The sequence below is a fragment of the Ranitomeya variabilis genome, chromosome 5 (assembly GCF_051348905.1).
Source record: "Ranitomeya variabilis isolate aRanVar5 chromosome 5, aRanVar5.hap1, whole genome shotgun sequence".
Lineage (NCBI taxonomy): Eukaryota > Metazoa > Chordata > Amphibia > Anura > Dendrobatidae > Ranitomeya > Ranitomeya variabilis.
This window is the reverse complement of record NC_135236.1, coordinates 610,702,030-610,846,208: the sequence shown is the minus strand read 5'-3', so window position 1 is coordinate 610,846,208 and position 144,179 is coordinate 610,702,030.

Here is a 144,179-nt window from a genome sequence, read left to right as displayed (position 1 = left end):
AAGCAGCCTGTATATTATCAAAGTTGTTTTACACTATGATCTTTGTAAAAAATCTGCAGTCCTTGATTTGAAATGGGTAAAAGCAAACCAAACTAAAGCATTTACTTTAATCATTGAATGTCTGTAAGTGCATTATTTTGGTTTATCTGAGCCGCATACATCAGCATTATATTCATGCTTATCTTCTTTTAAATCCAGTGTAATTTTTTAAGTCTACAAATATACTTAGGTATTGCAAACATTTACATGTCTGTATTTATTACGTGTGCTCTTTCCATTGTACTATGTGTAACATGAATGCAGGTAGGCAAAACAAAGGCACTAACTTTTATTTCAATTTGGGTAAGTGCTTTCTGGTTTGTCAATCTGCTCACCATGAATTTTCTTCAATGCAGACATTATTCAGTTAGGTAACATATATTTATTTTAAAGGTAAAAATTACTACAGCTTTAAGAGTTTTGCAGATCAAGTCAAGTGTAGTTCACTAGGAATGTTAAATAAAAAGACATGAAAAAATTATAGTTCTTATAGCATAGTTAACCCTTCAGTTGATACCTGATTTCCTCTTTATAAAGGACAGTGAAATTGGCTCAATATACTATTTTTAGTCAAATTAAGGGAAGGGGACATAACATTCATTGGTTTCAGGGTGAATTGTCCAGATTATAAAAATCATTTGCAAGAACTAAAAATCTGTCACTTGCTGAAAGGAAACTTAAAGAAACATGTCATTTTAACTGATTTGGGTAATGATTTGATTTAATTTAGTAACCTATTTTCTGTTCATGCATGTGAACCTGTATTACTTTGGCTTTCTGTTAAGATATTCTAATAGAATGCTCAAAAAGCACGTTGTAATCATTAACAAAATTGTTGCAAGAAAATGTTTAAAAGCAACAGGAGTTATTTCTAATACAATTTTGTTAGGTAGCATTAACAGGACAGTTGAAGCTTCAAAGTTTTAAATACTCATACACTTTAAAAATATTAGATGTTTTACCATTTTAAAAAGGCTACAAGTTACAATGTTAAAAAGCTCATACATTTCTTTTCCGTTTCCATTACCTGAAAGATAATGTATGCGTATTCTAATCTTAGCTATATTCAATAAGCTAAAACTTGAGTTAATGTTATTTTTTTACTTTTAAATAGCTGGTACAATATCAAAACTTGCTTAGATGCAGACTGTTACCAAAAAGCTGCAGTCCTCGATTTCAAATGGGTACAAACAAACCAAACTAAAGCATTTACTTTAATTATGCATAATCTGTAAGTGCGTTATTTTGGTTTATTTGTGCTGCATAAATCAGCATTATAATCATGCTTATACTCATATTTTAAATTAAATGTAAATTTTTAAGTCAACACATATTCTTAGTCATTGCAAAAATCTATGTCTGTATATATTAGGTGTGTCCTTTACATTCTTCTGTGTGTAACATGAATGCAGGGAAGCAAAACAAAGGCGCTAACTTTTATTTGATTTTGGGTAAGTGCCTTCTGTTTTGTTAATCTGCTCAACTTGAATTTTCTTGAGGGCAGACATTACTCCATTATGTAACATATATTTATTTTAAAGGCAAAAATGATTAAAGGTTTTGAATTTTTTCAAAATAGGTCAAGTGTAGTGTACTGTTGAAATAAAGGCGTGAACAAAACATGTTTCTTATTGCATAGTCACTAGTGTTGAGCGATACCGTCCGATACTTGAAAGTATCGGTATCGTAAGGTATCGGCCGATACCGGCAAAGTATCAGATCTCGCCGATACCGATACCCGATACCAATACAAGTCAATGGGACTCAAGTATTGTAAGGTATCCCTGATGGTTCCCAGGGTCTGAAGGAGAGGAAACTCTTCTTCAGGCCCTTGGATCCATATGAATGTGTAAAATAAAGAATTAAAATAAAAAATATTGATATACTCACCTTTCCGACGCAGCCTGGACCTTACCGCTGTGAACCGGCAGCCTTCTTTGCTTAAAATGAGCGCGTTCAGTACCTTCCATGACGTCACGGCTTCTGATTGGTCGCGTGCCGCTCATGTGACCGCCACGCGACCAATCAGAAGCCGTGACGTCATCCCTCAGGTCCTAAATTCCTAGAAGGGAACCCTGCCGGTTACTACCAGGGCGCGTCAGAGGGTAAGTATATCCCTATTTTATATTTTAATTCTTTATTTTCTAAATGGATATGGATCCCAGGGCCTGAAGGAGAGTTTCCTCAGCTTCAGACCCTGGGAACCATACACTGGGAACTTTCGATTCCCGATACCACAAAAGTATCGGATCTTGGTATCGGAATTCCGATACCGCAAGTATCGGCCGATACCCGATACTTGCGGTATCGGAATGCTCAACACTAATAGTCACCCATTCAGTTGATAATTGATTTTATCTCCTAAAGGTAATTAAAATGGTCTCAGTAAACTGCTTTGATAGGCAAATTAAGGGAAGGGCAGATAACATTTCATTGGTTTCTGAGTGTATTGTTCTAGCTTATAAAAAGATGTGCAAGAACTAGAAATCTGCCACTTCATGAAGAGAAACTTGAAGAAATGTCTTGTTTGCTCACTAAGGTAATCATTTGATTAAATTTAGTTACCTGTTATCTGTTAATTCATTTGGATGTTTATGAAATTGTATTACTGTGGATTTTTTGTTCAAATATTCTAGTACAATGCACAAAACACATGTTTTAATAATTGAATTGTTGTAAGAAAATGTTTAAAAGCAACACACACTATTTATAACACAGTTTTGTTAGGTAGAATAGGATAGTTCATGTTTCAAATCTTTAAATCTTTATACAATTTAACAAAAAATAGAAGTTTTGCCATTTTAAAGGGTACAAGTTACAATGTCAAAAAGTTCGCACATTTATTTTAGGTTGCCTTTAGTTGACAGATAGGGTATGTTCTTATCTTAGTTATATTTATAAAAGTAAAACTTTAGTTACTGTTAGCTTTGTAATGTTAAGCAGCCTGTATATTATCAAAGTTGTTTTACACTATGATCTTTGTAAAAAATCTGCAGTCCTTGATTTGAAATGGGTAAAAGCAAACCAAACTAAAGCATGTACTTTAATCATTGAATGTCTGTAAGTGCATTATTTTGGTTTATCTGAGCCGCATACATCAGCATTATATTCATGCTTATCTTCTTTTAAATCCAGTGTAATTTTTTAAGTCTACAAATATTCTTAGGTATTGCAAACATTTACATGTCTGTATTTATTATGTGTGTTCTTTCCATTGTACTATGTGTAACATGAATGCAGGTAGGCAAAACAAAGGCACTAAATTTTAATTCAATTTGGGTAAGTGCTTTCTGGTTTGTCAATCTGCTCACCATGAATTTTCTTCAATGCAGACATTATTCAGTTAGGTAACATATATTTATTTTCAAGGCAAAAATTACTACAGCTTTAAGAGTTTTGCAGACCAAGTCAAGTGTAGTTCACTAGGAATGTTAAATAAAAAGACATGAAAAAATTATAGTTCTGATAGCATAGTTAACCCTTCAGTTGATACCTGATTTCCTCTTTATAAAGGACAGTGAAATTGGCTCAATATACTATTTTTAGTCATATTAAGGGAAGGGGACATAACATTCATTGGTTTCAGGGTGTATTGTCCAGATTATAAAAAAACATTTGCAAGAACTAAAAATCTGTCACTTGCTGAAAGGAAACTTAAAGAAACATGTCATTTTTACTGATTTGGGTAATGATTTGATTTAATTTAGTAACCTATTTTCTGTTCATGCATGTGAACCTGTATTAATCTGGCTTTCTGTTAAGATATTCTAATAGAATGCTCAAAAAGCACATTTTAATCATTAACACAATTGTTGCAAGAAAATGTTTAAAAGCAACAGGAGTAATTTCTAATACAATTTTGTTAGGTAGCATTAACAGGACAGTTCAAGCTTCAAAGTTTTAAATACTCATACACTTTAAAAATATTACATGTTTTACCATTTTAAAAAGGCTACAAGTTACAATGATAAAAAGCTCACACATTTCTTTTCCGTTTCCATTACCTGAAAGATAATGTATGCGTATTCTAATCTTAGCTATATTCAATAAGCTAAAACTTGAGTTAATGTTATTTTTTTACTTTTAAATAGCTGGTACTATATGAAAACTTGCTTAGATGCAGACTGTTGCCAAAAAGCTGCAGTCCTCGATTTTAAATGGGTACAAACAAACCAAACTAAAGCATTTACTTTAATTATGCATAATCTGTAAGTGCGTTATTTTGGTTTATTTGTGCTGCATAAATCAGCACTATAATCATGCTTATACTCATATTTTAAATTAAATGTAAATTTTTAAGTCAACACATATTCTTAGTCATTGCAAAAATCTATATGTCTGTATTTATTAGGTGTGTCCTTTACATTCTTCTGTGTGTAACATGAATGCAGGGAAGCAAAACAAAGGCGCTAACTTTTTTTTGATGTTGGGTAAGTGCCTTCTGTTTTGTTAATTTGCTCAACTTGAATTTTCTTGAGTGCAGACATTATTCCATAATGTAACATATATTTATTTTAAAGGCAAAAATGATTAAAGGTTTTGAATTTTTTCAAAATAGGTCAAGTGTAGTGTACTGTTGAAATAAATAAAGGCGTGAACAAAACATGTTCTTATTGCATAGTCACCCATTCAGTTGATAATTGATTTTATCTCCTAAAGGTAATTAAAATGGTCTCAGTAAACTGCTTTTGATAGGCAAATTAAGGGAAGGGCACATAACATTTCATTGGTTTCTGAGTGTATTGTGTATTGTATCTCGCGACAGGGAAGGCCACCAGAAGGACCTAGCCACCAAATCCCTGGTACCAAAGATTCCAGGATGACCTGCTAACGCAGAAGAATGGACCTCCGAGATGACTCTACTGGTCCAATCATCAGGAACAAACAATCTACCAGGCGGGCAACGATCAGGTCTATCCGCCTGAAACTCCTGCAAGACCCGTCGCAAATCTGGGGAAACAGCAGATAATATCACTCCATCCTTAAGGATACCTGTAGGTTCAGAATTACCAGGGGAATCAGGCTCAAAACTCCTAGAAAGGGCATCCGCCTTCACATTTTTAGAACCCGGTAGGTAAGAAACCACAAAATTAAACCGAGAGAAAAATAACGACCAGCGCGCCTGTCTAGGATTCAGGCGCCTGGCGGACTCAAGATAAATCAAATTCTTGTGGTCGGTCAATACCACCACCTGATGTCTAGCCCCCTCAAGCCAATGACGCCACTCCTCAAAAGCCCACTTCATAGCCAAGAGCTCCCGATTACCAATATCATAATTTCGCTCAGCGGGCGAAAACTTACGAGAAAAAAACGCACAAGGTCTCATCACGGAGCAGTCGGAACTTTTCTGCGACAAAACCGCCCCAGCTCCGATTTCTGAAGCGTCGACCTCAACCTGAAAAGGAAGAGTAACAGGCTGACGCAATACAGGGGCGGAAGAAAAGCGGCGCTTAAGCTCCCGAAAGGCCTCCACAGCAGCAGGGGACCACTCAGCAACATCAGCACCCTTCTTAGTCAAATCAGTCAACGGTTTAGCGACATCAGAAAAACCAGTTATAAATCGACGATAAAAATTAGCAAAGCCCAAAAACTTCTGAAGGCTCTTAAGAGAAGAGGGTTGCGTCCAATCACAAATAGCCTGAACCTTGACAGGGTCCATCTCAATGGAAGAGGGGGAAAAAATGTACCCCAAAAACGAAATCTTTTGAACCCCAAAAACGCACTTAGAACCCTTTACACACAAGGAATTAGAGCGCAAAACCTGAAAAACCCTCCTGACCTGTTGGACATGAGAGTCCCAGTCCTCCGAAAAAATCAAAATATCATCCAGATACACAATTAAAAATTTATCCAAATATTCACGGAAAATGTCATGCATAAAGGACTGAAAGACTGAAGGGGCATTTGAAAGACCAAAAGGCATTACTAAATACTCAAAATGGCCCTCAGGCGTATTAAATGCGGTTTTCCACTCATCCCCCTGCTTAATTCGCACTAAATTATACGCCCCACGAAGATCAATCTTAGAGAATTACTTGGCCCCCTTTATTCGAGCAAACAAATCAGTAAGCAGTGGCAAAGGATACTGATATTTAACCGTGATTTTATTCAAAAGCCGATAATCAATACACGGCCTCAAAGAGCCATCTTTTTTAGATACAAAGAAAAAACCGGCTCCTAAGGGAGATGACGAAGGACGAATATGTCCCTTTTCCAAGGACTCCTTAATATATTCCCGCATAGCAGCATGTTCAGGCACAGATAGATTAAATAAACGACCCTTTGGAAACTTACTGCCCAGAATCAGATCTATAGTACAATCGCACTCTCTGTGCGGAGGTAGTGAACCAATTTTAGGCTCCTCAAAAACGTCACGATAATCAGATAAAAATTCCGGAATCTCAGAGGGAATAGATGACGAAATGGAAACCAAAGGTACGTCCCCATGAGTCCCCTGACATCCCCAGCTTAACACAGACATTGCTTTCCAGTCGAGGACTGGGTTATGAGATTGCAGCCATGGCAATCCAAGCACCAACACATCATGTAGATTATACAACACAAGGAAGCGAATAATCTCCTGGTGATCCGGATTAATATGCATATTTACTTGTGTCCAGTATTGTGGTTTATTACTAGCCAATGGCGTGGAGTCAATACCCTTCAGAGGTATAGGAACTTCCAGAGGCTCTAAATCAAACCCACAGCGTTTGGCAAAGGACCAATCCATAAGACTCAAAGCGGCGCCAGAGTCGACATAGGCGTCCGCGGTAATAGACGATAAAGAGCAAATCAGGGTCACAGAAAGAATAAACTTAGACTGTAAAGTGCCAATTGAAACAGACTTATCAACCTTCTTAGTACGTTTAGAGCATGCTGATATAACATGAGTTGAATCACCACAATAGAAGCATAACCCATTTTTTCGCCTAAAATTCTGTCGTTCGCTTCTGGACAGAATTCTATCACATTGCATAATCTCTGGCGCCTTCTCAGTAGACACCGCCAAATGGTGCACAGGTTTGCGCTCCCGCAAACGCCGATCAATCTGAATAGCCATTGTCATGGACTCATTCAGACCTGTAGGCACAGGGAACCCCACCATAACATCCTTAATGGCATCAGAGAGACCCTCTCTGAAATTCGCCGCCAGGGCGCACTCATTCCACTGAGTAAGCACAGACCACTTACGAAATTTTTGGCAGTATATTTCAGCCTCATCTTGCCCTTGAGACAGGGCCATTAAGGCTTTTTCAGCCTGAATCTCTAAATGAGGTTCCTCATAAAGCAACCCCAAAGCCAGGAAAAACGCATCCACATTGAGCAACGCAGGATCCCCTGGTGCCAAAGCAAATGCCCAGTCCTGAGGGTCGCCCCGGAGCAAGGAAATTACAATCCTGACCTGCTGTGCAGGATCTCCAGCGGAGCGAGATCTCAGAGACAAAAATAATTTACAATTATGTTTGAAATTCTGGAAGCGAGATCTATCCCCGGAGAAAAATTCAGGTAAAGGAATTCTAGGTTCAGATATAGGAGCATGAATAATAAAATCCTGTAAACTTTGAACCTTCACAGCGAGATTATCCAAACCTGTAGCTAAACTCTGAGGATCCATATTAATCAGGTGAAATCAGAACCATTCAAGGATTAGAAGGAGAGAGAGACGAAGGCTGCAGTAAGCAGAGATGCAAGTGAATCAACTAATGAGCAAACTCAGGAAAAAAAAAAAAATTCTCTGCAGAGTTCTTTTCTCTCCTTTCTTCTGCCAATTATTTTAACCCTTGGCCGGCCAAACTGTCATGGTTCTCAATGGCAAGAGAACATAGTAAAGCATACAAAAAGGACTAGCTCTTGGAAGATGGGAACTCAAGCTGACTGTGAGCTAAACCTACCGCACAACTAACAGTGGCCGGGTAGCGTGTCTACGTTTTATCCCTAGACGCCCAGCGCCAGCCGGAGAACTGACTGACCCTAGCAGAGGAAAATACAGACCTGGCTTACCTCTAGAGAAATTTTCCCCAAAAGGCAGACAGTAGCCCCCACATATATTGTCGGTGATTTCAGAGGAAATTGACATACGAATTATGAAGATAGGTTTAGCAAATTGAGGTCCGCTTACTAGATAGTAGGAAGACAGAAAAGGGAACTTCACAGTCAGCTGAAAACCCTTTCAAAACACCATCCTGAAATTACTTTAAGACTCTAATATCAACTCATGACACCAGAGTGGCAATTTCAGCTCACAAGAGCTTCCAGCCTCAGAAATAATCAATCGCAGAGAACTGGAACAAAAATGCAAAACAAACTTAGGACTACAAGTCCAACTTAGCTGATAGTAGTCTAGGAGCAGGAACATGCAACAGAAAGGCTTCTGGTAACATTGTTGGCCGGCATAGAAATGACTGAGGAGCAAGGTTAAATAGAAAACTCCCACATCCTGATGGAAACAGGTGAACAGAGGAGATGAAGCACACAAGTGCAGTACCACCAGAAACCACCGGGGGAGCCCAGAAACCAAATTCACAACAAGGAAGGCAGCTTAGGCAAAGGTACCAAATGGACCATCTTAGAAAAGCGATCACAAACCACCCAGATGACAGACATGCCCTGAGACACCGGGAGATGTGAAATGAAATCCATGGAAATGTGTGTCCAAGGCCTCTTCGGGACAGGCAAGGGCAAGAGCAACCCGCTGGCACGCGAACAGCAATTCCCGATTGCCAACATCATAATTCCGCTCAGCAGGCGAAAACTTCCTCGAGAAAAAGGCACAAGGTCTCATCACAGAGCAACCAGGGCCTCTCTGCGACAAAACGGCCCCTGCCCCAATCTCAGAAGCATCCACTTCAACCTGAAAGGGAAGTGAGACATCAGGCTGGCACAAAACAGGCGCCGAAGTAAACCGGCGCTTCAACTCCTGGAAAGCCTCCACGGCTGCAGGAGCCCAGTTAGCAACATCAGAACCTTTCTTGGTCATATCCGTCAAAGGTTTAACAATGCTAGAAAAATTAGCAATAAAACGACGGTAGAAGTTAGCAAAACCCAAGAACTTCTGAAGACTCTTAACTGACGTGGGTTGAGTCCCATCATGAATAGCACGGACCTTGACTGGGTCCATCTCCACCGCAGAAGGGGAAAAAATAAACCCCAAAAAGGGAACCTTCTGTACTCCAAAGAGACACTTTGAGCCCTTTAACAAATAAAGCATTCTCACGCAAAACCTGAAACACCATCCTGACCTGCTCTACATGCGAGTCCCAATCTTCAGAGAAAACCAGAATATCATCCAGATAAACAATCATAAATTTATCCAGATACTTCCGGAAAATATCATGCATAAAGGACTGAAACACTGAGGGAGCATTAGAGAGCCCAAAAGGCATCACCAAGTACTCAAAATTACCTTCGGGCGTATTAAACGCGGTTTTCCATTCATCTCCTTGCTTAATGCGCACAAGGTTGTACGCACCACGAAGATCTATCTTGGTGAACCACTTGGCACCTTTAATTCGGGCAAACAAGTCTGACAACAGAGGCAAAGGATACTGAAATTTAACAGTGATTTTATTCAAAAGCCGATAGTCAATACAAGGTCTCAAAGATCCGTCCTTCTTGGCCACAAAAAAGAATCCCGCACCAAGAGGGGAAGAGGAAGGACGGATATGCCCCTTCTCCAGAGATTCCTTGATATACGAACGCATTGCGGTATGCTCAGGTACAGACAGATTAAATAGTCTTCCCTTAGGAAATTTGCTACCTGGAATCAAATCTATGGCACAGTCACAGTCCCTATGAGGAGGCAGAGCACTGGACCTGGACTCGCTGAATACATCCTGAAAATCAGACAAATACTCAGGAACTTCCGAAGGAGTAGAGGAAGCAATAGACACCGGCGGGGAATCACCATGAATACCCTGACAGCCCCAACTTGACACAGACATTGCCTTCCAATCCAAGACTGGATTATGAGTCTGTAACCATGGCAACCCCAAAACGACCAAATCATGCATTTTATGCAGAAAAAGAAAACGAATCACCTCCCGATGTTCAGGAGTCATGCACATGATTACCTGTGTCCAAAACTGCGGTTTATTTTCCGCCAATGGCGTAGCATTAATACCCCTCAGAGGGATAGGATTAACCAACGGCTCAAGAACAAAACCACAGCACTTGGCAAATGACAGATCCATAAGACTCAGGGCAGCACCTGAATCCACAAACGCCATAACAGGGTAAGAGGACAATGAGCAAATTAAAGTCACAGACAAAATAAATTTAGGTTGCAAATTACCAATGGCGACAGGACTAACAACCCTTGTTAGGCGTTTAGAGCATGCTGATATAACATGTGTAGAATCACCACAGTAAAAACACAACCCATTCTGACGTCTATGATTTTTCTGCTCATTTCTGGTCTGAATTCTATCACATTGCATCAAATCAGGTGTTTGTTTAGACAACACCACCAGAGGATTAGTGGTTTTGCGCTCCCGCAAACGCCGGTCAATTTGAATAGCCAGCGCCATGGAATCATTCAGACTTGTAGGAATGGAGAAACCCACCATCACATTCTTAATGGCTTCAGAAAGGTCATTTCTGAAGTTTGCGGCCAGAGCACACTCATTCCACTGAGTAAGCACGGACCATTTCCGAAATTTTTGGCAATACACTTCAGCTTCATCCTGGCCCTGAGAAATAGCCAGCAAGGCTTTTTCTGCCTGAACCTCAAGATTGGGTTCCTCGTAAAGCAATCCGAGCGCCAGAAAAAACGCATCAATATTTGCCAATGCCGGATCTCCTGGCGCTAGCGAGAAGGCCCAATCCTGAGGGTCGCCCCGTAAAAAAGAGATAACAATTTTAACTTGCTGAACTGAGTCTCCAGATGAACGGGGTCTCAGAGATAGAAACAATTTACAATTATCCCTGAAATTCCTAAACTTAAATCGGTCTCCAGAAAACAGTTCAGGAATAGGTATTTTAGGTTCAGACATAGGACTACTGGTAACAAAATCTTGTATGCTTTGCACACGAGCAGCAAGCTGGTCCACACTTGTAATCAAGGTCTGGACATTCATGTCTGCAGCAAGCTCAAGCCACTCAGACGTAAAGGGGAGGAAGAGAGGAAAAAAAAAAAATTCAGAATGTCCTTTCTTATATCCCACTTCTGCAATGCATTAAACATTCAATGTTAGCCTGGCATACTGTTATGACCCCATGGGCAGAGGGTCTCAGGAATCAATACCAAGTCTGCAAACACAAAAAAACAGCTCATAGGGCAGTGGTAACTGGGCTGACCATATATCTAATCCTAGCACCACAAATAGAAGTAGCCAGGGAACGTGCCTACGTTGGTTCAAGACGTCTCGCGCCAGCCGGAGAACTAACTATCCCTAGAAGGGAAAAGATAGACCTTTCTTGCCTCCAGAGAAAAGACCCCAAAAGTTGGATACAAGCCCCCAACAAATAATAACGGTGAGGCAAGAGGAAAAGACAAACATAAGAATGAGCTAGGTATTTACCAAAGAGAGGCCCACTAGCTAATAGCAGAATATAGTAAGATGACTGATATGGTCAGCAAAAACCCTATTAAAATATCCACGCTGGATATTCAAGAACCCCCGAACCGTCTAACGGCCGGGGGGAGAACACCAGCCCCCTAGAGCTTCCAGCAAGGTCAGAAATCACATTTAGTACAAGCTGGACAAAAATAGTAGCAAAGCAAGTAACTCAAAAAACAAAGAAGCAAGACTTAGCTTAATTTTGCAAGAGCCAGGACCAGCAGACAGGAGCAACAGAAGGATCTGATTACAACGATGCCAGGCACTGGACTAAGGATCCAGGAAGTTAATATAGCGACACCCCTGGACTAATGACCCAGGTGAGTGCCAAACAGAAAAAAGACAATCCCAGAGTCATACCACTAGTGACCACAAGAGGGAGCCAAAAAGTCTAATTCACAACAGAGTTATTTCTAATACAATTGAGTTAGGTAGCATTAACAAGATAGTTCAAGTTTCAAAGTTTTAAATACTCATACACTTTAAAAATATTAGATGTTCTACCATTTTAAAAAGGCTACAAGTTACAATATTAAAAAGCACACACACTTATATTCAATAAGCTAAAACTTGAGTTAATGTTATTTTTTACTTTTAAATAGCTGGTACTATATGAAAACTTGCTTAGATGCAGACTGTTACCAAAAAGCTGCAGTCCTCGATTTTAAATGGGTACAAACAAACCAAACTAAAGCATTTACTTTAATTATGCATAATCTGTAAGTGCGTTATTTTGGTTTATTTGTGCTGCATAAATCAGCATTATAATCATGCTTATACTCATATTTTAAATTAAATGTAAATTTTTAAGTCAACACATATTCTTAGTCATTGCAAAAATCTATATGTCTGTATTTATTAGGTGTGTCCTTTACATTCTTCTGTGTGTAACATGAATGCAGGGAAGCAAAACAAAGGCGCTAACTTTTATTTGATTTTGGGTAAGTGCCTTCTGTTTTGTTAATCTGCTCAACTTGAATTTTCTTGAGTGCAGACATTATTCCATTATGTAACATATATTTATTTTAAAGGCAAAAATGATTAAAGGTTTTGAATTTTTTCAAAATAGGTCAAGTGTAGTGTACTGTTGAAATAAATAAAGGCATGAACAAAACATGTTTCTTATTGCATAGTCACCCATTCAGTTGATAATTGATTTTATCTCCTAAAGGTAATTAAAATGGTCTCAGTAAACTGCTTTTGATAGGCAAATTAAGGGAAGGGCACATAACATTTCATTGGTTTCTGAGTGTATTGTTCCAGCTTATAAAAAGATGTGCAAGAACTAGAAATCTGCCACTTCATGAAGAGAAACTTGAAGAAATGTCTTGTTTGCTCACTAAGGTAATCATTTGATTTAATTTAGTTACCTGTTATCTGTTAATTCATTTGGATGTTTATGAAATTGTATTACTGTGGATTTTTGGTTCAAATATTCTAGTACAATGCACAAAACACATGTTTTAATAATTGAATTGTTGTAAGAAAATGTTTAAAAGCAACACACACTATTTCTAACACAGTTTTGTTAGGTAGAATAGGATAGTTCATGTTTCAAATCTTTAAATCTTTATACAATTTAACAAAAAATAGAAGTTTTGCCATTTTAAAGGGTACAAGTTACAATGTCAAAAAGTTTGCACATTTATTTTAGGTTGCCTTTAGTTGACAGATAGGGTATGTTCTTATCTTAGTTATATTTATAAAAGTAAAACTTTAGTTACTGTTAGCTTTGTAATGTTAAGCAGCTTGTATATTATCAAAGTTGTTTTACACTATCATCTTTATAAAAAATCTGCAGTCCTTGATTTGAAATGGGTAAAAGCAAACCAAACTAAAGCATTTACTTTAATCATTGGATGTCTGTAAGTGCATTATTTTGGTTTATCTGAGCCGCATACATCAGCATTATATTCATGCTTATCTTCTTTTAAATCCAGTGTAATTTTTTAAGTCTACAAATATTCTTAGGTATTGCAAACATTTACATGTCTGTATTTATTACGTGTGTTCTTTCCATTGTACTATGTGTAACATGAATGCAGGTAGGCAAAACAAAGGCACTAACTTTTATTTCAATTTGGGTAAGTGCTTTCTGGTTTGTCAATCTGCTCACCATGAATTTTCTTCAATGCAGACATTATTCAGTTAGGTAACATATTTATTTTAAAGGCAAAAATTACTACAGCTTTAAGAGTTTTGCAGACCAAGTCAAGTGTAGTTCACTAGGAATGTTAAATAAAAAGACATGAAAAAATTATAGTTCTTATAGCATAGTTAACCCTTCAGTTGATACCTGATTTCCTCTTTATAAAGGGCAGTGAAATTGGCTCAATATACTATTTTTAGTCAAATTAAGGGAAGGGGATATAACATTCATTGGTTTCAGGGTGTATTGTCCAGATTATAAAAAACTTTTGCAAGAACTAAAAATCTGTCACTTGCTGAAAGGAAACTTAAAGAAACATGTCATTTTTACTGATTTGGGTAATAATTTGATTTAATTTAGTAACCTATTTTCTGTTCATGCATGTGAACCTGTATTACTTTGGCTTTCTGTTAAGATATTCTAATAGAATGCTCAAAAAGCACGTTTTAATCATTAACAGAATTGTTGCAAGAAAATGTTTAAAAGCAACAGGAGTTTTTTCTAATACAATTTTGTTAGGTAGCATTAACAGGACAGTTCAAGCTTCAAAGTTTTAAATACTCATACACTTTAAAAATATTAGATGTTCTACCATTTTAAAAAGGCTACAAGTTACAATGTTAAAAAGCACACACATTTATTTTCTGTTTCCATTACCTGAAAGACAATGTATGCGTATTCTAATCTTAGCTATATTCAATAAGCTAAAACTTGAGTTAATGTTATTTTTTTACTTTTAAATAGCTGGTACTATATGAAAACTTGCTTAGATGCAGACTGTTACCAAAAAGCTGCAGTCCTCGATTTTAAATGGGTACAAACAAACCAAACTAAAGCATTTACTTTCATTATGCATAATCTGTAAGTGCGTTATTTTGGTTTATTTGTGCTGCATAAATCAGCATTATAATCATGCTTATACTCATATTTTAAACTAAATGTAAATTTTTAAGTCAACACATATTCTTAGTCATTGCAAAAATCTATATGTCTGTTTTTATTAGGTGTGTCCTTTACATTCTTCTGTGTGTAACATGAATGCAGGGAAGCAAAACAAAGGCGCTAACTTTTATTTGATTTTGGGTAAGTGCCTTCTGTTTTGTTAATCTGCTCAACTTGAATTTTCTTGAGTGGAGACATTATTCCATTATGTAACATATATTTATTTTAAAGGCAAAAATGATTAAAGGTTTTGAATTTTTTCAAAATAGGTCAAGTGTAGTGTACTGTTGAAATAAATAAAGGCATGAACAAAACATGTTTCTTATTGCATAGTCACCCATTCAGTTGATAATTGATTTTATCTCCTAAAGGTAATTAAAATGGTCTCAGTAAACTGCTTTTGATAGGCAAATTAAGGGAAGGGCACATAACATTTCATTGGTTTCTGAGTGTATTGTTCCAGCTTATAAAAAGATGTGCAAGAACTAGAAATCTGCCACTTCATGAAGAGAAACTTGAAGAAATGTCTTGTTTGCTCACTAAGGTAATCATTTGATTTAATTTAGTTTCCTGTTATCTGTTAATTCATTTGGATGTTTATGAAATTGTATTTCTGTGGATTTTTGGTTCAAATATTCTAGTACAATGCACAAAACACATGTTTTAATAATTGAATTGTTGCAAGAAAATGTTTAAAAGCAACACACACTATTTCTAACACAGTTTTGTTAGGTAGAATAGGATAGTTCATGTTTCAAATCTTTAAATCTTTATACAATTTAACAAAAAATAGAAGTTTTGCCATTTTAAAGGGTACAAGTTACAATGTCAAAAAGTTTGCACATTTATTTTAGGTTGCCTTTAGTTGACAGATAGGGTATGTTCTTATCTTAGTTATATTTATAAAAGTAAAACTTTAGTTACTGTTAGCTTTGTAATGTTAAGCAGCTTGTATATTATCAAAGTTGTTTTACACTATCATCTTTATAAAAAATCTGCAGTCCTTGATTTGAAATGGGTAAAAGCAAACCAAACTAAAGCATTTACTTTAATCATTGAATGTCTGTAAGTGCATTATTTTGGTTTATCTGAGCCGCATACATCAGCATTATATTCATGCATATCTTCTTTTAAATCCAGTGTAATTTTTTAAGTCTACAAATATTCTTAGGTATTGCAAACATTTACATGTCTGTATTTATTACGTGTGTTCTTTCCATTGTACTATGTGTAACATGAATGCAGGTAGGCAAAACAAAGGCACTAACTTTTATTTCAATTTGGGTAAGTGCTTTCTGGTTTGTCAATCTGCTCACCATGAATTTTCTTCAATGCAGACATTATTCAGTTAGGTAACATATATTTATTTTAAAGGCAAAAATTACTACAGCTTTAAGAGTTTTGCAGACCAAGTCAAGTGTAGTTCACTAGGAATGTTAAATAAAAAGACATGAAAAAATTATAGTTCTTATAGCATAGTTAACCCTTCAGTTGATACCTGATTTCCTCTTTATAAAGGGCAGTGAAATTGGCTCAATATACTATTTTTAGTCAAATTAAGGGAAGGGGATATAACATTCATTGGTTTCAGGGTGTATTGTCCAGATTATAAAAAACTTTTGCAAGAACTAAAAATCTGTCACTTGCTGAAAGGAAACTTAAAGAAACATGTCATTTTTACTGATTTGGGTAATAATTTGATTTAATTTAGTAACCTATTTTCTGTTCATGCATGTGAACCTGTATTACTTTGGCTTTCTGTTAAGATATTCTAATAGAATGCTCAAAAAGCACGTTTTAATCATTAACAGAATTGTTGCAAGAAAATGTTTAAAAGCAACAGGAGTTTTTTCTAATACAATTTTGTTAGGTAGCATTAACAGGACAGTTCAAGCTTCAAAGTTTTAAATACTCATACACTTTAAAAATATTAGATGTTCTACCATTTTAAAAAGGCTACAAGTTACAATGTTAAAAAGCACACACATTTATTTTCTGTTTCCATTACCTGAAAGACAATGTATGCGTATTCTAATCTTAGCTATATTCAATAAGCTAAAACTTGAGTTAATGTTATTTTTTTACTTTTAAATAGCTGGTACTATATGAAAACTTGCTTAGATGCAGACTGTTACCAAAAAGCTGCAGTCCTCGATTTTAAATGGGTACAAACAAACCAAACTAAAGCATTTACTTTCATTATGCATAATCTGTAAGTGCGTTATTTTGTTTTATTTGTGCTGCATAAATCAGCATTATAATCATGCTTATACTCATATTTTAAACTAAATGTAAATTTTTAAGTCAACACATATTCTTAGTCATTGCAAAAATCTATATGTCTGTATTTATTAGGTGTGTCCTTTACATTCTTCTGTGTGTAACATGAATGCAGGGAAGCAAAACAAAGGCGCTAACTTTTATTTGATTTTGGGTAAGTGCCTTCTGTTTTGTTAATCTGCTCAACTTGAATTTTCTTGAGTGGAGACATTATTCCATTATGTAACATATATTTATTTTAAAGGCAAAAATGATTAAAGGTTTTGAATTTTTTCAAAATAGGTCAAGTGTAGTGTACTGTTGAAATAAATAAAGGCATGAACAAAACATGTTTCTTATTGCATAGTCACCCATTCAGTTGATAATTGATTTTATCTCCTAAAGGTAATTAAAATGGTCTCAGTAAACTGCTTTTGATAGGCAAATTAAGGGAAGGGCACATAACATTTCATTGGTTTCTGAGTGTATTGTTCCAGCTTATAAAAAGATGTGCAAGAACTAGAAATCTGCCACTTCATGAAGAGAAACTTGAAGAAATGTCTTGTTTGCTCACTAAGGTAATCATTTGATTTAATTTAGTTACCTGTTATCTGTTAATTCATTTGGATGTTTATGAAATTGTATTACTGTGGATTTTTGGTTCAAATATTCTAGTACAATGCACAAAACACATGTTTTAATAATTGAATTGTAAGAAAATGTTTAAAAGCAACACACACTATTTCTAACACAGTTTTGTTAGGTAGAATAGGATAGTTCATGTTTCAAATCTTTAAATCTTTATACAATTTAACAAAAAATAGAAGTTTTGCCATTTTAAAGGGTACAAGTTACAATGTCAAAAAGTTCGCACATTTATTTTAGGTTGCCTTTAGTTGACAGATAGGGTATGTTCTTATCTTAGTTATATTTATAAAAGTAAAACTTTAGTTACTGTTAGCTTTGTAATGTTAAGCAGCTTGTATATTATCAAAGTTGTTTTACACTATCATCTTTATAAAAAATCTGCAGTCCTTGATTTGAAATGGGTAAAAGCAAACCAAACTAAAGCATTTACTTTAATCATTGGATGTCTGTAAGTGCATTATTTTGGTTTATCTGAGCCGCATACATCAGCATTATATTCATGCTTATCTTCTTTTAAATCCAGTGTAATTTTTTAAGTCTACAAATATTCTTAGGTATTGCAAACATTTACATGTCTGTATTTATTACGTGTGTTCTTTCCATTGTACTATGTGTAACATGAATGCAGGTAGGCAAAACAAAGGCACTAACTTTTATTTCAATTTGGGTAAGTGCTTTCTGGTTTGTCAATCTGCTCACCATGAATTTTCTTCAATGCAGACATTATTCAGTTAGGTAACATATATTTATTTTAAAGGCAAAAATTACTACAGCTTTAAGAGTTTTGCAGACCAAGTCAAGTGTAGTTCACTAGGAATGTTAAATAAAAAGACATGAAAAAATTATAGTTCTTATAGCGTAGTTAACCCTTCAGTTGATGCCTGATTTCCTCTTTATAAAGGGCAGTGAAATTGGCTCAATATACTATTTTTAGTCAAATTAAGGGAAGGGGATATAACATTCATTGGTTTCAGGGTGTATTGTCCAGATTATAAAAAACTTTTGCAAGAACTAAAAATCTGTCACTTGCTGAAAGGAAACTTAAAGAAACATGTCATTTTTACTGATTTGGGTAATAATTTGATTTAATTTAGTAACCTATTTTCTGTTCATGCATGTGAACCTGTATTACTTTGGCTTTCTGTTAAGATATTCTAATAGAATGCTCAAAAAGCACGTTTTAATCATTAACAGAATTGTTGCAAGAAAATGTTTAAAAGCAACAGGAGTTTTTTCTAATACAATTTTGTTAGGTAGCATTAACAGGACTGTTCAAGCTTCAAAGTTTTAAATACTCATACACTTTAAAAATATTAGATGTTCTACCATTTTAAAAAGGCTACAAGTTACAATGTTAAAAAGCACACACATTTATTTTCTGTTTCCATTACCTGAAAGACAATGTATGCGTATTCTAATCTTAGCTATATTCAATAAGCTAAAACTTGAGTTAATGTTATTTTTTTACTTTTAAATAGCTGGTACTATATGAAAACTTGCTTAGATGCAGACTGTTACCAAAAAGCTGCAGTCCTCGATTTTAAATGGGTACAAACAAACCAAACTAAAGCATTTACTTTAATTATGCATAATCTGTAAGTGCGTTATTTTGGTTTATTTGTGCTGCATAAATCAGCATTATAATCATGCTTATACTCATATTTTAAATTAAATGTAAATTTTTAAGTCAACACATATTCTTAGTCATTGCAAAAATCTATATGTCTGTATTTATTAGGTGTGTCCTTTACATTCTTCTGTGTGTAACATGAATGCAGGGAAGCAAAACAAAGGCGCTAACTTTTATTTGATTTTGGGTAAGTGCCTTCTGTTTTGTTAATCTGCTCAACTTGAATTTTCTTGAGTGCAGACATTATTCCATTATGTAACATATATTTATTTTAAAGGCAAAAATGATTAAAGGTTTTGAATTTTTTCAAAATAGGTCAAGTGTAGTGTACTGTTGAAATAAATAAAGGCATGAACAAAACATGTTTCTTATTGCATAGTCACCCATTCAGTTGATAATTGATTTTATCTCCTAAAGGTAATTAAAATGGTCTCAGTAAACTGCTTTTGATAGGCAAATTAAGGGAAGGGCACATAACATTTCATTGGTTTCTGAGTGTATTGTTCCAGCTTATAAAAAGATGTGCAAGAACTAGAAATCTGCCACTTCATGAAGAGAAACTTGAAGAAATGTCTTGTTTGCTCACTAAGGTAATCATTTGATTTAATTTAGTTACCTGTTATCTGTTAATTCATTTGGATGTTTATGAAATTGTATTACTGTGGATTTTTGGTTCAAATATTCTAGTACAATGCACAAAACACATGTTTTAATAATTGAATTGTTGTAAGAAAATGTTTAAAAGCAACACACACTATTTCTAACACAGTTTTGTTAGGTAGAATAGGATAGTTCATGTTTCAAATCTTTAAATCTTTATACAATTTAACAAAAAATAGAAGTTTTGCCATTTTAAAGGGTACAAGTTACAATGTCAAAAAGTTTGCACATTTATTTTAGGTTGCCTTTAGTTGACAGATAGGGTATGTTCTTATCTTAGTTATATTTATAAAAGTAAAACTTTAGTTACTGTTAGCTTTGTAATGTTAAGCAGCTTGTATATTATCAAAGTTGTTTTACACTATCATCTTTATAAAAAATCTGCAGTCCTTGATTTGAAATGGGTAAAAGCAAACCAAACTAAAGCATTTACTTTAATCATTGAATGTCTGTAAGTGCATTATTTTGGTTTATCTGAGCCGCATACATCAGCATTATATTCATGCATATCTTCTTTTAAATCCAGTGTAATTTTTTAAGTCTACAAATATTCTTAGGTATTGCAAACATTTACATGTCTGTATTTATTACGTGTGTTCTTTCCATTGTACTATGTGTAACATGAATGCAGGTAGGCAAAACAAAGGCACTAACTTTTATTTCAATTTGGGTAAGTGCTTTCTGGTTTGTCAATCTGCTCACCATGAATTTTCTTCAATGCAGACATTATTCAGTTAGGTAACATATATTTATTTTAAAGGCAAAAATTACTACAGCTTTAAGAGTTTTGCAGACCAAGTCAAGTGTAGTTCACTAGGAATGTTAAATAAAAAGACATGAAAAAATTATAGTTCTTATAGCATAGTTAACCCTTCAGTTGATACCTGATTTCCTCTTTATAAAGGGCAGTGAAATTGGCTCAATATACTATTTTTAGTCAAATTAAGGGAAGGGGATATAACATTCATTGGTTTCAGGGTGTATTGTCCAGATTATAAAAAACTTTTGCAAGAACTAAAAATCTGTCACTTGCTGAAAGGAAACTTAAAGAAACATGTCATTTTTACTGATTTGGGTAATAATTTGATTTAATTTAGTAACCTATTTTCTGTTCATGCATGTGAACCTGTATTACTTTGGCTTTCTGTTAAGATATTCTAATAGAATGCTCAAAAAGCACGTTTTAATCATTAACAGAATTGTTGCAAGAAAATGTTTAAAAGCAACAGGAGTTTTTTCTAATACAATTTTGTTAGGTAGCATTAACAGGACAGTTCAAGCTTCAAAGTTTTAAATACTCATACACTTTAAAAATATTAGATGTTCTACCATTTTAAAAAGGCTACAAGTTACAATGTTAAAAAGCACACACATTTATTTTCTGTTTCCATTACCTGAAAGACAATGTATGCGTATTCTAATCTTAGCTATATTCAATAAGCTAAAACTTGAGTTAATGTTATTTTTTTACTTTTAAATAGCTGGTACTATATGAAAACTTGCTTAGATGCAGACTGTTACCAAAAAGCTGCAGTCCTCGATTTTAAATGGGTACAAACAAACCAAACTAAAGCATTTACTTTCATTATGCATAATCTGTAAGTGCGTTATTTTGGTTTATTTGTGCTGCATAAATCAGCATTATAATCATGCTTATACTCATATTTTAAACTAAATGTAAATTTTTAAGTCAACACATATTCTTAGTCATTGCAAAAATCTATATGTCTGTTTTTATTAGGTGTGTCCTTTACATTCTTCTGTGTGTAACATGAATGCAGGGAAGCAAAACAAAGGCGCTAACTTTTATTTGATTTTGGGTAAGTGCCTTCTGTTTTGTTAATCTGCTCAACTTGAATTTTCTTGAGTGGAGACATTATTCCATTATGTAACATATATTTATTTTAAAGGCAAAAATGATTAAAGGTTTTGAATTTTTTCAAAATAGGTCAAGTGTAGTGTACTGTTGAAATAAATAAAGGCATGAACAAAACATGTTTCTTATTGCATAGTCACCCATTCAGTTGATAATTGATTTTATCTCCTAAAGGTAATTAAAATGGTCTCAGTAAACTGCTTTTGATAGGCAAATTAAGGGAAGGGCACATAACATTTCATTGGTTTCTGAGTGTATTGTTCCAGCTTATAAAAAGATGTGCAAGAACTAGAAATCTGCCACTTCATGAAGAGAAACTTGAAGAAATGTCTTGTTTGCTCACTAAGGTAATCATTTGATTTAATTTAGTTTCCTGTTATCTGTTAATTCATTTGGATGTTTATGAAATTGTATTTCTGTGGATTTTTGGTTCAAATATTCTAGTACAATGTACAAAACACATGTTTTAATAATTGAATTGTTGCAAGAAAATGTTTAAAAGCAACACACACTATTTCTAACACAGTTTTGTTAGGTAGAATAGGATAGTTCATGTTTCAAATCTTTAAATCTTTATACAATTTAACAAAAAATAGAAGTTTTGCCATTTTAAAGGGTACAAGTTACAATGTCAAAAAGTTTGCACATTTATTTTAGGTTGCCTTTAGTTGACAGATAGGGTATGTTCTTATCTTAGTTATATTTATAAAAGTAAAACTTTAGTTACTGTTAGCTTTGTAATGTTAAGCAGCTTGTATATTATCAAAGTTGTTTTACACTATCATCTTTATAAAAAATCTGCAGTCCTTGATTTGAAATGGGTAAAAGCAAACCAAACTAAAGCATTTACTTTAATCATTGAATGTCTGTAAGTGCATTATTTTGGTTTATCTGAGCCGCATACATCAGCATTATATTCATGCATATCTTCTTTTAAATCCAGTGTAATTTTTTAAGTCTACAAATATTCTTAGGTATTGCAAACATTTACATGTCTGTATTTATTACGTGTGTTCTTTCCATTGTACTATGTGTAACATGAATGCAGGTAGGCAAAACAAAGGCACTAACTTTTATTTCAATTTGGGTAAGTGCTTTCTGGTTTGTCAATCTGCTCACCATGAATTTTCTTCAATGCAGACATTATTCAGTTAGGTAACATATATTTATTTTAAAGGCAAAAATTACTACAGCTTTAAGAGTTTTGCAGACCAAGTCAAGTGTAGTTCACTAGGAATGTTAAATAAAAAGACATGAAAAAATTATAGTTCTTATAGCATAGTTAACCCTTCAGTTGATACCTGATTTCCTCTTTATAAAGGGCAGTGAAATTGGCTCAATATACTATTTTTAGTCAAATTAAGGGAAGGGGATATAACATTCATTGGTTTCAGGGTGTATTGTCCAGATTATAAAAAACTTTTGCAAGAACTAAAAATCTGTCACTTGCTGAAAGGAAACTTAAAGAAACATGTCATTTTTACTGATTTGGGTAATAATTTGATTTAATTTAGTAACCTATTTTCTGTTCATGCATGTGAACCTGTATTACTTTGGCTTTCTGTTAAGATATTCTAATAGAATGCTCAAAAAGCACGTTTTAATCATTAACAGAATTGTTGCAAGAAAATGTTTAAAAGCAACAGGAGTTTTTTCTAATACAATTTTGTTAGGTAGCATTAACAGGACAGTTCAAGCTTCAAAGTTTTAAATACTCATACACTTTAAAAATATTAGATGTTCTACCATTTTAAAAAGGCTACAAGTTACAATGTTAAAAAGCACACACATTTATTTTCTGTTTCCATTACCTGAAAGACAATGTATGCGTATTCTAATCTTAGCTATATTCAATAAGCTAAAACTTGAGTTAATGTTATTTTTTTACTTTTAAATAGCTGGTACTATATGAAAACTTGCTTAGATGCAGACTGTTACCAAAAAGCTGCAGTCCTCGATTTTAAATGGGTACAAACAAACCAAACTAAAGCATTTACTTTCATTATGCATAATCTGTAAGTGCGTTATTTTGTTTTATTTGTGCTGCATAAATCAGCATTATAATCATGCTTATACTCATATTTTAAACTAAATGTAAATTTTTAAGTCAACACATATTCTTAGTCATTGCAAAAATCTATATGTCTGTATTTATTAGGTGTGTCCTTTACATTCTTCTGTGTGTAACATGAATGCAGGGAAGCAAAACAAAGGCGCTAACTTTTATTTGATTTTGGGTAAGTGCCTTCTGTTTTGTTAATCTGCTCAACTTGAATTTTCTTGAGTGGAGACATTATTCCATTATGTAACATATATTTATTTTAAAGGCAAAAATGATTAAAGGTTTTGAATTTTTTCAAAATAGGTCAAGTGTAGTGTACTGTTGAAATAAATAAAGGCATGAACAAAACATGTTTCTTATTGCATAGTCACCCATTCAGTTGATAATTGATTTTATCTCCTAAAGGTAATTAAAATGGTCTCAGTAAACTGCTTTTGATAGGCAAATTAAGGGAAGGGCACATAACATTTCATTGGTTTCTGAGTGTATTGTTCCAGCTTATAAAAAGATGTGCAAGAACTAGAAATCTGCCACTTCATGAAGAGAAACTTGAAGAAATGTCTTGTTTGCTCACTAAGGTAATCATTTGATTTAATTTAGTTACCTGTTATCTGTTAATTCATTTGGATGTTTATGAAATTGTATTACTGTGGATTTTTGGTTCAAATATTCTAGTACAATGCACAAAACACATGTTTTAATAATTGAATTGTTGTAAGAAAATGTTTAAAAGCAACACACACTATTTCTAACACAGTTTTGTTAGGTAGAATAGGATAGTTCATGTTTCAAATCTTTAAATCTTTATACAATTTAACAAAAAATAGAAGTTTTGCCATTTTAAAGGGTACAAGTTACAATGTCAAAAAGTTCGCACATTTATTTTAGGTTGCCTTTAGTTGACAGATAGGGTATGTTCTTATCTTAGTTATATTTATAAAAGTAAAACTTTAGTTACTGTTAGCTTTGTAATGTTAAGCAGCTTGTATATTATCAAAGTTGTTTTACACTATCATCTTTATAAAAAATCTGCAGTCCTTGATTTGAAATGGGTAAAAGCAAACCAAACTAAAGCATTTACTTTAATCATTGAATGTCTGTAAGTGCATTATTTTGGTTTATCTGAGCCGCATACATCAGCATTATATTCATGCATATCTTCTTTTAAATCCAGTGTAATTTTTTAAGTCTACAAATATTCTTAGGTATTGCAAACATTTACATGTCTGTATTTATTACGTGTGTTCTTTCCATTGTACTATGTGTAACATGAATGCAGGTAGGCAAAACAAAGGCACTAACTTTTATTTCAATTTGGGTAAGTGCTTTCTGGTTTGTCAATCTGCTCACCATGAATTTTCTTCAATGCAGACATTATTCAGTTAGGTAACATATATTTATTTTAAAGGCAAAAATTACTACAGCTTTAAGAGTTTTGCAGACCAAGTCAAGTGTAGTTCACTAGGAATGTTAAATAAAAAGACATGAAAAAATTATAGTTCTTATAGCATAGTTAACCCTTCAGTTGATACCTGATTTCCTCTTTATAAAGGGCAGTGAAATTGGCTCAATATACTATTTTTAGTCAAATTAAGGGAAGGGGATATAACATTCATTGGTTTCAGGGTGTATTGTCCAGATTATAAAAAACTTTTGCAAGAACTAAAAATCTGTCACTTGCTGAAAGGAAACTTAAAGAAACATGTCATTTTTACTGATTTGGGTAATAATTTGATTTAATTTAGTAACCTATTTTCTGTTCATGCATGTGAACCTGTATTACTTTGGCTTTCTGTTAAGATATTCTAATAGAATGCTCAAAAAGCACGTTTTAATCATTAACAGAATTGTTGCAAGAAAATGTTTAAAAGCAACAGGAGTTTTTTCTAATACAATTTTGTTAGGTAGCATTAACAGGACAGTTCAAGCTTCAAAGTTTTAAATACTCATACACTTTAAAAATATTAGATGTTCTACCATTTTAAAAAGGCTACAAGTTACAATGTTAAAAAGCACACACATTTATTTTCTGTTTCCATTACCTGAAAGACAATGTATGCGTATTCTAATCTTAGCTATATTCAATAAGCTAAAACTTGAGTTAATGTTATTTTTTTACTTTTAAATAGCTGGTACTATATGAAAACTTGCTTAGATGCAGACTGTTACCAAAAAGCTGCAGTCCTCGATTTTAAATGGGTACAAACAAACCAAACTAAAGCATTTACTTTAATTATGCATAATCTGTAAGTGCGTTATTTTGGTTTATTTGTGCTGCATAAATCAGCATTATAATCATGCTTATACTCATATTTTAAATTAAATGTAAATTTTTAAGTCAACACATATTCTTAGTCATTGCAAAAATCTATATGTCTGTATTTATTAGGTGTGTCCTTTACATTCTTCTGTGTGTAACATGAATGCAGGGAAGCAAAACAAAGGCGCTAACTTTTATTTGATTTTGGGTAAGTGCCTTCTGTTTTGTTAATCTGCTCAACTTGAATTTTCTTGAGTGCAGACATTATTCCATTATGTAACATATATTTATTTTAAAGGCAAAAATGATTAAAGGTTTTGAATTTTTTCAAAATAGGTCAAGTGTAGTGTACTGTTGAAATAAATAAAGGCATGAACAAAACATGTTTCTTATTGCATAGTCACCCATTCAGTTGATAATTGATTTTATCTCCTAAAGGTAATTAAAATGGTCTCAGTAAACTGCTTTTGATAGGCAAATTAAGGGAAGGGCACATAACATTTCATTGGTTTCTGAGTGTATTGTTCCAGCTTATAAAAAGATGTGCAAGAACTAGAAATCTGCCACTTCATGAAGAGAAACTTGAAGAAATGTCTTGTTTGCTCACTAAGGTAATCATTTGATTTAATTTAGTTACCTGTTATCTGTTAATTCATTTGGATGTTTATGAAATTGTATTACTGTGGATTTTTGGTTCAAATATTCTAGTACAATGCACAAAACACATGTTTTAATAATTGAATTGTTGTAAGAAAATGTTTAAAAGCAACACACACTATTTCTAACACAGTTTTGTTAGGTAGAATAGGATAGTTCATGTTTCAAATCTTTAAATCTTTATACAATTTAACAAAAAATAGAAGTTTTGCCATTTTAAAGGGTACAAGTTACAATGTCAAAAAGTTTGCACATTTATTTTAGGTTGCCTTTAGTTGACAGATAGGGTATGTTCTTATCTTAGTTATATTTATAAAAGTAAAACTTTAGTTACTGTTAGCTTTGTAATGTTAAGCAGCTTGTATATTATCAAAGTTGTTTTACACTATCATCTTTATAAAAAATCTGCAGTCCTTGATTTGAAATGGGTAAAAGCAAACCAAACTAAAGCATTTACTTTAATCATTGAATGTCTGTAAGTGCATTATTTTGGTTTATCTGAGCCGCATACATCAGCATTATATTCATGCATATCTTCTTTTAAATCCAGTGTAATTTTTTAAGTCTACAAATATTCTTAGGTATTGCAAACATTTACATGTCTGTATTTATTACGTGTGTTCTTTCCATTGTACTATGTGTAACATGAATGCAGGTAGGCAAAACAAAGGCACTAACTTTTATTTCAATTTGGGTAAGTGCTTTCTGGTTTGTCAATCTGCTCACCATGAATTTTCTTCAATGCAGACATTATTCAGTTAGGTAACATATATTTATTTTAAAGGCAAAAATTACTACAGCTTTAAGAGTTTTGCAGACCAAGTCAAGTGTAGTTCACTAGGAATGTTAAATAAAAAGACATGAAAAAATTATAGTTCTTATAGCATAGTTAACCCTTCAGTTGATACCTGATTTCCTCTTTATAAAGGGCAGTGAAATTGGCTCAATATACTATTTTTAGTCAAATTAAGGGAAGGGGATATAACATTCATTGGTTTCAGGGTGTATTGTCCAGATTATAAAAAACTTTTGCAAGAACTAAAAATCTGTCACTTGCTGAAAGGAAACTTAAAGAAACATGTCATTTTTACTGATTTGGGTAATAATTTGATTTAATTTAGTAACCTATTTTCTGTTCATGCATGTGAACCTGTATTACTTTGGCTTTCTGTTAAGATATTCTAATAGAATGCTCAAAAAGCACGTTTTAATCATTAACAGAATTGTTGCAAGAAAATGTTTAAAAGCAACAGGAGTTTTTTCTAATACAATTTTGTTAGGTAGCATTAACAGGACAGTTCAAGCTTCAAAGTTTTAAATACTCATACACTTTAAAAATATTAGATGTTCTACCATTTTAAAAAGGCTACAAGTTACAATGTTAAAAAGCACACACATTTATTTTCTGTTTCCATTACCTGAAAGACAATGTATGCGTATTCTAATCTTAGCTATATTCAATAAGCTAAAACTTGAGTTAATGTTATTTTTTTACTTTTAAATAGCTGGTACTATATGAAAACTTGCTTAGATGCAGACTGTTACCAAAAAGCTGCAGTCCTCGATTTTAAATGGGTACAAACAAACCAAACTAAAGCATTTACTTTCATTATGCATAATCTGTAAGTGCGTTATTTTGGTTTATTTGTGCTGCATAAATCAGCATTATAATCATGCTTATACTCATATTTTAAACTAAATGTAAATTTTTAAGTCAACACATATTCTTAGTCATTGCAAAAATCTATATGTCTGTATTTATTAGGTGTGTCCTTTACATTCTTCTGTGTGTAACATGAATGCAGGGAAGCAAAACAAAGGCGCTAACTTTTATTTGATTTTGGGTAAGTGCCTTCTGTTTTGTTAATCTGCTCAACTTGAATTTTCTTGAGTGGAGACATTATTCCATTATGTAACATATATTTATTTTAAAGGCAAAAATGATTAAAGGTTTTGAATTTTTTCAAAATAGGTCAAGTGTAGTGTACTGTTGAAATAAATAAAGGCATGAACAAAACATGTTTCTTATTGCATAGTCACCCATTCAGTTGATAATTGATTTTATCTCCTAAAGGTAATTAAAATGGTCTCAGTAAACTGCTTTTGATAGGCAAATTAAGGGAAGGGCACATAACATTTCATTGGTTTCTGAGTGTATTGTTCCAGCTTATAAAAAGATGTGCAAGAACTAGAAATCTGCCACTTCATGAAGAGAAACTTGAAGAAATGTCTTGTTTGCTCACTAAGGTAATCATTTGATTTAATTTAGTTTCCTGTTATCTGTTAATTCATTTGGATGTTTATGAAATTGTATTTCTGTGGATTTTTGGTTCAAATATTCTAGTACAATGCACAAAACACATGTTTTAATAATTGAATTGTTGCAAGAAAATGTTTAAAAGCAACACACACTATTTCTAACACAGTTTTGTTAGGTAGAATAGGATAGTTCATGTTTCAAATCTTTAAATCTTTATACAATTTAACAAAAAATAGAAGTTTTGCCATTTTAAAGGGTACAAGTTACAATGTCAAAAAGTTTGCACATTTATTTTAGGTTGCCTTTAGTTGACAGATAGGGTATGTTCTTATCTTAGTTATATTTATAAAAGTAAAACTTTAGTTACTGTTAGCTTTGTAATGTTAAGCAGCTTGTATATTATCAAAGTTGTTTTACACTATCATCTTTATAAAAAATCTGCAGTCCTTGATTTGAAATGGGTAAAAGCAAACCAAACTAAAGCATTTACTTTAATCATTGAATGTCTGTAAGTGCATTATTTTGGTTTATCTGAGCCGCATACATCAGCATTATATTCATGCATATCTTCTTTTAAATCCAGTGTAATTTTTTAAGTCTACAAATATTCTTAGGTATTGCAAACATTTACATGTCTGTATTTATTACGTGTGTTCTTTCCATTGTACTATGTGTAACATGAATGCAGGTAGGCAAAACAAAGGCACTAACTTTTATTTCAATTTGGGTAAGTGCTTTCTGGTTTGTCAATCTGCTCACCATGAATTTTCTTCAATGCAGACATTATTCAGTTAGGTAACATATATTTATTTTAAAGGCAAAAATTACTACAGCTTTAAGAGTTTTGCAGACCAAGTCAAGTGTAGTTCACTAGGAATGTTAAATAAAAAGACATGAAAAAATTATAGTTCTTATAGCATAGTTAACCCTTCAGTTGATACCTGATTTCCTCTTTATAAAGGGCAGTGAAATTGGCTCAATATACTATTTTTAGTCAAATTAAGGGAAGGGGATATAACATTCATTGGTTTCAGGGTGTATTGTCCAGATTATAAAAAACTTTTGCAAGAACTAAAAATCTGTCACTTGCTGAAAGGAAACTTAAAGAAACATGTCATTTTTACTGATTTGGGTAATAATTTGATTTAATTTAGTAACCTATTTTCTGTTCATGCATGTGAACCTGTATTACTTTGGCTTTCTGTTAAGATATTCTAATAGAATGCTCAAAAAGCACGTTTTAATCATTAACAGAATTGTTGCAAGAAAATGTTTAAAAGCAACAGGAGTTTTTTCTAATACAATTTTGTTAGGTAGCATTAACAGGACAGTTCAAGCTTCAAAGTTTTAAATACTCATACACTTTAAAAATATTAGATGTTCTACCATTTTAAAAAGGCTACAAGTTACAATGTTAAAAAGCACACACATTTATTTTCTGTTTCCATTACCTGAAAGACAATGTATGCGTATTCTAATCTTAGCTATATTCAATAAGCTAAAACTTGAGTTAATGTTATTTTTTTACTTTTAAATAGCTGGTACTATATGAAAACTTGCTTAGATGCAGACTGTTACCAAAAAGCTGCAGTCCTCGATTTTAAATGGGTACAAACAAACCAAACTAAAGCATTTACTTTCATTATGCATAATCTGTAAGTGCGTTATTTTGGTTTATTTGTGCTGCATAAATCAGCATTATAATCATGCTTATACTCATATTTTAAACTAAATGTAAATTTTTAAGTCAACACATATTCTTAGTCATTGCAAAAATCTATATGTCTGTATTTATTAGGTGTGTCCTTTACATTCTTCTGTGTGTAACATGAATGCAGGGAAGCAAAACAAAGGCGCTAACTTTTATTTGATTTTGGGTAAGTGCCTTCTGTTTTGTTAATCTGCTCAACTTGAATTTTCTTGAGTGGAGACATTATTCCATTATGTAACATATATTTATTTTAAAGGCAAAAATGATTAAAGGTTTTGAATTTTTTCAAAATAGGTCAAGTGTAGTGTACTGTTGAAATAAATAAAGGCATGAACAAAACATGTTTCTTATTGCATAGTCACCCATTCAGTTGATAATTGATTTTATCTCCTAAAGGTAATTAAAATGGTCTCAGTAAACTGCTTTTGATAGGCAAATTAAGGGAAGGGCACATAACATTTCATTGGTTTCTGAGTGTATTGTTCCAGCTTATAAAAAGATGTGCAAGAACTAGAAATCTGCCACTTCATGAAGAGAAACTTGAAGAAATGTCTTGTTTGCTCACTAAGGTAATCATTTGATTTAATTTAGTTACCTGTTATCTGTTAATTCATTTGGATGTTTATGAAATTGTATTACTGTGGATTTTTGGTTCAAATATTCTAGTACAATGCACAAAACACATGTTTTAATAATTGAATTGTTGTAAGAAAATGTTTAAAAGCAACACACACTATTTCTAACACAGTTTTGTTAGGTAGAATAGGATAGTTCATGTTTCAAATCTTTAAATCTTTATACAATTTAACAAAAAATAGAAGTTTTGCCATTTTAAAGGGTACAAGTTACAATGTCAAAAAGTTTGCACATTTATTTTAGGTTGCCTTTAGTTGACAGATAGGGTATGTTCTTATCTTAGTTATATTTATAAAAGTAAAACTTTAGTTACTGTTAGCTTTGTAATGTTAAGCAGCTTGTATATTATCAAAGTTGTTTTACACTATCATCTTTATAAAAAATCTGCAGTCCTTGATTTGAAATGGGTAAAAGCAAACCAAACTAAAGCATTTACTTTAATCATTGAATGTCTGTAAGTGCATTATTTTGGTTTATCTGAGCCGCATACATCAGCATTATATTCATGCATATCTTCTTTTAAATCCAGTGTAATTTTTTAAGTCTACAAATATTCTTAGGTATTGCAAACATTTACATGTCTGTATTTATTACGTGTGTTCTTTCCATTGTACTATGTGTAACATGAATGCAGGTAGGCAAAACAAAGGCACTAACTTTTATTTCAATTTGGGTAAGTGCTTTCTGGTTTGTCAATCTGCTCACCATGAATTTTCTTCAATGCAGACATTATTCAGTTAGGTAACATATATTTATTTTAAAGGCAAAAATTACTACAGCTTTAAGAGTTTTGCAGACCAAGTCAAGTGTAGTTCACTAGGAATGTTAAATAAAAAGACATGAAAAAATTATAGTTCTTATAGCATAGTTAACCCTTCAGTTGATACCTGATTTCCTCTTTATAAAGGGCAGTGAAATTGGCTCAATATACTATTTTTAGTCAAATTAAGGGAAGGGGATATAACATTCATTGGTTTCAGGGTGTATTGTCCAGATTATAAAAAACTTTTGCAAGAACTAAAAATCTGTCACTTGCTGAAAGGAAACTTAAAGAAACATGTCATTTTTACTGATTTGGGTAATAATTTGATTTAATTTAGTAACCTATTTTCTGTTCATGCATGTGAACCTGTATTACTTTGGCTTTCTGTTAAGATATTCTAATAGAATGCTCAAAAAGCACGTTTTAATCATTAACAGAATTGTTGCAAGAAAATGTTTAAAAGCAACAGGAGTTTTTTCTAATACAATTTTGTTAGGTAGCATTAACAGGACAGTTCAAGCTTCAAAGTTTTAAATACTCATACACTTTAAAAATATTAGATGTTCTACCATTTTAAAAAGGCTACAAGTTACAATGTTAAAAAGCACACACATTTATTTTCTGTTTCCATTACCTGAAAGACAATGTATGCGTATTCTAATCTTAGCTATATTCAATAAGCTAAAACTTGAGTTAATGTTATTTTTTTACTTTTAAATAGCTGGTACTATATGAAAACTTGCTTAGATGCAGACTGTTACCAAAAAGCTGCAGTCCTCGATTTTAAATGGGTACAAACAAACCAAACTAAAGCATTTACTTTCATTATGCATAATCTGTAAGTGCGTTATTTTGGTTTATTTGTGCTGCATAAATCAGCATTATAATCATGCTTATACTCATATTTTAAATTAAATGTAAATTTTTAAGTCAACACATATTCTTAGTCATTGCAAAAATCTATATGTCTGTATTTATTAGGTGTGTCCTTTACATTCTTCTGTGTGTAACATGAATGCAGGGAAGCAAAACAAAGGCGCTAACTTTTATTTGATTTTGGGTAAGTGCCTTCTGTTTTGTTAATCTGCTCAACTTGAATTTTCTTGAGTGCAGACATTATTCCATTATGTAACATATATTTATTTTAAAGGCAAAAATGATTAAAGGTTTTGAATTTTTTCAAAATAGGTCAAGTGTAGTGTACTGTTGAAATAAATAAAGGCATGAACAAAACATGTTTCTTATTGCATAGTCACCCATTCAGTTGATAATTGATTTTATCTCCTAAAGGTAATTAAAATGGTCTCAGTAAACTGCTTTTGATAGGCAAATTAAGGGAAGGGCACATAACATTTCATTGGTTTCTGAGTGTATTGTTCCAGCTTATAAAAAGATGTGCAAGAACTAGAAATCTGCCACTTCATGAAGAGAAACTTGAAGAAATGTCTTGTTTGCTCACTAAGGTAATCATTTGATTTAATTTAGTTACCTGTTATCTGTTAATTCATTTGGATGTTTATGAAATTGTATTACTGTGGATTTTTGGTTCAAATATTCTAGTACAATGCACAAAACACATGTTTTAATAATTGAATTGTTGTAAGAAAATGTTTAAAAGCAACACACACTATTTCTAACACAGTTTTGTTAGGTAGAATAGGATAGTTCATGTTTCAAATCTTTAAATCTTTATACAATTTAACAAAAAATAGAAGTTTTGCCATTTTAAAGGGTACAAGTTACAATGTCAAAAAGTTTGCACATTTATTTTAGGTTGCCTTTAGTTGACAGATAGGGTATGTTCTTATCTTAGTTATATTTATAAAAGTAAAACTTTAGTTACTGTTAGCTTTGTAATGTTAAGCAGCTTGTATATTATCAAAGTTGTTTTACACTATCATCTTTATAAAAAATCTGCAGTCCTTGATTTGAAATGGGTAAAAGCAAACCAAACTAAAGCATTTACTTTAATCATTGAATGTCTGTAAGTGCATTATTTTGGTTTATCTGAGCCGCATACATCAGCATTATATTCATGCATATCTTCTTTTAAATCCAGTGTAATTTTTTAAGTCTACAAATATTCTTAGGTATTGCAAACATTTACATGTCTGTATTTATTACGTGTGTTCTTTCCATTGTACTATGTGTAACATGAATGCAGGTAGGCAAAACAAAGGCACTAACTTTTATTTCAATTTGGGTAAGTGCTTTCTGGTTTGTCAATCTGCTCACCATGAATTTTCTTCAATGCAGACATTATTCAGTTAGGTAACATATATTTATTTTAAAGGCAAAAATTACTACAGCTTTAAGAGTTTTGCAGACCAAGTCAAGTGTAGTTCACTAGGAATGTTAAATAAAAAGACATGAAAAAATTATAGTTCTTATAGCATAGTTAACCCTTCAGTTGATACCTGATTTCCTCTTTATAAAGGGCAGTGAAATTGGCTCAATATACTATTTTTAGTCAAATTAAGGGAAGGGGATATAACATTCATTGGTTTCAGGGTGTATTGTCCAGATTATAAAAAACTTTTGCAAGAACTAAAAATCTGTCACTTGCTGAAAGGAAACTTAAAGAAACATGTCATTTTTACTGATTTGGGTAATAATTTGATTTAATTTAGTAACCTATTTTCTGTTCATGCATGTGAACCTGTATTACTTTGGCTTTCTGTTAAGATATTCTAATAGAATGCTCAAAAAGCACGTTTTAATCATTAACAGAATTGTTGCAAGAAAATGTTTAAAAGCAACAGGAGTTTTTTCTAATACAATTTTGTTAGGTAGCATTAACAGGACAGTTCAAGCTTCAAAGTTTTAAATACTCATACACTTTAAAAATATTAGATGTTCTACCATTTTAAAAAGGCTACAAGTTACAATGTTAAAAAGCACACACATTTATTTTCTGTTTCCATTACCTGAAAGACAATGTATGCGTATTCTAATCTTAGCTATATTCAATAAGCTAAAACTTGAGTTAATGTTATTTTTTTACTTTTAAATAGCTGGTACTATATGAAAACTTGCTTAGATGCAGACTGTTACCAAAAAGCTGCAGTCCTCGATTTTAAATGGGTACAAACAAACCAAACTAAAGCATTTACTTTCATTATGCATAATCTGTAAGTGCGTTATTTTGGTTTATTTGTGCTGCATAAATCAGCATTATAATCATGCTTATACTCATATTTTAAACTAAATGTAAATTTTTAAGTCAACACATATTCTTAGTCATTGCAAAAATCTATATGTCTGTATTTATTAGGTGTGTCCTTTACATTCTTCTGTGTGTAACATGAATGCAGGGAAGCAAAACAAAGGCGCTAACTTTTATTTGATTTTGGGTAAGTGCCTTCTGTTTTGTTAATCTGCTCAACTTGAATTTTCTTGAGTGGAGACATTATTCCATTATGTAACATATATTTATTTTAAAGGCAAAAATGATTAAAGGTTTTGAATTTTTTCAAAATAGGTCAAGTGTAGTGTACTGTTGAAATAAATAAAGGCATGAACAAAACATGTTTCTTATTGCATAGTCACCCATTCAGTTGATAATTGATTTTATCTCCTAAAGGTAATTAAAATGGTCTCAGTAAACTGCTTTTGATAGGCAAATTAAGGGAAGGGCACATAACATTTCATTGGTTTCTGAGTGTATTGTTCCAGCTTATAAAAAGATGTGCAAGAACTAGAAATCTGCCACTTCATGAAGAGAAACTTGAAGAAATGTCTTGTTTGCTCACTAAGGTAATCATTTGATTTAATTTAGTTACCTGTTATCTGTTAATTCATTTGGATGTTTATGAAATTGTATTACTGTGGATTTTTGGTTCAAATATTCTAGTACAATGCACAAAACACATGTTTTAATAATTGAATTGTTGTAAGAAAATGTTTAAAAGCAACACACACTATTTCTAACACAGTTTTGTTAGGTAGAATAGGATAGTTCATGTTTCAAATCTTTAAATCTTTATACAATTTAACAAAAAATAGAAGTTTTGCCATTTTAAAGGGTACAAGTTACAATGTCAAAAAGTTTGCACATTTATTTTAGGTTGCCTTTAGTTGACAGATAGGGTATGTTCTTATCTTAGTTATATTTATAAAAGTAAAACTTTAGTTACTGTTAGCTTTGTAATGTTAAGCAGCTTGTATATTATCAAAGTTGTTTTACACTATCATCTTTATAAAAAATCTGCAGTCCTTGATTTGAAATGGGTAAAAGCAAACCAAACTAAAGCATTTACTTTAATCATTGAATGTCTGTAAGTGCATTATTTTGGTTTATCTGAGCCGCATACATCAGCATTATATTCATGCATATCTTCTTTTAAATCCAGTGTAATTTTTTAAGTCTACAAATATTCTTAGGTATTGCAAACATTTACATGTCTGTATTTATTACGTGTGTTCTTTCCATTGTACTATGTGTAACATGAATGCAGGTAGGCAAAACAAAGGCACTAACTTTTATTTCAATTTGGGTAAGTGCTTTCTGGTTTGTCAATCTGCTCACCATGAATTTTCTTCAATGCAGACATTATTCAGTTAGGTAACATATATTTATTTTAAAGGCAAAAATTACTACAGCTTTAAGAGTTTTGCAGACCAAGTCAAGTGTAGTTCACTAGGAATGTTAAATAAAAAGACATGAAAAAATTATAGTTCTTATAGCATAGTTAACCCTTCAGTTGATACCTGATTTCCTCTTTATAAAGGGCAGTGAAATTGGCTCAATATACTATTTTTAGTCAAATTAAGGGAAGGGGATATAACATTCATTGGTTTCAGGGTGTATTGTCCAGATTATAAAAAACTTTTGCAAGAACTAAAAATCTGTCACTTGCTGAAAGGAAACTTAAAGAAACATGTCATTTTTACTGATTTGGGTAATAATTTGATTTAATTTAGTAACCTATTTTCTGTTCATGCATGTGAACCTGTATTACTTTGGCTTTCTGTTAAGATATTCTAATAGAATGCTCAAAAAGCACGTTTTAATCATTAACAGAATTGTTGCAAGAAAATGTTTAAAAGCAACAGGAGTTTTTTCTAATACAATTTTGTTAGGTAGCATTAACAGGACAGTTCAAGCTTCAAAGTTTTAAATACTCATACACTTTAAAAATATTAGATGTTCTACCATTTTAAAAAGGCTACAAGTTACAATGTTAAAAAGCACACACATTTATTTTCTGTTTCCATTACCTGAAAGACAATGTATGCGTATTCTAATCTTAGCTATATTCAATAAGCTAAAACTTGAGTTAATGTTATTTTTTTACTTTTAAATAGCTGGTACTATATGAAAACTTGCTTAGATGCAGACTGTTACCAAAAAGCTGCAGTCCTCGATTTTAAATGGGTACAAACAAACCAAACTAAAGCATTTACTTTCATTATGCATAATCTGTAAGTGCGTTATTTTGGTTTATTTGTGCTGCATAAATCAGCATTATAATCATGCTTATACTCATATTTTAAATTAAATGTAAATTTTTAAGTCAACACATATTCTTAGTCATTGCAAAAATCTATATGTCTGTATTTATTAGGTGTGTCCTTTACATTCTTCTGTGTGTAACATGAATGCAGGGAAGCAAAACAAAGGCGCTAACTTTTATTTGATTTTGGGTAAGTGCCTTCTGTTTTGTTAATCTGCTCAACTTGAATTTTCTTGAGTGCAGACATTATTCCATTATGTAACATATATTTATTTTAAAGGCAAAAATGATTAAAGGTTTTGAATTTTTTCAAAATAGGTCAAGTGTAGTGTACTGTTGAAATAAATAAAGGCATGAACAAAACATGTTTCTTATTGCATAGTCACCCATTCAGTTGATAATTGATTTTATCTCCTAAAGGTAATTAAAATGGTCTCAGTAAACTGCTTTTGATAGGCAAATTAAGGGAAGGGCACATAACATTTCATTGGTTTCTGAGTGTATTGTTCCAGCTTATAAAAAGATGTGCAAGAACTAGAAATCTGCCACTTCATGAAGAGAAACTTGAAGAAATGTCTTGTTTGCTCACTAAGGTAATCATTTGATTTAATTTAGTTACCTGTTATCTGTTAATTCATTTGGATGTTTATGAAATTGTATTACTGTGGATTTTTGGTTCAAATATTCTAGTACAATGCACAAAACACATGTTTTAATAATTGAATTGTTGTAAGAAAATGTTTAAAAGCAACACACACTATTTCTAACACAGTTTTGTTAGGTAGAATAGGATAGTTCATGTTTCAAATCTTTAAATCTTTATACAATTTAACAAAAAATAGAAGTTTTGCCATTTTAAAGGGTACAAGTTACAATGTCAAAAAGTTTGCACATTTATTTTAGGTTGCCTTTAGTTGACAGATAGGGTATGTTCTTATCTTAGTTATATTTATAAAAGTAAAACTTTAGTTACTGTTAGCTTTGTAATGTTAAGCAGCTTGTATATTATCAAAGTTGTTTTACACTATCATCTTTATAAAAAATCTGCAGTCCTTGATTTGAAATGGGTAAAAGCAAACCAAACTAAAGCATTTACTTTAATCATTGAATGTCTGTAAGTGCATTATTTTGGTTTATCTGAGCCGCATACATCAGCATTATATTCATGCATATCTTCTTTTAAATCCAGTGTAATTTTTTAAGTCTACAAATATTCTTAGGTATTGCAAACATTTACATGTCTGTATTTATTACGTGTGTTCTTTCCATTGTACTATGTGTAACATGAATGCAGGTAGGCAAAACAAAGGCACTAACTTTTATTTCAATTTGGGTAAGTGCTTTCTGGTTTGTCAATCTGCTCACCATGAATTTTCTTCAATGCAGACATTATTCAGTTAGGTAACATATATTTATTTTAAAGGCAAAAATTACTACAGCTTTAAGAGTTTTGCAGACCAAGTCAAGTGTAGTTCACTAGGAATGTTAAATAAAAAGACATGAAAAAATTATAGTTCTTATAGCATAGTTAACCCTTCAGTTGATACCTGATTTCCTCTTTATAAAGGGCAGTGAAATTGGCTCAATATACTATTTTTAGTCAAATTAAGGGAAGGGGATATAACATTCATTGGTTTCAGGGTGTATTGTCCAGATTATAAAAAACTTTTGCAAGAACTAAAAATCTGTCACTTGCTGAAAGGAAACTTAAAGAAACATGTCATTTTTACTGATTTGGGTAATAATTTGATTTAATTTAGTAACCTATTTTCTGTTCATGCATGTGAACCTGTATTACTTTGGCTTTCTGTTAAGATATTCTAATAGAATGCTCAAAAAGCACGTTTTAATCATTAACAGAATTGTTGCAAGAAAATGTTTAAAAGCAACAGGAGTTTTTTCTAATACAATTTTGTTAGGTAGCATTAACAGGACAGTTCAAGCTTCAAAGTTTTAAATACTCATACACTTTAAAAATATTAGATGTTCTACCATTTTAAAAAGGCTACAAGTTACAATGTTAAAAAGCACACACATTTATTTTCTGTTTCCATTACCTGAAAGACAATGTATGCGTATTCTAATCTTAGCTATATTCAATAAGCTAAAACTTGAGTTAATGTTATTTTTTTACTTTTAAATAGCTGGTACTATATGAAAACTTGCTTAGATGCAGACTGTTACCAAAAAGCTGCAGTCCTCGATTTTAAATGGGTACAAACAAACCAAACTAAAGCATTTACTTTCATTATGCATAATCTGTAAGTGCGTTATTTTGGTTTATTTGTGCTGCATAAATCAGCATTATAATCATGCTTATACTCATATTTTAAACTAAATGTAAATTTTTAAGTCAACACATATTCTTAGTCATTGCAAAAATCTATATGTCTGTATTTATTAGGTGTGTCCTTTACATTCTTCTGTGTGTAACATGAATGCAGGGAAGCAAAACAAAGGCGCTAACTTTTATTTGATTTTGGGTAAGTGCCTTCTGTTTTGTTAATCTGCTCAACTTGAATTTTCTTGAGTGGAGACATTATTCCATTATGTAACATATATTTATTTTAAAGGCAAAAATGATTAAAGGTTTTGAATTTTTTCAAAATAGGTCAAGTGTAGTGTACTGTTGAAATAAATAAAGGCATGAACAAAACATGTTTCTTATTGCATAGTCACCCATTCAGTTGATAATTGATTTTATCTCCTAAAGGTAATTAAAATGGTCTCAGTAAACTGCTTTTGATAGGCAAATTAAGGGAAGGGCACATAACATTTCATTGGTTTCTGAGTGTATTGTTCCAGCTTATAAAAAGATGTGCAAGAACTAGAAATCTGCCACTTCATGAAGAGAAACTTGAAGAAATGTCTTGTTTGCTCACTAAGGTAATCATTTGATTTAATTTAGTTACCTGTTATCTGTTAATTCATTTGGATGTTTATGAAATTGTATTACTGTGGATTTTTGGTTCAAATATTCTAGTACAATGCACAAAACACATGTTTTAATAATTGAATTGTTGTAAGAAAATGTTTAAAAGCAACACACACTATTTCTAACACAGTTTTGTTAGGTAGAATAGGATAGTTCATGTTTCAAATCTTTAAATCTTTATACAATTTAACAAAAAATAGAAGTTTTGCCATTTTAAAGGGTACAAGTTACAATGTCAAAAAGTTTGCACATTTATTTTAGGTTGCCTTTAGTTGACAGATAGGGTATGTTCTTATCTTAGTTATATTTATAAAAGTAAAACTTTAGTTACTGTTAGCTTTGTAATGTTAAGCAGCTTGTATATTATCAAAGTTGTTTTACACTATCATCTTTATAAAAAATCTGCAGTCCTTGATTTGAAATGGGTAAAAGCAAACCAAACTAAAGCATTTACTTTAATCATTGAATGTCTGTAAGTGCATTATTTTGGTTTATCTGAGCCGCATACATCAGCATTATATTCATGCATATCTTCTTTTAAATCCAGTGTAATTTTTTAAGTCTACAAATATTCTTAGGTATTGCAAACATTTACATGTCTGTATTTATTACGTGTGTTCTTTCCATTGTACTATGTGTAACATGAATGCAGGTAGGCAAAACAAAGGCACTAACTTTTATTTCAATTTGGGTAAGTGCTTTCTGGTTTGTCAATCTGCTCACCATGAATTTTCTTCAATGCAGACATTATTCAGTTAGGTAACATATATTTATTTTAAAGGCAAAAATTACTACAGCTTTAAGAGTTTTGCAGACCAAGTCAAGTGTAGTTCACTAGGAATGTTAAATAAAAAGACATGAAAAAATTATAGTTCTTATAGCATAGTTAACCCTTCAGTTGATACCTGATTTCCTCTTTATAAAGGGCAGTGAAATTGGCTCAATATACTATTTTTAGTCAAATTAAGGGAAGGGGATATAACATTCATTGGTTTCAGGGTGTATTGTCCAGATTATAAAAAACTTTTGCAAGAACTAAAAATCTGTCACTTGCTGAAAGGAAACTTAAAGAAACATGTCATTTTTACTGATTTGGGTAATAATTTGATTTAATTTAGTAACCTATTTTCTGTTCATGCATGTGAACCTGTATTACTTTGGCTTTCTGTTAAGATATTCTAATAGAATGCTCAAAAAGCACGTTTTAATCATTAACAGAATTGTTGCAAGAAAATGTTTAAAAGCAACAGGAGTTTTTTCTAATACAATTTTGTTAGGTAGCATTAACAGGACAGTTCAAGCTTCAAAGTTTTAAATACTCATACACTTTAAAAATATTAGATGTTCTACCATTTTAAAAAGGCTACAAGTTACAATGTTAAAAAGCACACACATTTATTTTCTGTTTCCATTACCTGAAAGACAATGTATGCGTATTCTAATCTTAGCTATATTCAATAAGCTAAAACTTGAGTTAATGTTATTTTTTTACTTTTAAATAGCTGGTACTATATGAAAACTTGCTTAGATGCAGACTGTTACCAAAAAGCTGCAGTCCTCGATTTTAAATGGGTACAAACAAACCAAACTAAAGCATTTACTTTCATTATGCATAATCTGTAAGTGCGTTATTTTGGTTTATTTGTGCTGCATAAATCAGCATTATAATCATGCTTATACTCATATTTTAAATTAAATGTAAATTTTTAAGTCAACACATATTCTTAGTCATTGCAAAAATCTATATGTCTGTATTTATTAGGTGTGTCCTTTACATTCTTCTGTGTGTAACATGAATGCAGGGAAGCAAAACAAAGGCGCTAACTTTTATTTGATTTTGGGTAAGTGCCTTCTGTTTTGTTAATCTGCTCAACTTGAATTTTCTTGAGTGCAGACATTATTCCATTATGTAACATATATTTATTTTAAAGGCAAAAATGATTAAAGGTTTTGAATTTTTTCAAAATAGGTCAAGTGTAGTGTACTGTTGAAATAAATAAAGGCATGAACAAAACATGTTTCTTATTGCATAGTCACCCATTCAGTTGATAATTGATTTTATCTCCTAAAGGTAATTAAAATGGTCTCAGTAAACTGCTTTTGATAGGCAAATTAAGGGAAGGGCACATAACATTTCATTGGTTTCTGAGTGTATTGTTCCAGCTTATAAAAAGATGTGCAAGAACTAGAAATCTGCCACTTCATGAAGAGAAACTTGAAGAAATGTCTTGTTTGCTCACTAAGGTAATCATTTGATTTAATTTAGTTACCTGTTATCTGTTAATTCATTTGGATGTTTATGAAATTGTATTACTGTGGATTTTTGGTTCAAATATTCTAGTACAATGCACAAAACACATGTTTTAATAATTGAATTGTTGTAAGAAAATGTTTAAAAGCAACACACACTATTTCTAACACAGTTTTGTTAGGTAGAATAGGATAGTTCATGTTTCAAATCTTTAAATCTTTATACAATTTAACAAAAAATAGAAGTTTTGCCATTTTAAAGGGTACAAGTTACAATGTCAAAAAGTTTGCACATTTATTTTAGGTTGCCTTTAGTTGACAGATAGGGTATGTTCTTATCTTAGTTATATTTATAAAAGTAAAACTTTAGTTACTGTTAGCTTTGTAATGTTAAGCAGCTTGTATATTATCAAAGTTGTTTTACACTATCATCTTTATAAAAAATCTGCAGTCCTTGATTTGAAATGGGTAAAAGCAAACCAAACTAAAGCATTTACTTTAATCATTGAATGTCTGTAAGTGCATTATTTTGGTTTATCTGAGCCGCATACATCAGCATTATATTCATGCATATCTTCTTTTAAATCCAGTGTAATTTTTTAAGTCTACAAATATTCTTAGGTATTGCAAACATTTACATGTCTGTATTTATTACGTGTGTTCTTTCCATTGTACTATGTGTAACATGAATGCAGGTAGGCAAAACAAAGGCACTAACTTTTATTTCAATTTGGGTAAGTGCTTTCTGGTTTGTCAATCTGCTCACCATGAATTTTCTTCAATGCAGACATTATTCAGTTAGGTAACATATATTTATTTTAAAGGCAAAAATTACTACAGCTTTAAGAGTTTTGCAGACCAAGTCAAGTGTAGTTCACTAGGAATGTTAAATAAAAAGACATGAAAAAATTATAGTTCTTATAGCATAGTTAACCCTTCAGTTGATACCTGATTTCCTCTTTATAAAGGGCAGTGAAATTGGCTCAATATACTATTTTTAGTCAAATTAAGGGAAGGGGATATAACATTCATTGGTTTCAGGGTGTATTGTCCAGATTATAAAAAACTTTTGCAAGAACTAAAAATCTGTCACTTGCTGAAAGGAAACTTAAAGAAACATGTCATTTTTACTGATTTGGGTAATAATTTGATTTAATTTAGTAACCTATTTTCTGTTCATGCATGTGAACCTGTATTACTTTGGCTTTCTGTTAAGATATTCTAATAGAATGCTCAAAAAGCACGTTTTAATCATTAACAGAATTGTTGCAAGAAAATGTTTAAAAGCAACAGGAGTTTTTTCTAATACAATTTTGTTAGGTAGCATTAACAGGACAGTTCAAGCTTCAAAGTTTTAAATACTCATACACTTTAAAAATATTAGATGTTCTACCATTTTAAAAAGGCTACAAGTTACAATGTTAAAAAGCACACACATTTATTTTCTGTTTCCATTACCTGAAAGACAATGTATGCGTATTCTAATCTTAGCTATATTCAATAAGCTAAAACTTGAGTTAATGTTATTTTTTTACTTTTAAATAGCTGGTACTATATGAAAACTTGCTTAGATGCAGACTGTTACCAAAAAGCTGCAGTCCTCGATTTTAAATGGGTACAAACAAACCAAACTAAAGCATTTACTTTCATTATGCATAATCTGTAAGTGCGTTATTTTGGTTTATTTGTGCTGCATAAATCAGCATTATAATCATGCTTATACTCATATTTTAAATTAAATGTAAATTTTTAAGTCAACACATATTCTTAGTCATTGCAAAAATCTATATGTCTGTATTTATTAGGTGTGTCCTTTACATTCTTCTGTGTGTAACATGAATGCAGGGAAGCAAAACAAAGGCGCTAACTTTTATTTGATTTTGGGTAAGTGCCTTCTGTTTTGTTAATCTGCTCAACTTGAATTTTCTTGAGTGCAGACATTATTCCATTATGTAACATATATTTATTTTAAAGGCAAAAATGATTAAAGGTTTTGAATTTTTTCAAAATAGGTCAAGTGTAGTGTACTGTTGAAATAAATAAAGGCATGAACAAAACATGTTTCTTATTGCATAGTCACCCATTCAGTTGATAATTGATTTTATCTCCTAAAGGTAATTAAAATGGTCTCAGTAAACTGCTTTTGATAGGCAAATTAAGGGAAGGGCACATAACATTTCATTGGTTTCTGAGTGTATTGTTCCAGCTTATAAAAAGATGTGCAAGAACTAGAAATCTGCCACTTCATGAAGAGAAACTTGAAGAAATGTCTTGTTTGCTCACTAAGGTAATCATTTGATTTAATTTAGTTACCTGTTATCTGTTAATTCATTTGGATGTTTATGAAATTGTATTACTGTGGATTTTTGGTTCAAATATTCTAGTACAATGCACAAAACACATGTTTTAATAATTGAATTGTTGTAAGAAAATGTTTAAAAGCAACACACACTATTTCTAACACAGTTTTGTTAGGTAGAATAGGATAGTTCATGTTTCAAATCTTTAAATCTTTATACAATTTAACAAAAAATAGAAGTTTTGCCATTTTAAAGGGTACAAGTTACAATGTCAAAAAGTTTGCACATTTATTTTAGGTTGCCTTTAGTTGACAGATAGGGTATGTTCTTATCTTAGTTATATTTATAAAAGTAAAACTTTAGTTACTGTTAGCTTTGTAATGTTAAGCAGCTTGTATATTATCAAAGTTGTTTTACACTATCATCCTTATAAAAAATCTGCAGTCCTTGATTTGAAATGGGTAAAAGCAAACCAAACTAAAGCATTTACTTTAATCATTGAATGTCTGTAAGTGCATTATTTTGGTTTATCTGAGCCGCATACATCAGCATTATATTCATGCATATCTTCTTTTAAATCCAGTGTAATTTTTTAAGTCTACAAATATTCTTAGGTATTGCAAACATTTACATGTCTGTATTTATTACGTGTGTTCTTTCCATTGTACTATGTGTAACATGAATGCAGGTAGGCAAAACAAAGGCACTAACTTTTATTTCAATTTGGGTAAGTGCTTTCTGGTTTGTCAATCTGCTCACCATGAATTTTCTTCAATGCAGACATTATTCAGTTAGGTAACATATATTTATTTTAAAGGCAAAAATTACTACAGCTTTAAGAGTTTTGCAGACCAAGTCAAGTGTAGTTCACTAGGAATGTTAAATAAAAAGACATGAAAAAATTATAGTTCTTATAGCATAGTTAACCCTTCAGTTGATACCTGATTTCCTCTTTATAAAGGGCAGTGAAATTGGCTCAATATACTATTTTTAGTCAAATTAAGGGAAGGGGATATAACATTCATTGGTTTCAGGGTGTATTGTCCAGATTATAAAAAACTTTTGCAAGAACTAAAAATCTGTCACTTGCTGAAAGGAAACTTAAAGAAACATGTCATTTTTACTGATTTGGGTAATAATTTGATTTAATTTAGTAACCTATTTTCTGTTCATGCATGTGAACCTGTATTACTTTGGCTTTCTGTTAAGATATTCTAATAGAATGCTCAAAAAGCACGTTTTAATCATTAACAGAATTGTTGCAAGAAAATGTTTAAAAGCAACAGGAGTTTTTTCTAATACAATTTTGTTAGGTAGCATTAACAGGACAGTTCAAGCTTCAAAGTTTTAAATACTCATACACTTTAAAAATATTAGATGTTCTACCATTTTAAAAAGGCTACAAGTTACAATGTTAAAAAGCACACACATTTATTTTCTGTTTCCATTACCTGAAAGACAATGTATGCGTATTCTAATCTTAGCTATATTCAATAAGCTAAAACTTGAGTTAATGTTATTTTTTTACTTTTAAATAGCTGGTACTATATGAAAACTTGCTTAGATGCAGACTGTTACCAAAAAGCTGCAGTCCTCGATTTTAAATGGGTACAAACAAACCAAACTAAAGCATTTACTTTCATTATGCATAATCTGTAAGTGCGTTATTTTGGTTTATTTGTGCTGCATAAATCAGCATTATAATCATGCTTATACTCATATTTTAAACTAAATGTAAATTTTTAAGTCAACACATATTCTTAGTCATTGCAAAAATCTATATGTCTGTATTTATTAGGTGTGTCCTTTACATTCTTCTGTGTGTAACATGAATGCAGGGAAGCAAAACAAAGGCGCTAACTTTTATTTGATTTTGGGTAAGTGCCTTCTGTTTTGTTAATCTGCTCAACTTGAATTTTCTTGAGTGGAGTGGAATGGAGACATTATTCCATTATGTAACATATATTTATTTTAAAGGCAAAAATGATTAAAGGTTTTGAATTTTTTCAAAATAGGTCAAGTGTAGTGTACTGTTGAAATAAATAAAGGCATGAACAAAACATGTTTCTTATTGCATAGTCACCCATTCAGTTGATAATTGATTTTATCTCCTAAAGGTAATTAAAATGGTCTCAGTAAACTGCTTTTGATAGGCAAATTAAGGGAAGGGCACATAACATTTCATTGGTTTCTGAGTGTATTGTTCCAGCTTATAAAAAGATGTGCAAGAACTAGAAATCTGCCACTTCATGAAGAGAAACTTGAAGAAATGTCTTGTTTGCTCACTAAGGTAATCATTTGATTTAATTTAGTTACCTGTTATCTGTTAATTCATTTGGATGTTTATGAAATTGTATTACTGTGGATTTTTGGTTCAAATATTCTAGTACAATGCACAAAACACATGTTTTAATAATTGAATTGTTGTAAGAAAATGTTTAAAAGCAACACACACTATTTCTAACACAGTTTTGTTAGGTAGAATAGGATAGTTCATGTTTCAAATCTTTAAATCTTTATACAATTTAACAAAAAATAGAAGTTTTGCCATTTTAAAGGGTACAAGTTACAATGTCAAAAAGTTTGCACATTTATTTTAGGTTGCCTTTAGTTGACAGATAGGGTATGTTCTTATCTTAGTTATATTTATAAAAGTAAAACTTTAGTTACTGTTAGCTTTGTAATGTTAAGCAGCTTGTATATTATCAAAGTTGTTTTACACTATCATCTTTATAAAAAATCTGCAGTCCTTGATTTGAAATGGGTAAAAGCAAACCAAACTAAAGCATTTACTTTAATCATTGAATGTCTGTAAGTGCATTATTTTGGTTTATCTGAGCCGCATACATCAGCATTATATTCATGCATATCTTCTTTTAAATCCAGTGTAATTTTTTAAGTCTACAAATATTCTTAGGTATTGCAAACATTTACATGTCTGTATTTATTACGTGTGTTCTTTCCATTGTACTATGTGTAACATGAATGCAGGTAGGCAAAACAAAGGCACTAACTTTTATTTCAATTTGGGTAAGTGCTTTCTGGTTTGTCAATCTGCTCACCATGAATTTTCTTCAATGCAGACATTATTCAGTTAGGTAACATATATTTATTTTAAAGGCAAAAATTACTACAGCTTTAAGAGTTTTGCAGACCAAGTCAAGTGTAGTTCACTAGGAATGTTAAATAAAAAGACATGAAAAAATTATAGTTCTTATAGCATAGTTAACCCTTCAGTTGATACCTGATTTCCTCTTTATAAAGGGCAGTGAAATTGGCTCAATATACTATTTTTAGTCAAATTAAGGGAAGGGGATATAACATTCATTGGTTTCAGGGTGTATTGTCCAGATTATAAAAAACTTTTGCAAGAACTAAAAATCTGTCACTTGCTGAAAGGAAACTTAAAGAAACATGTCATTTTTACTGATTTGGGTAATAATTTGATTTAATTTAGTAACCTATTTTCTGTTCATGCATGTGAACCTGTATTACTTTGGCTTTCTGTTAAGATATTCTAATAGAATGCTCAAAAAGCACGTTTTAATCATTAACAGAATTGTTGCAAGAAAATGTTTAAAAGCAACAGGAGTTTTTTCTAATACAATTTTGTTAGGTAGCATTAACAGGACAGTTCAAGCTTCAAAGTTTTAAATACTCATACACTTTAAAAATATTAGATGTTCTACCATTTTAAAAAGGCTACAAGTTACAATGTTAAAAAGCACACACATTTATTTTCTGTTTCCATTACCTGAAAGACAATGTATGCGTATTCTAATCTTAGCTATATTCAATAAGCTAAAACTTGAGTTAATGTTATTTTTTTACTTTTAAATAGCTGGTACTATATGAAAACTTGCTTAGATGCAGACTGTTACCAAAAAGCTGCAGTCCTCGATTTTAAATGGGTACAAACAAACCAAACTAAAGCATTTACTTTCATTATGCATAATCTGTAAGTGCGTTATTTTGGTTTATTTGTGCTGCATAAATCAGCATTATAATCATGCTTATACTCATATTTTAAACTAAATGTAAATTTTTAAGTCAACACATATTCTTAGTCATTGCAAAAATCTATATGTCTGTATTTATTAGGTGTGTCCTTTACATTCTTCTGTGTGTAACATGAATGCAGGGAAGCAAAACAAAGGCGCTAACTTTTATTTGATTTTGGGTAAGTGCCTTCTGTTTTGTTAATCTGCTCAACTTGAATTTTCTTGAGTGGAGTGGAATGGAGACATTATTCCATTATGTAACATATATTTATTTTAAAGGCAAAAATGATTAAAGGTTTTGAATTTTTTCAAAATAGGTCAAGTGTAGTGTACTGTTGAAATAAATAAAGGCATGAACAAAACATGTTTCTTATTGCATAGTCACCCATTCAGTTGATAATTGATTTTATCTCCTAAAGGTAATTAAAATGGTCTCAGTAAACTGCTTTTGATAGGCAAATTAAGGGAAGGGCACATAACATTTCATTGGTTTCTGAGTGTATTGTTCCAGCTTATAAAAAGATGTGCAAGAACTAGAAATCTGCCACTTCATGAAGAGAAACTTGAAGAAATGTCTTGTTTGCTCACTAAGGTAATCATTTGATTTAATTTAGTTACCTGTTATCTGTTAATTCATTTGGATGTTTATGAAATTGTATTACTGTGGATTTTTGGTTCAAATATTCTAGTACAATGCACAAAACACATGTTTTAATAATTGAATTGTTGTAAGAAAATGTTTAAAAGCAACACACACTATTTCTAACACAGTTTTGTTAGGTAGAATAGGATAGTTCATGTTTCAAATCTTTAAATCTTTATACAATTTAACAAAAAATAGAAGTTTTGCCATTTTAAAGGGTACAAGTTACAATGTCAAAAAGTTTGCACATTTATTTTAGGTTGCCTTTAGTTGACAGATAGGGTATGTTCTTATCTTAGTTATATTTATAAAAGTAAAACTTTAGTTACTGTTAGCTTTGTAATGTTAAGCAGCTTGTATATTATCAAAGTTGTTTTACACTATCATCTTTATAAAAAATCTGCAGTCCTTGATTTGAAATGGGTAAAAGCAAACCAAACTAAAGCATTTACTTTAATCATTGAATGTCTGTAAGTGCATTATTTTGGTTTATCTGAGCCGCATACATCAGCATTATATTCATGCATATCTTCTTTTAAATCCAGTGTAATTTTTTAAGTCTACAAATATTCTTAGGTATTGCAAACATTTACATGTCTGTATTTATTACGTGTGTTCTTTCCATTGTACTATGTGTAACATGAATGCAGGTAGGCAAAACAAAGGCACTAACTTTTATTTCAATTTGGGTAAGTGCTTTCTGGTTTGTCAATCTGCTCACCATGAATTTTCTTCAATGCAGACATTATTCAGTTAGGTAACATATATTTATTTTAAAGGCAAAAATTACTACAGCTTTAAGAGTTTTGCAGACCAAGTCAAGTGTAGTTCACTAGGAATGTTAAATAAAAAGACATGAAAAAATTATAGTTCTTATAGCATAGTTAACCCTTCAGTTGATACCTGATTTCCTCTTTATAAAGGGCAGTGAAATTGGCTCAATATACTATTTTTAGTCAAATTAAGGGAAGGGGATATAACATTCATTGGTTTCAGGGTGTATTGTCCAGATTATAAAAAACTTTTGCAAGAACTAAAAATCTGTCACTTGCTGAAAGGAAACTTAAAGAAACATGTCATTTTTACTGATTTGGGTAATAATTTGATTTAATTTAGTAACCTATTTTCTGTTCATGCATGTGAACCTGTATTACTTTGGCTTTCTGTTAAGATATTCTAATAGAATGCTCAAAAAGCACGTTTTAATCATTAACAGAATTGTTGCAAGAAAATGTTTAAAAGCAACAGGAGTTTTTTCTAATACAATTTTGTTAGGTAGCATTAACAGGACAGTTCAAGCTTCAAAGTTTTAAATACTCATACACTTTAAAAATATTAGATGTTCTACCATTTTAAAAAGGCTACAAGTTACAATGTTAAAAAGCACACACATTTATTTTCTGTTTCCATTACCTGAAAGACAATGTATGCGTATTCTAATCTTAGCTATATTCAATAAGCTAAAACTTGAGTTAATGTTATTTTTTTACTTTTAAATAGCTGGTACTATATGAAAACTTGCTTAGATGCAGACTGTTACCAAAAAGCTGCAGTCCTCGATTTTAAATGGGTACAAACAAACCAAACTAAAGCATTTACTTTCATTATGCATAATCTGTAAGTGCGTTATTTTGGTTTATTTGTGCTGCATAAATCAGCATTATAATCATGCTTATACTCATATTTTAAACTAAATGTAAATTTTTAAGTCAACACATATTCTTAGTCATTGCAAAAATCTATATGTCTGTATTTATTAGGTGTGTCCTTTACATTCTTCTGTGTGTAACATGAATGCAGGGAAGCAAAACAAAGGCGCTAACTTTTATTTGATTTTGGGTAAGTGCCTTCTGTTTTGTTAATCTGCTCAACTTGAATTTTCTTGAGTGGAGACATTATTCCATTATGTAACATATATTTATTTTAAAGGCAAAAATGATTAAAGGTTTTGAATTTTTTCAAAATAGGTCAAGTGTAGTGTACTGTTGAAATAAATAAAGGCATGAACAAAACATGTTTCTTATTGCATAGTCACCCATTCAGTTGATAATTGATTTTATCTCCTAAAGGTAATTAAAATGGTCTCAGTAAACTGCTTTTGATAGGCAAATTAAGGGAAGGGCACATAACATTTCATTGGTTTCTGAGTGTATTGTTCCAGCTTATAAAAAGATGTGCAAGAACTAGAAATCTGCCACTTCATGAAGAGAAACTTGAAGAAATGTCTTGTTTGCTCACTAAGGTAATCATTTGATTTAATTTAGTTACCTGTTATCTGTTAATTCATTTGGATGTTTATGAAATTGTATTACTGTGGATTTTTGGTTCAAATATTCTAGTACAATGCACAAAACACATGTTTTAATAATTGAATTGTTGTAAGAAAATGTTTAAAAGCAACACACACTATTTCTAACACAGTTTTGTTAGGTAGAATAGGATAGTTCATGTTTCAAATCTTTAAATCTTTATACAATTTAACAAAAAATAGAAGTTTTGCCATTTTAAAGGGTACAAGTTACAATGTCAAAAAGTTTGCACATTTATTTTAGGTTGCCTTTAGTTGACAGATAGGGTATGTTCTTATCTTAGTTATATTTATAAAAGTAAAACTTTAGTTACTGTTAGCTTTGTAATGTTAAGCAGCTTGTATATTATCAAAGTTGTTTTACACTATCATCTTTATAAAAAATCTGCAGTCCTTGATTTGAAATGGGTAAAAGCAAACCAAACTAAAGCATTTACTTTAATCATTGAATGTCTGTAAGTGCATTATTTTGGTTTATCTGAGCCGCATACATCAGCATTATATTCATGCATATCTTCTTTTAAATCCAGTGTAATTTTTTAAGTCTACAAATATTCTTAGGTATTGCAAACATTTACATGTCTGTATTTATTACGTGTGTTCTTTCCATTGTACTATGTGTAACATGAATGCAGGTAGGCAAAACAAAGGCACTAACTTTTATTTCAATTTGGGTAAGTGCTTTCTGGTTTGTCAATCTGCTCACCATGAATTTTCTTCAATGCAGACATTATTCAGTTAGGTAACATATATTTATTTTAAAGGCAAAAATTACTACAGCTTTAAGAGTTTTGCAGACCAAGTCAAGTGTAGTTCACTAGGAATGTTAAATAAAAAGACATGAAAAAATTATAGTTCTTATAGCATAGTTAACCCTTCAGTTGATACCTGATTTCCTCTTTATAAAGGGCAGTGAAATTGGCTCAATATACTATTTTTAGTCAAATTAAGGGAAGGGGATATAACATTCATTGGTTTCAGGGTGTATTGTCCAGATTATAAAAAACTTTTGCAAGAACTAAAAATCTGTCACTTGCTGAAAGGAAACTTAAAGAAACATGTCATTTTTACTGATTTGGGTAATAATTTGATTTAATTTAGTAACCTATTTTCTGTTCATGCATGTGAACCTGTATTACTTTGGCTTTCTGTTAAGATATTCTAATAGAATGCTCAAAAAGCACGTTTTAATCATTAACAGAATTGTTGCAAGAAAATGTTTAAAAGCAACAGGAGTTTTTTCTAATACAATTTTGTTAGGTAGCATTAACAGGACAGTTCAAGCTTCAAAGTTTTAAATACTCATACACTTTAAAAATATTAGATGTTCTACCATTTTAAAAAGGCTACAAGTTACAATGTTAAAAAGCACACACATTTATTTTCTGTTTCCATTACCTGAAAGACAATGTATGCGTATTCTAATCTTAGCTATATTCAATAAGCTAAAACTTGAGTTAATGTTATTTTTTTACTTTTAAATAGCTGGTACTATATGAAAACTTGCTTAGATGCAGACTGTTACCAAAAAGCTGCAGTCCTCGATTTTAAATGGGTACAAACAAACCAAACTAAAGCATTTACTTTCATTATGCATAATCTGTAAGTGCGTTATTTTGGTTTATTTGTGCTGCATAAATCAGCATTATAATCATGCTTATACTCATATTTTAAATTAAATGTAAATTTTTAAGTCAACACATATTCTTAGTCATTGCAAAAATCTATATGTCTGTATTTATTAGGTGTGTCCTTTACATTCTTCTGTGTGTAACATGAATGCAGGGAAGCAAAACAAAGGCGCTAACTTTTATTTGATTTTGGGTAAGTGCCTTCTGTTTTGTTAATCTGCTCAACTTGAATTTTCTTGAGTGCAGACATTATTCCATTATGTAACATATATTTATTTTAAAGGCAAAAATGATTAAAGGTTTTGAATTTTTTCAAAATAGGTCAAGTGTAGTGTACTGTTGAAATAAATAAAGGCATGAACAAAACATGTTTCTTATTGCATAGTCACCCATTCAGTTGATAATTGATTTTATCTCCTAAAGGTAATTAAAATGGTCTCAGTAAACTGCTTTTGATAGGCAAATTAAGGGAAGGGCACATAACATTTCATTGGTTTCTGAGTGTATTGTTCCAGCTTATAAAAAGATGTGCAAGAACTAGAAATCTGCCACTTCATGAAGAGAAACTTGAAGAAATGTCTTGTTTGCTCACTAAGGTAATCATTTGATTTAATTTAGTTACCTGTTATCTGTTAATTCATTTGGATGTTTATGAAATTGTATTACTGTGGATTTTTGGTTCAAATATTCTAGTACAATGCACAAAACACATGTTTTAATAATTGAATTGTTGTAAGAAAATGTTTAAAAGCAACACACACTATTTCTAACACAGTTTTGTTAGGTAGAATAGGATAGTTCATGTTTCAAATCTTTAAATCTTTATACAATTTAACAAAAAATAGAAGTTTTGCCATTTTAAAGGGTACAAGTTACAATGTCAAAAAGTTTGCACATTTATTTTAGGTTGCCTTTAGTTGACAGATAGGGTATGTTCTTATCTTAGTTATATTTATAAAAGTAAAACTTTAGTTACTGTTAGCTTTGTAATGTTAAGCAGCTTGTATATTATCAAAGTTGTTTTACACTATCATCTTTATAAAAAATCTGCAGTCCTTGATTTGAAATGGGTAAAAGCAAACCAAACTAAAGCATTTACTTTAATCATTGAATGTCTGTAAGTGCATTATTTTGGTTTATCTGAGCCGCATACATCAGCATTATATTCATGCATATCTTCTTTTAAATCCAGTGTAATTTTTTAAGTCTACAAATATTCTTAGGTATTGCAAACATTTACATGTCTGTATTTATTACGTGTGTTCTTTCCATTGTACTATGTGTAACATGAATGCAGGTAGGCAAAACAAAGGCACTAACTTTTATTTCAATTTGGGTAAGTGCTTTCTGGTTTGTCAATCTGCTCACCATGAATTTTCTTCAATGCAGACATTATTCAGTTAGGTAACATATATTTATTTTAAAGGCAAAAATTACTACAGCTTTAAGAGTTTTGCAGACCAAGTCAAGTGTAGTTCACTAGGAATGTTAAATAAAAAGACATGAAAAAATTATAGTTCTTATAGCATAGTTAACCCTTCAGTTGATACCTGATTTCCTCTTTATAAAGGGCAGTGAAATTGGCTCAATATACTATTTTTAGTCAAATTAAGGGAAGGGGATATAACATTCATTGGTTTCAGGGTGTATTGTCCAGATTATAAAAAACTTTTGCAAGAACTAAAAATCTGTCACTTGCTGAAAGGAAACTTAAAGAAACATGTCATTTTTACTGATTTGGGTAATAATTTGATTTAATTTAGTAACCTATTTTCTGTTCATGCATGTGAACCTGTATTACTTTGGCTTTCTGTTAAGATATTCTAATAGAATGCTCAAAAAGCACGTTTTAATCATTAACAGAATTGTTGCAAGAAAATGTTTAAAAGCAACAGGAGTTTTTTCTAATACAATTTTGTTAGGTAGCATTAACAGGACAGTTCAAGCTTCAAAGTTTTAAATACTCATACACTTTAAAAATATTAGATGTTCTACCATTTTAAAAAGGCTACAAGTTACAATGTTAAAAAGCACACACATTTATTTTCTGTTTCCATTACCTGAAAGACAATGTATGCGTATTCTAATCTTAGCTATATTCAATAAGCTAAAACTTGAGTTAATGTTATTTTTTTACTTTTAAATAGCTGGTACTATATGAAAACTTGCTTAGATGCAGACTGTTACCAAAAAGCTGCAGTCCTCGATTTTAAATGGGTACAAACAAACCAAACTAAAGCATTTACTTTCATTATGCATAATCTGTAAGTGCGTTATTTTGGTTTATTTGTGCTGCATAAATCAGCATTATAATCATGCTTATACTCATATTTTAAACTAAATGTAAATTTTTAAGTCAACACATATTCTTAGTCATTGCAAAAATCTATATGTCTGTATTTATTAGGTGTGTCCTTTACATTCTTCTGTGTGTAACATGAATGCAGGGAAGCAAAACAAAGGCGCTAACTTTTATTTGATTTTGGGTAAGTGCCTTCTGTTTTGTTAATCTGCTCAACTTGAATTTTCTTGAGTGGAGACATTATTCCATTATGTAACATATATTTATTTTAAAGGCAAAAATGATTAAAGGTTTTGAATTTTTTCAAAATAGGTCAAGTGTAGTGTACTGTTGAAATAAATAAAGGCATGAACAAAACATGTTTCTTATTGCATAGTCACCCATTCAGTTGATAATTGATTTTATCTCCTAAAGGTAATTAAAATGGTCTCAGTAAACTGCTTTTGATAGGCAAATTAAGGGAAGGGCACATAACATTTCATTGGTTTCTGAGTGTATTGTTCCAGCTTATAAAAAGATGTGCAAGAACTAGAAATCTGCCACTTCATGAAGAGAAACTTGAAGAAATGTCTTGTTTGCTCACTAAGGTAATCATTTGATTTAATTTAGTTACCTGTTATCTGTTAATTCATTTGGATGTTTATGAAATTGTATTACTGTGGATTTTTGGTTCAAATATTCTAGTACAATGCACAAAACACATGTTTTAATAATTGAATTGTTGTAAGAAAATGTTTAAAAGCAACACACACTATTTCTAACACAGTTTTGTTAGGTAGAATAGGATAGTTCATGTTTCAAATCTTTAAATCTTTATACAATTTAACAAAAAATAGAAGTTTTGCCATTTTAAAGGGTACAAGTTACAATGTCAAAAAGTTTGCACATTTATTTTAGGTTGCCTTTAGTTGACAGATAGGGTATGTTCTTATCTTAGTTATATTTATAAAAGTAAAACTTTAGTTACTGTTAGCTTTGTAATGTTAAGCAGCTTGTATATTATCAAAGTTGTTTTACACTATCATCTTTATAAAAAATCTGCAGTCCTTGATTTGAAATGGGTAAAAGCAAACCAAACTAAAGCATTTACTTTAATCATTGAATGTCTGTAAGTGCATTATTTTGGTTTATCTGAGCCGCATACATCAGCATTATATTCATGCATATCTTCTTTTAAATCCAGTGTAATTTTTTAAGTCTACAAATATTCTTAGGTATTGCAAACATTTACATGTCTGTATTTATTACGTGTGTTCTTTCCATTGTACTATGTGTAACATGAATGCAGGTAGGCAAAACAAAGGCACTAACTTTTATTTCAATTTGGGTAAGTGCTTTCTGGTTTGTCAATCTGCTCACCATGAATTTTCTTCAATGCAGACATTATTCAGTTAGGTAACATATATTTATTTTAAAGGCAAAAATTACTACAGCTTTAAGAGTTTTGCAGACCAAGTCAAGTGTAGTTCACTAGGAATGTTAAATAAAAAGACATGAAAAAATTATAGTTCTTATAGCATAGTTAACCCTTCAGTTGATACCTGATTTCCTCTTTATAAAGGGCAGTGAAATTGGCTCAATATACTATTTTTAGTCAAATTAAGGGAAGGGGATATAACATTCATTGGTTTCAGGGTGTATTGTCCAGATTATAAAAAACTTTTGCAAGAACTAAAAATCTGTCACTTGCTGAAAGGAAACTTAAAGAAACATGTCATTTTTACTGATTTGGGTAATAATTTGATTTAATTTAGTAACCTATTTTCTGTTCATGCATGTGAACCTGTATTACTTTGGCTTTCTGTTAAGATATTCTAATAGAATGCTCAAAAAGCACGTTTTAATCATTAACAGAATTGTTGCAAGAAAATGTTTAAAAGCAACAGGAGTTTTTTCTAATACAATTTTGTTAGGTAGCATTAACAGGACAGTTCAAGCTTCAAAGTTTTAAATACTCATACACTTTAAAAATATTAGATGTTCTACCATTTTAAAAAGGCTACAAGTTACAATGTTAAAAAGCACACACATTTATTTTCTGTTTCCATTACCTGAAAGACAATGTATGCGTATTCTAATCTTAGCTATATTCAATAAGCTAAAACTTGAGTTAATGTTATTTTTTTACTTTTAAATAGCTGGTACTATATGAAAACTTGCTTAGATGCAGACTGTTACCAAAAAGCTGCAGTCCTCGATTTTAAATGGGTACAAACAAACCAAACTAAAGCATTTACTTTCATTATGCATAATCTGTAAGTGCGTTATTTTGGTTTATTTGTGCTGCATAAATCAGCATTATAATCATGCTTATACTCATATTTTAAATTAAATGTAAATTTTTAAGTCAACACATATTCTTAGTCATTGCAAAAATCTATATGTCTGTATTTATTAGGTGTGTCCTTTACATTCTTCTGTGTGTAACATGAATGCAGGGAAGCAAAACAAAGGCGCTAACTTTTATTTGATTTTGGGTAAGTGCCTTCTGTTTTGTTAATCTGCTCAACTTGAATTTTCTTGAGTGCAGACATTATTCCATTATGTAACATATATTTATTTTAAAGGCAAAAATGATTAAAGGTTTTGAATTTTTTCAAAATAGGTCAAGTGTAGTGTACTGTTGAAATAAATAAAGGCATGAACAAAACATGTTTCTTATTGCATAGTCACCCATTCAGTTGATAATTGATTTTATCTCCTAAAGGTAATTAAAATGGTCTCAGTAAACTGCTTTTGATAGGCAAATTAAGGGAAGGGCACATAACATTTCATTGGTTTCTGAGTGTATTGTTCCAGCTTATAAAAAGATGTGCAAGAACTAGAAATCTGCCACTTCATGAAGAGAAACTTGAAGAAATGTCTTGTTTGCTCACTAAGGTAATCATTTGATTTAATTTAGTTACCTGTTATCTGTTAATTCATTTGGATGTTTATGAAATTGTATTACTGTGGATTTTTGGTTCAAATATTCTAGTACAATGCACAAAACACATGTTTTAATAATTGAATTGTTGTAAGAAAATGTTTAAAAGCAACACACACTATTTCTAACACAGTTTTGTTAGGTAGAATAGGATAGTTCATGTTTCAAATCTTTAAATCTTTATACAATTTAACAAAAAATAGAAGTTTTGCCATTTTAAAGGGTACAAGTTACAATGTCAAAAAGTTTGCACATTTATTTTAGGTTGCCTTTAGTTGACAGATAGGGTATGTTCTTATCTTAGTTATATTTATAAAAGTAAAACTTTAGTTACTGTTAGCTTTGTAATGTTAAGCAGCTTGTATATTATCAAAGTTGTTTTACACTATCATCTTTATAAAAAATCTGCAGTCCTTGATTTGAAATGGGTAAAAGCAAACCAAACTAAAGCATTTACTTTAATCATTGAATGTCTGTAAGTGCATTATTTTGGTTTATCTGAGCCGCATACATCAGCATTATATTCATGCATATCTTCTTTTAAATCCAGTGTAATTTTTTAAGTCTACAAATATTCTTAGGTATTGCAAACATTTACATGTCTGTATTTATTACGTGTGTTCTTTCCATTGTACTATGTGTAACATGAATGCAGGTAGGCAAAACAAAGGCACTAACTTTTATTTCAATTTGGGTAAGTGCTTTCTGGTTTGTCAATCTGCTCACCATGAATTTTCTTCAATGCAGACATTATTCAGTTAGGTAACATATATTTATTTTAAAGGCAAAAATTACTACAGCTTTAAGAGTTTTGCAGACCAAGTCAAGTGTAGTTCACTAGGAATGTTAAATAAAAAGACATGAAAAAATTATAGTTCTTATAGCATAGTTAACCCTTCAGTTGATACCTGATTTCCTCTTTATAAAGGGCAGTGAAATTGGCTCAATATACTATTTTTAGTCAAATTAAGGGAAGGGGATATAACATTCATTGGTTTCAGGGTGTATTGTCCAGATTATAAAAAACTTTTGCAAGAACTAAAAATCTGTCACTTGCTGAAAGGAAACTTAAAGAAACATGTCATTTTTACTGATTTGGGTAATAATTTGATTTAATTTAGTAACCTATTTTCTGTTCATGCATGTGAACCTGTATTACTTTGGCTTTCTGTTAAGATATTCTAATAGAATGCTCAAAAAGCACGTTTTAATCATTAACAGAATTGTTGCAAGAAAATGTTTAAAAGCAACAGGAGTTTTTTCTAATACAATTTTGTTAGGTAGCATTAACAGGACAGTTCAAGCTTCAAAGTTTTAAATACTCATACACTTTAAAAATATTAGATGTTCTACCATTTTAAAAAGGCTACAAGTTACAATGTTAAAAAGCACACACATTTATTTTCTGTTTCCATTACCTGAAAGACAATGTATGCGTATTCTAATCTTAGCTATATTCAATAAGCTAAAACTTGAGTTAATGTTATTTTTTTACTTTTAAATAGCTGGTACTATATGAAAACTTGCTTAGATGCAGACTGTTACCAAAAAGCTGCAGTCCTCGATTTTAAATGGGTACAAACAAACCAAACTAAAGCATTTACTTTCATTATGCATAATCTGTAAGTGCGTTATTTTGGTTTATTTGTGCTGCATAAATCAGCATTATAATCATGCTTATACTCATATTTTAAATTAAATGTAAATTTTTAAGTCAACACATATTCTTAGTCATTGCAAAAATCTATATGTCTGTATTTATTAGGTGTGTCCTTTACATTCTTCTGTGTGTAACATGAATGCAGGGAAGCAAAACAAAGGCGCTAACTTTTATTTGATTTTGGGTAAGTGCCTTCTGTTTTGTTAATCTGCTCAACTTGAATTTTCTTGAGTGCAGACATTATTCCATTATGTAACATATATTTATTTTAAAGGCAAAAATGATTAAAGGTTTTGAATTTTTTCAAAATAGGTCAAGTGTAGTGTACTGTTGAAATAAATAAAGGCATGAACAAAACATGTTTCTTATTGCATAGTCACCCATTCAGTTGATAATTGATTTTATCTCCTAAAGGTAATTAAAATGGTCTCAGTAAACTGCTTTTGATAGGCAAATTAAGGGAAGGGCACATAACATTTCATTGGTTTCTGAGTGTATTGTTCCAGCTTATAAAAAGATGTGCAAGAACTAGAAATCTGCCACTTCATGAAGAGAAACTTGAAGAAATGTCTTGTTTGCTCACTAAGGTAATCATTTGATTTAATTTAGTTACCTGTTATCTGTTAATTCATTTGGATGTTTATGAAATTGTATTACTGTGGATTTTTGGTTCAAATATTCTAGTACAATGCACAAAACACATGTTTTAATAATTGAATTGTTGTAAGAAAATGTTTAAAAGCAACACACACTATTTCTAACACAGTTTTGTTAGGTAGAATAGGATAGTTCATGTTTCAAATCTTTAAATCTTTATACAATTTAACAAAAAATAGAAGTTTTGCCATTTTAAAGGGTACAAGTTACAATGTCAAAAAGTTTGCACATTTATTTTAGGTTGCCTTTAGTTGACAGATAGGGTATGTTCTTATCTTAGTTATATTTATAAAAGTAAAACTTTAGTTACTGTTAGCTTTGTAATGTTAAGCAGCTTGTATATTATCAAAGTTGTTTTACACTATCATCCTTATAAAAAATCTGCAGTCCTTGATTTGAAATGGGTAAAAGCAAACCAAACTAAAGCATTTACTTTAATCATTGAATGTCTGTAAGTGCATTATTTTGGTTTATCTGAGCCGCATACATCAGCATTATATTCATGCATATCTTCTTTTAAATCCAGTGTAATTTTTTAAGTCTACAAATATTCTTAGGTATTGCAAACATTTACATGTCTGTATTTATTACGTGTGTTCTTTCCATTGTACTATGTGTAACATGAATGCAGGTAGGCAAAACAAAGGCACTAACTTTTATTTCAATTTGGGTAAGTGCTTTCTGGTTTGTCAATCTGCTCACCATGAATTTTCTTCAATGCAGACATTATTCAGTTAGGTAACATATATTTATTTTAAAGGCAAAAATTACTACAGCTTTAAGAGTTTTGCAGACCAAGTCAAGTGTAGTTCACTAGGAATGTTAAATAAAAAGACATGAAAAAATTATAGTTCTTATAGCATAGTTAACCCTTCAGTTGATACCTGATTTCCTCTTTATAAAGGGCAGTGAAATTGGCTCAATATACTATTTTTAGTCAAATTAAGGGAAGGGGATATAACATTCATTGGTTTCAGGGTGTATTGTCCAGATTATAAAAAACTTTTGCAAGAACTAAAAATCTGTCACTTGCTGAAAGGAAACTTAAAGAAACATGTCATTTTTACTGATTTGGGTAATAATTTGATTTAATTTAGTAACCTATTTTCTGTTCATGCATGTGAACCTGTATTACTTTGGCTTTCTGTTAAGATATTCTAATAGAATGCTCAAAAAGCACGTTTTAATCATTAACAGAATTGTTGCAAGAAAATGTTTAAAAGCAACAGGAGTTTTTTCTAATACAATTTTGTTAGGTAGCATTAACAGGACAGTTCAAGCTTCAAAGTTTTAAATACTCATACACTTTAAAAATATTAGATGTTCTACCATTTTAAAAAGGCTACAAGTTACAATGTTAAAAAGCACACACATTTATTTTCTGTTTCCATTACCTGAAAGACAATGTATGCGTATTCTAATCTTAGCTATATTCAATAAGCTAAAACTTGAGTTAATGTTATTTTTTTACTTTTAAATAGCTGGTACTATATGAAAACTTGCTTAGATGCAGACTGTTACCAAAAAGCTGCAGTCCTCGATTTTAAATGGGTACAAACAAACCAAACTAAAGCATTTACTTTCATTATGCATAATCTGTAAGTGCGTTATTTTGGTTTATTTGTGCTGCATAAATCAGCATTATAATCATGCTTATACTCATATTTTAAACTAAATGTAAATTTTTAAGTCAACACATATTCTTAGTCATTGCAAAAATCTATATGTCTGTATTTATTAGGTGTGTCCTTTACATTCTTCTGTGTGTAACATGAATGCAGGGAAGCAAAACAAAGGCGCTAACTTTTATTTGATTTTGGGTAAGTGCCTTCTGTTTTGTTAATCTGCTCAACTTGAATTTTCTTGAGTGGAGTGGAATGGAGACATTATTCCATTATGTAACATATATTTATTTTAAAGGCAAAAATGATTAAAGGTTTTGAATTTTTTCAAAATAGGTCAAGTGTAGTGTACTGTTGAAATAAATAAAGGCATGAACAAAACATGTTTCTTATTGCATAGTCACCCATTCAGTTGATAATTGATTTTATCTCCTAAAGGTAATTAAAATGGTCTCAGTAAACTGCTTTTGATAGGCAAATTAAGGGAAGGGCACATAACATTTCATTGGTTTCTGAGTGTATTGTTCCAGCTTATAAAAAGATGTGCAAGAACTAGAAATCTGCCACTTCATGAAGAGAAACTTGAAGAAATGTCTTGTTTGCTCACTAAGGTAATCATTTGATTTAATTTAGTTACCTGTTATCTGTTAATTCATTTGGATGTTTATGAAATTGTATTACTGTGGATTTTTGGTTCAAATATTCTAGTACAATGCACAAAACACATGTTTTAATAATTGAATTGTTGTAAGAAAATGTTTAAAAGCAACACACACTATTTCTAACACAGTTTTGTTAGGTAGAATAGGATAGTTCATGTTTCAAATCTTTAAATCTTTATACAATTTAACAAAAAATAGAAGTTTTGCCATTTTAAAGGGTACAAGTTACAATGTCAAAAAGTTTGCACATTTATTTTAGGTTGCCTTTAGTTGACAGATAGGGTATGTTCTTATCTTAGTTATATTTATAAAAGTAAAACTTTAGTTACTGTTAGCTTTGTAATGTTAAGCAGCTTGTATATTATCAAAGTTGTTTTACACTATCATCTTTATAAAAAATCTGCAGTCCTTGATTTGAAATGGGTAAAAGCAAACCAAACTAAAGCATTTACTTTAATCATTGAATGTCTGTAAGTGCATTATTTTGGTTTATCTGAGCCGCATACATCAGCATTATATTCATGCATATCTTCTTTTAAATCCAGTGTAATTTTTTAAGTCTACAAATATTCTTAGGTATTGCAAACATTTACATGTCTGTATTTATTACGTGTGTTCTTTCCATTGTACTATGTGTAACATGAATGCAGGTAGGCAAAACAAAGGCACTAACTTTTATTTCAATTTGGGTAAGTGCTTTCTGGTTTGTCAATCTGCTCACCATGAATTTTCTTCAATGCAGACATTATTCAGTTAGGTAACATATATTTATTTTAAAGGCAAAAATTACTACAGCTTTAAGAGTTTTGCAGACCAAGTCAAGTGTAGTTCACTAGGAATGTTAAATAAAAAGACATGAAAAAATTATAGTTCTTATAGCATAGTTAACCCTTCAGTTGATACCTGATTTCCTCTTTATAAAGGGCAGTGAAATTGGCTCAATATACTATTTTTAGTCAAATTAAGGGAAGGGGATATAACATTCATTGGTTTCAGGGTGTATTGTCCAGATTATAAAAAACTTTTGCAAGAACTAAAAATCTGTCACTTGCTGAAAGGAAACTTAAAGAAACATGTCATTTTTACTGATTTGGGTAATAATTTGATTTAATTTAGTAACCTATTTTCTGTTCATGCATGTGAACCTGTATTACTTTGGCTTTCTGTTAAGATATTCTAATAGAATGCTCAAAAAGCACGTTTTAATCATTAACAGAATTGTTGCAAGAAAATGTTTAAAAGCAACAGGAGTTTTTTCTAATACAATTTTGTTAGGTAGCATTAACAGGACAGTTCAAGCTTCAAAGTTTTAAATACTCATACACTTTAAAAATATTAGATGTTCTACCATTTTAAAAAGGCTACAAGTTACAATGTTAAAAAGCACACACATTTATTTTCTGTTTCCATTACCTGAAAGACAATGTATGCGTATTCTAATCTTAGCTATATTCAATAAGCTAAAACTTGAGTTAATGTTATTTTTTTACTTTTAAATAGCTGGTACTATATGAAAACTTGCTTAGATGCAGACTGTTACCAAAAAGCTGCAGTCCTCGATTTTAAATGGGTACAAACAAACCAAACTAAAGCATTTACTTTCATTATGCATAATCTGTAAGTGCGTTATTTTGGTTTATTTGTGCTGCATAAATCAGCATTATAATCATGCTTATACTCATATTTTAAACTAAATGTAAATTTTTAAGTCAACACATATTCTTAGTCATTGCAAAAATCTATATGTCTGTATTTATTAGGTGTGTCCTTTACATTCTTCTGTGTGTAACATGAATGCAGGGAAGCAAAACAAAGGCGCTAACTTTTATTTGATTTTGGGTAAGTGCCTTCTGTTTTGTTAATCTGCTCAACTTGAATTTTCTTGAGTGGAGACATTATTCCATTATGTAACATATATTTATTTTAAAGGCAAAAATGATTAAAGGTTTTGAATTTTTTCAAAATAGGTCAAGTGTAGTGTACTGTTGAAATAAATAAAGGCATGAACAAAACATGTTTCTTATTGCATAGTCACCCATTCAGTTGATAATTGATTTTATCTCCTAAAGGTAATTAAAATGGTCTCAGTAAACTGCTTTTGATAGGCAAATTAAGGGAAGGGCACATAACATTTCATTGGTTTCTGAGTGTATTGTTCCAGCTTATAAAAAGATGTGCAAGAACTAGAAATCTGCCACTTCATGAAGAGAAACTTGAAGAAATGTCTTGTTTGCTCACTAAGGTAATCATTTGATTTAATTTAGTTACCTGTTATCTGTTAATTCATTTGGATGTTTATGAAATTGTATTACTGTGGATTTTTGGTTCAAATATTCTAGTACAATGCACAAAACACATGTTTTAATAATTGAATTGTTGTAAGAAAATGTTTAAAAGCAACACACACTATTTCTAACACAGTTTTGTTAGGTAGAATAGGATAGTTCATGTTTCAAATCTTTAAATCTTTATACAATTTAACAAAAAATAGAAGTTTTGCCATTTTAAAGGGTACAAGTTACAATGTCAAAAAGTTCGCACATTTATTTTAGGTTGCCTTTAGTTGACAGATAGGGTATGTTCTTATCTTAGTTATATTTATAAAAGTAAAACTTTAGTTACTGTTAGCTTTGTAATGTTAAGCAGCTTGTATATTATCAAAGTTGTTTTACACTATCATCTTTATAAAAAATCTGCAGTCCTTGATTTGAAATGGGTAAAAGCAAACCAAACTAAAGCATTTACTTTAATCATTGGATGTCTGTAAGTGCATTATTTTGGTTTATCTGAGCCGCATACATCAGCATTATATTCATGCTTATCTTCTTTTAAATCCAGTGTAATTTTTTAAGTCTACAAATATTCTTAGGTATTGCAAACATTTACATGTCTGTATTTATTACGTGTGTTCTTTCCATTGTACTATGTGTAACATGAATGCAGGTAGGCAAAACAAAGGCACTAACTTTTATTTCAATTTGGGTAAGTGCTTTCTGGTTTGTCAATCTGCTCACCATGAATTTTCTTCAATGCAGACATTATTCATTTAGGTAACATATATTTATTTTAAAGGCAAAAATTACTACAGCTTTAAGAGTTTTGCAGACCAAGTCAAGTGTAGTTCACTAGGAATGTTAAATAAAAAGACATGAAAAAATTATAGTTCTTATAGCGTAGTTAACCCTTCAGTTGATGCCTGATTTCCTCTTTATAAAGGGCAGTGAAATTGGCTCAATATACTATTTTTAGTCAAATTAAGGGAAGGGGATATAACATTCATTGGTTTCAGGGTGTATTGTCCAGATTATAAAAAACTTTTGCAAGAACTAAAAATCTGTCACTTGCTGAAAGGAAACTTAAAGAAACATGTCATTTTTACTGATTTGGGTAATAATTTGATTTAATTTAGTAACCTATTTTCTGTTCATGCATGTGAACCTGTATTACTTTGGCTTTCTGTTAAGATATTCTAATAGAATGCTCAAAAAGCACGTTTTAATCATTAACAGAATTGTTGCAAGAAAATGTTTAAAAGCAACAGGAGTTTTTTCTAATACAATTTTGTTAGGTAGCATTAACAGGACTGTTCAAGCTTCAAAGTTTTAAATACTCATACACTTTAAAAATATTAGATGTTCTACCATTTTAAAAAGGCTACAAGTTACAATGTTAAAAAGCACACACATTTATTTTCTGTTTCCATTACCTGAAAGACAATGTATGCGTATTCTAATCTTAGCTATATTCAATAAGCTAAAACTTGAGTTAATGTTATTTTTTTACTTTTAAATAGCTGGTACTATATGAAAACTTGCTTAGATGCAGACTGTTACCAAAAAGCTGCAGTCCTCGATTTTAAATGGGTACAAACAAACCAAACTAAAGCATTTACTTTAATTATGCATAATCTGTAAGTGCGTTATTTTGGTTTATTTGTGCTGCATAAATCAGCATTATAATCATGCTTATACTCATATTTTAAATTAAATGTAAATTTTTAAGTCAACACATATTCTTAGTCATTGCAAAAATCTATATGTCTGTATTTATTAGGTGTGTCCTTTACATTCTTCTGTGTGTAACATGAATGCAGGGAAGCAAAACAAAGGCGCTAACTTTTATTTGATTTTGGGTAAGTGCCTTCTGTTTTGTTAATCTGCTCAACTTGAATTTTCTTGAGTGCAGACATTATTCCATTATGTAACATATATTTATTTTAAAGGCAAAAATGATTAAAGGTTTTGAATTTTTTCAAAATAGGTCAAGTGTAGTGTACTGTTGAAATAAATAAAGGCATGAACAAAACATGTTTCTTATTGCATAGTCACCCATTCAGTTGATAATTGATTTTATCTCCTAAAGGTAATTAAAATGGTCTCAGTAAACTGCTTTTGATAGGCAAATTAAGGGAAGGGCACATAACATTTCATTGGTTTCTGAGTGTATTGTTCCAGCTTATAAAAAGATGTGCAAGAACTAGAAATCTGCCACTTCATGAAGAGAAACTTGAAGAAATGTCTTGTTTGCTCACTAAGGTAATCATTTGATTTAATTTAGTTACCTGTTATCTGTTAATTCATTTGGATGTTTATGAAATTGTATTACTGTGGATTTTTGGTTCAAATATTCTAGTACAATGCACAAAACACATGTTTTAATAATTGAATTGTTGTAAGAAAATGTTTAAAAGCAACACACACTATTTCTAACACAGTTTTGTTAGGTAGAATAGGATAGTTCATGTTTCAAATCTTTAAATCTTTATACAATTTAACAAAAAATAGAAGTTTTGCCATTTTAAAGGGTACAAGTTACAATGTCAAAAAGTTCGCACATTTATTTTAGGTTGCCTTTAGTTGACAGATAGGGTATGTTCTTATCTTAGTTATATTTATAAAAGTAAAACTTTAGTTACTGTTAGCTTTGTAATGTTAAGCAGCTTGTATATTATCAAAGTTGTTTTACACTATCATCTTTATAAAAAATCTGCAGTCCTTGATTTGAAATGGGTAAAAGCAAACCAAACTAAAGCATTTACTTTAATCATTGAATGTCTGTAAGTGCATTATTTTGGTTTATCTGAGCCGCATACATCAGCATTATATTCATGCATATCTTCTTTTAAATCCAGTGTAATTTTTTAAGTCTACAAATATTCTTAGGTATTGCAAACATTTACATGTCTGTATTTATTACGTGTGTTCTTTCCATTGTACTATGTGTAACATGAATGCAGGTAGGCAAAACAAAGGCACTAACTTTTATTTCAATTTGGGTAAGTGCTTTCTGGTTTGTCAATCTGCTCACCATGAATTTTCTTCAATGCAGACATTATTCAGTTAGGTAACATATATTTATTTTAAAGGCAAAAATTACTACAGCTTTAAGAGTTTTGCAGACCAAGTCAAGTGTAGTTCACTAGGAATGTTAAATAAAAAGACATGAAAAAATTATAGTTCTTATAGCATAGTTAACCCTTCAGTTGATACCTGATTTCCTCTTTATAAAGGGCAGTGAAATTGGCTCAATATACTATTTTTAGTCAAATTAAGGGAAGGGGATATAACATTCATTGGTTTCAGGGTGTATTGTCCAGATTATAAAAAACTTTTGCAAGAACTAAAAATCTGTCACTTGCTGAAAGGAAACTTAAAGAAACATGTCATTTTTACTGATTTGGGTAATAATTTGATTTAATTTAGTAACCTATTTTCTGTTCATGCATGTGAACCTGTATTACTTTGGCTTTCTGTTAAGATATTCTAATAGAATGCTCAAAAAGCACGTTTTAATCATTAACAGAATTGTTGCAAGAAAATGTTTAAAAGCAACAGGAGTTTTTTCTAATACAATTTTGTTAGGTAGCATTAACAGGACTGTTCAAGCTTCAAAGTTTTAAATACTCATACACTTTAAAAATATTAGATGTTCTACCATTTTAAAAAGGCTACAAGTTACAATGTTAAAAAGCACACACATTTATTTTCTGTTTCCATTACCTGAAAGACAATGTATGCGTATTCTAATCTTAGCTATATTCAATAAGCTAAAACTTGAGTTAATGTTATTTTTTTACTTTTAAATAGCTGGTACTATATGAAAACTTGCTTAGATGCAGACTGTTACCAAAAAGCTGCAGTCCTCGATTTTAAATGGGTACAAACAAACCAAACTAAAGCATTTACTTTAATTATGCATAATCTGTAAGTGCGTTATTTTGGTTTATTTGTGCTGCATAAATCAGCATTATAATCATGCTTATACTCATATTTTAAATTAAATGTAAATTTTTAAGTCAACACATATTCTTAGTCATTGCAAAAATCTATATGTCTGTATTTATTAGGTGTGTCCTTTACATTCTTCTGTGTGTAACATGAATGCAGGGAAGCAAAACAAAGGCGCTAACTTTTATTTGATTTTGGGTAAGTGCCTTCTGTTTTGTTAATCTGCTCAACTTGAATTTTCTTGAGTGCAGACATTATTCCATTATGTAACATATATTTATTTTAAAGGCAAAAATGATTAAAGGTTTTGAATTTTTTCAAAATAGGTCAAGTGTAGTGTACTGTTGAAATAAATAAAGGCATGAACAAAACATGTTTCTTATTGCATAGTCACCCATTCAGTTGATAATTGATTTTATCTCCTAAAGGTAATTAAAATGGTCTCAGTAAACTGCTTTTGATAGGCAAATTAAGGGAAGGGCACATAACATTTCATTGGTTTCTGAGTGTATTGTTCCAGCTTATAAAAAGATGTGCAAGAACTAGAAATCTGCCACTTCATGAAGAGAAACTTGAAGAAATGTCTTGTTTGCTCACTAAGGTAATCATTTGATTTAATTTAGTTACCTGTTATCTGTTAATTCATTTGGATGTTTATGAAATTGTATTACTGTGGATTTTTGGTTCAAATATTCTAGTACAATGCACAAAACACATGTTTTAATAATTGAATTGTTGTAAGAAAATGTTTAAAAGCAACACACACTATTTCTAACACAGTTTTGTTAGGTAGAATAGGATAGTTCATGTTTCAAATCTTTAAATCTTTATACAATTTAACAAAAAATAGAAGTTTTGCCATTTTAAAGGGTACAAGTTACAATGTCAAAAAGTTTGCACATTTATTTTAGGTTGCCTTTAGTTGACAGATAGGGTATGTTCTTATCTTAATTATATTTATAAAAGTAAAACTTTAGTTACTGTTAGCTTTGTAATGTTAAGCAGCTTGTATATTATCAAAGTTGTTTTACACTATCATCTTTATAAAAAATCTGCAGTCCTTGATTTGAAATGGGTAAAAGCAAACCAAACTAAAGCATTTACTTTAATCATTGGATGTCTGTAAGTGCATTATTTTGGTTTATCTGAGCCGCATACATCAGCATTATATTCATGCTTATCTTCTTTTAAATCCAGTGTAATTTTTTAAGTCTACAAATATTCTTAGGTATTGCAAACATTTACATGTCTGTATTTATTACGTGTGTTCTTTCCATTGTACTATGTGTAACATGAATGCAGGTAGGCAAAACAAAGGCACTAACTTTTATTTCAATTTGGGTAAGTGCTTTCTGGTTTGTCAATCTGCTCACCATGAATTTTCTTCAATGCAGACATTATTCAGTTAGGTAACATATTTATTTTAAAGGCAAAAATTACTACAGCTTTAAGAGTTTTGCAGACCAAGTCAAGTGTAGTTCACTAGGAATGTTAAATAAAAAGACATGAAAAAATTATAGTTCTTATAGCATAGTTAACCCTTCAGTTGATACCTGATTTCCTCTTTATAAAGGGCAGTGAAATTGGCTCAATATACTATTTTTAGTCAAATTAAGGGAAGGGGATATAATATTCATTGGTTTCAGGGTGTATTGTCCAGATTATAAAAAACTTTTGCAAGAACTAAAAATCTGTCACTTGCTGAAAGGAAACTTAAAGAAACATGTCATTTTTACTGATTTGGGTAATAATTTGATTTAATTTAGTAACCTATTTTCTGTTCATGCATGTGAACCTGTATTACTTTGGCTTTCTGTTAAGATATTCTAATAGAATGCTCAAAAAGCACGTTTTAATCATTAACAGAATTGTTGCAAGAAAATGTTTAAAAGCAACAGGAGTTTTTTCTAATACAATTTTGTTAGGTAGCATTAACAGGACAGTTCAAGCTTCAAAGTTTTAAATACTCATACACTTTAAAAATATTAGATGTTCTACCATTTTAAAAAGGCTACAAGTTACAATGTTAAAAAGCACACACATTTATTTTCTGTTTCCATTACCTGAAAGACAATGTATGCGTATTCTAATCTTAGCTATATTCAATAAGCTAAAACTTGAGTTAATGTTATTTTTTTACTTTTAAATAGCTGGTACTATATGAAAACTTGCTTAGATGCAGACTGTTACCAAAAAGCTGCAGTCCTCGATTTTAAATGGGTACAAACAAACCAAACTAAAGCATTTACTTTCATTATGCATAATCTGTAAGTGCGTTATTTTGGTTTATTTGTGCTGCATAAATCAGCATTATAATCATGCTTATACTCATATTTTAAACTAAATGTAAATTTTTAAGTCAACACATATTCTTAGTCATTGCAAAAATCTATATGTCTGTATTTATTAGGTGTGTCCTTTACATTCTTCTGTGTGTAACATGAATGCAGGGAAGCAAAACAAAGGCGCTAACTTTTATTTGATTTTGGGTAAGTGCCTTCTGTTTTGTTAATCTGCTCAACTTGAATTTTCTTGAGTGGAGACATTATTCCATTATGTAACATATATTTATTTTAAAGGCAAAAATGATTAAAGGTTTTGAATTTTTTCAAAATAGGTCAAGTGTAGTGTATTGTTGAAATAAATAAAGGCATGAACAAAACATGTTTCTTATTGCATAGTCACCCATTCAGTTGATAATTGATTTTATCTCCTAAAGGTAATTAAAATGGTCTCAGTAAACTGCTTTTGATAGGCAAATTAAGGGAAGGGCACATAACATTTCATTGGTTTCTGAGTGTATTGTTCCAGCTTATAAAAAGATGTGCAAGAACTAGAAATCTGCCACTTCATGAAGAGAAACTTGAAGAAATGTCTTGTTTGCTCACTAAGGTAATCATTTGATTTAATTTAGTTACCTGTTATCTGTTAATTCATTTGGATGTTTATGAAATTGTATTACTGTGGATTTTTGGTTCAAATATTCTAGTACAATGCACAAAACACATGTTTTAATAATTGAATTGTTGTAAGAAAATGTTTAAAAGCAACACACACTATTTCTAACACAGTTTTGTTAGGTAGAATAGGATAGTTCATGTTTCAAATCTTTAAATCTTTATACAATTTAACAAAAAATAGAAGTTTTGCCATTTTAAAGGGTACAAGTTACAATGTCAAAAAGTTCGCACATTTATTTTAGGTTGCCTTTAGTTGACAGATAGGGTATGTTCTTATCTTAGTTATATTTATAAAAGTAAAACTTTAGTTACTGTTAGCTTTGTAATGTTAAGCAGCTTGTATATTATCAAAGTTGTTTTACACTATCATCTTTATAAAAAATCTGCAGTCCTTGATTTGAAATGGGTAAAAGCAAACCAAACTAAAGCATTTACTTTAATCATTGGATGTCTGTAAGTGAATTATTTTGGTTTATCTGAGCCGCATACATCAGCATTATATTCATGCTTATCTTCTTTTAAATCCAGTGTAATTTTTTAAGTCTACAAATATTCTTAGGTATTGCAAACATTTACATGTCTGTATTTATTACGTGTGTTCTTTCCATTGTACTATGTGTAACATGAATGCAGGTAGGCAAAACAAAGGCACTAACTTTTATTTCAATTTGGGTAAGTGCTTTCTGGTTTGTCAATCTGCTCACCATGAATTTTCTTCAATGCAGACATTATTCATTTAGGTAACATATATTTATTTTAAAGGCAAAAATTACTACAGCTTTAAGAGTTTTGCAGACCAAGTCAAGTGTAGTTCACTACGAATGTTAAATAAAAAGACATGAAAAAATTATAGTTCTTATAGCGTAGTTAACCCTTCAGTTGATGCCTGATTTCCTCTTTATAAAGGGCAGTGAAATTGGCTCAATATACTATTTTTAGTCAAATTAAGGGAAGGGGATATAACATTCATTGGTTTCAGGGTGTATTGTCCAGATTATAAAAAACTTTTGCAAGAACTAAAAATCTGTCACTTGCTGAAAGGAAACTTAAAGAAACATGTCATTTTTACTGATTTGGGTAATAATTTGATTTAATTTAGTAACCTATTTTCTGTTCATGCATGTGAACCTGTATTACTTTGGCTTTCTGTTAAGATATTCTAATAGAATGCTCAAAAAGCACGTTTTAATCATTAACAGAATTGTTGCAAGAAAATGTTTAAAAGCAACAGGAGTTTTTTCTAATACAATTTTGTTAGGTAGCATTAACAGGACTGTTCAAGCTTCAAAGTTTTAAATACTCATACACTTTAAAAATATTAGATGTTCTACCATTTTAAAAAGGCTACAAGTTACAATGTTAAAAAGCACACACATTTATTTTCTGTTTCCATTACCTGAAAGACAATGTATGCGTATTCTAATCTTAGCTATATTCAATAAGCTAAAACTTGAGTTAATGTTATTTTTTTACTTTTAAATAGCTGGTACTATATGAAAACTTAAAGTCATATAAAAAAGGAAAAAAAGATTGGTTGGCACTGAATATACTTCAAATGTTCCTGTTTAACTATTGCAGTTATGGAGCACAGATTTCCGGGGGTTAATGCTTACTTCAAGAGCTCGGGCGGTGCTTGCGCCATGAACGACAACACATTCAATCTGTAGTAACGTAGAAGAAAAGAAAAGGCAGCACTCACCCTTGTATGCTTCTGTTGTGAAAGTTTCTTTAATCCATAAAGGTCAGACTTTACAAACAACTGCGGGGTTGGCTAGGGCATAGGAGTGGAGAGGGAGCGGTGATGACAAGACGGACGACGGCCGTTTCGCTCTTGCGAGCTTCTACGGGTCCATGTGTGCTTGTGCAGTAACGTCATTTCCTTTATCAGGTGAGAGACGTAATACGTGCTAGATAAATACATATATCATTAAAAACAACATTACATTCTTTTATCTATTTTTTTCGGATTTAGATGAAAATGGCCATATCTAATTTGTCGTTTAATCCCCAGGGACCCTGAGCGTTAGTTTTGAGGATCCATTTGGCTTCGCTCTGGAGGAGTAATTTATTGTGATCTCCTCCATGGGGTGGGAACTTAACCATTTCTATCCCTGCAAATTTTAACTGATTAGGATCTCCTCCATGAACTTCTTGGATGTGTTTAATTAAACGAACACGTCCCTTCCCTGTGAGCACTGAATTGTAGTGCTCTCGGAAGCGGACCATAAGAGGCCTTATTGTTTTCCCTATATAGAATTTATTGCAGGGGCAGAGGATCACATACACGACAAATTTAGTTTTACATGTGATGAAGTCTCTTACGGAATGGGTTATCGTGCCTATTTTGAGAGGATTATTAGTACAATGCAAGTGGCACATACTACAGTTCCCACATTTAAAGTTTCCCTGTGGACGTGACTTTATAATCCAATCTGGATTATCTGTTGTAATTTTATTCTTTACCACTAAGTCACCTATATTTCTCGAGCGTTTGTACGCAAAACGTGGGCGGCAATCGGGCAAGTTCCTAAAATCTGCATCATTTTTTACAATGTGCCAATTTTTTCGTATCACTGAATAGATTTCCTTGTCAAGTGGACTATGTTTAAAGATAAAGGTGAAAATTCCTTCTCTCTTTTCCCTATCGTTTTCGTTAGTTTTTTTTCTTTTTTTATTTCTCCCTTTTTTCAGGAGTTCTAATTGGGAAAGATTTGCTGCCCGTGATTCAGCCTGCTGCAAAATATCTTTAGGGTATCCTCTCTTACTAAAACGCGATTTTAAATCCTGTACTTGACTTTTATAGCCTTCATCGTTACTATTTAGTTTTCTCAGACGTACCATCTGGCTATATGGGATACTACTCTTTGTGTGGTGAGGATGCGCACTCTGAAAGTGTAGTATATTGTTAGTAGCTGTTTCTTTTCTATGGGCCTTAGTGACGATTGTATTGTCCTGAATCTCAATTTTCACATCCAGAAATTCTAGGGAATTTCCTCCGAAGACTGCTGTGAACAACATATTGTCCATATTATTGTTGTTTAGGAATGTTACAAATTCATTAAAGCTTAATTCATCACCATCCCATACCATGAATACATCGTCTGCGAATCGCAGATACATTCGTATGTGATTCAGAAAGGGGTTTTGGGGGCCGGTGACGTGCCTCTCCTCGAACGCTGCGAGAAATAGGTTCGCAAAGACGCACGCCACCGGCGTACCCATCGCGGTACCGACACGCTGGGAATACCACCTATTTAGAAATTTAAAGGTGTTATTTGTGAGTACGAAGTCCAATCCTTCTAGGATGAAGGAAATGAAATTCTCGTCCTTTTCCGTATTTATTAATATACGCCTTATGGCGTCCAGGCCTTTTTCGTGTGGAATACGGGTGTATAGATTGACTACGTCAATTGAGACCAGCGAGAACGTGGGTTGCCAAATTAGATCTTTTAGTATCAACAGAAAATCCCCCGAGTCTTTAACAAAGGATGGTATCTCCAGTAATAAAGGTTTCAAAAGCCAGTCAAGAAATTGGGATAGGGGTTCCGTAATAGAATTCTTTCCTGATACTATTGGGCGACCTGGAGGGTGTTTTGCATTTTTGTGGATTTTTGGAATGCTGTACCAGTTTGCATACTGGGGGAATTCAGGAATTAGTTTTTCTGCTCGTGCTTTTGTTAAAGTGCCCATTTCTACATGTCTGCGCAGGAATGTTCTTAATTTTGTTTTGATGTCATTTGTCGGATTTTGTGTCAGCATTACGTACGTATTAGAATCATTCAGCTGAGATAAAGCTTCATCTATATAGTATTTTTTATCAAGGATAACGATGTTGCCCCCCTTATCGGCCCTACGGACTACCACATCGCTCCATTTTTGTATGTTTTTTAAAGCTATCAATTCCTGTGCAGGTATGTTTTGGTGGGCCTGTTGGTATATTAGGGCTTCTATATCTTTGATAACTAGATCTTGAAATAAGTCTATGTTATTTCCGGGGGAAATTGGGGGCATCCAATTTGATTTAACACCTCCCATAAAAGGACTTGGGTTGTATTGGGTCTCAATATTATAACTTAATTCCGACCCCCCTTGGTAAGATTCCTCCAGACTGGCCAATAAATTAGTCATTTCAACATCCCTTTGATCCCATGTAGAATCCACTATAAAGCCCAGGGGCCCTACTCTCGCTGGTATGTCAGTAGAAGCCGATGTAATACTCCTTTCTTTATTTTTAGTAAAGAATTTGTGAAGATGTAATTTCCTAACACCTCTGAATAAATTAATTTTGAAATCACTTAAATCAAAATCCTCGGGTAAACAGAAATTAATTCCTCGTGAGAGGACCTTAATTTCGTTATCAGTTAAAGTTTTACTGGATAAATTTATTATTTGTAATGAACTGTCCTCTTGGATTTCATCTGTTGGAACTATTATCTTCTCCAAGACACCTGTTTGCGTTTTCTTTGCGCATTTCCTTCTCCCCCCTCGTCTTGTCTTCTTCTCCCTAAAGGGATCTGTGGATTTGGGGGCGTAGCTGTTGCCGCACTTGTAGAAGGTGTCGCTGAGCCATCTTCACTGAGGTCTTCAGTGGCACTAGAGTCGGAGTCAGTGATCCACCCATCCCGATGGTTTTTTTGGTACTTTGTGGATTTCCTCGATTGATTTCTCACAAATGTTTTTCTCGTGTTCTTGTTTTTATTCCATGTAAAGATTTGACCCGAGTCAAAATCACGTTTGTCTCTAAGGAATTTTTCTTTCTTTTTTTCTTTTGTGTCCATTTGCACTACCACTAGTTTCTTTTCCAGTTTCTTCTCAAAGATCTTATAAGATTCTTCATTCATCCGCGAGGCTAGCTCGCATTTAGATTTTTTCAAATGATCGCATAATTGTGCGTAATCTTTTTCATTCTGAAAAGTAACTAGTTTAAGTAGATCTTGGGAGCATTGTAAATGTATTTGCTCCCATGCTTTTTGGAAAGCCGCATCTTCTTTGAACTGTGAAATTTCCTTAAAGACTCTTAATCCTCGTGGGACACGATTACATTCCATATAAGACTTCAAGGACTTAATTGTCCAAAACAACCGTATTTCTTTTTCTGCCAGCATTTGAACTTTAGTTTCTAGTGATTTAGTGCTTATAAGTTCAAGTTCATCCTTATGGTTACAATCCGAAAAAAATTCTCCTGCTCCCTCTCTGCCAGCCATTATACCGCTAAGCGTATCCCCGTTAACTGTGAAATCTTCCATTGTTTCAGACTGCATTATGCAGTGCAACGTTTATTGAACAAAGTGCTTCGTGCTCAAACCTTAGAAAAAGTGCATATCTTACGTAAAGTCATATAAAAAAGGAAAAAAAGATTGGTTGGCACTGAATATACTTCAAATGTTCCTGTTTAACTATTGCAGTTATGGAGCACAGATTTCCGGGGGTTAATGCTTACTTCAAGAGCTCGGGCGGTGCTTGCGCCATGAACGACAACACATTCAATCTGTAGTAACGTAGAAGAAAAGAAAAGGCAGCACTCACCCTTGTATGCTTCTGTTGTGAAAGTTTCTTTAATCCATAAAGGTCAGACTTTACAAACAACTGCGGGGTTGGCTAGGGCATAGGAGTGGAGAGGGAGCGGTGATGACAAGACGGACGACGGCCGTTTCGCTCTTGCGAGCTTCTACGGGTCCATGTGTGCTTGTGCAGTAACGTCATTTCCTTTATCAGGTGAGAGACGTAATACGTGCTAGATAAATACATATATCATTAAAAACAACATTACATTCTTTTATCTATTTTTTTCGGATTTAGATGAAAATGGCCATATCTAATTTGTCGTTTAATCCCCAGGGACCCTGAGCGTTAGTTTTGAGGATCCATTTGGCTTCGCTCTGGAGGAGTAATTTATTGTGATCTCCTCCATGGGGTGGGAACTTAACCATTTCTATCCCTGCAAATTTTAACTGATTAGGATCTCCTCCATGAACTTCTTGGATGTGTTTAATTAAACGAACACGTCCCTTCCCTGTGAGCACTGAATTGTAGTGCTCTCGGAAGCGGACCATAAGAGGCCTTATTGTTTTCCCTATATAGAATTTATTGCAGGGGCAGAGGATCACATACACGACAAATTTAGTTTTACATGTGATGAAGTCTCTTACGGACACCCTGTTGAAAAAGCCACGCGAAACGCGCGTCCGGGGGGACCGAGCAAGGTGGGGAGGACACACCTGATTTACAATGGGTAAGCAGCAATTACATGTGCTTATGAATATATGACCTTTTGTACTCTGGGCTATTTGCGCCATATGAGTGGAACGTAGTAATTGTATTTGGTCATACATTCCTTCTATTTTCTGAGCTGACGCTGCCACCCAAAAGGTGTATATGTGAACTCCCCCCTGACTTGGTCATTGCCGCATTTCCTCCTATGTGTCTTCTGCGATATGGCGGTATTAACAATACACCCATGTTTTGTATTTTTAATTCTGTTTTTGTATTGATTATTTAATAAACTTTTTGTATATTGTTCTCTAAATATGTTGAAGTGGACTCTTTTCCTCCGTGTTTTTGTTTATGTATTGATTTGGAGTAGTCCCAGAAGGGCACCTGAGGAGTGCCTAGAGAGAGTTGGTACTTACCACTCACACATACTGAGTATATTGGTGCTTCATGACTGTAATATTAATTATTAATTTATTGGCCAGTCTGGAGGAATCTTACCAAGGGGGGTCGGAATTAAGTTATAATATTGAGACCCAATACAACCCAAGTCCTTTTATGGTTATGGTTATGAGGTGTTAAATCAAATTGGATGCCCCCAATTTCCCCCGGAAATAACATAGACTTATTTCAAGATCTAGTTATCAAAGATATAGAAGCCCTAATATACCAACAGGCCCACCAAAACATACCTGCACAGGAATTGATAGCTTTAAAAAACATACAAAAATGGAGCGATGTGGTAGTCCGTAGGGCCGATAAGGGGGGCAACATCGTTATCCTTGATAAAAAATACTATATAGATGAAGCTTTATCTCAGCTGAATGATTCTAATACGTACGTAATGCTGACACAAAATCCGACAAATGACATCAAAACAAAATTAAGAACATTCCTGCGCAGACATGTAGAAATGGGCACTTTAACAAAAGCACGAGCAGAAAAACTAATTCCTGAATTCCCCCAGTATGCAAACTGGTACAGCATTCCAAAAATCCACAAAAATGCAAAACACCCTCCAGGTCGCCCAATAGTATCAGGAAAGAATTCTATTACGGAACCCCTATCCCAATTTCTTGACTGGCTTTTGAAACCTTTATTACTGGAGATACCATCCTTTGTTAAAGACTCGGGGGATTTTCTGTTGATACTAAAAGATCTAATTTGGCAACCCACGTTCTCGCTGGTCTCAATTGACGTAGTCAATCTATACACCCGTATTCCACACGAAAAAGGCCTGGACGCCATAAGGCGTATATTAATAAATACGGAAAAGGACGAGAATTTCATTTCCTTCATCCTAGAAGGATTGGACTTCGTACTCACAAATAACACCTTTAAATTTCTAAATAGGTGGTATTCCCAGCGTGTCGGTACCGCGATGGGTACGCCGGTGGCGTGCGTCTTTGCGAACCTATTTCTCGCAGCGTTCGAGGAGAGGCACGTCACCGGCCCCCAAAACCCCTTTCTGAATCACATACGAATGTATCTGCGATTCGCAGACGATGTATTCATGGTATGGGATGGTGATGAATTAAGCTTTAATGAATTTGTAACATTCCTAAACAACAATAATATGGACAATATGTTGTTCACAGCAGTCTTCGGAGGAAATTCCCTAGAATTTCTGGATGTGAAAATTGAGATTCAGGACAATACAATCGTCACTAAGGCCCATAGAAAAGAAACAGCTACTAACAATATACTACACTTTCAGAGTGCGCATCCTCACCACACAAAGAGTAGTATCCCATATAGCCAGATGGTACGTCTGAGAAAACTAAATAGTAACGATGAAGGCTATAAAAGTCAAGTACAGGATTTAAAATCGCGTTTTAGTAAGAGAGGATACCCTAAAGATATTTTGCAGCAGGCTGAATCACGGGCAGCAAATCTTTCCCAATTAGAACTCCTGAAAAAAGGGAGAAATAAAAAAAGAAAAAAAACTAACGAAAACGATAGGGAAAAGAGAGAAGGAATTTTCACCTTTATCTTTAAACATAGTCCACTTGACAAGGAAATCTATTCAGTGATACGAAAAAATTGGCACATTGTAAAAAATGATGCAGATTTTAGGAACTTGCCCGATTGCCGCCCACGTTTTGCGTACAAACGCTCGAGAAATATAGGTGACTTAGTGGTAAAGAATAAAATTACAACAGATAATCCAGATTGGATTATAAAGTCACGTCCACAGGGAAACTTTAAATGTGGGAACTGTAGTATGTGCCACTTGCATTGTACTAATAATCCTCTCAAAATAGGCACGATAACCCATTCCGTAAGAGACTTCATCACATGTAAAACTAAATTTGTCGTGTATGTGATCCTCTGCCCCTGCAATAAATTCTATATAGGGAAAACAATAAGGCCTCTTATGGTCCGCTTCCGAGAGCACTACAATTCAGTGCTCACAGGGAAGGGACGTGTTCGTTTAATTAAACACATCCAAGAAGTTCATGGAGGAGATCCTAATCAGTTAAAATTTGCAGGGATAGAAATGGTTAAGTTCCCACCCCATGGAGGAGATCACAATAAATTACTCCTCCAGAGCGAAGCCAAATGGATCCTCAAAACTAACGCTCAGGGTCCCTGGGGATTAAACGACAAATTAGATATGGCCATTTTCATCTAAATCCGAAAAAAATAGATAAAAGAATGTAATGTTGTTTTTAATGATATATGTATTTATCTAGCACGTATTACGTCTCTCACCTGATAAAGGAAATGACGTTACTGCACAAGCACACATGGACCCGTAGAAGCTCGCAAGAGCGAAACGGCCGTCGTCCGTCTTGTCATCACCGCTCCCTCTCCACTCCTATGCCCTAGCCAACCCCGCAGTTGTTTGTAAAGTCTGACCTTTATGGATTAAAGAAACTTTCACAACAGAAGCATACAAGGGTGAGTGCTGCCTTTTCTTTTCTTCTACGTTACTATATGAAAACTTGCTTAGATGCAGACTGTTACCAAAAAGCTGCAGTCCTCGATTTTAAATGGGTACAAACAAACCAAACTAAAGCATTTACTTTCATTATGCATAATCTGTAAGTGCGTTATTTTGGTTTATTTGTGCTGCATAAATCAGCATTATAATCATGCTTATACTCATATTTTAAATTAAATGTAAATTTTTAAGTCAACACATATTCTTAGTCATTGCAAAAATCTATATGTCTGTATTTATTAGGTGTGTCCTTTACATTCTTCTGTGTGTAACATGAATGCAGGGAAGCAAAACAAAGGCGCTAACTTTTATTTGATTTTGGGTAAGTGCCTTCTGTTTTGTTAATCTGCTCAACTTGAATTTTCTTGAGTGCAGACATTATTCCATTATGTAACATATATTTATTTTAAAGGCAAAAATGATTAAAGGTTTTGAATTTTTTCAAAATAGGTCAAGTTTAGTGTACTGTTGAAATAAATAAAGGCATGAACAAAACATGTTTCTTATTGCATAGTCACCCATTCAGTTGATAATTGATTTTATCTCCTAAAGGTAATTAAAATGGTCTCAGTAAACTGCTTTTGATAGGCAAATTAAGGGAAGGGCACATAACATTTCATTGGTTTCTGAGTGTATTGTTCCAGCTTATAAAAAGATGTGCAAGAACTAGAAATCTGCCACTTCATGAAGAGAAACTTGAAGAAATGTCTTGTTTGCTCACTAAGGTAATCATTTGATTTAATTTAGTTACCTGTTATCTGTTAATTCATTTGGATGTTTATGAAATTGTATTTCTGTGGATTTTTGGTTCAAATATTCTAGTACAATGCACAAAACACATGTTTTAATAATTGAATTGTTGCAAGAAAATGTTTAAAAGCAACACACACTATTTCTAACACAGTTTTGTTAGGTAGAATAGGATAGTTCATGTTTCAAATCTTTAAATCTTTATACAATTTAACAAAAAATAGAAGTTTTGCCATTTTAAAGGGTACAAGTTACAATGTCAAAAAGTTTGCACATTTATTTTAGGTTGCCTTTAGTTGACAGATAGGGTATGTTCTTATCTTAGTTATATTTATAAAAGTAAAACTTTAGTTACTGTTAGCTTTGTAATGTTAAGCAGCTTGTATATTATCAAAGTTGTTTTACACTATCATCTTTATAAAAAATCTGCAGTCCTTGATTTGAAATGGGTAAAAGCAAACCAAACTAAAGCATTTACTTTAATCATTGAATGTCTGTAAGTGCATTATTTTGGTTTATCTGAGCCGCATACATCAGCATTATATTCATGCATATCTTCTTTTAAATCCAGTGTAATTTTTTAAGTCTACAAATATTCTTAGGTATTGCAAACATTTACATGTCTGTATTTATTACGTGTGTTCTTTCCATTGTACTATGTGTAACATGAATGCAGGTAGGCAAAACAAAGGCACTAACTTTTATTTCAATTTGGGTAAGTGCTTTCTGGTTTGTCAATCTGCTCACCATGAATTTTCTTCAATGCAGACATTATTCAGTTAGGTAACATATATTTATTTTAAAGGCAAAAATTACTACAGCTTTAAGAGTTTTGCAGACCAAGTCAAGTGTAGTTCACTAGGAATGTTAAATAAAAAGACATGACAAAATTATAGTTCTTATAGCATAGTTAACCCTTCAGTTGATACCTGATTTCCTCTTTATAAAGGGCAGTGAAATTGGCTCAATATACTATTTTTAGTCAAATTAAGGGAAGGGGATATAACATTCATTGGTTTCAGGGTGTATTGTCCAGATTATAAAAAACTTTTGCAAGAACTAAAAATCTGTCACTTGCTGAAAGGAAACTTAAAGAAACATGTCATTTTTACTGATTTGGGTAATAATTTGATTTAATTTAGTAACCTATTTTCTGTTCATGCATGTGAACCTGTATTACTTTGGCTTTCTGTTAAGATATTCTAATAGAATGCTCAAAAAGCACGTTTTAATCATTAACAGAATTGTTGCAAGAAAATGTTTAAAAGCAACAGGAGTTTTTTCTAATACAATTTTGTTAGGTAGCATTAACAGGACAGTTCAAGCTTCAAAGTTTTAAATACTCATACACTTTAAAAATATTAGATGTTCTACCATTTTAAAAAGGCTACAAGTTACAATGTTAAAAAGCACACACATTTATTTTCTGTTTCCATTACCTGAAAGACAATGTATGCGTATTCTAATCTTAGCTATATTCAATAAGCTAAAACTTGAGTTAATGTTATTTTTTTACTTTTAAATAGCGGGTACTATATGAAAACTTGCTTAGATGCAGACTGTTACCAAAAAGCTGCAGTCCTCGATTTTAAATGGGTACAAACAAACCAAACTAAAGCATTTACTTTAATTATGCATAATCTGTAAGTGCGTTATTTTGGTTTATTTGTGCTGCATAAATCAGCATTATAATCATGCTTATACTCATATTTTAAATTAAATGTAAATTTTTAAGTCAACACATATTCTTAGTCATTGCAAAAATCTATATGTCTGTATTTATTAGGTGTGTCCTTTACATTCTTCTGTGTGTAACATGAATGCAGGGAAGCAAAACAAAGGCGCTAACTTTTATTTGATTTTGGGTAAGTGCCTTCTGTTTTGTTAATCTGCTCAACTTGAATTTTCTTGAGTGCAGACATTATTCCATTATGTAACATATATTTATTTTAAAGGCAAAAATGATTAAAGGTTTTGAATTTTTTCAAAATAGGTCAAGTTTAGTGTACTGTTGAAATAAATAAAGGCATGAACAAAACATGTTTCTTATTGCATAGTCACCCATTCAGTTGATAATTGATTTTATCTCCTAAAGGTAATTAAAATGGTCTCAGTAAACTGCTTTTGATAGGCAAATTAAGGGAAGGGCACATAACATTTCATTGGTTTCTGAGTGTATTGTTCCAGCTTATAAAAAGATGTGCAAGAACTAGAAATCTGCCACTTCATGAAGAGAAACTTGAAGAAATGTCTTGTTTGCTCACTAAGGTAATCATTTGATTTAATTTAGTTACCTGTTATCTGTTAATTCATTTGGATGTTTATGAAATTGTATTTCTGTGGATTTTTGGTTCAAATATTCTAGTACAATGCACAAAACACATGTTTTAATAATTGAATTGTTGCAAGAAAATGTTTAAAAGCAACACACACTATTTCTAACACAGTTTTGTTAGGTAGAATAGGATAGTTCATGTTTCAAATCTTTAAATCTTTATACAATTTAACAAAAAATAGAAGTTTTGCCATTTTAAAGGGTACAAGTTACAATGTCAAAAAGTTTGCACATTTATTTTAGGTTGCCTTTAGTTGACAGATAGGGTATGTTCTTATCTTAGTTATATTTATAAAAGTAAAACTTTAGTTACTGTTAGCTTTGTAATGTTAAGCAGCTTGTATATTATCAAAGTTGTTTTACACTATCATCTTTATAAAAAATCTGCAGTCCTTGATTTGAAATGGGTAAAAGCAAACCAAACTAAAGCATTTACTTTAATCATTGAATGTCTGTAAGTGCATTATTTTGGTTTATCTGAGCCGCATACATCAGCATTATATTCATGCATATCTTCTTTTAAATCCAGTGTAATTTTTTAAGTCTACAAATATTCTTAGGTATTGCAAACATTTACATGTCTGTATTTATTACGTGTGTTCTTTCCATTGTACTATGTGTAACATGAATGCAGGTAGGCAAAACAAAGGCACTAACTTTTATTTCAATTTGGGTAAGTGCTTTCTGGTTTGTCAATCTGCTCACCATGAATTTTCTTCAATGCAGACATTATTCAGTTAGGTAACATATATTTATTTTAAAGGCAAAAATTACTACAGCTTTAAGAGTTTTGCAGACCAAGTCAAGTGTAGTTCACTAGGAATGTTAAATAAAAAGACATGACAAAATTATAGTTCTTATAGCATAGTTAACCCTTCAGTTGATACCTGATTTCCTCTTTATAAAGGGCAGTGAAATTGGCTCAATATACTATTTTTAGTCAAATTAAGGGAAGGGGATATAACATTCATTGGTTTCAGGGTGTATTGTCCAGATTATAAAAAACTTTTGCAAGAACTAAAAATCTGTCACTTGCTGAAAGGAAACTTAAAGAAACATGTCATTTTTACTGATTTGGGTAATAATTTGATTTAATTTAGTAACCTATTTTCTGTTCATGCATGTGAACCTGTATTACTTTGGCTTTCTGTTAAGATATTCTAATAGAATGCTCAAAAAGCACGTTTTAATCATTAACAGAATTGTTGCAAGAAAATGTTTAAAAGCAACAGGAGTTTTTTCTAATACAATTTTGTTAGGTAGCATTAACAGGACAGTTCAAGCTTCAAAGTTTTAAATACTCATACACTTTAAAAATATTAGATGTTCTACCATTTTAAAAAGGCTACAAGTTACAATGTTAAAAAGCACACACATTTATTTTCTGTTTCCATTACCTGAAAGACAATGTATGCGTATTCTAATCTTAGCTATATTCAATAAGCTAAAACTTGAGTTAATGTTATTTTTTTACTTTTAAATAGCTGGTACTATATGAAAACTTGCTTAGATGCAGACTGTTACCAAAAAGCTGCAGTCCTCGATTTTAAATGGGTACAAACAAACCAAACTAAAGCATTTACTTTAATTATGCATAATCTGTAAGTGCGTTATTTTGGTTTATTTGTGCTGCATAAATCAGCATTATAATCATGCTTATACTCATATTTTAAATTAAATGTAAATTTTTAAGTCAACACATATTCTTAGTCATTGCAAAAATCTATATGTCTGTATTTATTAGGTGTGTCCTTTACATTCTTCTGTGTGTAACATGAATGCAGGGAAGCAAAACAAAGGCGCTAACTTTTATTTGATTTTGGGTAAGTGCCTTCTGTTTTGTTAATCTGCTCAACTTGAATTTTCTTGAGTGCAGACATTATTCCATTATGTAACATATATTTATTTTAAAGGCAAAAATGATTAAAGGTTTTGAATTTTTTCAAAATAGGTCAAGTTTAGTGTACTGTTGAAATAAATAAAGGCATGAACAAAACATGTTTCTTATTGCATAGTCACCCATTCAGTTGATAATTGATTTTATCTCCTAAAGGTAATTAAAATGGTCTCAGTAAACTGCTTTTGATAGGCAAATTAAGGGAAGGGCACATAACATTTCATTGGTTTCTGAGTGTATTGTTCCAGCTTATAAAAAGATGTGCAAGAACTAGAAATCTGCCACTTCATGAAGAGAAACTTGAAGAAATGTCTTGTTTGCTCACTAAGGTAATCATTTGATTTAATTTAGTTACCTGTTATCTGTTAATTCATTTGGATGTTTATGAAATTGTATTTCTGTGGATTTTTGGTTCAAATATTCTAGTACAATGCACAAAACACATGTTTTAATAATTGAATTGTTGCAAGAAAATGTTTAAAAGCAACACACACTATTTCTAACACAGTTTTGTTAGGTAGAATAGGATAGTTCATGTTTCAAATCTTTAAATCTTTATACAATTTAACAAAAAATAGAAGTTTTGCCATTTTAAAGGGTACAAGTTACAATGTCAAAAAGTTTGCACATTTATTTTAGGTTGCCTTTAGTTGACAGATAGGGTATGTTCTTATCTTAGTTATATTTATAAAAGTAAAACTTTAGTTACTGTTAGCTTTGTAATGTTAAGCAGCTTGTATATTATCAAAGTTGTTTTACACTATCATCTTTATAAAAAATCTGCAGTCCTTGATTTGAAATGGGTAAAAGCAAACCAAACTAAAGCATTTACTTTAATCATTGAATGTCTGTAAGTGCATTATTTTGGTTTATCTGAGCCGCATACATCAGCATTATATTCATGCATATCTTCTTTTAAATCCAGTGTAATTTTTTAAGTCTTCAAATATTCTTAGGTATTGCAAACATTTACATGTCTGTATTTATTACGTGTGTTCTTTCCATTGTACTATGTGTAACATGAATGCAGGTAGGCAAAACAAAGGCACTAACTTTTATTTCAATTTGGGTAAGTGCTTTCTGGTTTGTCAATCTGCTCACCATGAATTTTCTTCAATGCAGACATTATTCAGTTAGGTAACATATTTATTTTAAAGGCAAAAATTACTACAGCTTTAAGAGTTTTGCAGACCAAGTCAAGTGTAGTTCACTAGGAATGTTAAATAAAAAGACATGAAAAAATTATAGTTCTTATAGCTTAGTTAACCCTTCAGTTGATACCTGATTTCCTCTTTATAAAGGGCAGTGAAATTGGCTCAATATACTATTTTTAGTCAAATTAAGGGAAGGGGATATAACATTCATTGGTTTCAGGGTGTATTGTCCAGATTATAAAAAACTTTTGCAAGAACTAAAAATCTGTCACTTGCTGAAAGGAAACTTAAAGAAACATGTCATTTTTACTGATTTGGGTAATAATTTGATTTAATTTAGTAACCTATTTTCTGTTCATGCATGTGAACCTGTATTACTTTGGCTTTCTGTTAAGATATTCTAATAGAATGCTCAAAAAGCACGTTTTAATCATTAACAGAATTGTTGCAAGAAAATGTTTAAAAGCAACAGGAGTTTTTTCTAATACAATTTTGTTAGGTAGCATTAACAGGACAGTTCAAGCTTCAAAGTTTTAAATACTCATACACTTTAAAAATATTAGATGTTCTACCATTTTAAAAAGGCTACAAGTTACAATGTTAAAAAGCACACACATTTATTTTCTGTTTCCATTACCTGAAAGACAATGTATGCGTATTCTAATCTTAGCTATATTCAATAAGCTAAAACTTGAGTTAATGTTATTTTTTTACTTTTAAATAGCTGGTACTATATGAAAACTTGCTTAGATGCAGACTGTTACCAAAAAGCTGCAGTCCTCGATTTTAAATGGGTACAAACAAACCAAACTAAAGCATTTACTTTAATTATGCATAATCTGTAAGTGCGTTATTTTGGTTTATTTGTGCTGCATAAATCAGCATTATAATCATGCTTATACTCATATTTTAAATTAAATGTAAATTTTTAAGTCAACACATATTCTTAGGGCCCCTTCACACTGGTCGATTCTGCTACGATTACGACGCATTTGCGTCATATTCGACATCGCAGTACGAGCTCGTAGCCAGCGGTCACACTCTACGATGTTAACGCTTTTTCTGACGTAGTTGCGATGTGAACGTCACGCGTCGCAATCGTACGCTACCCTTCACACCGCCATAGTCCTACGACTCCGAGCGTGACGTATTACCAGCATGGGCGTGCTAAAACGTCACGCCCAATCAGGAGACAGGTATGCGGAAGCCCAACCCACGTAGTTGCATTACGAGCTCGTATGACCGCCGTCACATACTACGATTTCGACCGCCACAGCGAGACATTTACGACGAAAGAAAGTTCTGCTCTTTCTTTCACATCGTACGATGCTGGGCTGCGTCGCAAATCGTAACGCCATGTCACACTTTGCAACCTCGGAACGAGGACGGATAAACGTCACAAATCGAACGCTCGTTCAGACTTTGATTGCACAGTGTGAAGGGGCCCTTAGTCATTGCAAAAATCTATATGTCTGTATTTATTAGGTGTGTCCTTTACATTCTTCTGTGTGTAACATGAATGCAGGGAAGCAAAACAAAGGCGCTAACTTTTATTTGATTTTGGGTAAGTGCCTTCTGTTTTGTTAATCTGCTCAACTTGAATTTTCTTGAGTGCAGACATTATTCCATTATGTAACATATATTTATTTTAAAGGCAAAAATGATTAAAGGTTTTGAATTTTTTCAAAATAGGTCAAGTTTAGTGTACTGTTGAAATAAATAAAGGCATGAACAAAACATGTTTCTTATTGCATAGTCACCCATTCAGTTGATAATTGATTTTATCTCCTAAAGGTAATTAAAATGGTCTCAGTAAACTGCTTTTGATAGGCAAATTAAGGGAAGGGCACATAACATTTCATTGGTTTCTGAGTGTATTGTTCCAGCTTATAAAAAGATGTGCAAGAACTAGAAATCTGCCACTTCATGAAGAGAAACTTGAAGAAATGTCTTGTTTGCTCACTAAGGTAATCATTTGATTTAATTTAGTTACCTGTTATCTGTTAATTCATTTGGATGTTTATGAAATTGTATTTCTGTGGATTTTTGGTTCAAATATTCTAGTACAATGCACAAAACACATGTTTTAATAATTGAATTGTTGCAAGAAAATGTTTAAAAGCAACACACACTATTTCTAACACAGTTTTGTTAGGTAGAATAGGATAGTTCATGTTTCAAATCTTTAAATCTTTATACAATTTAACAAAAAATAGAAGTTTTGCCATTTTAAAGGGTACAAGTTACAATGTCAAAAAGTTTGCACATTTATTTTAGGTTGCCTTTAGTTGACAGATAGGGTATGTTCTTATCTTAGTTATATTTATAAAAGTAAAACTTTAGTTACTGTTAGCTTTGTAATGTTAAGCAGCTTGTATATTATCAAAGTTGTTTTACACTATCATCTTTATAAAAAATCTGCAGTCCTTGATTTGAAATGGGTAAAAGCAAACCAAACTAAAGCATTTACTTTAATCATTGAATGTCTGTAAGTGCATTATTTTGGTTTATCTGAGCCGCATACATCAGCATTATATTCATGCATATCTTCTTTTAAATCCAGTGTAATTTTTTAAGTCTTCAAATATTCTTAGGTATTGCAAACATTTACATGTCTGTATTTATTACGTGTGTTCTTTCCATTGTACTATGTGTAACATGAATGCAGGTAGGCAAAACAAAGGCACTAACTTTTATTTCAATTTGGGTAAGTGCTTTCTGGTTTGTCAATCTGCTCACCATGAATTTTCTTCAATGCAGACATTATTCAGTTAGGTAACATATTTATTTTAAAGGCAAAAATTACTACAGCTTTAAGAGTTTTGCAGACCAAGTCAAGTGTAGTTCACTAGGAATGTTAAATAAAAAGACATGAACAAATTATAGTTCTTATAGCTTAGTTAACCCTTCAGTTGATACCTGATTTCCTCTTTATAAAGGCCAGTGAAATTGGCTCAATATACTATTTTTAGTCAAATTAAGGGAAGGGGATATAACATTCATTGGTTTCAGGGTGTATTGTCCAGATTATAAAAAACTTTTGCAAGAACTAAAAATCTGTCACTTGCTGAAAGGAAACTTAAAGAAACATGTCATTTTTACTGATTTGGGTAATAATTTGATTTAATTTAGTAACCTATTTTCTGTTCATGCATGTGAACCTGTATTACTTTGGCTTTCTGTTAAGATATTCTAATAGAATGCTCAAAAAGCACGTTTTAATCATTAACAGAATTGTTGCAAGAAAATGTTTAAAAGCAACAGGAGTTTTTTCTAATACAATTTTGTTAGGTAGCATTAACAGGACAGTTCAAGCTTCAAAGTTTTAAATACTCATACACTTTAAAAATATTAGATGTTCTACCATTTTAAAAAGGCTACAAGTTACAATGTTAAAAAGCACACACATTTATTTTCTGTTTCCATTACCTGAAAGACAATGTATGCGTATTCTAATCTTAGCTATATTCAATAAGCTAAAACTTGAGTTAATGTTATTTTTTTACTTTTAAATAGCTGGTACTATATGAAAACTTGCTTAGATGCAGACTGTTACCAAAAAGCTGCAGTCCTCGATTTTAAATGGGTACAAACAAACCAAACTAAAGCATTTACTTTAATTATGCATAATCTGTAAGTGCGTTATTTTGGTTTATTTGTGCTGCATAAATCAGCATTATAATCATGCTTATACTCATATTTTAAATTAAATGTAAATTTTTAAGTCAACACATATTCTTAGTCATTGCAAAAATCTATATGTCTGTATTTATTAGGTGTGTCCTTTACATTCTTCTGTGTGTAACATGAATGCAGGGAAGCAAAACAAAGGCGCTAACTTTTATTTGATTTTGGGTAAGTGCCTTCTGTTTTGTTAATCTGCTCAACTTGAATTTTCTTGAGTGCAGACATTATTCCATTATGTAACATATATTTATTTTAAAGGCAAAAATGATTAAAGGTTTTGAATTTTTTCAAAATAGGTCAAGTTTAGTGTACTGTTGAAATAAATAAAGGCATGAACAAAACATGTTTCTTATTGCATAGTCACCCATTCAGTTGATAATTGATTTTATCTCCTAAAGGTAATTAAAATGGTCTCAGTAAACTGCTTTTGATAGGCAAATTAAGGGAAGGGCACATAACATTTCATTGGTTTCTGAGTGTATTGTTCCAGCTTATAAAAAGATGTGCAAGAACTAGAAATCTGCCACTTCATGAAGAGAAACTTGAAGAAATGTCTTGTTTGCTCACTAAGGTAATCATTTGATTTAATTTAGTTACCTGTTATCTGTTAATTCATTTGGATGTTTATGAAATTGTATTTCTGTGGATTTTTGGTTCAAATATTCTAGTACAATGCACAAAACACATGTTTTAATAATTGAATTGTTGCAAGAAAATGTTTAAAAGCAACACACACTATTTCTAACACAGTTTTGTTAGGTAGAATAGGATAGTTCATGTTTCAAATCTTTAAATCTTTATACAATTTAACAAAAAATAGAAGTTTTGCCATTTTAAAGGGTACAAGTTACAATGTCAAAAAGTTTGCACATTTATTTTAGGTTGCCTTTAGTTGACAGATAGGGTATGTTCTTATCTTAGTTATATTTATAAAAGTAAAACTTTAGTTACTGTTAGCTTTGTAATGTTAAGCAGCTTGTATATTATCAAAGTTGTTTTACACTATCATCTTTATAAAAAATCTGCAGTCCTTGATTTGAAATGGGTAAAAGCAAACCAAACTAAAGCATTTACTTTAATCATTGAATGTCTGTAAGTGCATTATTTTGGTTTATCTGAGCCGCATACATCAGCATTATATTCATGCATATCTTCTTTTAAATCCAGTGTAATTTTTTAAGTCTTCAAATATTCTTAGGTATTGCAAACATTTACATGTCTGTATTTATTACGTGTGTTCTTTCCATTGTACTATGTGTAACATGAATGCAGGTAGGCAAAACAAAGGCACTAACTTTTATTTCAATTTGGGTAAGTGCTTTCTGGTTTGTCAATCTGCTCACCATGAATTTTCTTCAATGCAGACATTATTCAGTTAGGTAACATATTTATTTTAAAGGCAAAAATTACTACAGCTTTAAGAGTTTTGCAGACCAAGTCAAGTGTAGTTCACTAGGAATGTTAAATAAAAAGACATGAAAAAATTATAGTTCTTATAGCTTAGTTAACCCTTCAGTTGATACCTGATTTCCTCTTTATAAAGGGCAGTGAAATTGGCTCAATATACTATTTTTAGTCAAATTAAGGGAAGGGGATATAACATTCATTGGTTTCAGGGTGTATTGTCCAGATTATAAAAAACTTTTGCAAGAACTAAAAATCTGTCACTTGCTGAAAGGAAACTTAAAGAAACATGTCATTTTTACTGATTTGGGTAATAATTTGATTTAATTTAGTAACCTATTTTCTGTTCATGCATGTGAACCTGTATTACTTTGGCTTTCTGTTAAGATATTCTAATAGAATGCTCAAAAAGCACGTTTTAATCATTAACAGAATTGTTGCAAGAAAATGTTTAAAAGCAACAGGAGTTTTTTCTAATACAATTTTGTTAGGTAGCATTAACAGGACAGTTCAAGCTTCAAAGTTTTAAATACTCATACACTTTAAAAATATTAGATGTTCTACCATTTTAAAAAGGCTACAAGTTACAATGTTAAAAAGCACACACATTTATTTTCTGTTTCCATTACCTGAAAGACAATGTATGCGTATTCTAATCTTAGCTATATTCAATAAGCTAAAACTTGAGTTAATGTTATTTTTTTACTTTTAAATAGCTGGTACTATATGAAAACTTGCTTAGATGCAGACTGTTACCAAAAAGCTGCAGTCCTCGATTTTAAATGGGTACAAACAAACCAAACTAAAGCATTTACTTTCATTATGCATAATCTGTAAGTGCGTTATTTTGGTTTATTTGTGCTGCATAAATCAGCATTATAATCATGCTTATACTCATATTTTAAACTAAATGTAAATTTTTAAGTCAACACATATTCTTAGTCATTGCAAAAATCTATATGTCTGTATTTATTAGGTGTGTCCTTTACATTCTTCTGTGTGTAACATGAATGCAGGGAAGCAAAACAAAGGCGCTAACTTTTATTTGATTTTGGGTAAGTGCCTTCTGTTTTGTTAATCTGCTCAACTTGAATTTTCTTGAGTGCAGACATTATTCCATTATGTAACATATATTTATTTTAAAGGCAAAAATGATTAAAGGTTTTGAATTTTTTCAAAATAGGTCAAGTTTAGTGTACTGTTGAAATAAATAAAGGCATGAACAAAACATGTTTCTTATTGCATAGTCACCCATTCAGTTGATAATTGATTTTATCTCCTAAAGGTAATTAAAATGGTCTCAGTAAACTGCTTTTGATAGGCAAATTAAGGGAAGGGCACATAACATTTCATTGGTTTCTGAGTGTATTGTTCCAGCTTATAAAAAGATGTGCAAGAACTAGAAATCTGCCACTTCATGAAGAGAAACTTGAAGAAATGTCTTGTTTGCTCACTAAGGTAATCATTTGATTTAATTTAGTTACCTGTTATCTGTTAATTCATTTGGATGTTTATGAAATTGTATTTCTGTGGATTTTTGGTTCAAATATTCTAGTACAATGCACAAAACACATGTTTTAATAATTGAATTGTTGCAAGAAAATGTTTAAAAGCAACACACACTATTTCTAACACAGTTTTGTTAGGTAGAATAGGATAGTTCATGTTTCAAATCTTTAAATCTTTATACAATTTAACAAAAAATAGAAGTTTTGCCATTTTAAAGGGTACAAGTTACAATGTCAAAAAGTTTGCACATTTATTTTAGGTTGCCTTTAGTTGACAGATAGGGTATGTTCTTATCTTAGTTATATTTATAAAAGTAAAACTTTAGTTACTGTTAGCTTTGTAATGTTAAGCAGCTTGTATATTATCAAAGTTGTTTTACACTATCATCTTTATAAAAAATCTGCAGTCCTTGATTTGAAATGGGTAAAAGCAAACCAAACTAAAGCATTTACTTTAATCATTGAATGTCTGTAAGTGCATTATTTTGGTTTATCTGAGCCGCATACATCAGCATTATATTCATGCATATCTTCTTTTAAATCCAGTGTAATTTTTTAAGTCTTCAAATATTCTTAGGTATTGCAAACATTTACATGTCTGTATTTATTACGTGTGTTCTTTCCATTGTACTATGTGTAACATGAATGCAGGTAGGCAAAACAAAGGCACTAACTTTTATTTCAATTTGGGTAAGTGCTTTCTGGTTTGTCAATCTGCTCACCATGAATTTTCTTCAATGCAGACATTATTCAGTTAGGTAACATATTTATTTTAAAGGCAAAAATTACTACAGCTTTAAGAGTTTTGCAGACCAAGTCAAGTGTAGTTCACTAGGAATGTTAAATAAAAAGACATGAAAAAATTATAGTTCTTATAGCTTAGTTAACCCTTCAGTTGATACCTGATTTCCTCTTTATAAAGGGCAGTGAAATTGGCTCAATATACTATTTTTAGTCAAATTAAGGGAAGGGGATATAACATTCATTGGTTTCAGGGTGTATTGTCCAGATTATAAAAAACTTTTGCAAGAACTAAAAATCTGTCACTTGCTGAAAGGAAACTTAAAGAAACATGTCATTTTTACTGATTTGGGTAATAATTTGATTTAATTTAGTAACCTATTTTCTGTTCATGCATGTGAACCTGTATTACTTTGGCTTTCTGTTAAGATATTCTAATAGAATGCTCAAAAAGCACGTTTTAATCATTAACAGAATTGTTGCAAGAAAATGTTTAAAAGCAACAGGAGTTTTTTCTAATACAATTTTGTTAGGTAGCATTAACAGGACAGTTCAAGCTTCAAAGTTTTAAATACTCATACACTTTAAAAATATTAGATGTTCTACCATTTTAAAAAGGCTACAAGTTACAATGTTAAAAAGCACACACATTTATTTTCTGTTTCCATTACCTGAAAGACAATGTATGCGTATTCTAATCTTAGCTATATTCAATAAGCTAAAACTTGAGTTAATGTTATTTTTTTACTTTTAAATAGCTGGTACTATATGAAAACTTGCTTAGATGCAGACTGTTACCAAAAAGCTGCAGTCCTCGATTTTAAATGGGTACAAACAAACCAAACTAAAGCATTTACTTTCATTATGCATAATCTGTAAGTGCGTTATTTTGGTTTATTTGTGCTGCATAAATCAGCATTATAATCATGCTTATACTCATATTTTAAACTAAATGTAAATTTTTAAGTCAACACATATTCTTAGTCATTGCAAAAATCTATATGTCTGTATTTATTAGGTGTGTCCTTTACATTCTTCTGTGTGTAACATGAATGCAGGGAAGCAAAACAAAGGCGCTAACTTTTATTTGATTTTGGGTAAGTGCCTTCTGTTTTGTTAATCTGCTCAACTTGAATTTTCTTGAGTGCAGACATTATTCCATTATGTAACATATATTTATTTTAAAGGCAAAAATGATTAAAGGTTTTGAATTTTTTCAAAATAGGTCAAGTTTAGTGTACTGTTGAAATAAATAAAGGCATGAACAAAACATGTTTCTTATTGCATAGTCACCCATTCAGTTGATAATTGATTTTATCTCCTAAAGGTAATTAAAATGGTCTCAGTAAACTGCTTTTGATAGGCAAATTAAGGGAAGGGCACATAACATTTCATTGGTTTCTGAGTGTATTGTTCCAGCTTATAAAAAGATGTGCAAGAACTAGAAATCTGCCACTTCATGAAGAGAAACTTGAAGAAATGTCTTGTTTGCTCACTAAGGTAATCATTTGATTTAATTTAGTTACCTGTTATCTGTTAATTCATTTGGATGTTTATGAAATTGTATTTCTGTGGATTTTTGGTTCAAATATTCTAGTACAATGCACAAAACACATGTTTTAATAATTGAATTGTTGCAAGAAAATGTTTAAAAGCAACACACACTATTTCTAACACAGTTTTGTTAGGTAGAATAGGATAGTTCATGTTTCAAATCTTTAAATCTTTATACAATTTAACAAAAAATAGAAGTTTTGCCATTTTAAAGGGTACAAGTTACAATGTCAAAAAGTTTGCACATTTATTTTAGGTTGCCTTTAGTTGACAGATAGGGTATGTTCTTATCTTAGTTATATTTATAAAAGTAAAACTTTAGTTACTGTTAGCTTTGTAATGTTAAGCAGCTTGTATATTATCAAAGTTGTTTTACACTATCATCTTTATAAAAAATCTGCAGTCCTTGATTTGAAATGGGTAAAAGCAAACCAAACTAAAGCATTTACTTTAATCATTGAATGTCTGTAAGTGCATTATTTTGGTTTATCTGAGCCGCATACATCAGCATTATATTCATGCATATCTTCTTTTAAATCCAGTGTAATTTTTTAAGTCTACAAATATTCTTAGGTATTGCAAACATTTACATGTCTGTATTTATTACGTGTGTTCTTTCCATTGTACTATGTGTAACATGAATGCAGGTAGGCAAAACAAAGGCACTAACTTTTATTTCAATTTGGGTAAGTGCTTTCTGGTTTGTCAATCTGCTCACCATGAATTTTCTTCAATGCAGACATTATTCAGTTAGGTAACATATATTTATTTTAAAGGCAAAAATTACTACAGCTTTAAGAGTTTTGCAGACCAAGTCAAGTGTAGTTCACTAGGAATGTTAAATAAAAAGACATGAAAAAATTATAGTTCTTATAGCATAGTTAACCCTTCAGTTGATACCTGATTTCCTCTTTATAAAGGGCAGTGAAATTGGCTCAATATACTATTTTTAGTCAAATTAAGGGAAGGGGATATAACATTCATTGGTTTCAGGGTGTATTGTCCAGATTATAAAAAACTTTTGCAAGAACTAAAAATCTGTCACTTGCTGAAAGGAAACTTAAAGAAACATGTCATTTTTACTGATTTGGGTAATAATTTGATTTAATTTAGTAACCTATTTTCTGTTCATGCATGTGAACCTGTATTACTTTGGCTTTCTGTTAAGATATTCTAATAGAATGCTCAAAAAGCACGTTTTAATCATTAACAGAATTGTTGCAAGAAAATGTTTAAAAGCAACAGGAGTTTTTTCTAATACAATTTTGTTAGGTAGCATTAACAGGACAGTTCAAGCTTCAAAGTTTTAAATACTCATACACTTTAAAAATATTAGATGTTCTACCATTTTAAAAAGGCTACAAGTTACAATGTTAAAAAGCACACACATTTATTTTCTGTTTCCATTACCTGAAAGACAATGTATGCGTATTCTAATCTTAGCTATATTCAATAAGCTAAAACTTGAGTTAATGTTATTTTTTTACTTTTAAATAGCTGGTACTATATGAAAACTTGCTTAGATGCAGACTGTTACCAAAAAGCTGCAGTCCTCGATTTTAAATGGGTACAAACAAACCAAACTAAAGCATTTACTTTCATTATGCATAATCTGTAAGTGCGTTATTTTGGTTTATTTGTGCTGCATAAATCAGCATTATAATCATGCTTATACTCATATTTTAAACTAAATGTAAATTTTTAAGTCAACACATATTCTTAGTCATTGCAAAAATCTATATGTCTGTATTTATTAGGTGTGTCCTTTACATTCTTCTGTGTGTAACATGAATGCAGGGAAGCAAAACAAAGGCGCTAACTTTTATTTGATTTTGGGTAAGTGCCTTCTGTTTTGTTAATCTGCTCAACTTGAATTTTCTTGAGTGCAGACATTATTCCATTATGTAACATATATTTATTTTAAAGGCAAAAATGATTAAAGGTTTTGAATTTTTTCAAAATAGGTCAAGTTTAGTGTACTGTTGAAATAAATAAAGGCATGAACAAAACATGTTTCTTATTGCATAGTCACCCATTCAGTTGATAATTGATTTTATCTCCTAAAGGTAATTAAAATGGTCTCAGTAAACTGCTTTTGATAGGCAAATTAAGGGAAGGGCACATAACATTTCATTGGTTTCTGAGTGTATTGTTCCAGCTTATAAAAAGATGTGCAAGAACTAGAAATCTGCCACTTCATGAAGAGAAACTTGAAGAAATGTCTTGTTTGCTCACTAAGGTAATCATTTGATTTAATTTAGTTACCTGTTATCTGTTAATTCATTTGGATGTTTATGAAATTGTATTTCTGTGGATTTTTGGTTCAAATATTCTAGTACAATGCACAAAACACATGTTTTAATAATTGAATTGTTGCAAGAAAATGTTTAAAAGCAACACACACTATTTCTAACACAGTTTTGTTAGGTAGAATAGGATAGTTCATGTTTCAAATCTTTAAATCTTTATACAATTTAACAAAAAATAGAAGTTTTGCCATTTTAAAGGGTACAAGTTACAATGTCAAAAAGTTTGCACATTTATTTTAGGTTGCCTTTAGTTGACAGATAGGGTATGTTCTTATCTTAGTTATATTTATAAAAGTAAAACTTTAGTTACTGTTAGCTTTGTAATGTTAAGCAGCTTGTATATTATCAAAGTTGTTTTACACTATCATCTTTATAAAAAATCTGCAGTCCTTGATTTGAAATGGGTAAAAGCAAACCAAACTAAAGCATTTACTTTAATCATTGAATGTCTGTAAGTGCATTATTTTGGTTTATCTGAGCCGCATACATCAGCATTATATTCATGCATATCTTCTTTTAAATCCAGTGTAATTTTTTAAGTCTTCAAATATTCTTAGGTATTGCAAACATTTACATGTCTGTATTTATTACGTGTGTTCTTTCCATTGTACTATGTGTAACATGAATGCAGGTAGGCAAAACAAAGGCACTAACTTTTATTTCAATTTGGGTAAGTGCTTTCTGGTTTGTCAATCTGCTCACCATGAATTTTCTTCAATGCAGACATTATTCAGTTAGGTAACATATTTATTTTAAAGGCAAAAATTACTACAGCTTTAAGAGTTTTGCAGACCAAGTCAAGTGTAGTTCACTAGGAATGTTAAATAAAAAGACATGAAAAAATTATAGTTCTTATAGCTTAGTTAACCCTTCAGTTGATACCTGATTTCCTCTTTATAAAGGGCAGTGAAATTGGCTCAATATACTATTTTTAGTCAAATTAAGGGAAGGGGATATAACATTCATTGGTTTCAGGGTGTATTGTCCAGATTATAAAAAACTTTTGCAAGAACTAAAAATCTGTCACTTGCTGAAAGGAAACTTAAAGAAACATGTCATTTTTACTGATTTGGGTAATAATTTGATTTAATTTAGTAACCTATTTTCTGTTCATGCATGTGAACCTGTATTACTTTGGCTTTCTGTTAAGATATTCTAATAGAATGCTCAAAAAGCACGTTTTAATCATTAACAGAATTGTTGCAAGAAAATGTTTAAAAGCAACAGGAGTTTTTTCTAATACAATTTTGTTAGGTAGCATTAACAGGACAGTTCAAGCTTCAAAGTTTTAAATACTCATACACTTTAAAAATATTAGATGTTCTACCATTTTAAAAAGGCTACAAGTTACAATGTTAAAAAGCACACACATTTATTTTCTGTTTCCATTACCTGAAAGACAATGTATGCGTATTCTAATCTTAGCTATATTCAATAAGCTAAAACTTGAGTTAATGTTATTTTTTTACTTTTAAATAGCTGGTACTATATGAAAACTTGCTTAGATGCAGACTGTTACCAAAAAGCTGCAGTCCTCGATTTTAAATGGGTACAAACAAACCAAACTAAAGCATTTACTTTCATTATGCATAATCTGTAAGTGCGTTATTTTGGTTTATTTGTGCTGCATAAATCAGCATTATAATCATGCTTATACTCATATTTTAAACTAAATGTAAATTTTTAAGTCAACACATATTCTTAGTCATTGCAAAAATCTATATGTCTGTATTTATTAGGTGTGTCCTTTACATTCTTCTGTGTGTAACATGAATGCAGGGAAGCAAAACAAAGGCGCTAACTTTTATTTGATTTTGGGTAAGTGCCTTCTGTTTTGTTAATCTGCTCAACTTGAATTTTCTTGAGTGCAGACATTATTCCATTATGTAACATATATTTATTTTAAAGGCAAAAATGATTAAAGGTTTTGAATTTTTTCAAAATAGGTCAAGTTTAGTGTACTGTTGAAATAAATAAAGGCATGAACAAAACATGTTTCTTATTGCATAGTCACCCATTCAGTTGATAATTGATTTTATCTCCTAAAGGTAATTAAAATGGTCTCAGTAAACTGCTTTTGATAGGCAAATTAAGGGAAGGGCACATAACATTTCATTGGTTTCTGAGTGTATTGTTCCAGCTTATAAAAAGATGTGCAAGAACTAGAAATCTGCCACTTCATGAAGAGAAACTTGAAGAAATGTCTTGTTTGCTCACTAAGGTAATCATTTGATTTAATTTAGTTACCTGTTATCTGTTAATTCATTTGGATGTTTATGAAATTGTATTTCTGTGGATTTTTGGTTCAAATATTCTAGTACAATGCACAAAACACATGTTTTAATAATTGAATTGTTGCAAGAAAATGTTTAAAAGCAACACACACTATTTCTAACACAGTTTTGTTAGGTAGAATAGGATAGTTCATGTTTCAAATCTTTAAATCTTTATACAATTTAACAAAAAATAGAAGTTTTGCCATTTTAAAGGGTACAAGTTACAATGTCAAAAAGTTTGCACATTTATTTTAGGTTGCCTTTAGTTGACAGATAGGGTATGTTCTTATCTTAGTTATATTTATAAAAGTAAAACTTTAGTTACTGTTAGCTTTGTAATGTTAAGCAGCTTGTATATTATCAAAGTTGTTTTACACTATCATCTTTATAAAAAATCTGCAGTCCTTGATTTGAAATGGGTAAAAGCAAACCAAACTAAAGCATTTACTTTAATCATTGAATGTCTGTAAGTGCATTATTTTGGTTTATCTGAGCCGCATACATCAGCATTATATTCATGCATATCTTCTTTTAAATCCAGTGTAATTTTTTAAGTCTTCAAATATTCTTAGGTATTGCAAACATTTACATGTCTGTATTTATTACGTGTGTTCTTTCCATTGTACTATGTGTAACATGAATGCAGGTAGGCAAAACAAAGGCACTAACTTTTATTTCAATTTGGGTAAGTGCTTTCTGGTTTGTCAATCTGCTCACCATGAATTTTCTTCAATGCAGACATTATTCAGTTAGGTAACATATTTATTTTAAAGGCAAAAATTACTACAGCTTTAAGAGTTTTGCAGACCAAGTCAAGTGTAGTTCACTAGGAATGTTAAATAAAAAGACATGAAAAAATTATAGTTCTTATAGCTTAGTTAACCCTTCAGTTGATACCTGATTTCCTCTTTATAAAGGGCAGTGAAATTGGCTCAATATACTATTTTTAGTCAAATTAAGGGAAGGGGATATAACATTCATTGGTTTCAGGGTGTATTGTCCAGATTATAAAAAACTTTTGCAAGAACTAAAAATCTGTCACTTGCTGAAAGGAAACTTAAAGAAACATGTCATTTTTACTGATTTGGGTAATAATTTGATTTAATTTAGTAACCTATTTTCTGTTCATGCATGTGAACCTGTATTACTTTGGCTTTCTGTTAAGATATTCTAATAGAATGCTCAAAAAGCACGTTTTAATCATTAACAGAATTGTTGCAAGAAAATGTTTAAAAGCAACAGGAGTTTTTTCTAATACAATTTTGTTAGGTAGCATTAACAGGACAGTTCAAGCTTCAAAGTTTTAAATACTCATACACTTTAAAAATATTAGATGTTCTACCATTTTAAAAAGGCTACAAGTTACAATGTTAAAAAGCACACACATTTATTTTCTGTTTCCATTACCTGAAAGACAATGTATGCGTATTCTAATCTTAGCTATATTCAATAAGCTAAAACTTGAGTTAATGTTATTTTTTTACTTTTAAATAGCTGGTACTATATGAAAACTTGCTTAGATGCAGACTGTTACCAAAAAGCTGCAGTCCTCGATTTTAAATGGGTACAAACAAACCAAACTAAAGCATTTACTTTCATTATGCATAATCTGTAAGTGCGTTATTTTGGTTTATTTGTGCTGCATAAATCAGCATTATAATCATGCTTATACTCATATTTTAAACTAAATGTAAATTTTTAAGTCAACACATATTCTTAGTCATTGCAAAAATCTATATGTCTGTATTTATTAGGTGTGTCCTTTACATTCTTCTGTGTGTAACATGAATGCAGGGAAGCAAAACAAAGGCGCTAACTTTTATTTGATTTTGGGTAAGTGCCTTCTGTTTTGTTAATCTGCTCAACTTGAATTTTCTTGAGTGCAGACATTATTCCATTATGTAACATATATTTATTTTAAAGGCAAAAATGATTAAAGGTTTTGAATTTTTTCAAAATAGGTCAAGTTTAGTGTACTGTTGAAATAAATAAAGGCATGAACAAAACATGTTTCTTATTGCATAGTCACCCATTCAGTTGATAATTGATTTTATCTCCTAAAGGTAATTAAAATGGTCTCAGTAAACTGCTTTTGATAGGCAAATTAAGGGAAGGGCACATAACATTTCATTGGTTTCTGAGTGTATTGTTCCAGCTTATAAAAAGATGTGCAAGAACTAGAAATCTGCCACTTCATGAAGAGAAACTTGAAGAAATGTCTTGTTTGCTCACTAAGGTAATCATTTGATTTAATTTAGTTACCTGTTATCTGTTAATTCATTTGGATGTTTATGAAATTGTATTTCTGTGGATTTTTGGTTCAAATATTCTAGTACAATGCACAAAACACATGTTTTAATAATTGAATTGTTGCAAGAAAATGTTTAAAAGCAACACACACTATTTCTAACACAGTTTTGTTAGGTAGAATAGGATAGTTCATGTTTCAAATCTTTAAATCTTTATACAATTTAACAAAAAATAGAAGTTTTGCCATTTTAAAGGGTACAAGTTACAATGTCAAAAAGTTTGCACATTTATTTTAGGTTGCCTTTAGTTGACAGATAGGGTATGTTCTTATCTTAGTTATATTTATAAAAGTAAAACTTTAGTTACTGTTAGCTTTGTAATGTTAAGCAGCTTGTATATTATCAAAGTTGTTTTACACTATCATCTTTATAAAAAATCTGCAGTCCTTGATTTGAAATGGGTAAAAGCAAACCAAACTAAAGCATTTACTTTAATCATTGAATGTCTGTAAGTGCATTATTTTGGTTTATCTGAGCCGCATACATCAGCATTATATTCATGCATATCTTCTTTTAAATCCAGTGTAATTTTTTAAGTCTACAAATATTCTTAGGTATTGCAAACATTTACATGTCTGTATTTATTACGTGTGTTCTTTCCATTGTACTATGTGTAACATGAATGCAGGTAGGCAAAACAAAGGCACTAACTTTTATTTCAATTTGGGTAAGTGCTTTCTGGTTTGTCAATCTGCTCACCATGAATTTTCTTCAATGCAGACATTATTCAGTTAGGTAACATATATTTATTTTAAAGGCAAAAATTACTACAGCTTTAAGAGTTTTGCAGACCAAGTCAAGTGTAGTTCACTAGGAATGTTAAATAAAAAGACATGAAAAAATTATAGTTCTTATAGCATAGTTAACCCTTCAGTTGATACCTGATTTCCTCTTTATAAAGGGCAGTGAAATTGGCTCAATATACTATTTTTAGTCAAATTAAGGGAAGGGGATATAACATTCATTGGTTTCAGGGTGTATTGTCCAGATTATAAAAAACTTTTGCAAGAACTAAAAATCTGTCACTTGCTGAAAGGAAACTTAAAGAAACATGTCATTTTTACTGATTTGGGTAATAATTTGATTTAATTTAGTAACCTATTTTCTGTTCATGCATGTGAACCTGTATTACTTTGGCTTTCTGTTAAGATATTCTAATAGAATGCTCAAAAAGCACGTTTTAATCATTAACAGAATTGTTGCAAGAAAATGTTTAAAAGCAACAGGAGTTTTTTCTAATACAATTTTGTTAGGTAGCATTAACAGGACAGTTCAAGCTTCAAAGTTTTAAATACTCATACACTTTAAAAATATTAGATGTTCTACCATTTTAAAAAGGCTACAAGTTACAATGTTAAAAAGCACACACATTTATTTTCTGTTTCCATTACCTGAAAGACAATGTATGCGTATTCTAATCTTAGCTATATTCAATAAGCTAAAACTTGAGTTAATGTTATTTTTTTACTTTTAAATAGCTGGTACTATATGAAAACTTGCTTAGATGCAGACTGTTACCAAAAAGCTGCAGTCCTCGATTTTAAATGGGTACAAACAAACCAAACTAAAGCATTTACTTTCATTATGCATAATCTGTAAGTGCGTTATTTTGGTTTATTTGTGCTGCATAAATCAGCATTATAATCATGCTTATACTCATATTTTAAATTAAATGTAAATTTTTAAGTCAACACATATTCTTAGTCATTGCAAAAATCTATATGTCTGTATTTATTAGGTGTGTCCTTTACATTCTTCTGTGTGTAACATGAATGCAGGGAAGCAAAACAAAGGCGCTAACTTTTATTTGATTTTGGGTAAGTGCCTTCTGTTTTGTTAATCTGCTCAACTTGAATTTTCTTGAGTGCAGACATTATTCCATTATGTAACATATATTTATTTTAAAGGCAAAAATGATTAAAGGTTTTGAATTTTTTCAAAATAGGTCAAGTTTAGTGTACTGTTGAAATAAATAAAGGCATGAACAAAACATGTTTCTTATTGCATAGTCACCCATTCAGTTGATAATTGATTTTATCTCCTAAAGGTAATTAAAATGGTCTCAGTAAACTGCTTTTGATAGGCAAATTAAGGGAAGGGCACATAACATTTCATTGGTTTCTGAGTGTATTGTTCCAGCTTATAAAAAGATGTGCAAGAACTAGAAATCTGCCACTTCATGAAGAGAAACTTGAAGAAATGTCTTGTTTGCTCACTAAGGTAATCATTTGATTTAATTTAGTTACCTGTTATCTGTTAATTCATTTGGATGTTTATGAAATTGTATTACTGTGGATTTTTGGTTCAAATATTCTAGTACAATGCACAAAACACATGTTTTAATAATTGAATTGTTGTAAGAAAATGTTTAAAAGCAACACACACTATTTCTAACACAGTTTTGTTAGGTAGAATAGGATAGTTCATGTTTCAAATCTTTAAATCTTTATACAATTTAACAAAAAATAGAAGTTTTGCCATTTTAAAGGGTACAAGTTACAATGTCAAAAAGTTTGCACATTTATTTTAGGTTGCCTTTAGTTGACAGATAGGGTATGTTCTTATCTTAGTTATATTTATAAAAGTAAAACTTTAGTTACTGTTAGCTTTGTAATGTTAAGCAGCTTGTATATTATCAAAGTTGTTTTACACTATCATCTTTATAAAAAATCTGCAGTCCTTGATTTGAAATGGGTAAAAGCAAACCAAACTAAAGCATTTACTTTAATCATTGAATGTCTGTAAGTGCATTATTTTGGTTTATCTGAGCCGCATACATCAGCATTATATTCATGCATATCTTCTTTTAAATCCAGTGTAATTTTTTAAGTCTACAAATATTCTTAGGTATTGCAAACATTTACATGTCTGTATTTATTACGTGTGTTCTTTCCATTGTACTATGTGTAACATGAATGCAGGTAGGCAAAACAAAGGCACTAACTTTTATTTCAATTTGGGTAAGTGCTTTCTGGTTTGTCAATCTGCTCACCATGAATTTTCTTCAATGCAGACATTATTCAGTTAGGTAACATATATTTATTTTAAAGGCAAAAATTACTACAGCTTTAAGAGTTTTGCAGACCAAGTCAAGTGTAGTTCACTAGGAATGTTAAATAAAAAGACATGAAAAAATTATAGTTCTTATAGCATAGTTAACCCTTCAGTTGATACCTGATTTCCTCTTTATAAAGGGCAGTGAAATTGGCTCAATATACTATTTTTAGTCAAATTAAGGGAAGGGGATATAACATTCATTGGTTTCAGGGTGTATTGTCCAGATTATAAAAAACTTTTGCAAGAACTAAAAATCTGTCACTTGCTGAAAGGAAACTTAAAGAAACATGTCATTTTTACTGATTTGGGTAATAATTTGATTTAATTTAGTAACCTATTTTCTGTTCATGCATGTGAACCTGTATTACTTTGGCTTTCTGTTAAGATATTCTAATAGAATGCTCAAAAAGCACGTTTTAATCATTAACAGAATTGTTGCAAGAAAATGTTTAAAAGCAACAGGAGTTTTTTCTAATACAATTTTGTTAGGTAGCATTAACAGGACAGTTCAAGCTTCAAAGTTTTAAATACTCATACACTTTAAAAATATTAGATGTTCTACCATTTTAAAAAGGCTACAAGTTACAATGTTAAAAAGCACACACATTTATTTTCTGTTTCCATTACCTGAAAGACAATGTATGCGTATTCTAATCTTAGCTATATTCAATAAGCTAAAACTTGAGTTAATGTTATTTTTTTACTTTTAAATAGCTGGTACTATATGAAAACTTGCTTAGATGCAGACTGTTACCAAAAAGCTGCAGTCCTCGATTTTAAATGGGTACAAACAAACCAAACTAAAGCATTTACTTTCATTATGCATAATCTGTAAGTGCGTTATTTTGGTTTATTTGTGCTGCATAAATCAGCATTATAATCATGCTTATACTCATATTTTAAATTAAATGTAAATTTTTAAGTCAACACATATTCTTAGTCATTGCAAAAATCTATATGTCTGTATTTATTAGGTGTGTCCTTTACATTCTTCTGTGTGTAACATGAATGCAGGGAAGCAAAACAAAGGCGCTAACTTTTATTTGATTTTGGGTAAGTGCCTTCTGTTTTGTTAATCTGCTCAACTTGAATTTTCTTGAGTGCAGACATTATTCCATTATGTAACATATATTTATTTTAAAGGCAAAAATGATTAAAGGTTTTGAATTTTTTCAAAATAGGTCAAGTGTAGTGTACTGTTGAAATAAATAAAGGCATGAACAAAACATGTTTCTTATTGCATAGTCACCCATTCAGTTGATAATTGATTTTATCTCCTAAAGGTAATTAAAATGGTCTCAGTAAACTGCTTTTGATAGGCAAATTAAGGGAAGGGCACATAACATTTCATTGGTTTCTGAGTGTATTGTTCCAGCTTATAAAAAGATGTGCAAGAACTAGAAATCTGCCACTTCATGAAGAGAAACTTGAAGAAATGTCTTGTTTGCTCACTAAGGTAATCATTTGATTTAATTTAGTTACCTGTTATCTGTTAATTCATTTGGATGTTTATGAAATTGTATTACTGTGGATTTTTGGTTCAAATATTCTAGTACAATGCACAAAACACATGTTTTAATAATTGAATTGTTGTAAGAAAATGTTTAAAAGCAACACACACTATTTCTAACACAGTTTTGTTAGGTAGAATAGGATAGTTCATGTTTCAAATCTTTAAATCTTTATACAATTTAACAAAAAATAGAAGTTTTGCCATTTTAAAGGGTACAAGTTACAATGTCAAAAAGTTTGCACATTTATTTTAGGTTGCCTTTAGTTGACAGATAGGGTATGTTCTTATCTTAGTTATATTTATAAAAGTAAAACTTTAGTTACTGTTAGCTTTGTAATGTTAAGCAGCTTGTATATTATCAAAGTTGTTTTACACTATCATCTTTATAAAAAATCTGCAGTCCTTGATTTGAAATGGGTAAAAGCAAACCAAACTAAAGCATTTACTTTAATCATTGAATGTCTGTAAGTGCATTATTTTGGTTTATCTGAGCCGCATACATCAGCATTATATTCATGCATATCTTCTTTTAAATCCAGTGTAATTTTTTAAGTCTACAAATATTCTTAGGTATTGCAAACATTTACATGTCTGTATTTATTACGTGTGTTCTTTCCATTGTACTATGTGTAACATGAATGCAGGTAGGCAAAACAAAGGCACTAACTTTTATTTCAATTTGGGTAAGTGCTTTCTGGTTTGTCAATCTGCTCACCATGAATTTTCTTCAATGCAGACATTATTCAGTTAGGTAACATATATTTATTTTAAAGGCAAAAATTACTACAGCTTTAAGAGTTTTGCAGACCAAGTCAAGTGTAGTTCACTAGGAATGTTAAATAAAAAGACATGAAAAAATTATAGTTCTTATAGCATAGTTAACCCTTCAGTTGATACCTGATTTCCTCTTTATAAAGGGCAGTGAAATTGGCTCAATATACTATTTTTAGTCAAATTAAGGGAAGGGGATATAACATTCATTGGTTTCAGGGTGTATTGTCCAGATTATAAAAAACTTTTGCAAGAACTAAAAATCTGTCACTTGCTGAAAGGAAACTTAAAGAAACATGTCATTTTTACTGATTTGGGTAATAATTTGATTTAATTTAGTAACCTATTTTCTGTTCATGCATGTGAACCTGTATTACTTTGGCTTTCTGTTAAGATATTCTAATAGAATGCTCAAAAAGCACGTTTTAATCATTAACAGAATTGTTGCAAGAAAATGTTTAAAAGCAACAGGAGTTTTTTCTAATACAATTTTGTTAGGTAGCATTAACAGGACAGTTCAAGCTTCAAAGTTTTAAATACTCATACACTTTAAAAATATTAGATGTTCTACCATTTTAAAAAGGCTACAAGTTACAATGTTAAAAAGCACACACATTTATTTTCTGTTTCCATTACCTGAAAGACAATGTATGCGTATTCTAATCTTAGCTATATTCAATAAGCTAAAACTTGAGTTAATGTTATTTTTTTACTTTTAAATAGCTGGTACTATATGAAAACTTGCTTAGATGCAGACTGTTACCAAAAAGCTGCAGTCCTCGATTTTAAATGGGTACAAACAAACCAAACTAAAGCATTTACTTTCATTATGCATAATCTGTAAGTGCGTTATTTTGGTTTATTTGTGCTGCATAAATCAGCATTATAATCATGCTTATACTCATATTTTAAACTAAATGTAAATTTTTAAGTCAACACATATTCTTAGTCATTGCAAAAATCTATATGTCTGTATTTATTAGGTGTGTCCTTTACATTCTTCTGTGTGTAACATGAATGCAGGGAAGCAAAACAAAGGCGCTAACTTTTATTTGATTTTGGGTAAGTGCCTTCTGTTTTGTTAATCTGCTCAACTTGAATTTTCTTGAGTGGAGTGGAATGGAGACATTATTCCATTATGTAACATATATTTATTTTAAAGGCAAAAATGATTAAAGGTTTTGAATTTTTTCAAAATAGGTCAAGTGTAGTGTACTGTTGAAATAAATAAAGGCATGAACAAAACATGTTTCTTATTGCATAGTCACCCATTCAGTTGATAATTGATTTTATCTCCTAAAGGTAATTAAAATGGTCTCAGTAAACTGCTTTTGATAGGCAAATTAAGGGAAGGGCACATAACATTTCATTGGTTTCTGAGTGTATTGTTCCAGCTTATAAAAAGATGTGCAAGAACTAGAAATCTGCCACTTCATGAAGAGAAACTTGAAGAAATGTCTTGTTTGCTCACTAAGGTAATCATTTGATTTAATTTAGTTACCTGTTATCTGTTAATTCATTTGGATGTTTATGAAATTGTATTACTGTGGATTTTTGGTTCAAATATTCTAGTACAATGCACAAAACACATGTTTTAATAATTGAATTGTTGTAAGAAAATGTTTAAAAGCAACACACACTATTTCTAACACAGTTTTGTTAGGTAGAATAGGATAGTTCATGTTTCAAATCTTTAAATCTTTATACAATTTAACAAAAAATAGAAGTTTTGCCATTTTAAAGGGTACAAGTTACAATGTCAAAAAGTTTGCACATTTATTTTAGGTTGCCTTTAGTTGACAGATAGGGTATGTTCTTATCTTAGTTATATTTATAAAAGTAAAACTTTAGTTACTGTTAGCTTTGTAATGTTAAGCAGCTTGTATATTATCAAAGTTGTTTTACACTATCATCTTTATAAAAAATCTGCAGTCCTTGATTTGAAATGGGTAAAAGCAAACCAAACTAAAGCATTTACTTTAATCATTGAATGTCTGTAAGTGCATTATTTTGGTTTATCTGAGCCGCATACATCAGCATTATATTCATGCATATCTTCTTTTAAATCCAGTGTAATTTTTTAAGTCTACAAATATTCTTAGGTATTGCAAACATTTACATGTCTGTATTTATTACGTGTGTTCTTTCCATTGTACTATGTGTAACATGAATGCAGGTAGGCAAAACAAAGGCACTAACTTTTATTTCAATTTGGGTAAGTGCTTTCTGGTTTGTCAATCTGCTCACCATGAATTTTCTTCAATGCAGACATTATTCAGTTAGGTAACATATATTTATTTTAAAGGCAAAAATTACTACAGCTTTAAGAGTTTTGCAGACCAAGTCAAGTGTAGTTCACTAGGAATGTTAAATAAAAAGACATGAAAAAATTATAGTTCTTATAGCATAGTTAACCCTTCAGTTGATACCTGATTTCCTCTTTATAAAGGGCAGTGAAATTGGCTCAATATACTATTTTTAGTCAAATTAAGGGAAGGGGATATAACATTCATTGGTTTCAGGGTGTATTGTCCAGATTATAAAAAACTTTTGCAAGAACTAAAAATCTGTCACTTGCTGAAAGGAAACTTAAAGAAACATGTCATTTTTACTGATTTGGGTAATAATTTGATTTAATTTAGTAACCTATTTTCTGTTCATGCATGTGAACCTGTATTACTTTGGCTTTCTGTTAAGATATTCTAATAGAATGCTCAAAAAGCACGTTTTAATCATTAACAGAATTGTTGCAAGAAAATGTTTAAAAGCAACAGGAGTTTTTTCTAATACAATTTTGTTAGGTAGCATTAACAGGACAGTTCAAGCTTCAAAGTTTTAAATACTCATACACTTTAAAAATATTAGATGTTCTACCATTTTAAAAAGGCTACAAGTTACAATGTTAAAAAGCACACACATTTATTTTCTGTTTCCATTACCTGAAAGACAATGTATGCGTATTCTAATCTTAGCTATATTCAATAAGCTAAAACTTGAGTTAATGTTATTTTTTTACTTTTAAATAGCTGGTACTATATGAAAACTTGCTTAGATGCAGACTGTTACCAAAAAGCTGCAGTCCTCGATTTTAAATGGGTACAAACAAACCAAACTAAAGCATTTACTTTCATTATGCATAATCTGTAAGTGCGTTATTTTGGTTTATTTGTGCTGCATAAATCAGCATTATAATCATGCTTATACTCATATTTTAAATTAAATGTAAATTTTTAAGTCAACACATATTCTTAGTCATTGCAAAAATCTATATGTCTGTATTTATTAGGTGTGTCCTTTACATTCTTCTGTGTGTAACATGAATGCAGGGAAGCAAAACAAAGGCGCTAACTTTTATTTGATTTTGGGTAAGTGCCTTCTGTTTTGTTAATCTGCTCAACTTGAATTTTCTTGAGTGCAGACATTATTCCATTATGTAACATATATTTATTTTAAAGGCAAAAATGATTAAAGGTTTTGAATTTTTTCAAAATAGGTCAAGTGTAGTGTACTGTTGAAATAAATAAAGGCATGAACAAAACATGTTTCTTATTGCATAGTCACCCATTCAGTTGATAATTGATTTTATCTCCTAAAGGTAATTAAAATGGTCTCAGTAAACTGCTTTTGATAGGCAAATTAAGGGAAGGGCACATAACATTTCATTGGTTTCTGAGTGTATTGTTCCAGCTTATAAAAAGATGTGCAAGAACTAGAAATCTGCCACTTCATGAAGAGAAACTTGAAGAAATGTCTTGTTTGCTCACTAAGGTAATCATTTGATTTAATTTAGTTACCTGTTATCTGTTAATTCATTTGGATGTTTATGAAATTGTATTACTGTGGATTTTTGGTTCAAATATTCTAGTACAATGCACAAAACACATGTTTTAATAATTGAATTGTTGTAAGAAAATGTTTAAAAGCAACACACACTATTTCTAACACAGTTTTGTTAGGTAGAATAGGATAGTTCATGTTTCAAATCTTTAAATCTTTATACAATTTAACAAAAAATAGAAGTTTTGCCATTTTAAAGGGTACAAGTTACAATGTCAAAAAGTTTGCACATTTATTTTAGGTTGCCTTTAGTTGACAGATAGGGTATGTTCTTATCTTAGTTATATTTATAAAAGTAAAACTTTAGTTACTGTTAGCTTTGTAATGTTAAGCAGCTTGTATATTATCAAAGTTGTTTTACACTATCATCTTTATAAAAAATCTGCAGTCCTTGATTTGAAATGGGTAAAAGCAAACCAAACTAAAGCATTTACTTTAATCATTGAATGTCTGTAAGTGCATTATTTTGGTTTATCTGAGCCGCATACATCAGCATTATATTCATGCATATCTTCTTTTAAATCCAGTGTAATTTTTTAAGTCTACAAATATTCTTAGGTATTGCAAACATTTACATGTCTGTATTTATTACGTGTGTTCTTTCCATTGTACTATGTGTAACATGAATGCAGGTAGGCAAAACAAAGGCACTAACTTTTATTTCAATTTGGGTAAGTGCTTTCTGGTTTGTCAATCTGCTCACCATGAATTTTCTTCAATGCAGACATTATTCAGTTAGGTAACATATATTTATTTTAAAGGCAAAAATTACTACAGCTTTAAGAGTTTTGCAGACCAAGTCAAGTGTAGTTCACTAGGAATGTTAAATAAAAAGACATGAAAAAATTATAGTTCTTATAGCATAGTTAACCCTTCAGTTGATACCTGATTTCCTCTTTATAAAGGGCAGTGAAATTGGCTCAATATACTATTTTTAGTCAAATTAAGGGAAGGGGATATAACATTCATTGGTTTCAGGGTGTATTGTCCAGATTATAAAAAACTTTTGCAAGAACTAAAAATCTGTCACTTGCTGAAAGGAAACTTAAAGAAACATGTCATTTTTACTGATTTGGGTAATAATTTGATTTAATTTAGTAACCTATTTTCTGTTCATGCATGTGAACCTGTATTACTTTGGCTTTCTGTTAAGATATTCTAATAGAATGCTCAAAAAGCACGTTTTAATCATTAACAGAATTGTTGCAAGAAAATGTTTAAAAGCAACAGGAGTTTTTTCTAATACAATTTTGTTAGGTAGCATTAACAGGACAGTTCAAGCTTCAAAGTTTTAAATACTCATACACTTTAAAAATATTAGATGTTCTACCATTTTAAAAAGGCTACAAGTTACAATGTTAAAAAGCACACACATTTATTTTCTGTTTCCATTACCTGAAAGACAATGTATGCGTATTCTAATCTTAGCTATATTCAATAAGCTAAAACTTGAGTTAATGTTATTTTTTTACTTTTAAATAGCTGGTACTATATGAAAACTTGCTTAGATGCAGACTGTTACCAAAAAGCTGCAGTCCTCGATTTTAAATGGGTACAAACAAACCAAACTAAAGCATTTACTTTCATTATGCATAATCTGTAAGTGCGTTATTTTGGTTTATTTGTGCTGCATAAATCAGCATTATAATCATGCTTATACTCATATTTTAAACTAAATGTAAATTTTTAAGTCAACACATATTCTTAGTCATTGCAAAAATCTATATGTCTGTATTTATTAGGTGTGTCCTTTACATTCTTCTGTGTGTAACATGAATGCAGGGAAGCAAAACAAAGGCGCTAACTTTTATTTGATTTTGGGTAAGTGCCTTCTGTTTTGTTAATCTGCTCAACTTGAATTTTCTTGAGTGGAGACATTATTCCATTATGTAACATATATTTATTTTAAAGGCAAAAATGATTAAAGGTTTTGAATTTTTTCAAAATAGGTCAAGTGTAGTGTATTGTTGAAATAAATAAAGGCATGAACAAAACATGTTTCTTATTGCATAGTCACCCATTCAGTTGATAATTGATTTTATCTCCTAAAGGTAATTAAAATGGTCTCAGTAAACTGCTTTTGATAGGCAAATTAAGGGAAGGGCACATAACATTTCATTGGTTTCTGAGTGTATTGTTCCAGCTTATAAAAAGATGTGCAAGAACTAGAAATCTGCCACTTCATGAAGAGAAACTTGAAGAAATGTCTTGTTTGCTCACTAAGGTAATCATTTGATTTAATTTAGTTACCTGTTATCTGTTAATTCATTTGGATGTTTATGAAATTGTATTACTGTGGATTTTTGGTTCAAATATTCTAGTACAATGCACAAAACACATGTTTTAATAATTGAATTGTTGTAAGAAAATGTTTAAAAGCAACACACACTATTTCTAACACAGTTTTGTTAGGTAGAATAGGATAGTTCATGTTTCAAATCTTTAAATCTTTATACAATTTAACAAAAAATAGAAGTTTTGCCATTTTAAAGGGTACAAGTTACAATGTCAAAAAGTTCGCACATTTATTTTAGGTTGCCTTTAGTTGACAGATAGGGTATGTTCTTATCTTAGTTATATTTATAAAAGTAAAACTTTAGTTACTGTTAGCTTTGTAATGTTAAGCAGCTTGTATATTATCAAAGTTGTTTTACACTATCATCTTTATAAAAAATCTGCAGTCCTTGATTTGAAATGGGTAAAAGCAAACCAAACTAAAGCATTTACTTTAATCATTGGATGTCTGTAAGTGAATTATTTTGGTTTATCTGAGCCGCATACATCAGCATTATATTCATGCTTATCTTCTTTTAAATCCAGTGTAATTTTTTAAGTCTACAAATATTCTTAGGTATTGCAAACATTTACATGTCTGTATTTATTACGTGTGTTCTTTCCATTGTACTATGTGTAACATGAATGCAGGTAGGCAAAACAAAGGCACTAACTTTTATTTCAATTTGGGTAAGTGCTTTCTGGTTTGTCAATCTGCTCACCATGAATTTTCTTCAATGCAGACATTATTCATTTAGGTAACATATATTTATTTTAAAGGCAAAAATTACTACAGCTTTAAGAGTTTTGCAGACCAAGTCAAGTGTAGTTCACTACGAATGTTAAATAAAAAGACATGAAAAAATTATAGTTCTTATAGCGTAGTTAACCCTTCAGTTGATGCCTGATTTCCTCTTTATAAAGGGCAGTGAAATTGGCTCAATATACTATTTTTAGTCAAATTAAGGGAAGGGGATATAACATTCATTGGTTTCAGGGTGTATTGTCCAGATTATAAAAAACTTTTGCAAGAACTAAAAATCTGTCACTTGCTGAAAGGAAACTTAAAGAAACATGTCATTTTTACTGATTTGGGTAATAATTTGATTTAATTTAGTAACCTATTTTCTGTTCATGCATGTGAACCTGTATTACTTTGGCTTTCTGTTAAGATATTCTAATAGAATGCTCAAAAAGCACGTTTTAATCATTAACAGAATTGTTGCAAGAAAATGTTTAAAAGCAACAGGAGTTTTTTCTAATACAATTTTGTTAGGTAGCATTAACAGGACTGTTCAAGCTTCAAAGTTTTAAATACTCATACACTTTAAAAATATTAGATGTTCTACCATTTTAAAAAGGCTACAAGTTACAATGTTAAAAAGCACACACATTTATTTTCTGTTTCCATTACCTGAAAGACAATGTATGCGTATTCTAATCTTAGCTATATTCAATAAGCTAAAACTTGAGTTAATGTTATTTTTTTACTTTTAAATAGCTGGTACTATATGAAAACTTGCTTAGATGCAGACTGTTATCAAAAAGCTGCAGTCCTCGATTTTAAATGGGTACAAACAAACCAAACTAAAGCATTTACTTTCATTATGCATAATCTGTAAGTGCGTTATTTTGGTTTATTTGTGCTGCATAAATCAGCATTATAATCATGCTTATACTCATATTTTAAATTAAATGTAAATTTTTAAGTCAACACATATTCTTAGTCATTGCAAAAATCTATATGTCTGTATTTATTAGGTGTGTCCTTTACATTCTTCTGTGTGTAACATGAATGCAGGGAAGCAAAACAAAGGCGCTAACTTTTATTTGATTTTGGGTAAGTGCCTTCTGTTTTGTTAATCTGCTCAACTTGAATTTTCTTGAGTGGAGACATTATTCCATTATGTAACATATATTTATTTTAAAGGCAAAAATGATTAAAGGTTTTGAATTTTTTCAAAATAGGTCAAGTGTAGTGTATTGTTGAAATAAATAAAGGCATGAACAAAACATGTTTCTTATTGCATAGTCACCCATTCAGTTGATAATTGATTTTATCTCCTAAAGGTAATTAAAATGGTCTCAGTAAACTGCTTTTGATAGGCAAATTAAGGGAAGGGCACATAACATTTCATTGGTTTCTGAGTGTATTGTTCCAGCTTATAAAAAGATGTGCAAGAACTAGAAATCTGCCACTTCATGAAGAGAAACTTGAAGAAATGTCTTGTTTGCTCACTAAGGTAATCATTTGATTTAATTTAGTTACCTGTTATCTGTTAATTCATTTGGATGTTTATGAAATTGTATTACTGTGGATTTTTGGTTCAAATATTCTAGTACAATGCACAAAACACATGTTTTAATAATTGAATTGTTGTAAGAAAATGTTTAAAAGCAACACACACTATTTCTAACACAGTTTTGTTAGGTAGAATAGGATAGTTCATGTTTCAAATCTTTAAATCTTTATACAATTTAACAAAAAATAGAAGTTTTGCCATTTTAAAGGGTACAAGTTACAATGTCAAAAAGTTCGCACATTTATTTTAGGTTGCCTTTAGTTGACAGATAGGGTATGTTCTTATCTTAGTTATATTTATAAAAGTAAAACTTTAGTTACTGTTAGCTTTGTAATGTTAAGCAGCTTGTATATTATCAAAGTTGTTTTACACTATCATCTTTATAAAAAATCTGCAGTCCTTGATTTGAAATGGGTAAAAGCAAACCAAACTAAAGCATTTACTTTAATCATTGGATGTCTGTAAGTGAATTATTTTGGTTTATCTGAGCCGCATACATCAGCATTATATTCATGCTTATCTTCTTTTAAATCCAGTGTAATTTTTTAAGTCTACAAATATTCTTAGGTATTGCAAACATTTACATGTCTGTATTTATTACGTGTGTTCTTTCCATTGTACTATGTGTAACATGAATGCAGGTAGGCAAAACAAAGGCACTAACTTTTATTTCAATTTGGGTAAGTGCTTTCTGGTTTGTCAATCTGCTCACCATGAATTTTCTTCAATGCAGACATTATTCATTTAGGTAACATATATTTATTTTAAAGGCAAAAATTACTACAGCTTTAAGAGTTTTGCAGACCAAGTCAAGTGTAGTTCACTACGAATGTTAAATAAAAAGACATGAAAAAATTATAGTTCTTATAGCGTAGTTAACCCTTCAGTTGATGCCTGATTTCCTCTTTATAAAGGGCAGTGAAATTGGCTCAATATACTATTTTTAGTCAAATTAAGGGAAGGGGATATAACATTCATTGGTTTCAGGGTGTATTGTCCAGATTATAAAAAACTTTTGCAAGAACTAAAAATCTGTCACTTGCTGAAAGGAAACTTAAAGAAACATGTCATTTTTACTGATTTGGGTAATAATTTGATTTAATTTAGTAACCTATTTTCTGTTCATGCATGTGAACCTGTATTACTTTGGCTTTCTGTTAAGATATTCTAATAGAATGCTCAAAAAGCACGTTTTAATCATTAACAGAATTGTTGCAAGAAAATGTTTAAAAGCAACAGGAGTTTTTTCTAATACAATTTTGTTAGGTAGCATTAACAGGACTGTTCAAGCTTCAAAGTTTTAAATACTCATACACTTTAAAAATATTAGATGTTCTACCATTTTAAAAAGGCTACAAGTTACAATGTTAAAAAGCACACACATTTATTTTCCGTTTCCATTACCTGAAAGACAATGTATGCGTATTCTAATCTTAGCTATATTCAATAAGCTAAAACTTGAGTTAATGTTATTTTTTTACTTTTAAATAGCTGGTACTATATGAAAACTTGCTTAGATGCAGACTGTTACCAAAAAGCTGCAGTCCTCGATTTTAAATGGGTACAAACAAACCAAACTAAAGCATTTACTTTCATTATGCATAATCTGTAAGTGCGTTATTTTGGTTTATTTGTGCTGCATAAATCAGCATTATAATCATGCTTATACTCATATTTTAAATTAAATGTAAATTTTTAAGTCAACACATATTCTTAGTCATTGCAAAAATCTATATGTCTGTATTTATTAGGTGTGTCCTTTACATTCTTCTGTGTGTAACATGAATGCAGGGAAGCAAAACAAAGGCGCTAACTTTTATTTGATTTTGGGTAAGTGCCTTCTGTTTTGTTAATCTGCTCAACTTGAATTTTCTTGAGTGCAGACATTATTCCATTATGTAACATATATTTATTTTAAAGGCAAAAATGATTAAAGGTTTTGAATTTTTTCAAAATAGGTCAAGTTTAGTGTACTGTTGAAATAAATAAAGGCATGAACAAAACATGTTTCTTATTGCATAGTCACCCATTCAGTTGATAATTGATTTTATCTCCTAAAGGTAATTAAAATGGTCTCAGTAAACTGCTTTTGATAGGCAAATTAAGGGAAGGGCACATAACATTTCATTGGTTTCTGAGTGTATTGTTCCAGCTTATAAAAAGATGTGCAAGAACTAGAAATCTGCCACTTCATGAAGAGAAACTTGAAGAAATGTCTTGTTTGCTCACTAAGGTAATCATTTGATTTAATTTAGTTACCTGTTATCTGTTAATTCATTTGGATGTTTATGAAATTGTATTTCTGTGGATTTTTGGTTCAAATATTCTAGTACAATGCACAAAACACATGTTTTAATAATTGAATTGTTGCAAGAAAATGTTTAAAAGCAACACACACTATTTCTAACACAGTTTTGTTAGGTAGAATAGGATAGTTCATGTTTCAAATCTTTAAATCTTTATACAATTTAACAAAAAATAGAAGTTTTGCCATTTTTAAGGGTACAAGTTACAATGTCAAAAAGTTTGCACATTTATTTTAGGTTGCCTTTAGTTGACAGATAGGGTATGTTCTTATCTTAGTTATATTTATAAAAGTAAAACTTTAGTTACTGTTAGCTTTGTAATGTTAAGCAGCTTGTATATTATCAAAGTTGTTTTACACTATCATCTTTATAAAAAATCTGCAGTCCTTGATTTGAAATGGGTAAAAGCAAACCAAACTAAAGCATTTACTTTAATCATTGAATGTCTGTAAGTGCATTATTTTGGTTTATCTGAGCCGCATACATCAGCATTATATTCATGCATATCTTCTTTTAAATCCAGTGTAATTTTTTAAGTCTACAAATATTCTTAGGTATTGCAAACATTTACATGTCTGTATTTATTACGTGTGTTCTTTCCATTGTACTATGTGTAACATGAATGCAGGTAGGCAAAACAAAGGCACTAACTTTTATTTCAATTTGGGTAAGTGCTTTCTGGTTTGTCAATCTGCTCACCATGAATTTTCTTCAATGCAGACATTATTCAGTTAGGTAACATATATTTATTTTAAAGGCAAAAATTACTACAGCTTTAAGAGTTTTGCAGACCAAGTCAAGTGTAGTTCACTAGGAATGTTAAATAAAAAGACATGACAAAATTATAGTTCTTATAGCATAGTTAACCCTTCAGTTGATACCTGATTTCCTCTTTATAAAGGGCAGTGAAATTGGCTCAATATACTATTTTTAGTCAAATTAAGGGAAGGGGATATAACATTCATTGGTTTCAGGGTGTATTGTCCAGATTATAAAAAACTTTTGCAAGAACTAAAAATCTGTCACTTGCTGAAAGGAAACTTAAAGAAACATGTCATTTTTACTGATTTGGGTAATAATTTGATTTAATTTAGTAACCTATTTTCTGTTCATGCATGTGAACCTGTATTACTTTGGCTTTCTGTTAAGATATTCTAATAGAATGCTCAAAAAGCACGTTTTAATCATTAACAGAATTGTTGCAAGAAAATGTTTAAAAGCAACAGGAGTTTTTTCTAATACAATTTTGTTAGGTAGCATTAACAGGACAGTTCAAGCTTCAAAGTTTTAAATACTCATACACTTTAAAAATATTAGATGTTCTACCATTTTAAAAAGGCTACAAGTTACAATGTTAAAAAGCACACACATTTATTTTCTGTTTCCATTACCTGAAAGACAATGTATGCGTATTCTAATCTTAGCTATATTCAATAAGCTAAAACTTGAGTTAATGTTATTTTTTTACTTTTAAATAGCTGGTACTATATGAAAACTTGCTTAGATGCAGACTGTTACCAAAAAGCTGCAGTCCTCGATTTTAAATGGGTACAAACAAACCAAACTAAAGCATTTACTTTAATTATGCATAATCTGTAAGTGCGTTATTTTGGTTTATTTGTGCTGCATAAATCAGCATTATAATCATGCTTATACTCATATTTTAAATTAAATGTAAATTTTTAAGTCAACACATATTCTTAGTCATTGCAAAAATCTATATGTCTGTATTTATTAGGTGTGTCCTTTACATTCTTCTGTGTGTAACATGAATGCAGGGAAGCAAAACAAAGGCGCTAACTTTTATTTGATTTTGGGTAAGTGCCTTCTGTTTTGTTAATCTGCTCAACTTGAATTTTCTTGAGTGCAGACATTATTCCATTATGTAACATATATTTATTTTAAAGGCAAAAATGATTAAAGGTTTTGAATTTTTTCAAAATAGGTCAAGTTTAGTGTACTGTTGAAATAAATAAAGGCATGAACAAAACATGTTTCTTATTGCATAGTCACCCATTCAGTTGATAATTGATTTTATCTCCTAAAGGTAATTAAAATGGTCTCAGTAAACTGCTTTTGATACGCAAATTAAGGGAAGGGCACATAACATTTCATTGGTTTCTGAGTGTATTGTTCCAGCTTATAAAAAGATGTGCAAGAACTAGAAATCTGCCACTTCATGAAGAGAAACTTGAAGAAATGTCTTGTTTGCTCACTAAGGTAATCATTTGATTTAATTTAGTTACCTGTTATCTGTTAATTCATTTGGATGTTTATGAAATTGTATTTCTGTGGATTTTTGGTTCAAATATTCTAGTACAATGCACAAAACACATGTTTTAATAATTGAATTGTTGCAAGAAAATGTTTAAAAGCAACACACACTATTTCTAACACAGTTTTGTTAGGTAGAATAGGATAGTTCATGTTTCAAATCTTTAAATCTTTATACAATTTAACAAAAAATAGAAGTTTTGCCATTTTAAAGGGTACAAGTTACAATGTCAAAAAGTTTGCACATTTATTTTAGGTTGCCTTTAGTTGACAGATAGGGTATGTTCTTATCTTAGTTATATTTATAAAAGTAAAACTTTAGTTACTGTTAGCTTTGTAATGTTAAGCAGCTTGTATATTATCAAAGTTGTTTTACACTATCATCTTTATAAAAAATCTGCAGTCCTTGATTTGAAATGGGTAAAAGCAAACCAAACTAAAGCATTTACTTTAATCATTGAATGTCTGTAAGTGCATTATTTTGGTTTATCTGAGCCGCATACATCAGCATTATATTCATGCATATCTTCTTTTAAATCCAGTGTAATTTTTTAAGTCTTCAAATATTCTTAGGTATTGCAAACATTTACATGTCTGTATTTATTACGTGTATTCTTTCCATTGTACTATGTGTAACATGAATGCAGGTAGGCAAAACAAAGGCACTAACTTTTATTTCAATTTGGGTAAGTGCTTTCTGGTTTGTCAATCTGCTCACCATGAATTTTCTTCAATGCAGACATTATTCAGTTAGGTAACATATTTATTTTAAAGGCAAAAATTACTACAGCTTTAAGAGTTTTGCAGACCAAGTCAAGTGTAGTTCACTAGGAATGTTAAATAAAAAGACATGAAAAAATTATAGTTCTTATAGCTTAGTTAACCCTTCAGTTGATACCTGATTTCCTCTTTATAAAGGGCAGTGAAATTGGCTCAATATACTATTTTTAGTCAAATTAAGGGAAGGGGATATAACATTCATTGGTTTCAGGGTGTATTGTCCAGATTATAAAAAACTTTTGCAAGAACTAAAAATCTGTCACTTGCTGAAAGGAAACTTAAAGAAACATGTCATTTTTACTGATTTGGGTAATAATTTGATTTAATTTAGTAACCTATTTTCTGTTCATGCATGTGAACCTGTATTACTTTGGCTTTCTGTTAAGATATTCTAATAGAATGCTCAAAAAGCACGTTTTAATCATTAACAGAATTGTTGCAAGAAAATGTTTAAAAGCAACAGGAGTTTTTTCTAATACAATTTTGTTAGGTAGCATTAACAGGACAGTTCAAGCTTCAAAGTTTTAAATACTCATACACTTTAAAAATATTAGATGTTCTACCATTTTAAAAAGGCTACAAGTTACAATGTTAAAAAGCACACACATTTATTTTCTGTTTCCATTACCTGAAAGACAATGTATGCGTATTCTAATCTTAGCTATATTCAATAAGCTAAAACTTGAGTTAATGTTATTTTTTTACTTTTAAATAGCTGGTACTATATGAAAACTTGCTTAGATGCAGACTGTTACCAAAAAGCTGCAGTCCTCGATTTTAAATGGGTACAAACAAACCAAACTAAAGCATTTACTTTCATTATGCATAATCTGTAAGTGCGTTATTTTGGTTTATTTGTGCTGCATAAATCAGCATTATAATCATGCTTATACTCATATTTTAAACTAAATGTAAATTTTTAAGTCAACACATATTCTTAGTCATTGCAAAAATCTATATGTCTGTATTTATTAGGTGTGTCCTTTACATTCTTCTGTGTGTAACATGAATGCAGGGAAGCAAAACAAAGGCGCTAACTTTTATTTGATTTTGGGTAAGTGCCTTCTGTTTTGTTAATCTGCTCAACTTGAATTTTCTTGAGTGCAGACATTATTCCATTATGTAACATATATTTATTTTAAAGGCAAAAATGATTAAAGGTTTTGAATTTTTTCAAAATAGGTCAAGTTTAGTGTACTGTTGAAATAAATAAAGGCATGAACAAAACATGTTTCTTATTGCATAGTCACCCATTCAGTTGATAATTGATTTTATCTCCTAAAGGTAATTAAAATGGTCTCAGTAAACTGCTTTTGATAGGCAAATTAAGGGAAGGGCACATAACATTTCATTGGTTTCTGAGTGTATTGTTCCAGCTTATAAAAAGATGTGCAAGAACTAGAAATCTGCCACTTCATGAAGAGAAACTTGAAGAAATGTCTTGTTTGCTCACTAAGGTAATCATTTGATTTAATTTAGTTACCTGTTATCTGTTAATTCATTTGGATGTTTATGAAATTGTATTTCTGTGGATTTTTGGTTCAAATATTCTAGTACAATGCACAAAACACATGTTTTAATAATTGAATTGTTGCAAGAAAATGTTTAAAAGCAACACACACTATTTCTAACACAGTTTTGTTAGGTAGAATAGGATAGTTCATGTTTCAAATCTTTAAATCTTTATACAATTTAACAAAAAATAGAAGTTTTGCCATTTTAAAGGGTACAAGTTACAATGTAAAAAAGTTTGCACATTTATTTTAGGTTGCCTTTAGTTGACAGATAGGGTATGTTCTTATCTTAGTTATATTTATAAAAGTAAAACTTTAGTTACTGTTAGCTTTGTAATGTTAAGCAGCTTGTATATTATCAAAGTTGTTTTACACTATCATCTTTATAAAAAATCTGCAGTCCTTGATTTGAAATGGGTAAAAGCAAACCAAACTAAAGCATTTACTTTAATCATTGAATGTCTGTAAGTGCATTATTTTGGTTTATCTGAGCCGCATACATCAGCATTATATTCATGCATATCTTCTTTTAAATCCAGTGTAATTTTTTAAGTCTTCAAATATTCTTAGGTATTGCAAACATTTACATGTCTGTATTTATTACGTGTGTTCTTTCCATTGTACTATGTGTAACATGAATGCAGGTAGGCAAAACAAAGGCACTAACTTTTATTTCAATTTGGGTAAGTGCTTTCTGGTTTGTCAATCTGCTCACCATGAATTTTCTTCAATGCAGACATTATTCAGTTAGGTAACATATTTATTTTAAAGGCAAAAATTACTACAGCTTTAAGAGTTTTGCAGACCAAGTCAAGTGTAGTTCACTAGGAATGTTAAATAAAAAGACATGAAAAAATTATAGTTCTTATAGCTTAGTTAACCCTTCAGTTGATACCTGATTTCCTCTTTATAAAGGGCAGTGAAATTGGCTCAATATACTATTTTTAGTCAAATTAAGGGAAGGGGATATAACATTCATTGGTTTCAGGGTGTATTGTCCAGATTATAAAAAACTTTTGCAAGAACTAAAAATCTGTCACTTGCTGAAAGGAAACTTAAAGAAACATGTCATTTTTACTGATTTGGGTAATAATTTGATTTAATTTAGTAACCTATTTTCTGTTCATGCATGTGAACCTGTATTACTTTGGCTTTCTGTTAAGATATTCTAATAGAATGCTCAAAAAGCACGTTTTAATCATTAACAGAATTGTTGCAAGAAAATGTTTAAAAGCAACAGGAGTTTTTTCTAATACAATTTTGTTAGGTAGCATTAACAGGACAGTTCAAGCTTCAAAGTTTTAAATACTCATACACTTTAAAAATATTAGATGTTCTACCATTTTAAAAAGGCTACAAGTTACAATGTTAAAAAGCACACACATTTATTTTCTGTTTCCATTACCTGAAAGACAATGTATGCGTATTCTAATCTTAGCTATATTCAATAAGCTAAAACTTGAGTTAATGTTATTTTTTTACTTTTAAATAGCTGGTACTATATGAAAACTTGCTTAGATGCAGACTGTTACCAAAAAGCTGCAGTCCTCGATTTTAAATGGGTACAAACAAACCAAACTAAAGCATTTACTTTAATTATGCATAATCTGTAAGTGCGTTATTTTGGTTTATTTGTGCTGCATAAATCAGCATTATAATCATGCTTATACTCATATTTTAAATTAAATGTAAATTTTTAAGTCAACACATATTCTTAGGGCCCCTTCACACTGGTCGATTCTGCTACGATTACGACGCATTTGCGTCATATTCGACATCGCAGTACGAGCTCGTAGCCAGCGGTCACACTCTACGATGTTAACGCTTTTTCTGACGTAGTTGCGATGTGAACGTCACGCGTCGCAATCGTACGCTACCCTTCACACCGCCATAGTCCTACGACTCCGAGCGTGACGTATTACCAGCATGGGCGTGCTAAAACGTCACGCCCAATCAGGAGACAGGTATGCGGAAGCCCAACCCACGTAGTTGCATTACGAGCTCGTATGACCGCCGTCACATACTACAATTTCGACCGCCACAGCGAGACATTTACGACGAAAGAAAGTTCTGCTCTTTCTTTCACATCGTACGATGCTGGGCTGCGTCGCAAATCGTAACGCCATGTCACACTTTGCAACCTCGGAACGAGGACGGATAAACGTCACAAATCGAACGCTCGTTCAGACTTTGATTGCACAGTGTGAAGGGGCCCTTAGTCATTGCAAAAATCTATATGTCTGTATTTATTAGGTGTGTCCTTTACATTCTTCTGTGTGTAACATGAATGCAGGGAAGCAAAACAAAGGCGCTAACTTTTATTTGATTTTGGGTAAGTGCCTTCTGTTTTGTTAATCTGCTCAACTTGAATTTTCTTGAGTGCAGACATTATTCCATTATGTAACATATATTTATTTTAAAGGCAAAAATGATTAAAGGTTTTGAATTTTTTCAAAATAGGTCAAGTTTAGTGTACTGTTGAAATAAATAAAGGCATGAACAAAACATGTTTCTTATTGCATAGTCACCCATTCAGTTGATAATTGATTTTATCTCCTAAAGGTAATTAAAATGGTCTCAGTAAACTGCTTTTGATAGGCAAATTAAGGGAAGGGCACATAACATTTCATTGGTTTCTGAGTGTATTGTTCCAGCTTATAAAAAGATGTGCAAGAACTAGAAATCTGCCACTTCATGAAGAGAAACTTGAAGAAATGTCTTGTTTGCTCACTAAGGTAATCATTTGATTTAATTTAGTTACCTGTTATCTGTTAATTCATTTGGATGTTTATGAAATTGTATTTCTGTGGATTTTTGGTTCAAATATTCTAGTACAATGCACAAAACACATGTTTTAATAATTGAATTGTTGCAAGAAAATGTTTAAAAGCAACACACACTATTTCTAACACAGTTTTGTTAGGTAGAATAGGATAGTTCATGTTTCAAATCTTTAAATCTTTATACAATTTAACAAAAAATAGAAGTTTTGCCATTTTAAAGGGTACAAGTTACAATGTCAAAAAGTTTGCACATTTATTTTAGGTTGCCTTTAGTTGACAGATAGGGTATGTTCTTATCTTAGTTATATTTATAAAAGTAAAACTTTAGTTACTGTTAGCTTTGTAATGTTAAGCAGCTTGTATATTATCAAAGTTGTTTTACACTATCATCTTTATAAAAAATCTGCAGTCCTTGATTTGAAATGGGTAAAAGCAAACCAAACTAAAGCATTTACTTTAATCATTGAATGTCTGTAAGTGCATTATTTTGGTTTATCTGAGCCGCATACATCAGCATTATATTCATGCATATCTTCTTTTAAATCCAGTGTAATTTTTTAAGTCTTCAAATATTCTTAGGTATTGCAAACATTTACATGTCTGTATTTATTACGTGTGTTCTTTCCATTGTACTATGTGTAACATGAATGCAGGTAGGCAAAACAAAGGCACTAACTTTTATTTCAATTTGGGTAAGTGCTTTCTGGTTTGTCAATCTGCTCACCATGAATTTTCTTCAATGCAGACATTATTCAGTTAGGTAACATATTTATTTTAAAGGCAAAAATTACTACAGCTTTAAGAGTTTTGCAGACCAAGTCAAGTGTAGTTCACTAGGAATGTTAAATAAAAAGACATGAAAAAATTATAGTTCTTATAGCTTAGTTAACCCTTCAGTTGATACCTGATTTCCTCTTTATAAAGGCCAGTGAAATTGGCTCAATATACTATTTTTAGTCAAATTAAGGGAAGGGGATATAACATTCATTGGTTTCAGGGTGTATTGTCCAGATTATAAAAAACTTTTGCAAGAACTAAAAATCTGTCACTTGCTGAAAGGAAACTTAAAGAAACATGTCATTTTTACTGATTTGGGTAATAATTTGATTTAATTTAGTAACCTATTTTCTGTTCATGCATGTGAACCTGTATTACTTTGGCTTTCTGTTAAGATATTCTAATAGAATGCTCAAAAAGCACGTTTTAATCATTAACAGAATTGTTGCAAGAAAATGTTTAAAAGCAACAGGAGTTTTTTCTAATACAATTTTGTTAGGTAGCATTAACAGGACAGTTCAAGCTTCAAAGTTTTAAATACTCATACACTTTAAAAATATTAGATGTTCTACCATTTTAAAAAGGCTACAAGTTACAATGTTAAAAAGCACACACATTTATTTTCTGTTTCCATTACCTGAAAGACAATGTATGCGTATTCTAATCTTAGCTATATTCAATAAGCTAAAACTTGAGTTAATGTTATTTTTTTACTTTTAAATAGCTGGTACTATATGAAAACTTGCTTAGATGCAGACTGTTACCAAAAAGCTGCAGTCCTCGATTTTAAATGGGTACAAACAAACCAAACTAAAGCATTTACTTTAATTATGCATAATCTGTAAGTGCGTTATTTTGGTTTATTTGTGCTGCATAAATCAGCATTATAATCATGCTTATACTCATATTTTAAATTAAATGTAAATTTTTAAGTCAACACATATTCTTAGTCATTGCAAAAATCTATATGTCTGTATTTATTAGGTGTGTCCTTTACATTCTTCTGTGTGTAACATGAATGCAGGGAAGCAAAACAAAGGCGCTAACTTTTATTTGATTTTGGGTAAGTGCCTTCTGTTTTGTTAATCTGCTCAACTTGAATTTTCTTGAGTGCAGACATTATTCCATTATGTAACATATATTTATTTTAAAGGCAAAAATGATTAAAGGTTTTGAATTTTTTCAAAATAGGTCAAGTTTAGTGTACTGTTGAAATAAATAAAGGCATGAACAAAACATGTTTCTTATTGCATAGTCACCCATTCAGTTGATAATTGATTTTATCTCCTAAAGGTAATTAAAATGGTCTCAGTAAACTGCTTTTGATAGGCAAATTAAGGGAAGGGCACATAACATTTCATTGGTTTCTGAGTGTATTGTTCCAGCTTATAAAAAGATGTGCAAGAACTAGAAATCTGCCACTTCATGAAGAGAAACTTGAAGAAATGTCTTGTTTGCTCACTAAGGTAATCATTTGATTTAATTTAGTTACCTGTTATCTGTTAATTCATTTGGATGTTTATGAAATTGTATTTCTGTGGATTTTTGGTTCAAATATTCTAGTACAATGCACAAAACACATGTTTTAATAATTGAATTGTTGCAAGAAAATGTTTAAAAGCAACACACACTATTTCTAACACAGTTTTGTTAGGTAGAATAGGATAGTTCATGTTTCAAATCTTTAAATCTTTATACAATTTAACAAAAAATAGAAGTTTTGCCATTTTAAAGGGTACAAGTTACAATGTCAAAAAGTTTGCACATTTATTTTAGGTTGCCTTTAGTTGACAGATAGGGTATGTTCTTATCTTAGTTATATTTATAAAAGTAAAACTTTAGTTACTGTTAGCTTTGTAATGTTAAGCAGCTTGTATATTATCAAAGTTGTTTTACACTATCATCTTTATAAAAAATCTGCAGTCCTTGATTTGAAATGGGTAAAAGCAAACCAAACTAAAGCATTTACTTTAATCATTGAATGTCTGTAAGTGCATTATTTTGGTTTATCTGAGCCGCATACATCAGCATTATATTCATGCATATCTTCTTTTAAATCCAGTGTAATTTTTTAAGTCTTCAAATATTCTTAGGTATTGCAAACATTTACATGTCTGTATTTATTACGTGTGTTCTTTCCATTGTACTATGTGTAACATGAATGCAGGTAGGCAAAACAAAGGCACTAACTTTTATTTCAATTTGGGTAAGTGCTTTCTGGTTTGTCAATCTGCTCACCATGAATTTTCTTCAATGCAGACATTATTCAGTTAGGTAACATATTTATTTTAAAGGCAAAAATTACTACAGCTTTAAGAGTTTTGCAGACCAAGTCAAGTGTAGTTCACTAGGAATGTTAAATAAAAAGACATGAAAAAATTATAGTTCTTATAGCTTAGTTAACCCTTCAGTTGATACCTGATTTCCTCTTTATAAAGGGCAGTGAAATTGGCTCAATATACTATTTTTAGTCAAATTAAGGGAAGGGGATATAACATTCATTGGTTTCAGGGTGTATTGTCCAGATTATAAAAAACTTTTGCAAGAACTAAAAATCTGTCACTTGCTGAAAGGAAACTTAAAGAAACATGTCATTTTTACTGATTTTGGTAATAATTTGATTTAATTTAGTAACCTATTTTCTGTTCATGCATGTGAACCTGTATTACTTTGGCTTTCTGTTAAGATATTCTAATAGAATGCTCAAAAAGCACGTTTTAATCATTAACAGAATTGTTGCAAGAAAATGTTTAAAAGCAACAGGAGTTTTTTCTAATACAATTTTGTTAGGTAGCATTAACAGGACAGTTCAAGCTTCAAAGTTTTAAATACTCATACACTTTAAAAATATTAGATGTTCTACCATTTTAAAAAGGCTACAAGTTACAATGTTAAAAAGCACACACATTTATTTTCTGTTTCCATTACCTGAAAGACAATGTATGCGTATTCTAATCTTAGCTATATTCAATAAGCTAAAACTTGAGTTAATGTTATTTTTTTACTTTTAAATAGCTGGTACTATATGAAAACTTGCTTAGATGCAGACTGTTACCAAAAAGCTGCAGTCCTCGATTTTAAATGGGTACAAACAAACCAAACTAAAGCATTTACTTTCATTATGCATAATCTGTAAGTGCGTTATTTTGGTTTATTTGTGCTGCATAAATCAGCATTATAATCATGCTTATACTCATATTTTAAACTAAATGTAAATTTTTAAGTCAACACATATTCTTAGTCATTGCAAAAATCTATATGTCTGTATTTATTAGGTGTGTCCTTTACATTCTTCTGTGTGTAACATGAATGCAGGGAAGCAAAACAAAGGCGCTAACTTTTATTTGATTTTGGGTAAGTGCCTTCTGTTTTGTTAATCTGCTCAACTTGAATTTTCTTGAGTGCAGACATTATTCCATTATGTAACATATATTTATTTTAAAGGCAAAAATGATTAAAGGTTTTGAATTTTTTCAAAATAGGTCAAGTTTAGTGTACTGTTGAAATAAATAAAGGCATGAACAAAACATGTTTCTTATTGCATAGTCACCCATTCAGTTGATAATTGATTTTATCTCCTAAAGGTAATTAAAATGGTCTCAGTAAACTGCTTTTGATAGGCAAATTAAGGGAAGGGCACATAACATTTCATTGGTTTCTGAGTGTATTGTTCCAGCTTATAAAAAGATGTGCAAGAACTAGAAATCTGCCACTTCATGAAGAGAAACTTGAAGAAATGTCTTGTTTGCTCACTAAGGTAATCATTTGATTTAATTTAGTTACCTGTTATCTGTTAATTCATTTGGATGTTTATGAAATTGTATTTCTGTGGATTTTTGGTTCAAATATTCTAGTACAATGCACAAAACACATGTTTTAATAATTGAATTGTTGCAAGAAAATGTTTAAAAGCAACACACACTATTTCTAACACAGTTTTGTTAGGTAGAATAGGATAGTTCATGTTTCAAATCTTTAAATCTTTATACAATTTAACAAAAAATAGAAGTTTTGCCATTTTAAAGGGTACAAGTTACAATGTCAAAAAGTTTGCACATTTATTTTAGGTTGCCTTTAGTTGACAGATAGGGTATGTTCTTATCTTAGTTATATTTATAAAAGTAAAACTTTAGTTACTGTTAGCTTTGTAATGTTAAGCAGCTTGTATATTATCAAAGTTGTTTTACACTATCATCTTTATAAAAAATCTGCAGTCCTTGATTTGAAATGGGTAAAAGCAAACCAAACTAAAGCATTTACTTTAATCATTGAATGTCTGTAAGTGCATTATTTTGGTTTATCTGAGCCGCATACATCAGCATTATATTCATGCATATCTTCTTTTAAATCCAGTGTAATTTTTTAAGTCTTCAAATATTCTTAGGTATTGCAAACATTTACATGTCTGTATTTATTACGTGTGTTCTTTCCATTGTACTATGTGTAACATGAATGCAGGTAGGCAAAACAAAGGCACTAACTTTTATTTCAATTTGGGTAAGTGCTTTCTGGTTTGTCAATCTGCTCACCATGAATTTTCTTCAATGCAGACATTATTCAGTTAGGTAACATATTTATTTTAAAGGCAAAAATTACTACAGCTTTAAGAGTTTTGCAGACCAAGTCAAGTGTAGTTCACTAGGAATGTTAAATAAAAAGACATGAAAAAATTATAGTTCTTATAGCTTAGTTAACCCTTCAGTTGATACCTGATTTCCTCTTTATAAAGGGCAGTGAAATTGGCTCAATATACTATTTTTAGTCAAATTAAGGGAAGGGGATATAACATTCATTGGTTTCAGGGTGTATTGTCCAGATTATAAAAAACTTTTGCAAGAACTAAAAATCTGTCACTTGCTGAAAGGAAACTTAAAGAAACATGTCATTTTTACTGATTTGGGTAATAATTTGATTTAATTTAGTAACCTATTTTCTGTTCATGCATGTGAACCTGTATTACTTTGGCTTTCTGTTAAGATATTCTAATAGAATGCTCAAAAAGCACGTTTTAATCATTAACAGAATTGTTGCAAGAAAATGTTTAAAAGCAACAGGAGTTTTTTCTAATACAATTTTGTTAGGTAGCATTAACAGGACAGTTCAAGCTTCAAAGTTTTAAATACTCATACACTTTAAAAATATTAGATGTTCTACCATTTTAAAAAGGCTACAAGTTACAATGTTAAAAAGCACACACATTTATTTTCTGTTTCCATTACCTGAAAGACAATGTATGCGTATTCTAATCTTAGCTATATTCAATAAGCTAAAACTTGAGTTAATGTTATTTTTTTACTTTTAAATAGCTGGTACTATATGAAAACTTGCTTAGATGCAGACTGTTACCAAAAAGCTGCAGTCCTCGATTTTAAATGGGTACAAACAAACCAAACTAAAGCATTTACTTTCATTATGCATAATCTGTAAGTGCGTTATTTTGGTTTATTTGTGCTGCATAAATCAGCATTATAATCATGCTTATACTCATATTTTAAACTAAATGTAAATTTTTAAGTCAACACATATTCTTAGTCATTGCAAAAATCTATATGTCTGTATTTATTAGGTGTGTCCTTTACATTCTTCTGTGTGTAACATGAATGCAGGGAAGCAAAACAAAGGCGCTAACTTTTATTTGATTTTGGGTAAGTGCCTTCTGTTTTGTTAATCTGCTCAACTTGAATTTTCTTGAGTGCAGACATTATTCCATTATGTAACATATATTTATTTTAAAGGCAAAAATGATTAAAGGTTTTGAATTTTTTCAAAATAGGTCAAGTTTAGTGTACTGTTGAAATAAATAAAGGCATGAACAAAACATGTTTCTTATTGCATAGTCACCCATTCAGTTGATAATTGATTTTATCTCCTAAAGGTAATTAAAATGGTCTCAGTAAACTGCTTTTGATAGGCAAATTAAGGGAAGGGCACATAACATTTCATTGGTTTCTGAGTGTATTGTTCCAGCTTATAAAAAGATGTGCAAGAACTAGAAATCTGCCACTTCTGAAACTTGAAGAAATGTCTTGTTTGCTCACTAAGGTAATCATTTGATTTAATTTAGTTACCTGTTATCTGTTAATTCATTTGGATGTTTATGAAATTGTATTTCTGTGGATTTTTGGTTCAAATATTCTAGTACAATGCACAAAACACATGTTTTAATAATTGAATTGTTGCAAGAAAATGTTTAAAAGCAACACACACTATTTCTAACACAGTTTTGTTAGGTAGAATAGGATAGTTCATGTTTCAAATCTTTAAATCTTTATACAATTTAACAAAAAATAGAAGTTTTGCCATTTTAAAGGGTACAAGTTACAATGTCAAAAAGTTTGCACATTTATTTTAGGTTGCCTTTAGTTGACAGATAGGGTATGTTCTTATCTTAGTTATATTTATAAAAGTAAAACTTTAGTTACTGTTAGCTTTGTAATGTTAAGCAGCTTGTATATTATCAAAGTTGTTTTACACTATCATCTTTATAAAAAATCTGCAGTCCTTGATTTGAAATGGGTAAAAGCAAACCAAACTAAAGCATTTACTTTAATCATTGAATGTCTGTAAGTGCATTATTTTGGTTTATCTGAGCCGCATACATCAGCATTATATTCATGCATATCTTCTTTTAAATCCAGTGTAATTTTTTAAGTCTTCAAATATTCTTAGGTATTGCAAACATTTACATGTCTGTATTTATTACGTGTGTTCTTTCCATTGTACTATGTGTAACATGAATGCAGGTAGGCAAAACAAAGGCACTAACTTTTATTTCAATTTGGGTAAGTGCTTTCTGGTTTGTCAATCTGCTCACCATGAATTTTCTTCAATGCAGACATTATTCAGTTAGGTAACATATTTATTTTAAAGGCAAAAATTACTACAGCTTTAAGAGTTTTGCAGACCAAGTCAAGTGTAGTTCACTAGGAATGTTAAATAAAAAGACATGAAAAAATTATAGTTCTTATAGCTTAGTTAACCCTTCAGTTGATACCTGATTTCCTCTTTATAAAGGGCAGTGAAATTGGCTCAATATACTATTTTTAGTCAAATTAAGGGAAGGGGATATAACATTCATTGGTTTCAGGGTGTATTGTCCAGATTATAAAAAACTTTTGCAAGAACTAAAAATCTGTCACTTGCTGAAAGGAAACTTAAAGAAACATGTCATTTTTACTGATTTGGGTAATAATTTGATTTAATTTAGTAACCTATTTTCTGTTCATGCATGTGAACCTGTATTACTTTGGCTTTCTGTTAAGATATTCTAATAGAATGCTCAAAAAGCACGTTTTAATCATTAACAGAATTGTTGCAAGAAAATGTTTAAAAGCAACAGGAGTTTTTTCTAATACAATTTTGTTAGGTAGCATTAACAGGACAGTTCAAGCTTCAAAGTTTTAAATACTCATACACTTTAAAAATATTAGATGTTCTACCATTTTAAAAAGGCTACAAGTTACAATGTTAAAAAGCACACACATTTATTTTCTGTTTCCATTACCTGAAAGACAATGTATGCGTATTCTAATCTTAGCTATATTCAATAAGCTAAAACTTGAGTTAATGTTATTTTTTTACTTTTAAATAGCTGGTACTATATGAAAACTTGCTTAGATGCAGACTGTTACCAAAAAGCTGCAGTCCTCGATTTTAAATGGGTACAAACAAACCAAACTAAAGCATTTACTTTAATTATGCATAATCTGTAAGTGCGTTATTTTGGTTTATTTGTGCTGCATAAATCAGCATTATAATCATGCTTATACTCATATTTTAAATTAAATGTAAATTTTTAAGTCAACACATATTCTTAGGGCCCCTTCACACTGGTCGATTCTGCTACGATTACGACGCATTTGCGTCATATTCGACATCGCAGTACGAGCTCGTAGCCAGCGGTCACACTCTACGATGTTAACGCTTTTTCTGACGTAGTTGCGATGTGAACGTCACGCGTCGCAATCGTACGCTACCCTTCACACCGCCATAGTCCTACGACTCCGAGCGTGACGTATTACCAGCATGGGCGTGCTAAAACGTCACGCCCAATCAGGAGACAGGTATGCGGAAGCCCAACCCACGTAGTCGCATTACGAGCTCGTATGACCGCCGTCACATACTACGATTTCGACCGCCACAGCGAGACATTTACGACGAAAGAAAGTTCTGCTCTTTCTTTCACATCGTACGATGCTGGGCTGCGTCGCAAATCGTAACGCCATGTCACACTTTGCAACCTCGGAACGAGGACGGATAAACGTCACAAATCGAACGCTCGTTCAGACTTTGATTGCACAGTGTGAAGGGGCCCTTAGTCATTGCAAAAATCTATATGTCTGTATTTATTAGGTGTGTCCTTTACATTCTTCTGTGTGTAACATGAATGCAGGGAAGCAAAACAAAGGCGCTAACTTTTATTTGATTTTGGGTAAGTGCCTTCTGTTTTGTTAATCTGCTCAACTTGAATTTTCTTGAGTGCAGACATTATTCCATTATGTAACATATATTTATTTTAAAGGCAAAAATGATTAAAGGTTTTGAATTTTTTCAAAATAGGTCAAGTTTAGTGTACTGTTGAAATAAATAAAGGCATGAACAAAACATGTTTCTTATTGCATAGTCACCCATTCAGTTGATAATTGATTTTATCTCCTAAAGGTAATTAAAATGGTCTCAGTAAACTGCTTTTGATAGGCAAATTAAGGGAAGGGCACATAACATTTCATTGGTTTCTGAGTGTATTGTTCCAGCTTATAAAAAGATGTGCAAGAACTAGAAATCTGCCACTTCATGAAGAGAAACTTGAAGAAATGTCTTGTTTGCTCACTAAGGTAATCATTTGATTTAATTTAGTTACCTGTTATCTGTTAATTCATTTGGATGTTTATGAAATTGTATTTCTGTGGATTTTTGGTTCAAATATTCTAGTACAATGCACAAAACACATGTTTTAATAATTGAATTGTTGCAAGAAAATGTTTAAAAGCAACACACACTATTTCTAACACAGTTTTGTTAGGTAGAATAGGATAGTTCATGTTTCAAATCTTTAAATCTTTATACAATTTAACAAAAAATAGAAGTTTTGCCATTTTAAAGGGTACAAGTTACAATGTCAAAAAGTTTGCACATTTATTTTAGGTTGCCTTTAGTTGACAGATAGGGTATGTTCTTATCTTAGTTATATTTATAAAAGTAAAACTTTAGTTACTGTTAGCTTTGTAATGTTAAGCAGCTTGTATATTATCAAAGTTGTTTTACACTATCATCTTTATAAAAAATCTGCAGTCCTTGATTTGAAATGGGTAAAAGCAAACCAAACTAAAGCATTTACTTTAATCATTGAATGTCTGTAAGTGCATTATTTTGGTTTATCTGAGCCGCATACATCAGCATTATATTCATGCATATCTTCTTTTAAATCCAGTGTAATTTTTTAAGTCTTCAAATATTCTTAGGTATTGCAAACATTTACATGTCTGTATTTATTACGTGTGTTCTTTCCATTGTACTATGTGTAACATGAATGCAGGTAGGCAAAACAAAGGCACTAACTTTTATTTCAATTTGGGTAAGTGCTTTCTGGTTTGTCAATCTGCTCACCATGAATTTTCTTCAATGCAGACATTATTCAGTTAGGTAACATATTTATTTTAAAGGCAAAAATTACTACAGCTTTAAGAGTTTTGCAGACCAAGTCAAGTGTAGTTCACTAGGAATGTTAAATAAAAAGACATGAAAAAATTATAGTTCTTATAGCTTAGTTAACCCTTCAGTTGATACCTGATTTCCTCTTTATAAAGGGCAGTGAAATTGGCTCAATATACTATTTTTAGTCAAATTAAGGGAAGGGGATATAACATTCATTGGTTTCAGGGTGTATTGTCCAGATTATAAAAAACTTTTGCAAGAACTAAAAATCTGTCACTTGCTGAAAGGAAACTTAAAGAAACATGTCATTTTTACTGATTTGGGTAATAATTTGATTTAATTTAGTAACCTATTTTCTGTTCATGCATGTGAACCTGTATTACTTTGGCTTTCTGTTAAGATATTCTAATAGAATGCTCAAAAAGCACGTTTTAATCATTAACAGAATTGTTGCAAGAAAATGTTTAAAAGCAACAGGAGTTTTTTCTAATACAATTTTGTTAGGTAGCATTAACAGGACAGTTCAAGCTTCAAAGTTTTAAATACTCATACACTTTAAAAATATTAGATGTTCTACCATTTTAAAAAGGCTACAAGTTACAATGTTAAAAAGCACACACATTTATTTTCTGTTTCCATTACCTGAAAGACAATGTATGCGTATTCTAATCTTAGCTATATTCAATAAGCTAAAACTTGAGTTAATGTTATTTTTTTACTTTTAAATAGCTGGTACTATATGAAAACTTGCTTAGATGCAGACTGTTACCAAAAAGCTGCAGTCCTCGATTTTAAATGGGTACAAACAAACCAAACTAAAGCATTTACTTTAATTATGCATAATCTGTAAGTGCGTTATTTTGGTTTATTTGTGCTGCATAAATCAGCATTATAATCATGCTTATACTCATATTTTAAATTAAATGTAAATTTTTAAGTCAACACATATTCTTAGGGCCCCTTCACACTGGTCGATTCTGCTACGATTACGACGCATTTGCGTCATATTCGACATCGCAGTACGAGCTCGTAGCCAGCGGTCACACTCTACGATGTTAACGCTTTTTCTGACGTAGTTGCGATGTGAACGTCACGCGTCGCAATCGTACGCTACCCTTCACACCGCCATAGTCCTACGACTCCGAGCGTGACGTATTACCAGCATGGGCGTGCTAAAACGTCACGCCCAATCAGGAGACAGGTATGCGGAAGCCCAACCCACGTAGTCGCATTACGAGCTCGTATGACCGCCGTCACATACTACGATTTCGACCGCCACAGCGAGACATTTACGACGAAAGAAAGTTCTGCTCTTTCTTTCACATCGTACGATGCTGGGCTGCGTCGCAAATCGTAACGCCATGTCACACTTTGCAACCTCGGAACGAGGACGGATAAACGTCACAAATCGAACGCTCGTTCAGACTTTGATTGCACAGTGTGAAGGGGCCCTTAGTCATTGCAAAAATCTATATGTCTGTATTTATTAGGTGTGTCCTTTACATTCTTCTGTGTGTAACATGAATGCAGGGAAGCAAAACAAAGGCGCTAACTTTTATTTGATTTTGGGTAAGTGCCTTCTGTTTTGTTAATCTGCTCAACTTGAATTTTCTTGAGTGCAGACATTATTCCATTATGTAACATATATTTATTTTAAAGGCAAAAATGATTAAAGGTTTTGAATTTTTTCAAAATAGGTCAAGTTTAGTGTACTGTTGAAATAAATAAAGGCATGAACAAAACATGTTTCTTATTGCATAGTCACCCATTCAGTTGATAATTGATTTTATCTCCTAAAGGTAATTAAAATGGTCTCAGTAAACTGCTTTTGATAGGCAAATTAAGGGAAGGGCACATAACATTTCATTGGTTTCTGAGTGTATTGTTCCAGCTTATAAAAAGATGTGCAAGAACTAGAAATCTGCCACTTCATGAAGAGAAACTTGAAGAAATGTCTTGTTTGCTCACTAAGGTAATCATTTGATTTAATTTAGTTACCTGTTATCTGTTAATTCATTTGGATGTTTATGAAATTGTATTTCTGTGGATTTTTGGTTCAAATATTCTAGTACAATGCACAAAACACATGTTTTAATAATTGAATTGTTGCAAGAAAATGTTTAAAAGCAACACACACTATTTCTAACACAGTTTTGTTAGGTAGAATAGGATAGTTCATGTTTCAAATCTTTAAATCTTTATACAATTTAACAAAAAATAGAAGTTTTGCCATTTTAAAGGGTACAAGTTACAATGTCAAAAAGTTTGCACATTTATTTTAGGTTGCCTTTAGTTGACAGATAGGGTATGTTCTTATCTTAGTTATATTTATAAAAGTAAAACTTTAGTTACTGTTAGCTTTGTAATGTTAAGCAGCTTGTATATTATCAAAGTTGTTTTACACTATCATCTTTATAAAAAATCTGCAGTCCTTGATTTGAAATGGGTAAAAGCAAACCAAACTAAAGCATTTACTTTAATCATTGAATGTCTGTAAGTGCATTATTTTGGTTTATCTGAGCCGCATACATCAGCATTATATTCATGCATATCTTCTTTTAAATCCAGTGTAATTTTTTAAGTCTTCAAATATTCTTAGGTATTGCAAACATTTACATGTCTGTATTTATTACGTGTGTTCTTTCCATTGTACTATGTGTAACATGAATGCAGGTAGGCAAAACAAAGGCACTAACTTTTATTTCAATTTGGGTAAGTGCTTTCTGGTTTGTCAATCTGCTCACCATGAATTTTCTTCAATGCAGACATTATTCAGTTAGGTAACATATTTATTTTAAAGGCAAAAATTACTACAGCTTTAAGAGTTTTGCAGACCAAGTCAAGTGTAGTTCACTAGGAATGTTAAATAAAAAGACATGAAAAAATTATAGTTCTTATAGCTTAGTTAACCCTTCAGTTGATACCTGATTTCCTCTTTATAAAGGGCAGTGAAATTGGCTCAATATACTATTTTTAGTCAAATTAAGGGAAGGGGATATAACATTCATTGGTTTCAGGGTGTATTGTCCAGATTATAAAAAACTTTTGCAAGAACTAAAAATCTGTCACTTGCTGAAAGGAAACTTAAAGAAACATGTCATTTTTACTGATTTGGGTAATAATTTGATTTAATTTAGTAACCTATTTTCTGTTCATGCATGTGAAACTGTATTACTTTGGCTTTCTGTTAAGATATTCTAATAGAATGCTCAAAAAGCACGTTTTAATCATTAACAGAATTGTTGCAAGAAAATGTTTAAAAGCAACAGGAGTTTTTTCTAATACAATTTTGTTAGGTAGCATTAACAGGACAGTTCAAGCTTCAAAGTTTTAAATACTCATACACTTTAAAAATATTAGATGTTCTACCATTTTAAAAAGGCTACAAGTTACAATGTTAAAAAGCACACACATTTATTTTCTGTTTCCATTACCTGAAAGACAATGTATGCGTATTCTAATCTTAGCTATATTCAATAAGCTAAAACTTGAGTTAATGTTATTTTTTTACTTTTAAATAGCTGGTACTATATGAAAACTTGCTTAGATGCAGACTGTTACCAAAAAGCTGCAGTCCTCGATTTTAAATGGGTACAAACAAACCAAACTAAAGCATTTACTTTAATTATGCATAATCTGTAAGTGCGTTATTTTGGTTTATTTGTGCTGCATAAATCAGCATTATAATCATGCTTATACTCATATTTTAAATTAAATGTAAATTTTTAAGTCAACACATATTCTTAGTCATTGCAAAAATCTATATGTCTGTATTTATTAGGTGTGTCCTTTACATTCTTCTGTGTGTAACATGAATGCAGGGAAGCAAAACAAAGGCGCTAACTTTTATTTGATTTTGGGTAAGTGCCTTCTGTTTTGTTAATCTGCTCAACTTGAATTTTCTTGAGTGCAGACATTATTCCATTATGTAACATATATTTATTTTAAAGGCAAAAATGATTAAAGGTTTTGAATTTTTTCAAAATAGGTCAAGTGTAGTGTACTGTTGAAATAAATAAAGGCATGAACAAAACATGTTTCTTATTGCATAGTCACCCATTCAGTTGATAATTGATTTTATCTCCTAAAGGTAATTAAAATGGTCTCAGTAAACTGCTTTTGATAGGCAAATTAAGGGAAGGGCACATAACATTTCATTGGTTTCTGAGTGTATTGTTCCAGCTTATAAAAAGATGTGCAAGAACTAGAAATCTGCCACTTCATGAAGAGAAACTTGAAGAAATGTCTTGTTTGCTCACTAAGGTAATCATTTGATTTAATTTAGTTACCTGTTATCTGTTAATTCATTTGGATGTTTATGAAATTGTATTTCTGTGGATTTTTGGTTCAAATATTCTAGTACAATGCACAAAACACATGTTTTAATAATTGAATTGTTGCAAGAAAATGTTTAAAAGCAACACACACTATTTCTAACACAGTTTTGTTAGGTAGAATAGGATAGTTCATGTTTCAAATCTTTAAATCTTTATACAATTTAACAAAAAATAGAAGTTTTGCCATTTTAAAGGGTACAAGTTACAATGTCAAAAAGTTTGCACATTTATTTTAGGTTGCCTTTAGTTGACAGATAGGGTATGTTCTTATCTTAGTTATATTTATAAAAGTAAAACTTTAGTTACTGTTAGCTTTGTAATGTTAAGCAGCTTGTATATTATCAAAGTTGTTTTACACTATCATCTTTATAAAAAATCTGCAGTCCTTGATTTGAAATGGGTAAAAGCAAACCAAACTAAAGCATTTACTTTAATCATTGAATGTCTGTAAGTGCATTATTTTGGTTTATCTGAGCCGCATACATCAGCATTATATTCATGCATATCTTCTTTTAAATCCAGTGTAATTTTTTAAGTCTTCAAATATTCTTAGGTATTGCAAACATTTACATGTCTGTATTTATTACGTGTGTTCTTTCCATTGTACTATGTGTAACATGAATGCAGGTAGGCAAAACAAAGGCACTAACTTTTATTTCAATTTGGGTAAGTGCTTTCTGGTTTGTCAATCTGCTCACCATGAATTTTCTTCAATGCAGACATTATTCAGTTAGGTAACATATTTATTTTAAAGGCAAAAATTACTACAGCTTTAAGAGTTTTGCAGACCAAGTCAAGTGTAGTTCACTAGGAATGTTAAATAAAAAGACATGAAAAAATTATAGTTCTTATAGCTTAGTTAACCCTTCAGTTGATACCTGATTTCCTCTTTATAAAGGGCAGTGAAATTGGCTCAATATACTATTTTTAGTCAAATTAAGGGAAGGGGATATAACATTCATTGGTTTCAGGGTGTATTGTCCAGATTATAAAAAACTTTTGCAAGAACTAAAAATCTGTCACTTGCTGAAAGGAAACTTAAAGAAACATGTCATTTTTACTGATTTGGGTAATAATTTGATTTAATTTAGTAACCTATTTTCTGTTCATGCATGTGAACCTGTATTACTTTGGCTTTCTGTTAAGATATTCTAATAGAATGCTCAAAAAGCACGTTTTAATCATTAACAGAATTGTTGCAAGAAAATGTTTAAAAGCAACAGGAGTTTTTTCTAATACAATTTTGTTAGGTAGCATTAACAGGACAGTTCAAGCTTCAAAGTTTTAAATACTCATACACTTTAAAAATATTAGATGTTCTACCATTTTAAAAAGGCTACAAGTTACAATGTTAAAAAGCACACACATTTATTTTCTGTTTCCATTACCTGAAAGACAATGTATGCGTATTCTAATCTTAGCTATATTCAATAAGCTAAAACTTGAGTTAATGTTATTTTTTTACTTTTAAATAGCTGGTACTATATGAAAACTTGCTTAGATGCAGACTGTTACCAAAAAGCTGCAGTCCTCGATTTTAAATGGGTACAAACAAACCAAACTAAAGCATTTACTTTAATTATGCATAATCTGTAAGTGCGTTATTTTGGTTTATTTGTGCTGCATAAATCAGCATTATAATCATGCTTATACTCATATTTTAAATTAAATGTAAATTTTTAAGTCAACACATATTCTTAGTCATTGCAAAAATCTATATGTCTGTATTTATTAGGTGTGTCCTTTACATTCTTCTGTGTGTAACATGAATGCAGGGAAGCAAAACAAAGGCGCTAACTTTTATTTGATTTTGGGTAAGTGCCTTCTGTTTTGTTAATCTGCTCAACTTGAATTTTCTTGAGTGCAGACATTATTCCATTATGTAACATATATTTATTTTAAAGGCAAAAATGATTAAAGGTTTTGAATTTTTTCAAAATAGGTCAAGTTTAGTGTACTGTTGAAATAAATAAAGGCATGAACAAAACATGTTTCTTATTGCATAGTCACCCATTCAGTTGATAATTGATTTTATCTCCTAAAGGTAATTAAAATGGTCTCAGTAAACTGCTTTTGATAGGCAAATTAAGGGAAGGGCACATAACATTTCATTGGTTTCTGAGTGTATTGTTCCAGCTTATAAAAAGATGTGCAAGAACTAGAAATCTGCCACTTCATGAAGAGAAACTTGAAGAAATGTCTTGTTTGCTCACTAAGGTAATCATTTGATTTAATTTAGTTACCTGTTATCTGTTAATTCATTTGGAT